General features: G+C 42.3%; 1 protein-coding gene across 4 annotated transcripts; it reads left to right on the forward strand.

The window, feature by feature from the left end:
- The first annotated feature begins 24004 nt into the window (after nucleotides 1-24004).
- On the forward strand, nucleotides 24005-120377 carry PIK3R1 (phosphoinositide-3-kinase regulatory subunit 1). 4 transcript variants are annotated; one of them, XM_040262645.1, is made up of 16 exons: nucleotides 24005-24217; nucleotides 36294-37005; nucleotides 92097-92189; nucleotides 92624-92698; nucleotides 98823-98954; nucleotides 99717-99918; nucleotides 100133-100212; nucleotides 111692-111794; nucleotides 112333-112431; nucleotides 112542-112722; nucleotides 112992-113117; nucleotides 113849-113991; nucleotides 114198-114374; nucleotides 114473-114541; nucleotides 115219-115389; nucleotides 116235-120377. In XM_040262645.1, the coding sequence occupies exons 2-16, from the start codon at nucleotides 36672-36674 to the stop codon at nucleotides 116422-116424; spliced, it is 2175 nt and encodes a 724-aa protein (XP_040118579.1). In that variant the 5' UTR covers nucleotides 24005-24217; nucleotides 36294-36671; the 3' UTR covers nucleotides 116425-120377. The 4 variants fall into 4 exon arrangements, with proteins under 4 accessions (XP_040118579.1, XP_040118581.1, XP_040118583.1 ...); XM_040262647.1 differs by lacking the exon at nucleotides 24005-24217 and adding an exon at nucleotides 32438-36200; XM_040262649.1 differs by lacking the exons at nucleotides 24005-24217; nucleotides 36294-37005; nucleotides 92097-92189; ... (2 more) ...; nucleotides 99717-99918; nucleotides 100133-100212 and adding an exon at nucleotides 107897-108328.
- The last annotated feature ends 4872 nt before the right edge of the window (nucleotides 120378-125249 follow it).

Below are 125249 nucleotides of genomic sequence, written 5' to 3' on the forward strand. Positions count from 1 at the left end.
GAAAGGCTAACTGGGATCCTTAAAAAAAAAAAAAAAAAAACTGCTATGAAAAAAAGTAAGGAGGAAAAAGAAGAAAGGCAGCGTGGTTAGTGGGGAGAGCTGAGGGCTGGATGTTTAGAGCCTCCTAACACTGTTGTCTACCCTTGAGAATTTAAACACTGTTCATTTTTTAAAATACTATAATAAGAAAGACCCTTTGCCTCACCCCTTTATCTAGGATAAAATACAAAACCTAGATTTTCTTTTAAATGTCCCAGTCTGTTCTGTGTTTTTAACTCTTTCAGGTTTTTTATCCTTTACCTTGCATGTCAGGATTTTTTTTTTTTTTCTGACTATAGCAAAGTACATCCTCATTGTGCCAAATTGAGAAATGAAGGAAAGAAACATAAAGAAGAAAGTGTAAGTACTATATCTTCGAATTAGAGTTTGTATTTTTACACACTTCCTTGCCCCCTTTATACACAGAGAGAAAGAGAAAAAAGTTATTTTAAACATAATTAAATAGAATCCAATTTTGTTTAGCTTTATACTATGTGTTGTTTTTCTTTTTTTTTAACTTCTCATGACCATTCCCCATACCACTAGATATTCCTAAAAGAATGACTCGTAATGGCTTTGGAATATTTTCACCCTGTGTTTTTCAATGCCAAAAAAAGTTCAAAACAGAGTTTTACTTATACCATGCCATACTTTTAAAAAATAGAACAAGCTTTTTATAGCTAGAGAGTATAAGGAAATTTATTTTGCACTAGATATATACCACTTTCTCCAGAATAATTTAAGAATTGCAGCTGGATGCAGCAAGTACAAATATAGTAGTAAGATGAAGTTTTCTTACCTTCAGATGTGCGGAAATTGAACACAAGGGTGGGTTGTAGATGTGAGGAGCGAAGCCAGAAATGGGAGATGGTGACTCAGTTCTCACACACAATCACACACACACACTCACTCACTCACACCCCGACTTCTGCAGTCTGTGCACCAGCTGACAGGACCTCTCTCTTTCAAGAACTTTGAAATCAAAACTCAAAAGGATCCAGTGAAAATCATAAAGATTAAGAGGAAAAGACATACTACATATTAGAAATGCAGAATAATTGAAGGGACGCCAGGCAGATCCAGAGACAAGCCCTCCAGCATTGTCTGGGCACTTGCCTCACCTACAGCCATACATCGGATATGAAGGTGAAAGAATAAGCCACAGTGTTTGGCCCTGAGGAGCTCCCAGACTATTGGAGAAGACAGGATGTAAGCAAGTCGTTTCAGCTCAGCATGAAACTTGAGAATGGAAGGCAACCCTTAGCCAGCCTGGGAGCAGAAGGATGAGGATTCATGTGGCATCAGAAGGTCTCTGAGAGGATGCAGCCTAGGAGCCAAACTGAGAAGAATGAGACCTCACAAACACAGGAGGAAAGGGAAAATCACGGGGGCAACACTGAGTTAGCAAAGAAAGAGAAACAACTCTGTTTTAAAACATCTTTTTATCATGGGCTTGAGACCCAATGTTATTTGATATAGACTTGTCCTTTTTTTCCTGTAATTTACATACCGAATATATAATATTCTGAAGCACCCTTGAAAACTTTGATAATTTTAAGCATATTCCAAATAAACGAAGAGACAGTCATTTAAAGAAACCCTATTTAATTTGTTGGGATTCCCTGGTGGTTTAGATAGTAAAGAATCTGCCTGCAATGCAGGAGACCAGGGTTAGATCCCTGGGTCAGGAAGATTCCCCTGGAGAAAGGTAATTTGTTTATCTAGATGATCCCTTATTCCATTATTTTTTTTAAAATACAGGATTATACATACTGCAGTTAGTGCAATGGTGAAAATAGATGTCTCCCTACTTGTTGCATTTGTTAGTTCAAAACCCAGAAGGACCTTGAGTGAATTTTATGTTTATTTTCTGATGCCCTGTCTCTCACTCACACATACCTACTTACTTAGTCAACTTATATAGTGAATATTAAAATTCAGATGGCAAAGGCAGGCAACAGTACAGACAAATGTGGCCAGTTGTTGTTCAGTCCCTAAGTCCAGTCTGACTCTGTGATCTCCAAAGACTGCAGCACACCAGACTTCCCTGTCCTTCACTATCTCCTGGAGTTTGCTCAAACTCATGTCCACTGAGTCGGTGATGCTATCTAACCATCTCTTCATCTGTTGTCCCCTTCTCGTCCTGCCCTCAGTCTTTCCCAGCAGCAGGGTCTTTTCCAATGAGTCAGCTCTTCATATTAGGTGGCCAAAGTATTGGAGCTCCAGCTTAAGCATCAGTCCTTCCAAAGAATATTCAGGATTAATTACCTTTAGGGTTGACTGGTTTGATTTCCTTGCAGTCTAAGGGACTCTCAAGAGTCTTTAGCACCACAATTCGAAGGCATTGATTCTTCAGCATTCAGCCTTCTTTATGGTCCAACTCTCACATCTGTATGTGACTATTGAAAAAAACCAGAGCTTTGACTATACGAATCTTTGCCAGCAGAGATATCTCTGCTTTTTAATATGCTGTCTAGGTTTGCCATAGCCTTCCTTCCAAGTAGCATCTTTTAATTTCATGGCTGCAGTCACCATCTGCAGTGATTTTGGAGCCCAAGAAAATAAAATCTGTCACTGTTTCTACTTTTTCCCCTTGTCTGTGGGCCATTAAAAATATGGCCAGTATGAATGCAAATTTTACAGATTAATCTCTTTTTTTGAAAAGCAAGTTGAGTTGATTTTGAAAACTATCACATTTGCAAAGCTGACTTGGCATTTATAATTCTCAGGATTTTTTTTTTTTTCCAGTCAGTTTTCAGCCTCCTGCAACCTACACAGTGACAGTTAAGGTAGGTCAGGACTATAATTACCACTTAGCAAATAGAGAAACCAAACTGAAAAGGCAAGGTTGGCTTTTAGCTGCTCTCCCAGGTAGACCTTTACATTGTCAGCTGTAAATAGAGAGGTTTTCTGCAGTGACTAGAGGCTGCATCTCAGATGAGTTCTAGGTCCACGGAGTTACAGCACAGCCATTTTGAGGAGGTGAATCATGCCCTCTACTTCAATTGACTTAGAACTCTCAAATCTTGATGGTATTGCAGGTATCTATGAATCTGTGGCAGGATGGTCAAGTGCTCGCTCCACAGATTAGCTGAAGGGACAGGAGGCAGGAGATTATTCTTATCTCCCTATATGATTGCTTTGATCCCCAGGCCAGAATGTGTTTCACTGTAGTTAGAGTAAATACAGACTCAGAATGACTTTTTTTTTTTTTTTCAAACAGAAAAAATTTCATTTTTCATTTGTCCAGAAGAGCAGTGATAACACAAAAGAAGACAAGTGTAGTTATTTAATGAGTCATCTTGGTGTCATTTCTTTTAACTTGAATTTTTATTGTTCAGGATATAATGCTCCATGGATATGTTTCTAGTTTGAAGGAACTTAAACTACTTCACAAGGTTATACTTTAAAAAAATAAGATAGTGTAGAACTTAGCATGATTGTCTATATGGGTTTTAGGTCGCTTATACCGCAGTTATCTTTCTCTCCTAGAGTGTGGACTATATACTTACTGGAAAATTTTCTTGAAATAGAAATATCTCTGTGTTAACTTTGATTCTGGAATAATCAAGGATCATTTCAGTGCCGATGTTGTTCTGGTGATTATTGCTGCGTTACACCTTACCCTGAAATAAGTAGCGTAAAACTGACCATTCTATTTTGGTCACAGTTTGGGAATTCAGGAAGAGCTCAGCCCAGGCAGGTCTTGCTGGGGATTTTTCAGGCTGTTGCCATCAGATGTTGGCTGGGGCTCCTACCATCAAAGGCTCCACTGTGTTCTCTCCTGAGCGTGTGGTTGAGGAATTGCTATGGGAGCTTGGCATGGTTAGTTAACAGAGCACCTACACCAGCATGGAGGTCTTGGGGTGCTCAGACTTCCCAGATGCCGCATGACTTCACCCCAGCCATCAGTCCCAAGAGAAGCAGACAGTAGCCTTTACCAACCTAACCTCCGACATCACACAGCATCACTGTCACAGACTCAACAGGTTACAAGCGAGTCACTAAGATTGACCCCCCTCTTATAGGGAGAAATATCAAAGACATATTTTTAATCTACAAGATATATGTCTGTGTTTGTGTGTTAAATAACAACTTAGAGTGTATTATCTTAAACTAGCAACCTGGATCCTGCACAAGTCTGTGAGTTCATTTTTTACTTACAGTACCTAGCATAGGCACTGTGTCATATCAAATGCTCCAGGGTGTCCCTGGTGACTCAGACTATAAACAGTCTGCCCTCAATGCGGGAGACCTGGGTTCGATCACTGGGTCAGGAAGATCCCCTGAAGAAGGGAATGGCTACCCACTCCAGTATTCTTGCCTGGAGAATCCCATGGACAGAGAACCCTGGCAGGCTGCAGTCCATGGGATCCCAAAGAATCAGACTCGACTGAGCAACTGAAACACACACACATGTTAAACTAAGCAGAGAACTGACAAGCTAAGGACACTGCAATCCAAATGAAGAAGGGACTTTGTGACTGCCAGATGTTTACCTTTTGTGAGCTGGAAGGATGATTGTGCTGATAAAACCACTCTATATAGTGACAACAGAAAAGCTTGGGGGTTTAAAGGTAAAAGGAATCTGAGAAATCCTGTGGCCCCACCATTCCTTACAGCCTTCCTCCTTGTACCCCAGGGGCTTCCCTGGTGGCCCAGAGGGTAAAGTGTCTGTCCGCAATTGTGGAAGACCCAGGTTCGATCCCTGGGTTTGGAAGATCCCCTGGAGAAGGAAATGGCAACCCACTCCAGTACCCTTGCCTGGAACAATCCCATGGAAGGAGGAGCCTGGTAGGCTACAGTCCATGGGGTTGCAAAGAGTTGAACACGACTGAGCGACTTCACTTTCACTTTCATTGCACCCTAGTTTTTCCGGATGAAGCCCAGAGAAAGTAAGTGACATAACTAAGTGACAAAGATCAAGTCTTCAGTCATAAATTCTAGTCACTGCTTTTGGTTCATTATAAAACTTTTTGTCAGCCACTGTTTGAGGTTATGACTTGATCAAATTGCAGTACCTTCTCTGGTACTCTTGCCTGGAAAATTCCATGGATGGAGGAGCCTAGTAGGCTGTAGTCCATGGGATCACAAAGAGTTGGACACAACTGAGCAACTTCACGGTGTTCACTGGTTCCCTGTGGTTTAGATCTTTTTCATATATAAGGGTGAATGAGGTTGAGACTCTGCCGACCTGTTGACTCAGCATGAGTCCTTTTATTACTGGACTTTTCTATCCATTCCATCAGGCAGATAAAAGTCCTAGAAATGTCTCACTGGGAGGCCCCAGGAGTGGCTGTCTTCCGTCTTGGGGCAGAAAACCTAACTTCCTAACGCTTTCCTCCTGTCTTGCAAAACAATCTTGTAGCTTCTACGACTGGGCAGTGTGGAATCTGGAAGGCTTCCTGCAATTTACAAAAAGCAGTCAGGTAACGAAGGTATCCCGAAGATTGCCTAAAACCTGTCACAAGGATCCACTGTATTTCTAGGTAGTGACCACCCAGCCTACTATGACAATGTGAGAGGCTGTCCTAGCTGTTTGGAGTCTTGGAAGCAGACAGACAGCTCAGTCCCCTATTTTGCACTACACTGATGCAGTTTTGTCTGGAAGAATAGGATTTTTAAAGTGACCACCCAGTTAATTAAGGAAAGAGATCACACCTTCTCCTGTGAAGTTTCTGTAGCTCCCTTTAGTAAGGGAAGGCTCCTGCCGTAGCCTGTGTCAGGGCCATGTTTGAGGCTTGTTCAGTCTAGTAAATTGCATAGTTTTGCAGAAAGGCAAGTGATAGAACTGGTGCCTCGGACTTGTTCTTAAACTGATGTCTTAGCTCTGTAAATATGCCTTTAATTCATTAAACTGATGTTTGTGAAAGTGACTGGCTCATAGCATGAACTCAGTACACTTCAACTCCCCTTTTCCAACCCCTCAGAACTATATAATGAGTGACTCATGTCCACAATGCTAGTGTTTCTCTAAAATCTTCTGACTCTTCGTTAGCAATGAAATGTTGTTAATATTTTCTTTCCTGACCTTATTAAGGCAGAAAAATCTTCTGGAGCTCTTTGTATTAGGGTTCCCCAGAAACCTAATAGAAAAAAAAAAAATATATATATATATGTATAGAAAGTGAAAGCGGCTCAGTCGTGTCTGACTCTTTGTGACCCTATGGACTGTAGCCCGCCAGGCTCCTCTGTCCATGGAATTCTGCAGGCAAGAATACTGGAGTGGGTAGCTGTTCCCTTCTCCAGGGGATCTTCCCAATCTAGGGATCAGACTCAGGTCTCCCACATTGCAGGCAGATTCTTTACCATTTGAGCCACCGGGGAAGTCCATATATATGTATGGAAACATACATATACATATGTGTGTGTGTATGTGTATATATGTATATATATAGAGAGAATTATTATAAGGAATTAGTGATCATGGAGGCTGACAAGTCTCCATGAGACTTGCAGTCACTCTCCATAAGATCTGCAGTCAACAAGCTGGAGACCCAAGAAAGCCAGTTTAGTTCCAATCTGAGTCCAAAAGCCTAAAAGCACCAGAACCAATAGTGTAATTCCAGGCTAAAAGCCAGCAGAGTTTCAACTCAGGAAGAGCCAGTCTGAGTCCCAGGGAAGGAGAAAAACCAATGTCCCAGCTCAAGGTGATCAAGCAAGAGGAAATTCCCTCTCCCTTGAAGGAGGGTAAGCCTTTTTATTCTATTCGGGTCCTCAAATGATTGGATGAGGTTCACCCACAGTAGGGAAGACACTCTGCTTTACTCAGTCGGCCTATGCACATGTTAATCTCATCCAGAAACACCCTCACCGACACATCCAAAATGTCTAGGCCCTCTGTGGTCCAGTACAGTTGATACACGAAATGAACCATCACATTCCTCTTCCAATGAGTGCTAGCCAAACTGAACTTCAGGTGAAATCGGTATAGTTGTAACAAAATGACTTTCTAGTTAAAATGGATGTGTTACTGAGGATGTGTAATGTAGCCAATCCTCTGTGCCATCAGGCATAACTGTGTGCTCAGAACATTTCATTCCAGTGCTGTGTGCTTAGTTGCTCAGTCGTGTCTGACTCCTTGCAACCCTATGGATTGCAGCCCACCAGGTTCCTCTGTCCATGGGGATTCTCCAGGAAAGAATACTGGAGTGGATTGCCATGCCCTTCTCCAGCAGATCTTCCCAACCCAGATTTCAAACCCAGGTCTCCCACATTGCAGGTGGATTCTTAACCATCTGAGCCACCAGGGAAGCCCACGGTAATTTTGTGGTTATGTAAAGGAGAAAGTGAAAGTCACTCAGTCATGTCCAACCCTTTGCGACTCAACCCCATGGACTGTAGCCTGCCAGCCTCCTCTGTCCATGGAATTCTCCAGGCCAGAATACTGGAGTGGGTGACTGTTCCCTTTTCCAGGGGATCTTCCCAACCTAGGGATCGAAACCAGGTCTCCCTCATTGCAGGTGGATTCTTTATTGTCTGAGCCAGCAGGGAATCCCAGCATTCCAGAGCATGTGAATAAATGTGATGTTCCCTATCTTTGTGCTTGGGAATGCATTTACAAGGATGAGGCAGGAGGATGTCCTATGTAGAAGTTGCCTCAGTCACTATCCTAGGAAGGGATGTTGGTGCAAGCCCTCCATCTCTCCTTCAGAAGGTGAAAGACTTGCCTTCAGAGGTTTCACAAGACATGGAGAGTACAGTACACTTCACAGACGTTTACAGGCAGCAATGGCATTTTAGTGCCCGTAGTCAGAAGGTGAATCATCTGCACAATCATGATTGATCCAAAATTCAGAAATTGTAAATGGGCTGCACTTTGGTCTTATTTAGAAACCAAATATTGCTGCTCATACAGTAGCAGCAATATTCTTGCCTGGGAAATCCCATGGACAGAGAAGCCTGGCAGGCTACAGTCCATGGGGTTGCAAGAGTTGGATGCAACTTAACGACTAAACCACGGCAGCAGCAGGTTTGCACCTTAGCAGCTGGGGGTGTCGACTGCAGTGGTTCAGAGCATGCAACTATTGGGGCTCCTACTGCTGCCAACACAGAAGCGAAAATGGGGAATCTTGTAGCGTTTCAGAGTAGGAAAAAAAGTTATAAAAACAATGGCTGAAGAAGCCTTGTGTTAGCTAGAATTTGTGCTTGTGTTAGCTAGAATCCATTATCTTTATAATGAATCACTGAAGAGATTGTATCTATATAATGTTGTACACCCATTGCAGTTATCTTGCTCATGATACAGTCTGAAAACAGAAACAGAGAGCATAACGAACTTGTCCTCAGGTCACGCAGCAAGTAAGTACCAGAGCTCCCTGCAGGGGTTTGAAGAGAGTCTGGCTCCATGTCTAGTCACCAATCTAGAAGTCCCATCTAGAGAAGTGGGTCCTCTCTCTGCAACTCAAACAAAACCACAGTCTCCCCCAGTAACCCCATAGGGTTGCTGCCTTGTCCTGCCAAGGCCCAGGGGGATTACTGAGCAAAGGTTCTCCTTTTGTGTTTTCAAGCCATGCCACTGAAGCCATAGGTAGAAGTTTATGGGGGTGAAATGAAGACCAGCCCTGGTGGAGTCAGAGCCTCTCCTCTGGACCCTTCACCTAACTTGAGCCTAACTTGCTCCATCCACCATCAACTACAAGCCCCTTAAAGATTTTTATTGCCCATTCCACTCAAGACTTGAATTTCCCTTTGAAGTTTTTGTTAGTTTTATAACAAATATCTTGGCGCTGAATTTTAATTTCCATAGCAGTAGGGCTGCCCTCGGGAAATATTTCCGTCTCCTCCCTTGGTCCTCATCACAGAGAAAGAGGGCTGCCTCTTCTTCCTTTGTGAGGAAAGCTGCGTACTGGAGATGCAGCGGTGAACAAAGCAAATAGGGCCCCTGCTCACAGAGTGTATAGTTTAGTGGGGAACACAAACGTGATTCAGAGACTTACACATAAATATAAAGCTTACTGTGACAAGTGCTATAAAGGAAAGGCGCAGAGTTCAGCGGGCCAGAATGGGGAGTTGACTGTTAGGACCAAACAGGCGCCATGGCAGGCTTCAGGGGGCCTAGGTAGGCCTAAGTCTCCTTTACAGAGGGGCTGAGTTATTGCCAAGGAGGAGCTGAGATCATCCTCCACCGGCGCCAGGACTCGACCAATCAGTATGCTCCCTGTGGCCTAGTCCAAGCTTATCAGGACAAGGACGAAACCCCACCCCCTCCCCCACCACCGAGAAAGCCCGCGCGTGCGAAAATCTAGCCAATTAGTAGATGCTAAGGAACCCTTGCAACCAATCCGCCCCTGTCAACTCCCTGTCTTTGTCTTAACCCTATAAATACTGCTGGGATTCAGGGCTCGGGGCCCTTGTTCCACTCCACTGCATTGGATGAAACTTGGGCCCTGGCTCGAGCTAGCGATAAATTCCCTCTTTGCATTTGCATTGCTGTGGATGTCTTGTTCTCTCAGTTCTGGGGATTGGGACCTTGGGCATAACATTGACCTACTCAGGAAGGTCCAGGAAGCCTTCCCTAAGGCGGTGACACAGAGTGAAGATCTGGAGAGAAAGGAGAGTGTGTCACAGGGAAAAGCTGCTCAGAGGCCGTAGACCCAGGCAGGAAGGAGTATGGGGATTTTGAGGGACCAAGAGAAGACCAGCGTGGCTGGAGAACAATGGATGGAGATGTGGCAGATAATGAGGGAAAAGAAGGAAGCAGAGGCAAGACCATATCCAGCCCGCATGAAGCGCGGCTTCTATACGTAGAGCAGTTCTTGCAACTTTAACTTTTCATCAGAATCACCTAGGGAGTGTTTTAGAAATACTGGTCAGAAGATCCCACTCTGGAACAATTCAATCCAGGCTTCTGGAAGGGAGACCCAGGCCTAAGTTTTGTTTGTGTGTGTGTTTGCTTGTTGTAAGGCCTCCAGATGACTTTATTGTGAAGTTCGGAATGACAATCATTGCCCTGCAGCAAAGAGGACACAATATAACATTTAAAAGATGTGTATTGTGTGTGTCTGGGCGGAGATGGATGTCCTCATCAGATTTACACTTCAAAAAGCATCCTTTAGCTAGAACCGTGGAGTAAGAAATGCTAGGAATTAAAGGTTTCAGAAAGGAGACCAACTGAGTGACAAGTAGTGACGCAACCATTTTGGATTAGGGTAGCAGCAATGGAGGGCTTCCCAGATGGTGCTAGTGGTAAAGAATCCAGTGGAAATGAAAAGAAATGGGTGAAGATGAGAGACTTCTCTTTGAACACCTGGGACTGGTGGAATGGTGAAATGATGGACTTGGTACAGGAGAAAAGAGAGATGATGACTGCTGGGGTTCTGCTTATACAGCAGACTAGATAATTGCCCTCTTTATTGAGACAGGGACAAAAGCTAGCCCCAGACATGGTTAGAGTGAGTGTGGGTCTTCAGTTTTGGCCTGTGGAGTATGCTTTCATTGCGTGCTTTACTTCTCTTTTCTCCAGGTGATCAGTATGGCACTCACCAGTCCTTGCTATTTATTATCCATTAAAACAAACAACAGCTACAACAACAAGATTATTGAGCACTTACTAAGTTCAAGTCACTTGCCTTATTAATCTGCTTTCAACTGACTCGAAGAAGCTTACTTATGAGTGAATAAGCTTTCTTAGTAAATATACATATTTCCCTAGCACAGTTCTATTTCATCTTCTCCTTAAGAATTTTTAATACTGTGTATTTATTAAGACATTGAATGCCAAGTGACAGAAGCCCCACTCCAATAAACTTAAATAGAAAAAAACATTTTGTTGTAATGATATAAAGGTATCTCATGGATACAAATTTGAATCTGTAGGAAAAGCTGAAATCAGGAACTCAGGACTCCGTGGTAGCTCTCCTCAGTTCCTCCTTTCTGCAAAGCTACTTTGTTCTTCTCTCTCCTCACAAACCAGCTTCCATGATGTTTCATGTCAGCATGAAAGAAAATAGGGTAACAGACAGTTTGGGAGCTTTAAATGTTAGCGCTCAGACTGACTGACTCATCACAAAATCCAAAATCCTGAGAAAGGAACTCATTGGCTCAGTTGAGCCACATGTCCTCCTTTAGACCAATCAGCTGTGGCCAGGAAGTATGAGCTGAGGAAAAGGGGATGTTCCTCCCGCACTGATTCAGAAACCCCACTGCACTCTGGCTGAAATGGATGCTCCTATGATAACCCGTGGTATTGCATCAGTACCAGGCTTGCAAATCCTGGAGAAGCAGAGGTTAGGCAAATAGTGCAAGTTTTCCAATCCATCCCAACTGAGTAAATTCACATATGTGAGCCATCAGCTCCATCTGAGAAGAGTTTCAAAAAGGTTGATAATTTCAAAATATTTTATCTCTCTGGACTAGTGCTATCATGACATCTGAAGTTTCCAAAATTTCTAGAATTGTCATATTAGATAGTGATTATGCCAGTATATTTGTATTTGAATGTATATGATTTGGACTGGGCTTCTCTGGTGGCTCAGATGATAAAGAATCTGCCTACAATGCAGGAGACCTGGGTTCAATCCCTGAGTTAGGAAGATCCCCTGGATAGGGAATGACTACCCATTCCAGTGTTCTTGCCTGGAGAACTCCATAGACAGGGTAGCTTGGCAGGCTAAAGTCCATGGGGTTGCAAAGAGTCGGACATGACTGAGCAACTAACACTTTTCATGATCTGGACTACAAGGTTTTGAATGGATTCAACAAAGCAATGCACTGTGTAAAATTATGCTGATTTGAAATATCATTTGCATTTCTGTAGATGGAAAATTATATAACAATTTCTAGCTCTTTTGATTCTCATTAATAGTTGATTAACACTGACTCCCCAAAGCCCTAAAAGAAGGAGCAAGGGTTGCAATTTCAATTGCATTTGGGAAAATATGTACTTTGTTCCCTTGGAAATGAAGGAGAACATATTAAATGACAAGTCACGAAGAAGCTGGTCTTGACAGTGTTTTCTTTTGAAGCTCTAAGATAAAATGAGGACTTTCCATATGATGGGTGATGAAAATGATCAGAAATAAAGATTTTGGCTGGGCTTTCTTATGGATGGGCCTTGAAAAACATTAGGAAATGATCAGGTCGATATTTGCATTCTAAATTCTCAGGGTGGGGCCCTCTTTGCAGACCATACTCATGTATTCATGACTTTTAGAATGTCCCTCAAGGCATTTATCATCCAGTTAGAATTAAATGGATGCATGGTTAATAACATTTATAAAACTTCTACTTCTGAGAGTCCAGTAGACAGTCTACATTAGTTTTAGAGAGAAGTCAAGGGATGGGAATCCAGGCAGGCCTGAGCGGCCCTGTGCTGCTGGCCTGACAAAACTGTGAAGTAACTGCCTTCAGACACTTTCATCGGGCTTCCCTGGTGGCTCAATTGGTAAAGAATCCACCTGCAACGAGGGGGACCTGGGTCCGATCCCTGGGTTGGGAAGATTTCCTGGAGAAGGGAAAGGCTAGTGACTCCAGTATTCTGGTCTAGAGAATTCCATGAACTATACTCATGGGGGTCACACATTTATCAGCACAGACTGGGTTTTCTCCCTGTTGTCCTCTCTTTACTTACCTTTAACTTCCTTCTCCATCTTCTGGAGGGCCTCTCTGATTCATTTCAGTCTTGCTCTCAACTCATCTTTAACTCTTTCCTGCTAAGGCGCTAACTGAAAACTGAGGTGTTGTCTCAAACACAGCAGGGCAGCAGATTGAGGGTTTAGATTCTGGATATGTGTCTGCTGTTATCAGCGTCATCTGGGGGTCAGTTTCTCTCATGTCCCCAGATCTCAGTTTCCTCACCTTTAAGACAAATGGGAAAGAAGTAGATGCTAAACTCTCTCCCGGGTATTACATGTTAGTCTTTGTAATAACAGCTTTCAGATGTGTTTGTATTCTCAAAGGTATGAGGAAGACAGTCCCTCTCCCTCCCCAGTATAATTCAGAGGAAGGGTCAGCAAACTCTTTCTGCAAAAAGCTAGTAACAATTTTAGGCTTTGTGAGGCATACAGTCCCTGTTACAACTACGAACTCTGCCAGGTGAGCATAAAAGCTGCAGAGAAAAGGGGAGTTATTTATGAAAACAGGTGGTAGGCTGGAGTTAACCTGCAAGTTAGAGTTTATAAACCCCTGGTTTAGAAGATACTGTATGAGACCAAGTTGCTTGAGTTGAATTCAAAACTCAGCTCTACCAGTTCCCTGATCTTTTTGTGCCAGTTTCTTTGTCTGCAAAGTGGGAGAGATGGCACAGTGGATAAATTCTTATGTGTAGACCAGTGCTTGATTCATAGGAAGTGTGGTTAGCGGTTATTCTCCTCCCTCTTTTCAAATTCACGTTATGTTTCTGCACACTGTCTTTCTGTTGATGAGCTTAGCCCAACAACCTATTCTGCAGGGAGGTGTTACTAAGGCAAGGGCCACTGGCCTGCCAGGTGAAGAAAGACCTGTCCCTGGACAGAAACTCGTCTCTTCTGAGCTTTCTACTGGTGGACAATCACAGCTCTCTCCAAAGCTTCTTACTAGAGCAAAAGCATATGAGCTTGGCCTGCCTCAGATAAATGGCTCTTATGCCCTCTTGTAGGATATCACCTGAATCTAAGACAAATGGTCTTGTACCTTCTGCAGGGTAGCCTTATTGTTAAGCCAAGAAGTTTCTGAACCCCTCGCTAAGAAAGGATGAATAAGGAAAAGCTTGACAAAGCCACCTTTGTCAAAGTACTGAGCCTTCCTTGGTGGTCCAGCAGTTTGGACTCTGTGCATCCATTGCAGGGGTTGCAGGTTTGATCCCTGGTCCGGGAACTGAGATCCCATGTGCCATGAACTATGGCCAGTGAAAAAAGGTACTGAGTCTCATGATGTGTAGAATAATAGATTTCTGGTATTATACCAAGGATTGGTGAGGGAATGCCTCCTGTATGAGGGGAATGTCAAGACACAGTTTTAATGTGGTCCAACATGGTCTGCCGAAGGGAGATGGTGATGTTGCTGGGTGTGGAGAGGATATGTGCCATCATTTTTGGCCAAGTAAATGGTTTGGGAAATGGGTACATATTCTTTTTTCCTTTTGAATTGAGTGACTGAAAAAACAGCAGGAATTGCTATCTCTTTGCCACAGAATTGTGTGGTAGAGTCTTTTATAGCATTTCACATTTAAAGAAGCTTTGTCCTTAGATTGCATCATCAGCCTGCATGGTTCCTCCTATTTTTTCATGTGGCTCAGTGCCTGAATTACGTACAAGATTATTAATCTTTTACAAGGCCGTTGTTGACAGACCTGTAGTCATGTATACAAGTCATAAATCTTGTCTTCCATAAGTCAACAGTGCCTGTTATATTTGGCAAGTGCTTACCAGGCACCAGCTAAACCAGAATCATACCAGTGAGGCCGTGGGCCAGACCAGTAAGGCCCATACCTGGTTTAGGAGATGTAGGTTCTTGTCATGATTCTGTCACTAACTGGCTGTGTGACTTGGAGCATCACCTAACTCAGTATCATGGAGACAGTTATCTACCCTCTCTGAGACTCAGTTTCCTTCTCTGAAATATAAGAGAGTTAAACTATTAGGTTGGTACAAAAGTAATTGCGGTTTTGAATTGTTGAAGTTTGTCGTTTGACATTGGAATACATTCTTAAATGTGGTTATGTTATACATCATTTTAATGTGCATTTCTCGCTTTATGTTTTTTGGTAATGACTTATTAAGTGACAGTGAAAGTGAAGTCGCTCAGTCATGTCCGCTCTTTGCGACCCCATGGACTGTAACCTACCAGGCTCCTCCGTCCATGGGATTCTCCAGGCAAGAATACTGGAGTGGGTTGCCATTTCCTTCTCCAGGCGATCTTCCCGACCCAGGGATTGAACCCGGGTCTCCCACCTTGCAGGCAGACGCTTTGACCTCTGAGCCACCGGGGAAGCCCCAATGACTTATTACTTGCTGTTTATTTTAGACTAGGAAAATGATGTTAGACAAAAAGCAAATTCAAGCAATTTTTTTATTGAGTTCAAAACGGGTTGTAAAGCAGCAGAGACAACTCACAACACCAGCAACCCATTTTGCCCAGGAACTGCTAACGAACATACAGTGAGTGCAGCGGTGGTTCAAGAAGTTTTGCAAAGGAGACAAGAGCTTTGAAGATGAGGAGCATCATGGCCAGCCATTGGAAGTTGACAATGATCAACTAAGAGCATCATCGAAGTTGACCCTTTTACAGCTAAACGAGAAGTTACCCAAGAATTCAACGTTGACTATTCTATGGGCTTTTGGCATTTGGAGCAAACTGGAAAGGTGAAAAAGCTCAATGAGTGGGTGCCTTGTGAGCTGATTGGAAATTAAAAAAAAAAAAAATCATTGTTTTGAAGTGTTATCTTCTTATTGTATGCAACAACAAACCATTTCTCAGGTTGTAACGTGCAAGGGTGAAAACTGGATTTTAAATGACAACCGGTGATGACCAGCTCAGTGGTTGGACCAAGAAGAAGCTCTCAAGCACTGCCCAAAGCTAAACTTGCACCAAAAGAGGTCACGGTCACTGTTTGGTGGTCTGCTGCCCATCTGATCCACCTGATCCACTACAGCTTTTTCAGTCCTGGCAAAATCATTATATCTGAGCAGTATGCTCAGCTAATAGATGAGATACACCAAAAACTGCAGCAGGCATTGGTCAAAAGAACGGGCCAAATTCTTCTCCATGACAATGCCTGACCACACGTCGCACAACGAACATTTCAAAAGTTGAACAAATTGGGCTACAGAGTTTTGCCTTACCTGCCATATGCGCCTGACTTCTTGTCAGCCCAACCACCACTTCTTCAAGCATCTTGACAACATTTTGCCAAGAAAGTTCTTCCACAACCAGCAGGATGCAGAAAATGCTTTCCAAAAGTTTGTCAAATCCTGAAGCATGGATTTTTACAATATAGGCATAAACAAGTTTATTTCTTATTGGCAAAAATGTGTTGATTGTAATGGTTCCTATTTTGGTTAATAAAGATGTGTTTGACCTACTTATAATGATTTAAAATTCACAGTCCAAAACCACAATTACGTTTGCACCAACCTAATAGATGCAGCAGGTACTTGCCAACTCTGTGATTCAGGATTACCCAAGGAGGGACATAAGGTGTTCCCAGAGGTGTGAAGTTCTCTGATCAGCCTAGATCCTGAGGGAACTTCCCTGGTGGTCCCGTGGTTTAAACTTTGCCTTCCAAGGCTGTGAATTCAATCCCTTGTCAGGGAGCTAAGATCCCTCAAGCCTCATGGCTAAAAGACATAAAACAGAAGCAAAATTTCTCCTGGATTTGTAGTGATGATAGATTAGCTGATAATTGCAATGGTTAGATTGAAAGTTGCCTAGAAGTGACTTATCACAGATTGAGGATAAGGAACACATTAACTGAAAGGGAGGTATCACTGAACAGCAAGGCAGCCCATGCTGCAGTCCTAGAGTTAAAAAGCCCCAGCGGAGATTTTATTCTGCTGCTCTCCATCTGTGAGACCTGGGTCAAATCACATAGCCTTCCAAAGTCATCTTCTTCATCTGTAAAATGGAAATCATGATGCATACTCTGCCTACAATGTAAAGCAGACGCATCAATTGAAAGAATTCATGACCAAGCCCTCTTGAATCGTTACAATCCAATACAAAAGCCATCATAAGCATGGCTCCCTTTTACAACAGAAAGCATAAAATGTATTTTTCAAATATATCCATGCTTAAAGAAGCTCATGTCCCCCCAAACCATCCTAAATGAGGAGTTGTCATTCCTTCACAATGCATTTTGCTTAGAACTGTTAACATTGTGATACAGTCACCCAACAAAAGATTTTAACTTCTTGTAGAAAACTGGTACTGTCAGAATATAGCCTTACCTGATCTAAAGCGTTTTCTTTGCATACCCAGCTTGGCAAGACCTAGAGGAAAGGCAGTGGGGTGGAGACTAGACTGGAGAGGTTGATGGTAATGGGTTTCCTTTATTCTGTGAGGCTGTCTGAATCCTTGGGGCTTGCACTGACAGTTCTGGATCCCCTCCAGTGGAGGGAACAAAGGCTGGGGTTTCTTTTGAAAAATTCTTTCTGAGCACTGAGATTGTCCAGCACAGTTTCCTTGATAAAGGGCTCATTATCTATCAGTGTGACTTTGCCCTTAATTTTTATGCTGGCAGTGCCAACATGAGCATATTTAAGCCAATCCTTTTACCCAGACAGCTGTAACAGCACCCTAATAATTTGTGCCAGTGCTCAAAGCTTGGGTGTAGAATATAATCAACTATGGGTGAAATTTCCAATTAGTTGAATCACCAAGAAATACAATTTATCAGCTTGCCTTTCCTCGTATTTACACTTCTTGTCATTTTCCAAATGCAAGCCCATTTTAAATTAAAAAAACATAGAACATTTCAGAATTGCTTCCTTAGCTCAACCAACTCATGTTTATAGATCTAAAGAGGTTGCTTTTGTTGGAGAAAGGTGGCTCCAAACTTTGGAAAAGGGGACCCTCTGAAAAAGAAATCCATATTAACAATGAACATATGAGCAACCGCCAGAGAGGGAGAGTCTGTTGATGGTGATGGAGAAAATCTTATATATCACCCAAGTCTAAACAAGGTGACTACACTTTAGTCTCTAAAACTGGAAGGACTGGAATGTGATGTTAGCTCAGAAAGCTGAAAGCTAACTAAGCATACTGTAAGCTTTGTAAATGATTTTTAATCAAAATGACAAAGCTTCAAGGAGCCTACACAAAAGGCAATCAAAGAGTACAAGTGAAATAGTACCAAGGGAAGGCGTGTGAGGTGGGGTATGTAAACAACACTGCTCACTGATGGGGGTGGGGTGCTCCCCATCAGGTGCCTGGGACACTTTGGTAAGGTTTTCCAAAGGCAGGATGAAACATCCCTCAAGCTTCCCCACCCTGTGTAGTATGGATGTTTTCAGGGTTTACCCACGTTGCAGCATGTGTCAGAACTTCATTCCCTTTTTTACAGCCAAATGATGTTCCATTGCACATCAGTATACTTTGTTTAGCCTTTCATCTGTTCATGAACATTTGTGTAGTTTTCAGCTTTTGGTTATTATGAACAGCACTGTTATCAACAATGCATGCAAGTTATCTATTTGAATCCCTTCTTATTGTTGTTTTTATTTGCATTTCCCCAACAACTAAAGATGCTGAGCTTCTGTACACTTTATTCTTGGGTAAAGTGTTCAAATCTTTTGTCCATTTTTAAAAATGTTTTGTTTACTTAAAAAAAATATATGATTGTGTTGTGAGAGTTCCTGACCTATTCTAAACACAAGTCCTACGTCGGATATATGTTTTGACAATATCTTCTCCAAGATGTGGCTCTTTATTTTCATGAATGGTTTTTGAGGAACAAATGTTTCTGATAAAACCCAATTTATTGATTTTCTTCTCTTGATAGTTCATGCTTTTTGTGTCCTAATACTTAAGAACTCTTTCCTAAACCTATGTTCTCTTTTAAAAGTTCAATTTTTAAGTGTAGATTTATGATCCATTTTCACTCAATACCCCATATTCAGTGGGGTACTAACATCAAGGTTCATTTTTCCTTGCATGTAGCTTTCCAGTTGCTCCAGGCCTGGTGATGTTTTAGCACCACTCCCACAAAGGTCCGTCTAGTCAAGGCTATGGTTTTTCCAGTGGTCATGTATGGATGTGAGAGTTGGATTGTGATTGTGAAGAAGGCTGAGCGCTGAAGAGTTGATGCCTTTGAACTGTGGTGTTGGAGAAGACTCTTGAGAGTCCCTTGGACTGCAAGATCCAACCAGTCCATCCTAAAGGAGATCAGTCCTGAGTGTCCATTGGAAGGACTGATGCTAAAGCTGAAACTCCAATACTTTGGCCACCTCACGTGAAGAGTTGACTCATTGGAAAAGACTCTGATGCTGGGAGGGACTGGGGGCAGGAGGAGAAGGGGACGACAGAGGATGAGATGGCTGGATGGCATCACCGACTCGATGGAAATGAGTTTGAGTGAACTCCAGGAGTTGGTGATGGACAGGGAGGTCTGGTGTGCTGCAATTCATGGAGTTGCAAAGAGTCGGACACGACTGAGCGACTGAACTGAACTGACTAGTAGCATTAATGGCCCTGTTGCTCTGTCCTCACATCTGGTTCTGACTTACTCAGACCTTCAGAGATTCTGTCTGAACAACCTTTGCATTCTATTGCTTTAACAGTAACACATATTAAGAATTTCCAGTTGTTTCATTTAAACTTCCAGACCTTTCTCTGTTACCGAGTGTCCACAGTGTACCAGGAAGTCTATTATTTGCTGGAGTCATACAAAAATACAAGTGGTTCCTGGCATTCAAAAAAATAGCTACAAAATTTTGTTTGCATGTTTCATATTTTATCAACTCAAGTTAGATTATTGCATTAATTTTTTTTAATCCAGCTTGTTATTACAGGGGATTTTGAGAGCAGATACAGAATAGAATTAACTGAAAGTTATTACTAACGTGGCTCATTTACTTCCATTGCATACTGGTTGATTTATTTAGTTTCCTTCCCAAAGTGTGAGGACTAAAGAGCTGAAAGAGACAAGAAATGCCCAGACCACAGATTATGACCAAACAACTCTGAGTACAGGTGATGAGGATATGACATGTTCACTGAGGGTACAGTCAGGAAGCTGCCTCTCCTGATCCTTCAACATGTTATCAGCATGTACAAGCTCAGAAACAGCAGAATGAGAATTCTCAATCTGTTGGCCTTCTGAATTCTCCCTCTGCTAGGAAGTACTATTCCAGCCAATAATTTTTTATGCTCCTCGTAATATGTGTTTCACCTGGGTAGCTCACAAAGAGTGGAAAATTTTAAGCTAAATAATACAAAGATTGATTTTTCTCCCATTTTAGTTATCAGGGCAGGAGATAGGGAAAATTAAAATATTGGGCAAAATGTCAGAGTATTTTGCTTCAAGGTTGCTAGCACTGGTATCTCACCCATTACCAATTCTCAGCCATTGAATTCCTGCAAATGTTTGGTGTTGTAGAGAACAGAAGTTTCGAAATACATGAGCCTTGAGATGAACAGTTTGACCTCAAGTTCATTATCTTCTTGGGCATCCTTTCTTTTTTTATTCTTTTTTTAGGCCCACTTAATTTTATGTCATAGAGCATCATAAAACTATAAACTGGTGGTCATAACTCTTATGTGGCCTAAACCCAGGGTTCAAAAAATGTTGAATGAATTGCCAGCATTTAATAATTGGGAAATCGCCCATAAAAAAAAAAAAATCTGGATTTCCAACTTCTCTCTGAAAGGCCTGGCAAATCTGGGCTCACATTCCTGCGTGACCACAGTCGGCTAAACTCTAGTACCAGCTGCTCCCTTTAAGAGCAGCCATTTAGGCTGCAGTTTCTCCCCAGCTGGCTTTCCTATGGCACTTTTCCCACCTGGGTCCTTTAAGACAGTGGTTCTTGAACCTGGCTTCAAATACTGGAATCATATGAAGAACTTTAAAAGCTACTGATGACTCTGTTCCAACCCCCAAAGATTTTGATATAATCTGTTGTGTAATCCAGGCATTGGGATTTTTATAAGCTCCCCAGGCAATTCCAAAATTGAGGATCGGTCTAAAAGCATCTCAGAGTTTAACTTGCATACAGAACACCTGGGGACCTTGTTAAAATGCAAATTGTGATTCAGCAGGTCTGGGATTCTGCATATCTAGCAAGCGCCTACATAGTGCCCGAGCTGCTGTGGGCCCTAAGACAAAGGCTTGATGGCATTTGTTCTTGTTTAATTCTGATTTTGACCTTGAATGACAGACTTAGGTTTCAAGTCTAAAGGAAGCTTATTCTTTTTGTTTGAAGTTGTTTATTTATTTATTTCTGGCTCTTCTGGGTCTTCGCTCCTGCGCGTGAGCTTTCTCTAGTTCAGCGAGTGGGGGCTACTCTCTAGCTGCGGTGCACGTGCTTCTCATTGCACTGGCTTCTCTTGTTGCCGAGTACAAGCTCAGTAGTTGTGAGGCCCAGGCCTCCATGTGCAATCTTCCTGCACCAGGGATTGGATCAGGGCCCCCTGTACTGGCAGGAAGACTCTCAACCACCGAACCACCAGGGAAGTCCTAACGGAAGCTGATTCTAGCACTCCTGTCATTGAAATAGCTGCAGTGACGGTGACAAATGAGAATATCCTACGGGTCCTCTTTGAGGAGGGTACTTCTCAGCTTGCTGTGGGCTCCAAAAGCCTTTCAGTGTTGGGGGTCCTTGACCCCTGTAGGTCTGCCTCTGAGACACCTTCGCTGTCACCAACCATAATATCGTGTCACCACACGGTAAGTCCTCTCTCCCTTTGGAGAACTGTACCTCCTTTGACATGTTGAGCTCTTTGATGGTGGCACTGCTGCCAGCCACCAGTTCGGCTGTTACTGATTGAACAGTAGTGTCTGCGCATTTATTTCAGCATTTTATTGCAGTGGTTGCAGTTTGTGTTTCCAGATGCCTCAGGCCTGGAGCAACGGTTCTCACACCCTAGCATGCCACTTGGAAGGCATATTAAAACAGACTCACAGGCTCTACCCCCAGCATGTCTATTTCACTGAGGAGGGAATTTGTATTTCCAACAAATTCCCAAGATGGAATGCCATGGCAGATCCAAAGACCTAGAGATGCTCTTGGTCTCACCACATGGCTTCTTATAACAGTTACATTTTGGGAGTCCAGATAAGATTAGATTAAAGGCAAAAGTTATTTTTAAAAAAATCTGAATACTGCTGTTGTGGTGACTTTCGCTTTTATTATTCAAGTTAGTAGAAAATGAATAAATATTTGAATATTAGTGAAATGGTGAAGAGGTATCAATTTAATAGAGATGAAACAAAGATTGCTGCTGCTGCTAAGTCACTTCAGTCGTGTCCGACTCTGTGCGACCCCACAGCCGGCAGCCCACCAGGCTCCACCATCCCTGGGTTTCTCCAGGCAAGAACACTGGAGTGGGTTGCCATTTCCTTCTCCAATGCATGAAAGTGAAAAGTGAAAGTGAAGTCACTCAGTAAGTGTCCAGCTCTTCGTGACCCCATGGACTGCAGCCTACCAGGCTCCTCTGTCTATGGGATTTTCCAGGCAGGAGTACTGGAGTGGGTTGCCATTGCCTTCTCCAGAAACAAAGACTAAAATTATTCAGTTTATGGAAAGAGAGACATATTGTCCTTCCAGGCAACACTCTATGGACTTATGCTATGTGTTCAAATATGATAGAAAAAATATATATATACTGGAAATAAGTGGCTGAAGTCTAGAAAAAGAAGCTTGATCAAGGAGTTCATGCTATTTTTAGTTTAGGGAGAATAGAACCCCACTAGAGCAGTATGTAAGTGTCTTTCCAGGAACTCATTATGTAGGAAAGGAGACAGCTGGTAAGGTTTCTTCAGGCCCATGCCTAACGGAAATACAGCAAATGTCATAGCAGTTATATCTCAGTTTTTTGGATTGGATAAAGTTATTCTGTCACAGGGTGAGGCCCCTCCTTTCATTTATAAAGCTCAATATATGAGGTCCTTCATTTCACAGGATGCAGGGGAATGATGTAGCTTGGTAAACTTCATATTTACTTTTAGATGAAGTGGATTCTTACGTAAGTAGGTAGCTGTCTGCTTTTGTATCCCCAGCTCAAGAAATACGTTGGAATAACAAAAATGCCAGGCCTGAAAACCCTAGAGCAAAACTAAGCTGTCCATCAGAATGTGAATCACCTTTAGGGATGACTGTCTTTCCTAAGTACAGTCAATAAATTTCAGGATATTCTTCCTCTACTTCCATTGTCCATTAAAAATAAAGAAAAGAAAAAAACAATGGAATTAAAAAAAAAACTGTAAAAAACCCCACCAAACTCAAACTTTGACAAAAGTAAATTATTGGTTAAAAAAAAAAGTAATATTTTTGCAAGGAAATTGGGAACAGGGCTTTAGGGCAAGTCGACTGGGCGGTGCAGGTCTCGAAACCGCAGAAAGAGGAATCTGGGAAGAGGTTTTTAAAAGGCGGACTATTACGTGTTTTCATGGGGGAAAGAGGAACAGAGAGGGTGGTGGCATCCCATCATACCGTCAGAGGAAGGTCTGTATCAACAGCACATTTTTCTTGAGCAACTAAAATAATGAGGACTAGCTGAAAAATGTGCATTAGAAAATTAAGAAATTTAAGGAATTCACAGTTCCCGTGAGCTTCCTCCCACCGACCCCACGAGCAACTGCGGTCATTTGCTCCGTCATCTCAGGACTGAGAGGGATCATCAGTCAGCGTGCGCCCTCCTCATGAAACTCTGCCCTTCTGGCGGGCCCCCGTGGCTCCCGGGGACGGCAGTGCCAGCCAGGCTCCTGGAGCTCGAGGCAGGCTGCGGACGCCCGTCCCTCCGGTTCACCCTTTCACCCCTCCTTCACCTCGAGGCGCCGCGCGGGGTGGCGCGGTTTTTCCGCCCACCCCCGCGGCCGCACTGGCCAGGCCGAGAACTGCAGGGCCTCCGGCTTTGGCTAGCCTGGAATCTGAGTCCTCCCCGCCCCAGCCCCTGCGCTGGGACGCTGGGGGCTCGAAAGATGCTGGGGTGTGTTTCAAGACACCGCGATTAGAGACGCATCTTCTAAGTCTGAACTCGTCCTCGGTCTCTCCCAGACCCGCCGCCTCCGGTCTCGAAGACGCCCGGCAGCCGGCTCAGCCCCAGGCGGGGAGCAACCTGGCCGGCCCGGCGGGCGAAAACCCAGAGCACTCGGCCGGGTCGCCCAGGGCATCCCCGCGGCTGGGGGCGGAAGGCGAGCCGGGCCGCAGGAAGGGTCGGCAGGATCCGAGCTCCGCCCAGCTGGCCGCCGGGCTCCCTGGCCGCGCGGTGAATGGCCGCGGCGGAGGGCGCGGTGCCAGCGGAGAGGGGCGGAGCCGCGGACGCTGGTTGGCGAGGGCTCGGGGGCGGGGCGCGCGGGGCGGGGCCGGAGGCGGGGCCGCTGCCTGGCGCTGGAGCTGCTGGCGCACGGAAAGGAGTCGCGAGCAGCTGGAGCGGAGTTGGAGGAAGCGGCGGCCACGGCTGGCAGCGGGTTGGAGACGGCGAGCTCGGGTCGGGAACGGCTGGCGGGTCTGAGCTGGGTCAGGGGCTCATCGGAGCCGTGCGCGCCAGAGGCTGCCGGTGTACCCTGGGCTCAGCAGAGGAAGGAAGCCGGCCGGTGGGGGAGGTAGGCGGCGGCAGCGGGTCCGGGTGTGTGCCCGGGAGGGGGAGGCGGTGCGTGCGCGCGCGGCCACAGGCGCTCTCTTCCTGTCACCAGCAGCCGCTTCTCCTTCTGCAGAACCGAGCCGGGGGAAGCGAGCCGGCCGCCGTCCTCCCTGTCGCTGGCATCTGCCGCCCTCCGGGCATCCGCGGGTCCCCTTCGCGGCCAGCGTCCCCGCGTGCTCCCGGCTCCCTCGCGGCTCCCGTTTCCCTGGTCCTCTTCCGAACGGGGTGTGCGCGCCGCCGGGAGCATTCTTCCCCGGAGTTGCAGGCGAACTCGGGCTTCCGCCACCTCTCCGTCACCGTACACTTTACTGAGGGTTCCCCCAGTCGCCCGGCTGCAGTTTTCCGTAGCCCTTCAGCGAAGGAGAGCGCCCTGACCGCCGCCTTCGCGTTAGCGGGCCGGATCTCTGCTTTCCCCCGCGCTCTCCGGCTGCACCCGGGTCGCTGCCCGGGGCGGGCGGGGGTCCCAGGAGCTCGCCCGCCGCCCCCGCCCTTCGAAGTTTGCCTCCCTCCTCTTCCGGGGTGGGGGAAGTGTGCCTCGGAGCGGCCGGTCGCCGGGGCCCTAGCTCGGCGTGTGATGCCGGCCGGGCCTGTGGCAGGTTGTTGGAGGCAGATTTAATGGGGTCTTCGGATAGCCCAGAAATCTAGCTTTTTGTAACGTGGGGCGAGACCGGAGGGACCGGCCCCGCAATATGGAGCCGGCTAGAGGGAGCGAGAGAGCGTGCAAGCCCGAGCTGAAAGATCGTGCGGAATTGTCTGGAATCCACAGCTCTCACGCTCACTTCCCAAGGGCAGAAACTGCCTGGCAGATCACAAGACAAAGAGAACAGGAAAGCTCAGGCCAACCGCTTGAGTGCAGAAATGTACTTTGGTAACCAGATTCGATCGTGTAATGAAAGGGTGTGAGCGAAATGGCTGTTACATGTTGAAAGCAGAATGTGTGTGAACTGGATTTGGGGAAATTCTGCTTCTCTGGACGTAGTTTAATATCAGAAAGCTCTCACGTTTACCGTTAATCTCTGGTGTAGCTGCAGCACTGCTGGTATACAAGTGCGAGTTTACTGGGTTTGGGGGTTTGATGACTTTCGAAGCGATAGGGGGTTTTCCGGCCTTTTTTACCCCCCTCTCCAGTTCTTTCCTCTTTGTCAGTCTGTGCGAAGTACGAATGGATAAAACAGTTCCGGGTTTTGAACGCAGCATTAGATTGTCATTTCAGTTTGATGGGGCTGAAGTTTTAGTTGTTAGTCGGGACATTCACAGTGTAAGTGACCCAGGCATTATGTGAAGTGGGTTCTTTTGCCTTTTTTTTTTTTTCATTAGCTTGTGTTGCGTTTTGGCAACTTTAAAGATGGTTAGGTGTTAGTTAGAAAAGGTCAGAATAGGTAGGTATCAGCTAGAAAAGACCAGAGTAGGAAGACAGGTTTATCAGTCATCATCAGGAATTTGGTGACTTTGCACAGAAGGCCACAAACATTGAAATCGTTGAAACACACAAATCATTGAAAGAGAGGGGGAAAAAAGCACTCCTAGCCATAATTTCTTGATAGAGTACACTGTCTTGAAATAATTAGTTTTTTAAAAGCAGTAGATGATAGTTTTCTTAGGAACAAGAGTTACTTAAGCTTTGGGAAGCAAGTGTTTTGGTCATTCCAGAGAAAATACCCAGAGTTATTATTATTATTATTTTTTTTTTGAGGGATCCCTCTTCAATTTGGAAAGATATGTTTGGTTGAGGATCAGGTTTAAACTGGAAAGGCCTGTGGAGGAGGCTCTTTGCCTTGCAGAAATGCTAGGTTATGTCAACTACTGGCCTCTTTAGCTTTTATATGCCAATTGCAACTAGAGAGTTGTACTTTTTTCCATAGAAGTATATAAATTTTTGTGATTGGAAGAAAGTTTTGTATATCTGATACTGGCTTTCAAAGTGGGTTAGGATGTAGCTTTTTAACTTTCATCTTGATCTGGGACCTGTTGTTGTCAATTGCATAACAGATATTTGCATTGTACACATTACTATCTGCTGTTTTATCTCCTTTTGTAAAATGATGGTATCACTGTGTCTTTTCACCTCTGATGCTGACAGCCGACATGAAAAGAGCATTTCATTTTCCATTGATTAATCGTATTGTCTTTCTCTAGCTGTGTCTTTAAATTTATTAAGAACGGTGAACCCCTAAAGTATTAAGTTGATTTGGGAAATAGAAGTGGTACAGTAAGTCATAGATGATATGTATTTTGCTTATTGACAGTGATGGTGGTAGTGCAAATTTATCTGCTGGAAATGTTAAGTGCACCTTGGCTGGTTATAGAGGGTTTTGTATTTTCATGCAGGCCTGCTCCACTTACTCAAATTTTGCATTGTTAAAAGTTTTGTTCATATCTTTAAGTAAAATTTCATGAATGCCATGTAATTCTTAGGCTAGTATGTTGGTCAAAATCTTTCTTAGGTATTTTAAGGGAGCATTCTAAAAAGACATCTAATCTGAAAGGTTGTCCACTTGCTCATTAAAACAGGAATAATTCTAGTTCAGCTCGCATTGTGTTTGCATTTTGTCATATGCAAAGTCAATTTTAGTGAATAAAGAGATGGTCAATGAGCAGATTAAAAAAAAGATTTCATGGTCAGGTAGAATATTGAAAGCTAAGATCATGTTTGCATTTGGTGTTTTGCTTTTAATTCTCCCACAACTGAGGCATACACAATGCAGAAGAAAAGAGGAAGTGCCTTTTTTTTAGTATATTATACATTTAGACGGGCTCCCCACAGCTCTTCTGTATTTTGGAGGACACAGGAATTTGCCAGTGAAGGTAAGAGAATAGAGTGTCCCAGTGAAGCCCTCAGAAGCCCTTACTTATCAATGGAAGGGGAAGGGGTTATCACCTTAGAAGGCAAGGCATAATATCAATTATATGACAGCTTTTAATAAAAAACTTGGCCTGTAATTCATTTTTGAAATATTCATCCTATTCTTTTTTCCACCTGCCCCTCTGTATCCCGGTCTCCTCCACCTACACCCTAGTATGATTATCTGCCATGATTCTCCCAACGCTCTTACTGGAATTACTTGCTTAAGAAAGTGGCAGTTAAAGGCGATTTCACATACATGATGCCAAAGCAGCTGAAAATAGATTGTAATTACTGCTAACCATGTCTGTTTAGGCGATGTTAGGGTTTTTGTGTATTCATTCGAAAGGATAGAGTAAGTGTAATACACCTTTTGCTTAAAAAAAAAATCCTAGTATAAAAACATCTTGGAGACTTTATCCTTCCAGCATTGTTTTCCTTGAAGTATATCTATACATATGTGCTCCCCACCCTCACCGGCCCCCACCTCCTGCACCTGTAGTCAAAACGGTGTTCATGTTAATAATCACCCCAGAGAGTATTGCAGTCATAGGAGTCTGGCAGAAGGGAGGAGAGAGTGAAGAAAGGGAGGTGCCAGGCTGGACCCCTCTCCCTCACTGGACTTCAGTGGTCCAGCTCTGAGCTCAGCCTTAGGAGCTAGGGCTGTAACAGGAGCAGCCACTGCTTTCAGTCCCTGGAGAATTGTGTGAGTGGGATCACCTGTTTTCCTTTGAAAGCAGCTAGGAAGCAGCCACCACAGCTTCCTGGAGAGGAGTTTTGTCCCCTAACTCCACCCCCTGCCTCTTACCACCCTCTCACACAGCCCTGGCCCCTCCCAGGTCTCCTCAGCCCTGACCTCTATAGAGCCACCCTCTGCCCCAGGACTAGATGGACAAAGTCCACAAGCAACCCTTATCTGTCTATCTATTTACTCTGAAAAGGAGTTAAAGAAACAGAGTTTTATTTTGGCTAGCTTCAGGAATCTTTCTGTACAGTTTGCAGAGTTTAGAAGCAGTGCCAAAGAAAAATTCTTGGCAAATGTTTCCAGTTTTAAATAGGAATTGTATAAGTGGCAATCAATGCTAATAATAATGATAGGATATACAATACTACTGCTACAGCTGTGATTTACTAGCTGTCTGACCTGAGGCACATTATTTAACTTTTCTGTGCTGATTCTTCTATCTGTAAAATGGAGATGATAAACTGTACCCAGAATGCAAGGATTAAATGAGTTGATATATACAAAACTAGAAGGACAGTGCCTGGCCCCTAGTACGCACTGTGTCGGTGTTAATTATATTAAGCTCTGATTATCAAGACCAGAGCTCAGTCTCTGTATAAATAATTTCCTTTCATCTTCATAATAAACAGTGGCACAGAGAGGTTTAAGAGACTTGGTCAAGTTGGAAAATCTAGGACCCAATGGGGACAAGCATCTTTGAGTGTGAAGTCCAGTGCTTACACTCACCTGCTTGCTGAGAATTTTCCACAGTAACATCCTATTTTCTCAAGAGAGACGCTAGAGTGTCTTCCGCCCTGCCATTCCAGGGCAGCCTCCTCTCAGGGCTTCCTTGCCCCGGGGTGATGCAGAGAACTGGAATGGTCCACCCCAGGGCCTTTTCTGGGTTCTAGGATGTGTTCTCAGGCTCTGGAAGCTGCAGCCTCCCTGTGATGACCACTGAGCCTGAGAAATGCGTCCAGCTGGGGCTGTGTTTCTGCGCCTCCGGCAGGGCTGGCGCCATCCCATTGCTTTGGTTTCTGGAGAGCCCCATGTCCTTGTTGTCTGACCAGGGCTTGTCCTGTCCCCACACACCCAGCCCCCAGAGGGCCTGCGGGCAGGAGGCGTGGCTCAGATGCCCAGCTCCCCCAGAGCATGGCAGCCTGGCACTCATTCTGGTTGGTTTGAAAAATGAATGGAAATACTTGAGGTCGCTGATTTGGGGCTTCATCCCAGCCCCTCATTTTATTTTAATTGAGATGAAATTCTCACCCCATAAAATTTTACCCTGAGCCCAGCACTTTAGGTTGAAATTCATTATGTTTAATAGGAAAATTTGATTTTCATGATTTCCAGGGCACCATATTTGAAAGGGGAAAAGATTTTTAGATGATGATTAGATGATTAATTCTGTTTTCTGTTTTTTAAAAGAGCGATGTGAGTTTAGGTAGGGAGCTTGCCCTACTGAAGATGAAAGGATGAATTGTAGGGCTGGAGGCCCAAGAATTGATCCATAGCTTTGCAGCTGGATTGAAGGTCTATCTTGTGCTGAGAACCAGGACCAAACAGCTGATTTCATGGCAAGGTAGAATCACACGATCAGGATATATTCTTGGTTTATTTTAAGTGATTTGAAAATATTCTTTATTCCTGCCTCCCCACCAAGATTGCTAAACCTCTGTCCTTTGTAAATGGGAATGAGTAAGTCAACAAAGTCAGAGGACTTTTCAAAGAGTTGTGTTTGGTTCTTTGCCCAAATGCCTGTGGGTTAGAGGGTTAAATTGAAATTTTACTTTCAAGCAGTTGTACATTAAGAAGTCATGGATAGCTTCTTGTGGGGCATCAGAAACAACTTTATTCTGAGGAACAGAATGAGAATTGGTCAGTATTTTAGCAGAGAGAAAATCTGCCTTCATTTCAGGCAGTCTGTAAAAGGCTTCAAAGATAGGAGCAAAATAATTCCTGTGAAGGAACTTTTGAACTGTTTCATATGATGTTCTAATAAGAGTTAAGTTAATTTGTTATTTGTTCCTAGGTTTTCTTTATAGCTTTTGTTACAGTAACTCAGGTTATGCACTGGCTTAGAGCCTATGTCATAAAACTGCTTCAGTTATTTGAAAACATTAATTACGAATAGTGGATACTGTTGTTTAATCGCTAAGTCATTTTTTGCGACCCCATGGACTGTAGCCTGTCAGGCTTCTCAGTCCATGGAATTTACCAGGCAAGAATACTGGAGTCGGTTGCCCTTTCCTTCTCTAGGGGATCTTACTCAGGGATCGAACCTGCATCTCCTGCATTGCAGGCGGATTCTTTACCATCTGAGCTGCAAGGGAAGCCCTGTGGTGGATATTATCTGCATATAAAAACCTAAACTATGGAAATAATTCCATTGGAACTGAGTGGGAATAGTTCAATGGACAGGTGCATGTAGCCAAAGAGGTTAAAGATACAAGCTTGTGAATCTGGGGAACGTATAGTTTGGGCTCCACACTGACCACAGGTGAGGAATCTAGGCACTACCAGTGTCTGAGGTTGCAGAGATTTCTGCTGTGCTGGGGCAAACCTGAAGGTGAGAGAAAGAGAACGTGCCGGTCCTCTAAACATGATCTCTCCCCAATGACTGTGGATGATGATTTACATCTCTCTCCCCCACCACCCAGCAGGGACTGAGTTGTCAGAAGTTGTGCAGTGACAGGACTGGGGTAGCAGCAGGAGGCATTTAGGTGACAGAAGCTGAAGCTTGTAGACCAGAAATGGACAGGATTCCAGAAGAGGGCAGCCTTGCCATTGCCTTCTCCATTCTAGAAGTTAGGTGCCCAATATTTGATTCACCCCTTTATGGACTTGTTTGGCAAGGATGCATCTCTGTGAAGTCTCTTTGGAAGAAAATCTGCATGGTCCAGGATGCTGAGTCTCAGACTTAAGGGCACTCCTGTTGAGTTATAAAGGCTTCTCTATGTGCAGGTGTTTTTTTTTTTGTGAAAGAGCCACAGATACTGCCAATAAGGCCACTATCACAGAGAGTAAAAAGCAGACCATCAAGATGAGTTTGAGAGGTCTGAGTATGCAGGCAAGGAGTCTACGTGGATGACCTTATTGACTTATCTGGCCATCCATGGGCATCCAGGGAAACTGAGTTTGAGCAGCAGGTTTTAGAATGTTAAAAGTGATGACTCTGGAGCCAGACTGCCTGGATCTGAACTCTAGTTTTACCTATCACTTGCTGATCATTGCCTATCACTGGCCAAGATATCACAGCCAAGACACAAACTCTCTGCACCTCATTTCCTCTTGCGTAAAGTGAGAATGTTGGTAGTACCCACCTCATGGTTACTGACCCATGTTAATACACATATCAGTCAGTCAGTTCAGTCACTCAGTCATGTCCGACTCTTTGCGACCCCATGTATCGCAGCACACCAGGCCTCCCTGTCCATCACCAACTCCTGGAGTTCACTCAGACTCATGTCCATCGAGTCAGTGATGCCATCCAGCCATCTCATCCTCTGTCGTCCCCTTCTCCTTCTGCCCCCAATCCCTCCCAGCATCAGTTGACTCTTTTCCAAAGAGCAACTTTTTGCATGAGGTGGCCAAAGTATTGGAGTTTCAGCTTTAGCATCAGTCCTTCCAATGAACACCCACGACTGATCTCCTTTAGGATGGACTGGTTAGATCTCCTTGCAGTCCAAGGGACTCTCAAGAGTCTTCTCCAACACCACAGTTCAAAAGCATCAATTCTTCGGTGCTCAGCTTTCTTCACAGTCCAACTCTCACATCCATACATGACCACTGGAAAAACCATAGCCTTGACTAGACGGACCTTTGCTGGCAAAGTGATGTCTCTGCTTTTCAATATGCTATCTAGGTTGGTCATAACTTTTCTTCCAAGAAGTAAGTGTCTTTTAATTTCATGGCTGCAGTCACCATCTACAGTGATTTTGGAGCCCAAAACGATAAAGTCTGACACTGTTTCCCTCTTTCCCCATCCATTTCCCATGAAGTGATGGGACCAGATGCCATGATCTTCTTTTTCTGAATGTTGAGCTTTAAGCCAACTTTTTCACTCTCCTCTTTCACTTTTATCAAGAGGCTTTTTAGTTCCTCTTCATTTTCTGCCATAAGGATGGTATCATCTGTATATCTGAGGTTATTGATATTTCTCCCAGCAGTCTTGATTCCAGCTTGTGTTTCTTCCAGCCCAGCATTTCTCATGATGTACTCTGCATATAAGTTAAATAAACAGGGTGACAATATAGAGCCTTGACGGACTCCTTTTCCTATTTGGAACCAGTCTGTTGTTCCATGTCCAGTTCTAACTGTTGCTTCCTGACCTGCATACAGGTTTCTCAAGAGGCAGGTCAGGTGGTCTGGCATTCCCATCTCTTTTCAGAATTTTCCACAGTTTATTGTGATCCACACAGTCTAGTTCCCAATAAATATTTGGTGGTAATGGTTGAATGGGTTAATACATCTATAGCTCCCAGTATTAGATGATGACCATGACGACAATGAAATGGCAATCCACTCCAGTACTCTTGCCTGGAAAATCCCATGGACAGAGGAGCCTGGTAGGCTCCAGTCCATGGGACAAGACTGAGCGACTTCCCTTTCACTTTCATGACGACAGTGACATCGTTTAAATGGGCCTGGCCATCAGGAGGAAGTGTAAGGTGTGCAGCAGAGAAGCCACGTGCTTCCTCCCTCTAGCCAAGGCCTCTCTGTACCTCTCCATAGGATGCCCTTCATGTGCCCCCCAGATGGCTAGGCAGCTCTCCCTCTTAAATGCTCTCCAGTTACTTAATTGCCACGGAATCATGGCTGGCCTTGGATTGTTTTGATTGGTCTTTCTGGCCTTGATGATGGAGTCCCAGAAGAGTGGTGTGTGTTACTTCTAGCCCTAGAGTCATAGAAGATCTGGGGATTTTTTTTTTTTTTTTTTGGTTGAGGGCCCAGAATTCTGCACAAGAATCTTACACGCAAAGTAAGGTGGTTCTTACAAATGGTGAGGATGGGGAGCTTTGTAGAGACAAGTCTTTGGCATGTAAGCTGAGGATTGTTATTGCTGCTCTAGAGTCTAGGAGTTGCTAGAGTCTTAGGGTTCCCTGGTGGCTCAGAGGTTAAAGTGTCTGCCTGCAATGCAGGAGATCTGGGTTTGATCCCTGGGTTGGGAAGATCCCCTGGAGAAGGAAATGGCAACCCACTCCAGTACTCTTGCCTGGAGAATCCCATGGGTGGAGGAGCCTGGTGGGCTACAGTCCATGGGGTCGCAAAGAGTCAGACACGACTGAGCGATTTCACTTCACTAGGGTTCCTCAGGGTTCTTTATTTCTTTGCAGGGATTTTGCTTCAGGCCAGTGTTAACATAGTTTTTAGGTTTATAAGACCTTGAGCAGACCTAGAGGCTTTTCGTACTACAGTGTCCCCTGGTGCAGGACATGCATAGCTGCAGAGATATGTCATGAGCAAGGCTTGGCGATTTGCTGAGGCTTTTTAGAGGGGAGGGGAAGAGTTGCAGGGGACAGGGAAGAAGAGAGAGAGGGATCATTATACTGCTCATTCTGTTAAGAATCTCACCAAACTGGCCTTCTGGGTTGTTGAAACAGGAAGCCATAGGCAGCAGCTGGCGGAAGGATCTACCCAGCCTTCTAGTTGAGGATTTTCCTCCTCCCGAAAAGACATAAATTGCCAGGAAAAGCTAAGAAAAAATTCAAGGCAAATTTGGAGGAATTAAATTATTCTTAGGCATATTGCCTGGTTTCCAGGCATTTAGGGATATGTAAATTTCCATGTTCTTTAGAGTTCTGTGTCTCATTTGTAACAGAGTACATTAGTACTAAAAATGGGATTTGCTAGTTCTACATTTTCGTGTGAATTTATGCAGTGAATATTTAATTTGATTCTGGATCTGGCAAAAGGAGAAGCTGTCTTCAAACATAACATAGTTTATTTTTCTCATATGCTCTGCTGGCTGCTTTAATTTTTTTTTTTTCCTCTGCTGACTGAAATGCAAAGTAGAATACTACCCCAAATTAATATTCTTGCTACACAAAGATCTCCAGTGTTTGTTTTTGCTTCTTTTAATATGTAACTCTCCTAAGAGTGTTATTGTATTACAGCTAAGAGGCTTTAGCCATGTAAAGTTGAATGCTTTACACTTCTGAATGCCAGCATAACAATTAATCTGTGATTAGATTTTGCTTCTTAAGATGCCTGCACCGCAGAGTGCCTATAATATTAAACTTCTAAGGGGTTCTACTCTTGAAAACTTACAAAAGCTCTCTTTGACATAGCACACCGACATTGTGAGGCTATTGTTTTTATTGCTTTATTGTTCAGCCAGCTTAACTGAAACCTTGAGTTTGCTTTTCCTCTTTATGACCAAGATAACCTGGAGAAATGAACGTGGGGCGCATAGTGTGTCTGAGTGCACGGTGTTCTCTGTTCTAGCGGCAGTCCAAGCTGCTTACTGCCTTTCTTAAGAGTCTCTTGACTCTCCAAGCCCTCTGCCTCCACTAGTTAAAAAAAGAAGAAACTTGCATTTCCTCCTCCACTGAACTGTCTTCATAGTGATCTGCAGCAGCTATCTGCTTTCTCTTTATTCCTTAGCTCCTTAAAGGTGTGCTGCAAAGTCCCCGGGTTCCAGAGTCGGACACAATTTAGCAACTGAACAGCAACAGATCCTCTATACCATTAGACTAGAGTGGCTTGCTCTGCTTGACGCAGCCCTGGGGTGACCTAGCCCTGCCTATTTTACACTCCCAGAGGCCTCTACAGGATTTAGTCTTAGAGATTACCCTTTTCTACCTGAATCCTCTTACCCCTTATTTCCAGGACATGGTATTGTCTCCAGACCTTGACTTTCCCATTTCATCAGCATTCAATGAGCCTCAATGTTTTGTCCTTGGGTTTTTGTTGTTGTTGTTGTTGTTGTTTTCTTTTTAACTTTTTTTTTTTTTCTGAGTTTCTTCATTCCATTGAGTTTGCCCATGCCTTATTTGCAGCTGATTACCAAACTTCAGGTATGTTCCCTGTCCTGAATCACAGACCAGGTTTTCAGCTACTCACACGTGGGTTTGGATGCTCAGCATCACTTCTAGCGCACCAAGGCCTCCTGGCTTCCCTTTGCCTGATACTGGTATCTACGGTCTTCTCATGAACTCAGGGTCAGGTACCCTTTTTGCTCTCTTTCTCTTTTTTAAAAAATAATATATCATTTTTATTGCTTTTTAAAATCAAACAGTAATAACCTTTGGGATAAAGGAGAAAGTGAGAAGGAGAGAGCATTTTTCCTTTTTATTTTGTACTTTTCTGTACAGTTTATACTTTCTACTTTGCTTTTTTTTGCTTGGAAGGTACCAGCAAAATGACCTATGTTCTGGTATTATATACTAAATTTTTGTGTCTTTTTTATTTCTTTATATTACCACATACTAATATGCTGCTAAACAGACACACAAGTAAATATTTCTTGATTATCTGATGTCATGTAGAAATGAGTTCTAAAATAGTGGATGGAGTAGCTGATCTCTAGGCCCCAGTAATCGACAGTGCCTTGAACCTTCGCTCAGCTCTCGAGGCTGGGAAGAGCCCTTCCTCTTGGCTTCTCTGCGGTCCTGTGCCTCATCTTGCTGTGGTCTCTCTGTCTCCCCCACTGGGATGCAGTATCCCAGTCTTGCGTGCTTCTCTCCATCCATTTTTCAGTGCTGCCATGCTCCCCCCCCCCACCTCTTTGTCCCTTTTCAGTTCCTACCTCTCCACGCCTTCTCCTGCCACTTTGGTTCATGCCCTCATGCCCACTTGCCCAGACGGCTGCAAAACGCCTTGCCTGGCTCTCCTCTTCTGTCTCTCTGACAGCCCCTCTCATGCATCAGGATTAGATTGAAATTCTTCACATGTAACCCTGGTCCTGTCCGTCCCCTTTCTCCAAGCCTTTTCCTGTCTCCCCATTGCAGGTAGCATTACTCATGAACTCGCCACAGGCATGCGTGGCGTCATACCACCCCTGCTTATCTTTCTAACTCGGATCCGATGCCTCCTCTTTGGCTTCACACATACTGGACTGCCTGTTCTGGCTCTTCCCAGAAGGTGACACATGCCCCCTCACAGCTTCACCTAATGTTCTGTCTTCAGATGCCTGCAGTGAGATGTGGGCTCTCCCCTACTTGAACTCCCTAGCGTTCAGTCTCTGCTCTCTTAGGACATATACCTCATGTCATGCTTCCTTGTATCCCTTCTTGTCTCAGAGATGTTGCCACGTGCCAGCACCCTTCTCAGCCTGCCGAGCATTCTTAGAAAGCAGGGACCGCCTGCCTTCCTTGTCTTTGTTGTGTATACCGCGTGAAGTGCAAGTACGCCGGCCCGTGTCCTTCTGCCAGATTGGTTGAGTACTTGTTGAATGGCAGTCCAAGCCCACACTCACGCAGATGGCCCAAGTGTGCTGCTCATTCATAAGTCTTGCTTTCCCTCTGCTAGGTGCAGCTCGCATGTGGCGTGCCACCGTCAACGACAGATGGGCAGCGTGACAAGAGTGTCAGAAAGGATCGGGCCTCGCCGGGGGAGTCAGCCTGGAGTCGGCGTGTTGACGAGTCGCTGAAGAGGAAGCTGGTGAGGGGACCGTGGCCACAGAGGAGGAGAGCCTTGACTTCAGCCACACCCTTCATGGAGGACAGATGGACGGCCGGATGGCCAATCACCTCTCCTCCTAAACCTTTGGAGATTGATGCTTTGTCCCCTGCTGGAGGTGTATCAGGAGCCTTGGCACACACTCTGAATTCACTTCCCAGAGAAACGTCAGGGTAGACTGCAGGGTGCAGCCAGCCTCAGCCATTGCATGGTCTCAGGTCTGCAGCCATGAGTGCCGAAGGGTACCAGTACCGGGCGCTGTACGACTATAAAAAGGAGCGGGAAGAAGACATTGACTTGCACCTGGGGGACATATTGACTGTGAACAAAGGGTCCTTAGTCGCTCTTGGATTCAGTGATGGACAGGAAGCCAAGCCTGAAGAAATTGGCTGGTTAAATGGCTATAACGAGACGACAGGGGAGAGGGGAGACTTTCCGGGAACTTACGTAGAATATATTGGAAGGAAAAAGATCTCGCCTCCCACACCAAAGCCCCGGCCACCTCGACCCCTTCCTGTTGCCCCAGGTCCTTCAAAAACTGAAGCAGACAGTGAGCAACAAGGTCAGTATTGATGAGTGATTGCTTCATGACTCCTTTTTTTTTTTTTTTTTTAAAGGAAAAGTCTCAGATTGGTTGGGCTGGGCTAAAATGCTCTGGGCAGAAATTGGTTTAGCAGCTTTACTTGAATTTACAAACAGTGCATAAAAGTTGGTTAGTTATTACTTGGCTAGAAATTTGTGTTCGTGGGGTGGAGAGTTGTTATAAAAAATAGGACATGATATCTGAGAACCTGTTTAGTGAATGTCTCTGAACACGATTATTAGAGTCACTGTGGAATCAAACACCTATTGCATTCTTATTCATGTAATTGGTACTGTATATCCAAATAATCATTAGGGGAAAGTAGAGGGTAAGGTTAATGTAAGTATATTTAATGGAAAATGATCTTCATGGAAAATGGAGAGAGTAATAAAATGACCACAGAACTCGGCAGAGAAGAAACCGTTGTTTTTATAACCTGGTGTCTGCCTCTTGGTTTCTTCTCCAGGAGTATTGGCTGAAGCTGAAACTCGATCCTGTAGTTAGTATAGATGCATAGGGAACCTCTTGCTGCCTGGGTCATGTCGTCTGTTCATGAGAAAAAAAGAAGCCACTGAATGTTTTTCTCAAGTGGAAGCCACCTTGATCCAAACCCACTCATGGTTTTTTTTTTTCCTTTATATATATAATTTCATTTATTTATTTTTGGCTGTACTGGGTCTTCATTTTCCCTAGGTATGGCCAAAGGGGGCTCCTCCTTAGTTGCAGTGCTCGGGCTCCTCATGGTGGTGGCTGCTCATGTTGCAGAGCACAGGCTCTCGGGCGCTTGCGCTTTAATAACTGTGGTTCCCCAGGCTCTAGAATGCGGGCTCAATAGTTGAGGCACATGGACTTAGTTGCGTCGAGGCGTGTGGGATCTTCCCAAATCAGGGATTGAACTTGTGTCTCCTGCATTGGCAGCCGGGTTCTGTACAACTGAGCCACCAGGGAAACCCCAAAACCCGCTCATTGTTGATGGGAGATGGTCCCCACTTCAGCTCCGAGCACAGCTATTCCTTAAGGTGTTTCACAGGGACAAGCCTTTTGCTGCTTTGCTGTTAACAGCCTTGTCAGATCATTTCTTCACTAGTAAATCTCAAGCCTTATTCCCCCTGTATAATCTTTTGCCCACAGACAAGAGAAAGGTATGGAAAGATGTGTTTCTAATGGGTGGACCCAACTGCAGTGGTTATTTGTCAAGTAAGACTGACTGTATTTCTGGATAAGCTCCTGGTACTCTTGTGTCTTCTTTAACATTGACTTATTCTAGCTCAAATGAATGAAGTACCAAGAGTGAAGAAGCAGAATGCAGGGGTAAATAGAATTGGGAATATTTCATAAAAGTCAAGGAACTCACTAAAGATACTGGAAGAGAAGAGCTTTTCTCTTCCATCCCAGCCCAACAGGGATACTTGTTTTATAAACATTATACCATTTGTTAGAAGTAATGCCCAAATGATACATTTAACTCGACAGTTCAAAACAATAGTTTTTCTTTCTAGATGCTCCAAAAAGCTTGACACATATACATGTAATTTTGTCAACCATTGTGTTTCTTGCATGGTTTCACTTAGCTGGGGTGGGGTAGGGGGGCGTGAAGGGAGGTAGGTGATAATTGTTTCTTTTTTCCTACCAACTACATATTCTTCATTTGACTTTTGATATTATAAGTTAGAGACACTTCCTTATATGGAGACTAATTCAAAAGGGAAAAAAATTTAATTTCTCTCAGCATATGAAAGATTCAGTCAGTTCAGTCGCTTAGTCCTGTCTGACTCTTTGCAACCCCATGGACTGCAGCACGCCAGGCATCCCTTGTCCATCACCAACTCCCAGAGCTTACTCAAACTCACGTCCATCTAGTCAGTGATGCCATCCAATCATCTTATCCTCTGTCATCCCTTCTCCTGCCCTCAATCTTTCCCAGCATCAGAGTCTTTTCAAATGAATCAGATCTTCGCATCAGGTGGCCAGAGTATTAGAGCTTCAGCTTCAGTATCAGTCCTTCCAATGAATATTCAGGACTGATTTCCTTTAGGATTAACTGGTTTGATCTCCTTGCAGTCCAAGGGACTCTCAAGAGTTCAGAAGCATCAATTCTTTGGCCCTCATGTTTCTTTATAGTCCAACTCTCACCATCCATACATCTCTACTGGAAAAACCATAGCTTTGAATAGCTGGACCTTTGTTGGCAAAGTAATGTCTCTGCTTTTTAATACGTTTTCTAGGTTTAATATGTATGTCTGGGTTATAGTTTTTCTTCCAAGGAACAAGCATCTTTTAATTTCATGGCTACAGTCACCATCTGCAGTGATTTTGGAGCCCAAGAAAATAATGTTGGTCACTGTTTCCATTGTTTGCCCCATCTATTTGCCGTGAAGTGATGGGATTGGATGCCATGATCTTAATTTTTTGAATGTTGAGTTTTAAGCCAGCTTTTTCACTTTCCTCTTTCACTTTCATCAAGAGGCTCTTTAGTTCCTCTTCACTTTCTGCCATAAGGGTGGTATCATCTTCATATCTGAGGTTATTGATGTTTTTCCTGGCAGTCTTGATTCCAGCTTGTGTTTCATCCAGCCCGGCATTTCTCATGATGTGCTCTGCATATAAGTTAAAGAAACAGGGTGACAGTATACAGCTTTTTTTTGTTTTTTTTTGGCCAACACTTATATTTTCCTGTTTTTTTATTTAATATAAATTTATTTATTTTAATTGGAGGCTAATTACTTTACAATATTGTATTAGTTTTGCTATACATTGACATGAATTCGCCACAGGTGTACACGTGTTCCCATCCTGAACCCCCCTCCCACCTCCCTCCCCATCCCCTCCCTCTGGGTCATCCCAGTGCACCAGCCCCAAGCATCCTGTATCATGCATCGAACCTGGACTGGTGATCTGTTTCACATATGATAATATACATGTTTCAATGCCATTCTCCCAAATCATCCCACCCTCGCCCTCTCCCACAGAGTCCAAAAGACTATTCTATACATCTGTGTCTCTTTTGCTGTCTCGCATACAGGGTTATCATTACTATTTTTCTAAATTCCATATATATGTGTTAGTATACTGTATTGGTGTTTTGCTTTCTGGCTTACTTCAATCTGTATAATAGGCTCCACTTTAATCCACCTCATTAGAACTGATTCAAATATATTCTTTTTAATGGCTGAGTAGTACTCCGTTGTGTATATGTACCACAGCTTTCTTATCCATTCATCTGCTGATGGACATCTAGGTTGCTTCCATGTCCTGGCTATTATAAACAGTGCTGCGATGAACATTGGGGTACACGTGTCTCTTTCAATTCTGATTTCCTTGGTGTGTATGCCCAGCAGTGGGATTGCTGGATCATATGGCAGTTCTATTTCCAGTTTTTTAAGGAATCTCCATACTGTTCTCCATAGTGGCTGTACTAGTTTGCATTCCCATCAACAGTGTAAGAGGGTTCCCTTTTCCCCACACCCTCTCCAGCATTTATTCCTTGTAGGCTTTTGGATCGCAGCCATTCTGACTGGTGTGAAATGGTACCTCATTGTGTTTTTGATTTGCATTTCTCTGATAATGAGTGATGTTGAGCATCTTTTCATGTGTTTGTTAGCCATCTTTATGTCTTCCTTGGAGAAATGTCTGTTTAGTTCTTTGGCCCATTTTTTGATTGGGTTGTTTATTTTTCTGGAATTGAGCTGCAGGAGTTGCTTGTATATTTTTGAGATTAATTCTTTGTCAGTTGCTTCGTTTGCTGTTATTTTCTCCCATTCTGAAGGCTATCTTTTCACCTTGCTGAGAGTTTCCTTTGTTGTGCAGAAGCTTTTAATTTTAATTAGGTCCCATTTGTTTATTTTTGCTTTTACTTCCAGTATTCTGGGAGGTGGGTCATAGAGGATCCTGCTGTGATTTATGTTGGAGAGTGTTATACCCATTCCTCTAGGAGTTTTATAGTTTCTGGTCTTAGGTTTAGATCTTTAATCCATTTTGGGTTTATTTTTGTGTATGGTGTTAGAAAGTGTTCTCGTTTCATTCTTTTACAAGTGGTTGACCAGTTTTCCCAGCGCCACTTCCTAAGAAAGTGAAGTCGCTCAGTCGTGCCCGACTCTGCAACCCCATGGATAGTAGCCTGCACCAAGCTCCTCCATGGGATTTTCAAGGCAATAGTACTGGAGTGGGTTGCCACTTCCTTCTCCAGGGAATCTTCCCAACCCAGGGATCGAACCCAGGTCTCTCACGTTGTAGACAGACGCTTTACTATCTGAGCCAAGGCTTGTCTTTTCTCCATTGTATATTCTTGCCTCCTTTGTCAAAGATAAGGTGTCCATAGGTGTGTGGATTATCTCTGGGCTTTCTATTTTGTTCCATTGATCTATATTTCTGTCTATGTGCCAGTACCATACTGACTTGATGACTGTGGCTTTATAGTAGAGCCTGAAGTCAGGCAGGTTGATTTCTCCAGTTCCATTCTTCTTTCTCAAGATTGCTTTGGCTATTCGGGGTTTTTTGTATTTCCATACAAATTGTGAAATTAGTTGTTCTAGCTCTGTGAAAAATACCGTTGGTAGCTTGATAGGGATTGCATTGAATCTATAGATTGCTTTGGGTAGTATACTCATTTTCACTATAATGATTCTTCCGATCCATGAACATGATATATGTCTCCATCTGTTTGTGTCCTCTTTGATTTCTTTTATAGTTTTATAGTTTCCTATATATAGGTCTTTTGTTTCTTTAGGTATATATATTCCTAAGTATTTTATTCTCTTTGTTGGAATTGTTTCCTTAATCTCTCTTTCTATTTTCTCATTATTAGTGTATAGGAATGCAAGGGATTTCTGTGTGTTGATTTTATATCCTGCAACTTTACTATATTCATTGCTTAGCTGTAGTAATTTTCTGGTGGAGTCTTTAGGGTTCTCTATGTAGAGGATCATGTCATCTGCAAATAGTGAGAGTTTTACTTCTTATTTTCCAATCTGGATTCCTTTTATTTCTCTTTCTGCTCTGATTGCTGTGACCAAAACTTCCAAAACTATGTTAAATAGTAGTGGTGAGAGTGGGCACCCTTGTCTTGTTCCTAATTTTAGGGGAAATGCTTTCAATTTTTCACCATTGAAGATAATGTTTGCTGAGGGTTTGTCATATATAGCTTTTATTATGTTGATGTATGTTCCTTCTCTTCCTGCTTTCTGGAGGGTTTTTATCATAAATGGATATTGAGTTTTGTCAAAGGCTTTCTCTGCATCTATTGAGATAATCATGGTTTTTATTTTTCAATTTGTTAATGTGGTGTATTACATAACCCCTCTGACACCTATGGATAGATCAACTGAACAGAAAATTAACAAGGAAACACAAACTTTAAATGATACAATAGACCAGTTAGACCTAATTGATATCTACAGGACATTTCATCCCAAAACAATGAATTTCACCTTTTTCTCAAGCGCACATGGAACCTTCTCCAGGATAGATTACATCCTGGGCCATAAATCTAGCCTTGGTAAATTTAAAAAAATTGAAATCATTCCAAGCATCTTTTCTGACCACAATGCAGTGAGATTAGATCTCAATTACAGGAGAAAAACTATTAAAAATTCCAACATATGGAGGCTGAACAACATGCTGCTGAATAACCAACAAATCACAGAGGAAATAAAAGAAATCAAAATATGCATAGAAATGAATGAAAGTGAAAACACAACAACTCAAAACCTGTAGGACACTGTAAAAGCAGTGCTTAGGGGAAGGTTCATAGCAATACAGACATACCTCAAGAAACAAGAAGAAAATCAAATAAATAACCTAACTCTACACCTAAAGCAACTAAAAAAGGAAGAAATGGAGAACCCCAGAGTTAGCAGAAGGAAAGAAATCTTAAAAATTAGGGCAGAAATAAATGCAAAAGAAACAAAAGAGACCATAGCAAAAATCAACAAAGCCAAAAGCTGGTTCTTTGAGAAGATAAATAAAATTGACAGACCGTTAGCCAGACTCATCAAGAAACAAAGGGAGAAAAATCAAATCAATAAAATTAGAAATGAAAATGGAGAGATCACAACAGACAACACAGAAATACAAAGGATCATAAGAGACTACTATTAGCAACTACATGCCAAGAAAATGGACAACTTGAAAGAAATGGACAAATTCTTAGACAGTATACAGCTTTGACATACTCCTTTACCGATTTGGAACCAGTGTGTTGTTCCGTGTCCAGTTCTAACTATTGCTTCTTGACGTGCATACAGATTTCTCAGAAGGCAGGTTAGGTGGTTTGGTATTCCCATCTCTTTAAGAATTTTCCACAGTTCATTGTGATCCACACTGTTGAAGGCTCTGGTGTAGTCAGTATAGCAGAAGTATATGGTTTTCTGGAACTCCTTGCTTTTTCTGTGATCCATCGGTTGTTGGCAATTTGTGTTGGCTCAGATGGTAAAGAAACTGCCTCCAATGCTGAAGATCCCGTTTTGATCCCTGGGTCAGGAAGATACCCTGGAGATGGGAATGGCTGCCCACTGGAGTATTCTTGCCTAGAGAATTCCATGGACGGAATTCTACGGGCTCTAGTCCATGGAGTCACAAAGAGTAGGACACAACTGAGCGACTTTCACTTCATTTTCATTTGTTGCAGTTTGAGACTTCCCTGGTGGCTCAGATGGTAAAGAATCTGCAATGCAAGAGACCCAGGTTCGATCCCTGGGTTGGGAAGCTCCTTTGGAGAGGAGAATGGCTACCCACTCCAGTATTCATGCCTGGAGAGTTCCGTGGACAGAGGAGCCTAGTGGGCTACAGTCCGTAGGGTCGCAGAGAGTCAAACATGACTAAGTGACTGAGCATGCACACAGTACGAAAGATTACAAAATCATAAAACTATCTGAGTTGGAGTAGAAAAGATTATTTAAAATGTGGAAAGGGGTGCCTTGCCAAGATTAGGGACAAAAATTTTGTAAAAATAAGTGTTAAGCAAAAATTGCATTTGATAATCTGCTGTAAGGTATAACTTCATTTGATTATAGTATGCGGAAAAGCCAGTTTTTCTGTAAAAATAATTTTCTCTTTGTAAAATATAAAATATTTTATAATGCTTTCTTTCTCATGTACTATGGTAACAATTGAGATTTTTAACAGCTTTTTCTCTCTTTTTTGAATGCATAGAAAGAGTAAAATGAAAAATTTTAGCAGAGTTTAATAAGAAAGAGATTCATAATGTGCACTAAAGTAAAGAGCAGGCCTGAATATAAATGAGAAATTAGGAGCCATTGAAAGGTTGAAAAGGTAATATGGGGAGGTTGGGTAGGGAATTGAGAAGCTAACTATTAGATTTTCTAGAAATGTTAATCTTGTCTTCTGAAGAGGATTCAGCAGCTCATGGTAGTTGCATGTCAGATTGATAGAGAAAACAATTGTAAGGACAGATTTGTTGGAACCTGTGGGACTCTGATTTCGTTTGCCTAAGAGTGTGTTTATTTGAAAAGTGTTTGCAGGGACAAATTATGTGAAGGTGAGAAAGGATGGTTCTTTTCTTACTCTAATTGAATTCATTGGCCTTTTTTCTGTTTTTACTCCTTCACCTGACTTAGCCTGTTTTTCAGGTTTGACTGTTTTTATTTTATTGAGGAGTTACCCCCATGACATGCAGGTCTCTTTTGTGGAAGGAGTGTCCTGGGGGTGGTGGGCAAGGCACCCCTGCCCCCACGAGCTTGGAATAAAAGGAGGCTGCTGGGACGTGCCTTTAAGACTCCTCACTGCCTACCCTGTTTGTAAAAGGAAGTTGTCCTTAAACTCTGCCCCCAAGTAGAATCTGTGTGAGAAGTTCCCTCTTAGATAACAACATGCTTTCCCCACTTTTCTTGTATGTTCCTAGAAGTAAAGCTGTCATGTTTCACTTTGGGGAGGAAAAGAGGGTCACAAACCTATTTGAAGATCTGGCACCGAATTCCTCTCGGGACAGTGTGTCATCCACCTATCTGGTTTGCATGCACTTTTCTTAGGAAGCGCTGGCCTGTTGTTTGGATTGAGTTTGTATACTGGATAACCTTGTGTTTCTTGGAGTTTAAATGATCTGAGTGCCTAATTGTGCTGGAAAGCAGGGATGAAAGATGAAGTCAGGACCTGAGAGAGGTGGTATGCCCTCTGATGCACTTTGCAGCCCCCCTCAAGCCCCTTTCCCACCTTGTGCTCTGCTTGGACACTCTCTTGGCTGACCTACTCTCCACTCTTTGCTTAAAGCTTTCTTCTCAAGGAGACTGGCTCTGCCCACCTCAGTCTCACGTGGCAGCCTGCCTCTCTGCTTTGGCAAAGCATTTATCTTCTAACTTACTACAGAATTTACTTGCCGTGTCCTTTGTTTATTTTCTGCTCCCTCGGGTAGACTGTAAGCCCCGTGAGGGCAGGGCATGCTCCATTGTCCCAACAGTGCTGTGGGTGCTCAGCAAGGGGACAGATGCTTGCTGTTGAAATGCATCGTCTAACTGGTTCACAGCCCACGTGACTGGAAATGAGCCATATGTTTTGTATGTCGTCTGCCGCAGCCCATTTCTGTTTTTAGACATCACGGTTTATTGTTTATGCACATCATTCACGTCTGAGGAATCTTGCAGCCTTGGCCTTGACTGTTGCCTGGCTTTCTCTAAAACTGTTATTTTTTTATCCCGTTTCCTAGGACTGGTAGTTCTGCTGGCAGGAAAGTTTGTGGAGCTGAGAGTGGCTCTGTCAGCCACTTAAGCAAAGTGAATAGAACTTGTGTCAAGATGAGCAAGTGTCCTCGGGAACAGATTTTATGCCCTCCATCCCCATCTTTTATCTCCTCTTTGCATGGAAGCTAAAATCGCAGCTATGAGCAGCACATTTTGTTTCTGCAAACCCAGTCAAACCCTGTTTTACCCTCTCTGGAGAGAACCTCTTCCCTGCCTGGTGCAGGTAATGGGTGTGCACAGTGGATAGGACATGTGAGCTCTTGAAAAGCCATCCTTCCACCCTCTCTGCATCAGGCTGCTTGCACGGGACATGGCATTCCCGTAAACACAGCCCTCTTTAACCACGCTGCCATATTTCCCCTGACACAAGGAAATGAGTTGATGGAAGTGAGGATTTAGGAATAAGAGAATCAAGAGAATCAAAATGTGTTTCTTTCAGATAGCGTCCACTGGGGCTATTTCTTGAGACAGGCTTCTGCAGTCCTTTAATTAAAGTCACGCTAATGTGGAATATTTAGACTAACGAGACTCCATGACCACGTCAGTTTGTATAGGATGTTGAAATCCGCTAGCCTGAGTGATCACTTAGGAATCTGAGTTCATCCCCACCTCCATCCCTCATCCACACACTCCTTCCCCAGCTCCTACTTTGGACTCTGACAGTGGGTCCCAGCTGGTCCCACATATAAAACATAAAGCACACATTTGGTGTGGCTTATTTTAAACTTTGATCAAAATTCTTTCTAAACAGAAAAGGAGAAAAGCCTGCAGCTTGTGTTTGCTTTCACGGTCTCCCCAGGCACGTGCTTTTTCCATTTTTCACACTCTGCATTTGTGTGTCCCTTCACGGTTATCGTTCCCTGTCTGGGAAGCCAGCTGTAATAAATCACATAAATCGGCTACACTCTACAGAGGTCACACAGGATGGCGACCTGATCCCAAATTATACACCTCTGCCGAGCCCCGGGGTAGAGCGTACTGCTGTTGCCCACAGAAATGGTACCCGTGAAAATAGTTTGCTTTGCCTCACGAATTCCTGCCTTATGAATTCTGTTTTAGTTCAGAATCTGCTTTGCCACAACTTTCCTCACCTTTTCTCCTGCTTAAGTGAGACTTGGCTGCGACGCCGGAGGACTGTGCTCAGCGCCCCCCAGTGACGGGGTGAGACCTTTCACTTTGGTGTGGACTCCCTGTCAGTCACTCTGCTTTGGGGAGCAAGCAGGCCTGGTTATAGGATACTTGAAGATCAGGGCCTTGGTGTCCTGTCTTTAACTTCTGACCAATCAGAAAAAAGTCAGAACAATAGAAATTTTTACCCAGATATTAATATCTAAGTGGTTTTTTGGAGGGGCAGGCGGGAGTGTGGAGATCTTAGTTCCCAGACCAGAGATTGAACCATGGGCCCCAGCAGTGGAAACACCCAGTCCTAACCACTGGACTGCCAGGGAATTCCCAATATATGTGTTTGCTCTTTTGTGTTTTAGTAAGAAGAGAAAAGTGCTGCTGAAAGATGTCAATGTAATTGATTAAAGAGCAGGCCTGGGGGGGAAAAAATGTGATAATCATTTTTTATAAAATCAGGTGAGCCTAACCACTTTTCTCATGATAGAATATATCACTCAGGCATTTAGTTACATATTAGAACACAATTCTCTCAGAAGCACCAATGTTTCTATTCTTCTTACTGAATTCTCTTACTTTAAGATGTTGTCCCTGTTAATTTTAAATTTATTTATTTAGTTTCCCCAGAGGAAGTAACCCTAATTAACAATTTCCATATCCACAGTTATTTGAAAAGGAAATTGATGAGAAGAAAAAGGATTCTCACCTTTGCTGCTTTTTAGCAGGAAGGTTCCACCCGCAGCTGACCCAGCCACGTTAGAAACCTGCAGGCCACCCCAAGGTGAGAAGGAGCTGGAAGCTCCTCTCTCTCGGGTAGGAATGAGCTGGACGCTCTCCTCTTCGGCTAGAGTTTAGAACCACTTCGGCTAGAGTTTAGAACTCCTCCCTCCTTCTTCCAGTCTGTTATTAGAAGAGAAGTTCTTGATACTCTTTCCTGGAGCTTCCGTGACAGCTAAGTTCAGGGTTACAGATAAGACATTATTAGAGGAAAAGCTTTCCTACCAGGATTCCACGACCTGTGTCATTTAGAATCTCAGCTGCAGTATGAAACTTAGTATTACATTTTATTTAAGCGAGTTATACTTCAGAGGCTTTTATTAAGGCTACTGGCTCTACAGGTTTCATTCTGTTTTCTTTTTTCCAAAATGGTAAAGGGTCCAATGTCTATATCTGTGCAACCTAGCAAAGCCTTCCCACTTCTGATTCAAACAGGAGCTGCATAAGTGGGGTGATCCTGTTTTGTTTACTAGCAACCTAGCTAATGTTAATGTTCTGATACAGTTTTCTTTGTCATGAGAACGCTGTATGTTAAAAGTGTTTCTGTTTTAACTTTTTAGCTTAGTTGTCAATAGATCCTTTGATAACTTTGATGTCAGTCTTTTCTGGTTTCTAAGTGAACACATCTTTGTCTAAAACAGGCTAAATTGTGAATTCTGATTAATAAGCACTTTTCAGTAAGTCAGAGTTTGAGAAAATAAACATTCAAAAATTTGAAATTCAGCAACACATGGCATCTTACATGCTAAGTGGCTTCCCAAAAGGGGAGAATATGGTACCTCTGGCAAATAAGAATACCAAGTATTAGATGCTATTTACATATCCATGTTTTTCTTAGTAAAACAAAACAGATGTCAGCAGTACAGCTGGCTGTTGCATATTTGTGTATTTTTGTTGCTAACAAATTTCCATGAGGAAGGACATAAAATTGGTTTGAAGGCTAAAATGGGAGAAAATAAGTTGATATTTTAACTAGAAATGAGAGGCATAATTATATGATGGATTGTATCTTAATTTTTGAGGTCTTGATTGAATTTATAGCATTCAATATCAAAACAGTGTTTTCAGCTTTAAGTGAAACTAATCTAAATAGAGGAGGTCAGAGTGAACTAGAAATTGGCTTTATCTGAATTACTCGGTACAGCTCCCTAAAATGTCAGGTTTAATGGAATGTTAGAATACTTCATATGGACTTCCCTGGTGGCTCAGACGGTAAAGCGTCTAAAGTATAAAATACTTTATATAGTAAATGTGTTATTCCTAGTTACTAATTTATATAAAAGACTCTGATTTGCATCTGCTATGATAATTGCATGCAGTATGCACTTTTAGAATGTTCTGATAAGACATAACCTTGCAGTTAAAAACAGGCAAGCAGAAGATCTTTATGTTTAATTTTTATATGCAGAACTTTGTCCCACTGACTCTATGCCACCTAAAGTTTGGCTGTCGTTTTCCTGAATACCTTCTCTGCTCTGTTTCTTGCTTGGGGGTGTTTGCACTCATCTATTTTGTCTGTTCTTGGTTGGCTGCTTGTATCATGCAGCACGTATAGATTCTTCTGTCCTGTCACAATCTGATGCTTACTAAACTTAGCACTGTGAGTTCGTTACACTCCATTGTAGGAGACTATTTGTAATTTGATGATCAAATCTGATACAAAAGATGGTGAAAATGTAGGCATATGTGAAATGGAAATCCCTGTGATATATCATTTGAATCAAAAATTCCACTCAGCTTTGCTTTCTGTAAATTATATAACCCTTCTTAATTATCTTAGTGGTCTCTACTTGTAAAATAAGAAGTAGATGTTGGATCTTTTGAGTAGTGGCTATATTTTTATTTTAACCTCTCACTCCAGTGTTCTTGCCTGGAGAATCCTAGGGACGGGGGAGCCTGGTGGGCTGCCGTCTCTGGGGTCGCACAGAGTCGGACACGACTGAAGCGACTTAGCAGCAGCAGCAGCAGCAGTGACACTTGACCAGTAAAAGTTTCTCCATTCCTGTTTATAAGAATTGTTGGGCAACCAAAACCCAGAAAATGTAGGTTCTCACTGGTAGTGTTTCCGCAGTAATGCCAACCATGACTTCCCTGGTCCTCCAGTGGTTAAGACTCCATCACTTCCTGTGCATGGGGCACAGGTTCAGCCCCTGGTCAGGGAACTGGGATCCCACACGCTGAAGGGCACAGCCAAAACACGTATGTGTGTGTATGTTAGTTGCTCAGTCGTGTCTGACTCTGCAGCCCCATGGACTATAGCCTGTCAGTTTCCCCTGTCCATGGAATTCTCCAGGCAAGGATACTAGAATGGGTTCCCATCCCCTTCTCCAGGGAATCTTCGCGAACCATGGATCAAATCCGAGTCTTTCCTGCCTTGGAGGCAGATTCTTTACCGTCTGAGCCAGCAGGGAAGCCCCTGCCAAAAAAAAAATAATAATAATAGTGTAACCCAGAAGCTAGAAGAGAAAATAAGGAAGGAACTCAGAGAAATAAACAAGGACAGTTGAGCAGATGTGCTCACGTGACCTGACGCAAGCTCTGATTACAGGTCTATACTTGGGATAATGTGGGATTGTTGCTAATGAAAGTGCCAAATTGGTACCAAGTTTGTTGCTAATGAAAGTGCCAAATTGGTACCAAGTTTTTTCAGATCTATGTACTGTGTGATTTTAAGATCTATTTCACCAGCGTGAGAATTTATGCTCTACCTTTATTGCTGGCATCAAAATTGGTTTGGGAGTCTTCCCATTTTACACATTGCAGTTCATCAGCGAGTTAAAAGACATTGATGGAATGCCTCCCTTGGCCTGTGTCTGTGTGGTATAACTGAATTTGTTGACGTGATATGTGATCAGAGCTCCTAGGGATTTTTCTAGTGGGTTTTTTGTTAAATTTTCCAAGGCAGGAGGTGATGTTTATAACATTTGCCTAGTCAAGTTTTAAAGACTTATTTAGACTTCTTCCAATTTATGAGATAGACATATTAAAACATCTACCCAAGAGAATAATCCTCTTGCATAAGTGTTAGGTAAGTGTGCATTGTAAAACTAGAGGGACTACTGTGTGGTCAGTGTTATCTCCCAGACTTTACCTTAAGAAGGAAAATGGCAAGGTGCCCTCAGACTCAGCATGTGGGACGACCACCACAGAGAAAGGCAGCATTGGTTCCCACTGGCTACTGTGGTTTGGAACATGCAGTTTTCAAAATGACCTGAGGTTGTTCATAGAATAATCTATTTTGAATCTGCACTCTTTTTATTTTTATTCTTTTGAATAAAATAATTATTTTATTTTTATTCTTTTGAAAATTTTTCTAATGTTTAAGAATGTTGCTTCTTTTATCAATAAATAATTCATTTGAAATTTCTTTGTATTCCTGTGTCTTAACTATGGAAATGTCGTTGAATACTTGTATCATTGTTAATTTATAATTTCAGAGAATTTTACAGCATGGTTAACTTAGGTCTTGCCATGCTTCTTCCAGGAGCAAAAAGTAAATTTTCCATTTTCAAAGGAGAGAGGTTCAAAGAAGTTAGAGCAAGATGTGATTTTATTGGTAAATAATTGCTCAGTGATTATCTACAGAATTTAGTTATCAAAGTATACATTAGAGTCATTGTCCCATGTTTCCCCATGTATTTATTTAAATACTGAAAATGGCTTTTTCAAAATACACCCTAAAAATCTGCTGACTTAACAGTTTGCTAAGCATTCTGCTAGGCATTTTAAAGACATTTTTCCTTTGATCCTTATAGCCACTCTGCAAATATGGCATTATTATAACCATTTCCCAGAATAAGAAACTAAAGCTCAAATGATTGTATAAATATTTGAAAGGGGGGCTCCCTGAAAGCAGCATTCAGAGGTTCAAGAACGCTCCAGCAGACAGTTGGGTGGGTCTCGTGAAGCAGTCTGTTGTGGAGTTACCAGTAACTGAAGAAGTCAACTATTTTCTGCTTTTTGGGTGGTCTGTAATTATGTGTATTTAATCTGTTAAGTTTAATTGGCTGTTACATTCATACAGTCACACAAATTATCTTATTTTACCTACAACTTACAGAGTTTTCTTATGTTGCTAAAAATATGAAAGAGTTGAGTCACAAAGAGACTGATAATGGATAAGGCCGTGAACCTGAAACCAAGTTTGGGGTTCCATGTGTGTACGTGCAGTTTTTCTCAGATACCTGAAAGCTGTGTACCATTGATAAGTGGTTAGTTTTGAAGAAGTTAAATGTCTGCCTCAAATGTTTCCCTGAGCTCCACATTTTCTGACTTCTGATTCAAAATTGAATCATTTTGGCTAAAATTGAGCACAGGCTGGTTATTACCTGCTTCTTAAAAGCCCAAACCTGAGGATATTCAGCATAAAAATTACGTGTTTTGGCATGTGGCTAGCAGCTGCTTAAAATTCCTAATTATAAGAAATCTCAAATGAAATCACGTGAATATGAAGTCTTGTACCTGAGTTCTGTCAAAATTAGCAATAAATGCCATTTTTAGAGTTTGGCTAAATGACTAAATTCCTTTGAATGTCAAACTTTATTTCTCAAGAATGTTAGTCACTGCCAAGTTTATAACATAAACATCGTGTTTTTGTTACCTGAATTCTGACGACAAGAGGGTAGATGAGGGCAAGTGAAAGGCTCAGGTGAATTTTATTTCTAGGTGTTTAATTTAAAAGGACACTGTGACATTACACAGAGAAAGTCTCTCTAGGGATGTGAGTGCCAGTAAAAATTCTTGGATGCTTTTATTTTTGATGATTATTAATTTTTTCAATTAAAAAGGAAACTTATTAAAAGTTTTCTGCTTTAAAAAGGTGTCTGCCTGGTAGTCCTGACATGCTTCTCGCTGGAGTCTCTAAGAAGGTAGAGAGAAGCCCTTACATTCTAAACAGTTACAAAAACTAGAACTAGCTGGAGAAGTGTCTACCGTAAGCCAAACGGAACTGGGTTTAAAAATACGGGCAGAATAAGTTTTGACACCTAAAAATAGGTAAGCAGAGCCATGTCCTTGCTGACTCTGCCTGTAATTCAGAAAGAGCCTCCTAGCAGCTGTCCCCAGAATGCTCTTCCCTTCCTCTTTCTAATCTCCTCCAACAGTGCCTTTTTATTCAGTGGAAGGTCATAACTCAGAAAATAACCAGGCAGAGCTGGGGGTGGGGTGGATTGGGGCTGTATTACTGTTACATCCTGAGAATCTTACTCCATAAAAGTCAAGTGCTGGAGGTCGGGTAGCGTTAGAGCTGTATTTCCTGAGGGTTTGAGTATTGTTTGAGTCCACCATCATTTAGAGCTTCAGAAAGCCTTGGCAGTAAAGGTTGGAGAAGGTTTGCTTTCAGCAAAACTATATTGCAATGAAAATCACATTGGAAATTGGCCTGGGAACTATTCAGCTCAACTTGCCCACCAGCTCTTGGTCTGAAGCCAGCACCCAATGTGCATCAGCAGTAGCTCAGAGCAAACACCAGGGCTAGGCAGATATCTCCCTGTATAGTGACCAATAAATAAGAGGGGGGAAATAGCTGAAAAACATTGCTTTGTAAAGGAAAGGAGAGATCATAGCGAGATTTGAAGGAAGAGCAGACCGCCAAACAATGGCCCAAATGAAAGAGGAACAGAAAGCAGTTAGATGATAATGAGCTAAAAAGAATTAGATGGGATGAGATGAGAGTGAAACCATTAAGAAAAAATTGTAAAGAAATTAAGAATGCTGTATAGCACATTAAAATCCATAGGAGATGGCAATGAAGAATAGAATTAACGCTGCTGCTGCGAAGTCGCTTCAGTCGTGTCCGACTCTGTGTGACCCCACAGACAGCAGCCCACCAGGCTCCCCCGGCCCTGGGATTCTCCAGGCAAGAACACTGGAGTGGGTTGCCATTGCCTTCTCCTGAAAGTAAAATTAATGTCGTGGAGGAGAAACTCAAAGCTCTTCTAGAGTCCAAAGAGAGAATAAAAATAAAGAAGATTGTAGATGCATTGTGAAAAGATACAACCTGGGGATTTTAAGTGTTGACAAATGAGAAAGAACCAAGTCATATCAAATGAAAAAAAAACAAATATAAGAAAAAGCCTGTGTGTATTTTGTGCTGATTTGAAAGTGTTACTCACATTGTTCAGATAAGATCAATGAAAGGCCACCTCTAGATATGTTTTGACAATTAAAAAATTTTTGTTTAAGAATACTATCAAACATCTTGCCAAAATATCTGCTTAACTATCACAAACCTAAGTTCAGGCTTCCTTCTCTTTTGTACCAGTAAAGCCAAGGTGGTGGATGGAGTTTTGAGGAAGAAAAATGGTGATGCAAGACCTCAGTGTGTTGCTTCCTTACATATTATGTGGAAGGAATTGAGAGGCGTTCTCTGATAATCAAGAACTCAGGGAGATACGCTCAACTTCTCTTGTCAGGAGGGTGAACTTCAAAATTGCCGTTTCATTAAGTTTTATAATTAGAAAAGCATAGATTGAAAAGAAATTCATTTTGATTATCTTAAAAATAATTAGCAGAAGAATAAAACTGTAAGATATATTTTTTCCAAATACCTAGGCATATTTATTAAAAAAACAACTAGACAACAAAGGGCAAAACTATTATTGACATGGAGAAAATGTTTACTGTGTATGCAAATTTAAAGAAATACATATATCAACATATATATACATACAGAAATATAAAATTCAATTTGTTACCTACCTATATTTGTGTGTTCAACAAATACTTGTTTTGTGTCAGATGCTATTCTAACATTTTGCTACATTGACATGTTACTTTTCATTAGGTTTCATGACGTTGGCCTTAATGTTTTATCTGTTCTAAAAATAAATTAAAGCTTAGTTGATGGCCCATAGTCACATAGCTTATGCAGGAGTTAGGGTTTGACCCCAGCTGTGTGACTTTTGACCCAGCTTTCTTTCTTTCTTTATTTACATCTGGCTGTACTGGCTCTTCGTTGCTGCGTGCAGTCTTCCTCTAGTTGCTGTGAGTGGGGTCTCGTTGCAGTGGCGTCTCTTGTCGCAGAGCACAAGCTCTATGGTGTGCGGGCCTCGGTGGTTGGAGCACACAGGCTCAGTAGTTGGGGCTTGAGGGCTCCAGAGTGTGGGCTCAATGGTTATCACTCACCAGCTTAGCTGCTGCGCAGCATATGGAATCTTCCTAGACCAGGGATTGAACCCGAGTCCCCTCCACTGACAGGCAGATGAACGCTGAACCAGCAGGGAAGTCCTGACCCAGCCTTCGTAAGTGACGGTGTGATGCAGTGGAAGCATGCTTAGGTAGTGTTGTTGGTGCTGTGTGACACTGCTGTGTTTCTGGCCACAGTCTCCGAGCCAGGAGGACAGATCATCTCCTGGTTTGCCAGTGACCTATGCTGTGGTCTGCTGTCGGGGGGGAAAAAAAAGTTAACCAGGTTTTTCCATTCTCAGGCAATAGACCCAAGAAAATCTAAAGAGAATGAAACAAATGCACGAGTTGCTCTTGGGTTCAGCAAAAGAACCTCATCGGAACAGACTGGGAAGAGGTGATTAGTTTTAAGGGACAGTTCCTTCCCTTGGCAGTTGGAAGCTGTGCGGCTTATTAAATGGTTAAAATATTAACCTTTGCGTCACCCCTCACTTGGCTAGGTTTCTCAAAATGTTTAATATATCTATATCGATAGATATATTATTATATATATTATATATATACATAGATACGTAAAACATAAACAAAACATAAACTTATAAAATGGTATAACTAATATATAATCATGTATGTAACATGTAACATATAAAGTTATATAATTTATGTGTTTAATAACATTTATATAGACAGTGTTTATGTAAATATCTATCTGCTAGAGCAGTATATAAGGCAATATAGGAAAGTCATTGTTGGGTTGATTATGCAAATATAACTGATCTGGTGTTTCGCTAAAACAGGCTTGAAAGGATTGAAAGCTAGCTCTAACTCGCTGCTTTCCTGACCGTCACTGTCTGCAGTTACATGCACAGTTATATTGTAACTGTCATTTGTGGTCTAATCTTTCCCTCAAGGGAAGCTTGAGAAACCTGGTCAGCTTTAACATTTAGAGGAAGTTTAAACATACTGGAACATAAAATGTACAGTTGTTTAGGTTAAAACTCCATTTCTTGTCAGATCACATCTATGCAGCTCTTCTGTGATTAGAGTCATCCGACTTTGACCTGAATTAAGGAAGAGCCTCACTAGACACACAAAATGTTTGCTCTTGTTTGCTTTGCCAGCTTCCGGAGACTGTGCAGTGGGCTGAGACCTCTGCTTATCTGAAGGCAGTGTGGCCACATAAACCAGTTGTCACTGGTTAACTGTTTTCATCCCCTGAGCTGCTTTGGGTGAATTTCAGCCTAGTAACTACATCTCTTTAATATTTTCAGTAATTTATATTCTTTAAGAGTGAAGATATTTGTGGGATTTTTTTTTTTCGAGGGGGAGGGGTTAGTTATAGTATAGCTCTGAGGCTAGTTCCTTTCATATACTCCAGAAGAGAAGGAAAGGGTCAGTTTCACAATGATCTTTTTCCAGAATGCAAAACCACTGTCCTTCTCATCTCTTGGGCAACCCCTGCTCAGTCCATTTTCTAGAAGAATTTAAAATGCAACCAAGGCTTTGGCTTCAGAGTCTCCGGGTCCCTAAAGGACCATCTTTTGGCTGTGTCATATGTTGTGTTTAGTTTTCATTTTGAAATGTTCCAAATTTTATATGCTAGTAAATATAGTTAATAGCCTTCAGGTTATGTTGTCTCACATTTGTGTATAATTTCCTAAGAAGGGGAAATGGAGAGGGTTGGGGTGAATAGAGTAATTAAACCTTCTTAAAAGGAAGGGAGGGAAGTCTCTTGTTTATGCACGTTGAATAGACCACTACTGATTGATGTTACTTTTCCCGGAAATCCATCTCACAGAGTTGATACTCAATGTTTTAGACAGAGGTGGTACAGGCTCTGATAATTTTGTTACCTTATTCTAGACCTTTCATTTATGGTCATTTAGTTGAGAAGGCAATGGCACCCCACTCCAGTACTCTTGCCTGGAAAATCCCATGGATGGAGGAGCCTGGTGGGCTGCAGTCGATGGGGTCTCGAAGAGTCGGACACGACTGACTTCACTTTCCCTTTTCACTTTCATGCATTGGAGAAGGAAATGGCAACCCACTCCAGTGTTCTTGCCTGGAGAATCCGAGGGACAGGGGAGCCTGGTGGGGTCGCACAGGGTCGGACACGACTGATGCAACTTAGTAGTAGCAGTAGTAGAATGATGAGGGCTCCCTTGTTGGCTCAGTAGTAAAGAATCCGCCTGCCAATGCAGGAGACCCAGGTTTGATCCCTGGGTTGGGAAGATCCCCTGGAGGGACGGCATGGCAACCCACTCCAGAATTCCGTGGACAGAGGAGGCTGATGGGCTGCAGTCCATAGGGTCGCAAAAGAGTTAGACATGACTTAGTGACTGAACAGCAAGTTGAATGATTACATGAATTTTGATTTGCTAAAAAGGTTGTATATGCAATTTTTAAAATTTTACTTTTTAGTTCATTGACTCTGAATGCTACCTCTTTCCTTTCTTAAATATGTGTCAGATGAAATGTTTTACCTCTGAGATGAAAAGTTCCAAGTTTATTCTTTATTGATATGTTTGCTAGCATGCGTGAGCATTTGCTCTGTGCTTTATCTCCATAATTTTGTTTATTTAGTGCTATTTATAGGTGGTGGCTTAGAAAAAACAACCTAGTAGATGACATTAGACATCTGATGTAGTAGATGGTAGACAGCTGAGACTTGGCATGCATGTGTGCTTTCCAACCTGTATCATCCTCCAAGGAAAATGGGGAAGGAAGGAACCTCTAGTAGAAGTAACTTCTCCAGAAATCATGTCATTAAAGCAATCACAGGTTCTGAAAGCAAATACTAAAAGGCAGACATTTTAAACAGTCTCACATCTTTGTAATCTTTGCTCTATAATCAGGTTACCCTCAAATTAATTGAAAAATGTTAAAGACAGATACTAAAAATGCTTGATTGGCTGATATTTTGTCTCTGTCAAGATCATGTGCTTGAACCATATGTCAAACCAAAAACTTTTTGGAGACAATTTGTATGAAAATGTCAACTTCTCTAACAGTTTTCTTGCAGTAAAAAGGGAAGAATATGAACTCTATAAGTTAAAACAGTGACCTCATTCCGTTCATGCAAAAGTGTTGTGCTATCAGAACAGTATCAATGTTTAAATCTGGAGTTGAACTTCTTGATAGCAGTGCTAGTCTAGAAGAGTATGTGTGTTTTAATGTGTCATTTAAATAAAAGGTTAATTGTTACTCCGAAAAGAGAGCAGCTCTGAGAACAGTTGAAGCTAGAACATGGATCAGGGGACTGACTGAATGTCCCCATGTGGCCTCTGGTTGGGTCTTCCTCAGGGAACACAGCAGCCAAACTTAAGTTCATGTCAGTCATGATGTCAGAAGCCAAAGAAAAAGTCCTAGGTGCTAGGTGGTTTTGTTAAATCATCAAGATGGATTTAATGTTTTTACTTGATGCATTAGTTCCAGTGAACCACAGCTTGGGGGCTCAGAGAGTTCTTCCAAGGGTAGACAGGCCCTCAAATGCTTTTCCAGTGTCCGTTACTGCAATCTATTTTAACTCTAAGGCAGAAAATTCTTCCCCTCTTAGAAGTTAGGGTATCCTCTGTAGCTGGGATAGGGGAAGCTTCACTCCCATTAAATGGGAGGTATGAGGGGTTGACCAGTTAGCCCAAAGCTCAGCCATAGACAAGGATTTCTCAAATTCACAGGGCCTCTTTCTTAAGCTTGTCTTCTTTCAGACTTAACGCTCAGTTTCTGGGTAAGTTGCTGAATCTATAGGGAAAGCCCCTGGTTTGAGTTTAGTCAAGCTTGCCAGAGAATACTGGATCTAAGTGGGAATAAAATTTACTGACCCCTGTTCTCAGAGGTTAACATTTTCATTTATGTTTTACATGACTCATTTTAAATTACAGTGCTCTACAGATATAGAAAGAAGCCTTCCTCTTCCCACCCTCCCCCAGACACCACATAATGGAAAAAGCAAGAATTTTCTGCATAAGCAAGACTTTTTTCTTTTTTAAACAAAAAGCCAGTCTCTGATGGGACTTTTTTTCCTGCCAGAATTCCCACTGGTCCACTGTTGCAATATTTACAAAAGGCCACGAAGAAAGAGGAAGGCCCATTTTTGAGCACTTTGCCTCTGTGTTATGTGAAAGTAACTTGTATTTCTGTTCTTGGTGTCAGAAGAATTGTTCTTTTTTCACTTCTCTGATAGATTTATAAACCTACTAGGCCCTCTGAACTCTTAAGGTATCATTTTAAGAGAAGATTTGTTCCTCTGCTCTAACTAGATACATAAAACTTTGAAGGGTTTTGATGTTCTATTTCCTGTTTAAAAAAAAGGTGTTTTCTCTTGCGAACTCCAACTAGATGAGAGGATTTTCCTCAGAGAAAATTCAGCTCTGGGAAGAACCATCCATGGAGGTCGTAACCTAGAACATTTTTGAAGGGAAGTCTCAGTGAATTAAAAGAGGGCAGGGTAAGGAAACAACTCTGTCCTACCATAGCTGCAGCTAAATAAATCGTTTCACTCTAGAGCCTGGGCAGTATCATAATTTGTAGCCAATTGTCCACAGAGGTCACTGATTACAGTTCATTGTGGAGGGGAGAGGAGGCCTGGACCCCACTAAGAATTTATATTAATAGTTGTATCTTTCCCAGAATGTTGTCTGGAGAGCATTCTGTTAACCACTGATCCTCAGTGATCTTTTATTTCTACGTCAGTTCAGTTCAGTTGCTCAGTTCACGTCCGACTCTTTGTGACCCCATCAACTGCAGCATGCCAGGCTTCCCTGTCCATCACCAACTCCTGGAGCTTGCTCAAACTCTTGTCCATCAAGTCAGTGATGCCTTCCAACCATCTTATCCTCTGTTTCTACATAAAAACCTTTTAAAATGGAAATAATTTGACTTGATTTTTCTTTTTCTTTTTTTAGTTATGTAAAAGAAAAGTGAATCTGCTCAAAGCACACTTAAAAGGAGTATATTTGCTTGGGTGCGGGTCTGAGAGCTGGAAAACTTCTGTTCTTTCCTCAATGGGACAGTGTAAGCAACCGCAGTAAACACATATAGCCCCTTGTGTAGCCTTTCTTCTACTTTAGAGACAGTCTGATATGGTGACCAAAAAGAAGCTACATCATGACAAGCTTCCATCCCAGGCCTTTAGCATAAAGCAAGTGCTCAGTTCACTTTGGGGGCTCAGGAGGAAGAAGCAAGTTAGCTTTGGGATCCAGATTCTGAAGAGTCTGCTGTTGAACAACCACATGGACCCGGGTGACAAGAGGCTGTTTAATTGAAGCTTCATAAAATGGTTCCTTAAGTTTCATGGACAATTAAGGAACTTCAGTTTCTTCTCTTTACTCGTTTACTTCCTGCTCTTCTAGAATCAAGCATTAGGTACTCTAGTCTCTTACAATGAGAAGATTAGACAGATGTAGTTTAAATTAAAGCATTAATTTGGAGTGTTCTATAGCTGCATTAATTATATCTTTACTAAGATTACATTCCTCTGGATTCAACAGAGGCATATGAGCAGCAGTATGACTTATCTGGGGCAAACCCAGATTCTGTTAACCATTGAGCCTTGGTGATCTTTTATTTATACATAAAAACCTTTTAACAATGAAATAATTCACCTTGATTTTTTTTTTTCTTTTTTTAAAATACTAGTTAGCTAGAAAAACAAAAGAACTGACCTGGTGCAGAGTTGTGAAGAGTGTTTGCATGGATGTAAGACTGAAGTATGTATGAAAAAGTCTGTTCCTCAGTGAGAACTAGCAGGAAGCATATGTTGAAAGTTTCTCACCTAAACAGGTCATAATTACAGACTTTAGGATTTATTTCTTTTAATTAGAACATGAAGCTCACTTAGTGGTCCTTCTGAAAACTTTCCTTCTAACTGCACATTTTATATCGAATAGTAAGTTAAATTTCTCAGGTAGAAAGAAGAGTTTTTTGTTGTAACTGTAATTGTAGCTCATGCCGAATATATCAATGCTGCTTTTCCCTAAGTAGTTGACTAGTCAGCTTTTAAGTTTTCTTTCTTTGTTTTCTAAGATTAGCCTTAAGTCAGTGTATGTTTTTAGAAAAACGTACTTGTTTGGAATGTCTCAGATCTACCATGACCATCAGTGGGAATAGAGGTGAGAAATTATAGCTTTTAACTGAACATGGTCTAGAATTCTGTAGTATTCCATTGCATGACACATCCCATGTTTTTTACAGTTTCTAAGAAATTCAACATTGTGTGCAGTTTTATCAACCTCCCTGCATCCCTGGAGCACAAGGAATTATTTTGTTATTGAGGGGACAAAACAGGGGTGAAGTGACTCACAGTTAATTGCCGGATTAAATCGGGCATCTAAGCCTCTCTGCTTTGGGTCGATTCTCAGACTCAGCTGCTATCTTCAAAAGGAAGGAAATACATTGCCGCATCCGAAAAGAACATGGTGTGCAGTATGTGATGGATCTTGTTAACTGTCCCTTGTTTTCTAATCAAAATAGCCTCTGGGCTGGAGGAAATTTTTGAATTTCTGTAGTAAATTAGCACATCTCTTATTAGGTTTCATCATTATTTATAGCATTGTGAATGAATATATTTAACAGTGGCAAGTTATGGTAAGTTGAGGAATTCTAATATTTTTTTCTTTTAATTTTAAGATGGTTGAGTTTTACATAGGCTAAGTTTTGATCTCTCTGGGCTTGTAAAGATGCGTTGGAGAATGCGTTCGTTACTGATGTTACAGGAGCACCCAAGCAACGATCACACTTTTGTTCAGCGTCCTTTTTCATTGTTCTTGCTTTCACGGAGCCCTGTGCACCGGCCGAGCATCTCAGGGCTTTGAATAATGCCCTTTGCCAACCGTTAGTTCTAATTGCTGTAACTAATTTGCTGTGTGACCTAAAGACAGTAACATCCTTAACTTTGGTTTTCTCATCTGTAAAATAGAATTAATGACACTCTACAAGCCAGGGATTTCAGGGAGGTGGCGTCATCACAATACTAATTATAGAGTATTAAAAACCAAATATCTGGTGAAAGCCAGATATACTCATTGATGCCAGTCAAAACCATGAAAAACACATTTGCCACAGACAGATAAAAATATTTCATAGACTTAAGTGATATGTTTAGACCTGAAGGAAATGAAAGGAATCGAGTTGTTGAACTACAGGAAATAAAGATCTGGGGCCGATTTAAACAGTTGAAAATTATTTGAAGAAGTGTTTTGTCTCCATAGTAATGAATTCTTTTTTAGCTTCTTTTGAGGCTATCCAAAGAAGAAGTGAGATTCAATTACAGCAGAATTACATAAGTTAGACAACAACGGTAGTGATACCAATTCTTTGTAAGATGCAAACTTGAGTACCTCAGTTTCAACGAAAAGGTCACTGAATTTGCCAGAGTTGTGTATGCGTTGCCTCAAAAGAAAATTAAAAAAAAAAAAAAACACTGGGCTAGTGCTCTGAAGATGTTTTCTGGTTAACCCCTGTGTTCTTTTTCTATTTGTATGGCTTCATTACCTGTACAATTTCACTGATAGACGTTCCAGAATCTTTATTATGCTATCCGGGTATACTGTGTACTTTTTCTTTGCTGTATTTGGAGATAATACTGTCAAAACCATGCTGGGTCCTCCCTCAACCCCCGAAAAATATCTCCTGTTTTTGGTGTTTATTTTTGAGGAGATTTCCAGGTTGTCTTTTTCTCTTCCAAGCCAAAATTACAGTGACTTAGTAAATTACAACTCTTTGATTTTTTTACCATTACCAGTCATTTGTCAAATAGCTCATTTGTGTAAGAAAAAAAATTCTGAGCCTTGACAGGAGGGAGAAAAAAAAACGATCTTACCCAACTGAATCTTTTGCCTGAATATTCTTGGCAATAAAGATTGCCACCTATTGGTTAAAGAAAAGAACTAAAACTAAAAAAAGGTTTGCCAGTCCCAAGTACTCAGTGTGATCAAAACAGAATTATTTCAGTGGTGCTCTGGGTGGAGGTATTTGAAAATGTGTGATCTGATGAGAATCTTTATTCTGTGCTTTGAACTTCGCACAGCCAGTATCATTAAAGTACAGCAGATATTTAAGGAGAGGATCCCTTAAATATCTGTTCTCAGGATCCCTTTTAAACATGTATTTTTGAGACTGTCAGAATTCCATTTTAATGGAATCCTAAGTGGGTAAGTGCATTTTTAATTGGACAAATGTTGGAAGCTTGATTTTGAAAACATTTTTCTAACTCTGTAATTTGGGCTTCCCTTCAGACTTTGAAATCCAGCATTTGCTGTCCAGCCAAAATGGGATGGGGTTGGTGACATTGGCTTTTCGTGCCCCGTGGTGCCAGGATGTGTTTTTTCCAGATCGCAAACACTACATAAGACACAGCCCTGGGCTACGTCCTCTCTCTAGCGTCACCAAGTGTCCTTTTAAGGTGCATTTGATAATCAAAAAAACAGTTTCCTATTTTGTAAAGTCCCAAGTGGTTGCATACTGAGAAAATGTTATTTTTAATTATTTTTTCCTAATATTATATCTGTATTTATACATACATATAAATTCAATTATTAGGAATACTTCTACTTAATATAAAACACCAGTGTACCAATTCTTTGTTAATACTATACCATCTGAAGTCTACCTCCCTCTGTGTTTCCTCAGTATTTAAACACCCTTTACATCTATAGATAAAGTTTACAGTGTGTTTTATCAGTGATTGTGTGTTACATATGTATATGTAGGTATATATCCTAATAAATTTAGGATTAAGGCCATCACTGCTCCTGTGTTGTTTATTTTTTGCCCATATGTGTTTGTATTTAAAATGTTAAGCATTTTCATCTTAGGTACTTCCCAAATAATTCGATGCCCTTTGTTGGCATCATCTATTTGGTTAGTAAATTTGACCAAGCCTGTTTATCATCCTTCCTGGCTAGGGAATCAAGTACTCTTAACAGGTACAGAAGAGGTGGTACGAGGGAAATTAGGAGAAGAACCATATGCTATTTGACTTAATTTGTACATAGCACACCTATATGTGTGTTAAAAATATACATAAACTGTTATAAAGCAACATATTGATGAATTTAAATTAGTAGGTACAATTAAAAACAAAAGTCAAGCAGAAGAGCAGTTGGAGTGAGGCCATAATAAATCAAGGAATGTTTTTCAGCAGATTCCAGGATATGTCAGGAGTAGGCTTATACCTGCTGTATACTTTGAAAAGCTGAGATGTTAGAGAAGAAAAGGTAGCTTTGTCAACATTGTCGAAGAATTTAAGACCTGAGCATATTTATGTAGGAAAGTTGGAATGCATTGTTACAATCAGTCTGTGTAATTTCCTTCTGTAAAGGCCTGCCCATTTACCAGTAATGATACCTTCTTTCTCTTCTATTTTTGTCCCTTCCTTTAGGAAAAGGAATATATGCTTACTCATTATTTAAAATTCAGAGTCATTTTCCTGTTCCAGTTGGTGGGGTTCCTACCATTACAGAAGAGTGGAATTAGGCACATGTGAAACTTCAGCCCTCCTTACCTTGTACTCTTTCCAGCTACCCAGCTTTGTATACCTTTTAGAATTCCACTGTTGCAGCCATCAAGTCTGTATAGTGGTCTTCTCACCTTGGTCTTTTTGTGGTTTGTTTCCATCAAAGCAGATGTACTGGGCTTTTTCAGTTGCTGAAATGATCTGCCTTGGGCACTAAGAGGTGCTGTCATAGAATCCAGTACTTAAACATACAGGATTGACCTGTTTAAGTTCAAACTCACTTATAAAGAATACTGTATAGGGCAGGTGAAGGTCTTAGCTAAACAGTTTCTTTTCCCCAAAGGACATGTTAGTCCAACAGGCCATTCTAGGGCTAATACTAGCCCAGTAGCTCCTGTTCCGGTGCTATTACGATAATGATTTAATCTCCCATAAAGCTGCATTTTAATAGGTGTTTAGAGGAATCACTTACCAAGCGTTTTAAGTACTCTTTGGATGGAAACTGCTGGGGAAAAATGTTAACACAGGTACTTTCTCAATCAGGCCACCATTTGAACATTTTACATAGAAAGCAGTTGGTAGATGATTTTGTGAGTAAACGAATATAGTCGTTTACATTCAGATGGGATTTGTTTACCAGTTAATAATATTTATTATTCAGATGGGTAAATGAATACCCAGCTCAGGCCAGTGACCTTCAGTTGTTCTGTAGGGATGGGGAGGTGATTCCCTGGGCACCTCTGTTCACATTTATTATGCACTTATTTTATGCCCCATGCTGAGCTGGATGCTGGGGTCACCATAACGAATTAAAGCATCTTCATTGCCTGCAGGGAAGCTCCAAAAGTGCAGGCAAACAAAGAGCATGAGCGAAGTGCCACCCCTGCTGTGTGTACAGCGAACCTTGGAAACGGAAGGCGGTGCTTGCTTTCACCCTTGCACCGAGCCTCTCTCCTGCATCACTGCCCTTCTCCCTGATGTGGGTTGCCGGGGCTACAGTGCCCCCTCCTCTGCTCATCCAAGCAGGAGGAGGGTGGGGGTAGCCTCTCACAGGGTCTGGGGTGTCAGTGACAGTCCTCAGCTGGATAGAGCCCACATGTTGCTTCCTGGCATTGCTAGGTCTCTTCTAACTCTTGCTTCCCACCCCTTGAATTTCCCCCTGCTCCGTCATTGCCTGTGCCTCTGATGTCATTGGGAAAGGGAGGGCGGTCTGGATTATTCCTATTGGTCTTGATATACTTACATAGAGAAATTCGTTCAAGTGATTTCCGTGTTTATTTACTATAAATTCTGTTATCCATGGTGCCATGAAACACTAATTTGCAGTCATCACCCATGTAGTTACTGAAAATAGCTTGTGAAATAGACTTTGGTGGTCTAATCTGGGGAAGCTAACCACCTTTTGTAATGTTTCTAGGGAAAACGTGTTCCAAGTTTTGCACAACCAACTTACAAATGAGCTTGGAAAACACAGTTCATATGTAAGTCAGAGACTTCCTGTATTGACATTCGGCCACACTGGGAGAGCCTCATTTTGCTAGTGCTGGTGTGTCCCCAGCCTTCTGCTCCCAAAAGTAATCTGAAAGCAATGCTGCTGGGGATTTCAAATTGATTCTGGGATTCTTGAAGTTAGGTATGCAATTTCAAAATCTACTTACCAGCACCACAGAGCTAAATGAAACATAATTCATATCCGAAATGGTCCTTTCAGATCAGAAGTGTGTGTTTTTACCTTTTATGCACATACTGAAATTAACCTGGTGCTCCCAGCAACTTTGTTGCCTTGGGATGCTCTGAGGCACTAGGGAAGGGAGGGAAATGATTAATTTCCTGACAAAGTCATCACCTTTTGGATAGTAAAGATTTATCTTCAAAACCTTTCAGCATACAATGGGTTACCTTTGGATAAGGATCCCATTTAAACTGCCTTAGAGTTTCTATGGAGAAGGCAATGGCACCCCCACTCCAGTACTCTTGCCTGGAAAATCCCATGGGTGGCAGAGCCTGGTAGGCTGCAATCCATGGGGTCGCTGGGAGTCAGACACGACTGAGCAACTTCACTTTCACTTTTCACTTTCATGCATTGGAGAAGGAAATGGCAACCCACCCCAGTGTTCTTGCCTGGAGAATCCCAGGGACGGGGGAGCCTGGTGGGCTGCCATCTATGGGGTCACACAGAGTTGGACACGACTGAAATGACTTAGCAGCAGCAGCAGTAGGGCTTGTATTGTTTGTTTGGTTGAGGTTTGGTTTTTTTTGGCCAGGAAGATTCTTGTAAAGTAGTTGATTCTTAGTTAAAATTCCTGAATTCTAGATTTGATTTTAAAATAGCTATTTGATAATGTGTAATGTATTCTTGATAAAACCTTTCCAGGACATCTCTGGGGGCCCTGCTGTGCCTGAGATGACCCAGAGTTTCTTGGTTCAGCAGATGCAAGGTGTACAGTGTTTCTGAGTTGGTTTTTCAATGAACCCTATGTTTTTTAAAAAAACTTTATAATGAGTATATCTTTTTTTGAGCCTGACTGGTCCTTGACGTTTTTACTTATTTGAACTAAGCAGGCTGAATGTTCCTGAGCCGTTCACTAATACAGGAAGTGCATCAAAGTCAGTCTAGGTTAGAGCTAGGGTGAGTGGATTGACGGTTCCTGGAGCCCTGGATTCATCAGGCACCTATTCTGGATGGTAGACCCAGCTGCAGAAAGTAGGAGGCCTCCCTTAGGGGCTAGAACAACTCCTGTTCTTTCTTTCAGAACTTCTAGCCTTTTCATTTTTCAGATTTTGCAGGTTTGAAAATCGAGTCTTTCTCTATCCAGAGGAAGGCACAAAATTAACACTACTGAGAGAGACAGAGAGATAAAGAGATTGGAGGGGACTCATGTCCTCTAAGGAGGGCCTCAGATCTGGAGGTCTGCATGTCCCCCACCCTGCTGGGGTTGGGGGTGTTGGTGGAGCCTTGGCTGTGTGTGGAAGGAATGGCTGACCTGGGAGATGTTCCGGCTGAATCATGCATTTGGGCTCGGAAAGCCCTGCCTCAAGTTCACTGGCAAGAATGAGGCAGAATTCACGATGTGGTGTCTTAAGATCCTGACGTTTGCCAAGGATTTGAGCAATCCTTGACATCTCCTGTGGAAGAGAACTGTGCCTTGTCCCACAGTAAGTCCAGCAGAGATGGAAAAAGTCAGTCCCTTGCATCTCTCTTGTGCTGTTGAGACTAAGACCTCGGCCTTGCTGGCCCACTCTTGGCACACGTTCCCGAACCTGAGGACCAGCAGAATTACAGGCCTAATTTCAGGCCGACTTGAGTTGGTGTCTGATGATGGACAAGTACCTACATGTGTCTTTCATTATTCTGTTGCCTTAGGAGATGCTGTTTAAGTTGGCAGATAGACTTATTGAAAGCAAAGCTTGTCACTGGTGAGATTACTGATTTCACCAAAAAAAAAAAAAAGGCTCAAATGCCAAGGGAGAAGGAGGGCCATGTGTAGCATTTAAAAGTGTGGTGAAGCCATCAAGTTAACAAGAAAAACTAGAATAAAATGTGGTTTCAATTTGTTGTACTGGGCTTGGGATGATAATGTTTCAATAGTAAACTGTAGGGAGAGAGTTTTCTGAATTTCAAAATTCTGGAAGTTATTTAGGAGGTTTAAATTTGCTTCAGTTCCCAATTCTATACTATAGTAAATAAAGATTTTTTTGCAGGACTTGCTGATGATAGCAGAGGTTGGCAATTCTAGGCTGAAGGTCCCCAGCCTCTTTATGGAGAGGAGCTACTTTTTATCTCCTGAAGCCTTGGGTTGTGGGGCAGAGTGTGTTGGGGATGTTGAACAACCCATCCTAAATCTTCACACTTCTTACCTACGTGACGCCCAGCTGCCATCCAGTGGCAGCTGCTGGACAGCACGGGAGCTGTAAAATCTACCTGTTTTTGTTCTCCCTTCCTGAGCGTCTGCTTCTCTGCTGCTTCTAGTTTGGGCGTGTTTTCTGTAGACAATACCTGACCCAGTCTTGGATGGGAAGAATTGACTATATGTCTAGTTTCAGTCTTTCAGGGTAAATGTGCATTTCTTTACCTCGTCCCTTCTTCCTACTGGTACTAATTATTATCCGTATTGACATTTTTCCTCCTCCAATTAGTGATAATGTGCATACTTTTTCCTTCAATGTTCTTGTTTCGTTGGCTAAAGAGTTAGTGCCTGATGGTATTTCCCCTGTTACAGTTTTAATTCAAATGAGTCTTCACTTATATCTTGGTGTTTATGCTTTGAGCTGTGATTTCCCAGCTCCCAAGTATGTTTCATGACACTTAACCCTACATTTCAGACAAGGATTTGTGTGTCCCATAGGATTCAAGTTGGATTTGGAGAAAGCGCCAACTAGCAAATGGAATTATTCTGTCTTGTGAAAGGTTCCAGCCCTTTTAAAACTCGACTCAGCGAGATAGAAAACAAATATTCTTGGGAAGAAACTGGGTTTGTTAGTACTTGGCGAGAAACTTTCAGAAAGGAAAGAACATTTCCCCTGGCCTCAGGAGCACATTCAATGTGAAATATGACTGTTTTTAAAAGAGTTAAACTTATCTTTGGGTCATTTATTTGACTTGAAAGTGAATGAATCTAGTCCTTACTTTAAAAAGAAAAGATTCAGAATCCTATTTTAAATAAGATGATAGTTCAGTACATTAGGCAAGGTACTCCCAACATCAACTCTTCACTGAAAACAGCTGGGATTCCAGAGGTGTTTGCAGAAATCCTTACGAGCTGGGGGATGGGCGAAATGTGGCACAAGTTAGTTCCAGCTGCACACATTTGCCTCGTCTGAGCTCCTTATGGTAAATGAAGCACACGCTTCAGACTTAGTGTGGTGGAGTCAGATTCTTTCAGCAGCGGACTGAGCAGGTGGAAAGTTTATTTAGTCAGAGGAATGAGAACAGTGAGCTATAAATCCATCAATAGCCATTCCAAGAAAGAGCTGGTAAATGTCTTCTTTTTATTTTCCCACAAATCCCATTTTGGGGGTTTGTTTTCATATTTTTATAACCTTTCCAGAATCTTGAGTGATTTTGAAATGCTTGCCATTTGGTCATAAATGTGACAAGTGAATAGGAGCCTGTGCACTTGGATATGATTTAATGCAGTTGACCCACCAGTGCTGGGCATAACTTCTGAAGATGGCTCTGTGAACACCCTTTCTCCTGGCACCAAGAGCAAACAGGAAGTGGGCCAGGAGAGGTTTGTTCTTGACAAGAGTGATCTGTATCCCAACTCTAAACTCACACACTGTTTAGATGTTGCTGTGTTTGCTGTGGTCCATTCCCTCCTCTTGTCCTCTCCAGGGTGGAAAATGGAAAGTTTACTGAACAGAATTTTGAGTGGAATTTTAGATTGGAAAAGGACCATAGGGATCATCTAGTCCAAATCGAAAGGAAAAAAAAAAGTCCAAAGAGAATGAATGATGTGTTGGGATACTGGAATCGCTTCATAAAGCAAGAATCATCTTAAGGTGTCTTCATCTGAGATCTCTATCCAAAAGGGTAGCTTTACAAAGACTGCTTTAGTGAAGTCTTCAGATTAAAAAAAATGGCTCTTTGTCAGGCATTCTAAGGACAGGATAATGGGTATGTTGCCTCAAACAGTAAAGAATCTGACTGCCCTGCAGGAAACCCGGGTTCAATCTCTGGGTCCAAAAGATGCCCTAGAGAAGGGAATGGCAACACACTCCAGTATTCTTGTCTAGAGAATTCCATGGACAGAGGAGTCTGGAGAGCTAAAGACCATGGGGTTTGCAAAGAGTCGGACACGACCGACAATTAACACTTTCTCTTTCAACATTTCATGAACACTGGTTTAGTATTGAAGTCGTTCTTACCTTGGTGCTGGTCTGAATAGCCTGGTAATTGAGTTAGTCACCATCTGTAACTTACTTCGTACAATTTTAATGTGATTTAAGGGAAGACACCCTTGGAAGTGCTTAGCTATCGTTCATGCCCATAATCAATCAATCATATTTCTTCTTGGTCTTAAAACTTTATATAATACAGGGAAGTAGATTGAACAAGGACATTCTTTTTTTTTTTTTTTTTTTAATGAATCAGTGTCTTAAATTAAATCAGGGTTTCCTGAGGATCTGGAATCTTATTCCTAAATTTCCCCCTGGGTAGCCTCCAAATCCTTCTCTCGCCTTTGTCCCTAGTTGACACGAGTCTGGTCACGATTTACACTGTGAATGGAAACATTGCTGCTCTGAGGTGATATTTGTTGGCAGGGAAAGATTTCTTCAAGGGAAATCAATCTAGACTGGAACGTGTGTTGCTGGATGGCTCCAGAAGCATTTCATTAGAGCTTAACTTCTGAGATTTTTCAATAAGGGGAATGAAATTTTAACAGTATGTAATTTTCTAAAATTACTGAAAGAAAATGGTTTCAGCCCCTGATTTGCAAAGTACTCACATTATAGTACTCCTGAAATTTTTGTTGGATAAAGATTTTTCCATGCCACGGATGTGGAGGGAATGGCCCACTCTTGCTGATAAAGGGAAGCTAGTGTTGGACAGGAACAAACGGTGAATTCAGGGCTTTCCCGGAGTCTTTGGAGGTATTCATTCTTGACCAAGCTATATGCGAATAGCATCTTTATCTGGGTCTGCCTCTGATTCAGCCTCACCATCTCCTTCACCAATAGATTAAACAAATGTCACTTGTTAGCTACTTCTTCCTGACCCTAATGGACCAAGCATTAATTTGAAGCCATGTTCTATGAAATACTCCTTGGGGAAATGGGTCAGTGATTTTATAATGATAATGGGGGTTGGAGAACATGCTTAAGCTTGCTCATAATGATTGTATATATCTTCATTTTGATTCTCAGCTTCACTGCTTTCATAGCATTCTTTTAGGATCCCAGCCTGACTTCATCCACCCTGCACTGCTTCTTTTAACTCAGAAATTGAGGGCCACAGAGGAACATGCTGGCCGTCGGGGTGAAGCAGCTTTTTAGCATTGGTGTCTGTGGTCTTCTATCATTTTTGCAATGGAGAGATTATAATATATACATTTATCCGTGTTCTCAGGTTGGCTGAAATATTATTTATGCTTTGCAAAATTCCCAAGAGTGGTGCTTGGAACTTTGGTCTGCAAGCCATTTCGTATTAAAATGCAGATAACATCTTTAAAAACCACGAAGTCATGGGCTTTGCAGGCTTGGTAACTGAGTGGCTCTGTGGTGTGGTTTTACTCTTTTTTTCTGAAGTACTTGGTTGCAAGTAGTGGGACACTGAACTCATAGGGGCGTATACATTGAAACCTTTAAAAATAGTATCTATTTATTCCACTTAGCACATCTTTCAAAACAACTTTGATGACCCCAACTAGATGTTTTTCTGGTCTTAAATGATAACATCCTGAACTTATTTATTAACCTGGTCTTTCTCCCCCTTGACCACTCCCCTCTGCTTTTTTTCTTTATCTAGTTTCTCTCTCGAGGATCTCAAAAACAAACACGTATGAACTCATTTTGTAATCTTTTAAAGGGTCTAGACATGGAAGGCATTACTGTTAATCCTTCTTTCTTTTACTGTTGTGATGTGAAGTGGATTGTTGCTGAAGCACCAACGGTGAGGATGGTTGGCTTGGTTGGCTATCTTCAGTGATCATCCAGTCTCAGCTTTGCACACCCACCAAGATCCTGAGCATTTTAATGATCTTAATTAGATGTGTTCTGATGATTCATTCATAGCAAAGTACTAAAGGACCATATAAGTGGGTGTATGTTTTCAGAGAAGATTATGCTTGCAATTTCTGTAGAAGAATTTTGCCGCAGACCCTATTAAAATCAGCCCTGTCCCTCTGATATGACACAGAAAGCTTTGTTAACTTCCATTTCAGTGTGATTGTTTATCAGACCTTTCCTAAGAGACTGGTTTCTGAGTGGGGGTGGCGGGTGGAGGGGGTGGGAGATGCCAGAGACCCTGGGGCCGTGAGTGGTCTCAGGGCTGAGGGAGGAGGGTTAGCAAGAAAGCGGGATGATGGAGGAAGAAACGTTTGCCAAGCAGGACACAGGTTTAGGAGGAGAAGATGGAGGTGCTCAGGACAGGCCAGGCCTTGCCCTGTTGAAGAAGGCCAGTGCATCCACCTGGCCAGCTCGGGGTTACATTAGTACTTGTCCTTCACAGGGCGTGGCCACAACAGGGAGAGGCAGACGTGCTTTATGGTGCACCCTGGTCACTTCTGTGGTGGGTACCACAGGGACATGGGCCACTGCATGGTCTATAGTCTGAGGTGGGAACCCCAGAGAGGGGGTTGCTGCAGGGCCCAGCCAGGCCTCGCTCGCCTCCACATCCTGTCATTTCTCTCCTCCTCAGTATTTTGAATTAGAGGAGCAAGTATAGGGGCTCATAACTCAAAGAAATGTGATAGACTGACAGGGGAAGCTGTGTCTTCATCGGGAGAGGTCACAAAGCCCCTCTACCCACCAGTTCCACCCCCTCTCATCTACCAAGTAGCCTGCTGAAGTGCAGACTTTACCATGAGCAACCAACCCATTAATACAGGCCTGGCCTTTATTAATTTTAAGTTGGTCCTAATGCCTTTGGCTTATTATCTGTGGAACATCCTACAAGGGAGTGATAGAGTATGGTAGTCGGTAGGATGGGGAAAGGGGCTTTCACTACTCTGAAGTTATGATACTTTTACTTGCCTCTTGCAGAGCAGCATTCTCCTTCCTTTGTTAGACAATTTTTGCAGAACACATCAATTGACATTTTCAAACATTTACTGTATATGGTGTTACTTAGAGTTTTGTTTCGTTGTTTTTTTTTCTAACACCATAACATCATTTTATTGTTCATCAGTAATCTCTGAGTTATTCATATACCATCTTCAAGTGCTGCGTAAGGAAAGATCTATTACTTATGGTTGTTAAAATTTTGGTGATACGTTACATTAGGTATTTTAACATATTGTTAACAGAAATACACAACACAGTTGCTCAGTTATTTTCAAACAGCTAGTTCAGTTCTCAACCATTGATCAGAGAGCACTTGAAAAGATCTTAGAAATAATCCTCTCCTTATAGTTTTATGTCTAAGAAAACTGAGATCCAGAAAGAGTCAACTTAGTGGAGTCCAACATTGATTCATCAAAAGGCTTTTGTGTATCAGGCACTTCACAAAGTGCAGGGTCCAGTGATTATTATCCTTGCTCCAGTTCCCTGCCCTAGAGACACTACCCAGTGGAAGAGCGGCAGAGGTGTCGTTTGAACCCGGGTCAAACTAGTTCTAAAGTGATTGCTCTTTCATTAAGTACCTAAGGTTTCTTAATTAAGCACCTCAGATAGATTGTAATCTGTCCAAAGTTTTATCTTCCAATGGTCCTTGTAGAACGAGATTTCTTAAACATTTGGGGTGACAGGGACCCCTTTATAAATGCATTCAGTCAGCTGATCATATCCTCTGTGTCCTTGTACAGTGAGTTTAGGGCACATTCCAGGAGTGATGTCCCCAAACCTGTATTCTCTTCATGATCTTGAGCCCCTTTTTGGAAATACAAGTTTGCAGCTGAAATGAATCTCCTGGCTCTTCAATGTAGGTGTTGTGGACCTAGTTTTACAGACCATACTCTTCAGCCAGTTTTCCTGGGTGTTGCCACCATAAAGCACATTATACGAGGGTTTCACCTGCAGAGTCAAACCCTGAAACCATTCACACTGACACCTCAAAAGCCATGCTACCTTGAAGAACTCTGGGTCAGCTGCCTTTCAGGGAGCCAGCTCATGCAGACTTTTGCTTAGAAGTTCAGGCAGTTTGGAAATTCGTGCTGCCTTTAGCCCTGTATACCTTATGCCAGAAAAAGCCCAGAGGGCTCAGAAGGACACACTCACTGGAGATTTCTATTCTTTTCTCATTGCCTTTCCTGCATGAGGAATCTTGATTTGGCACCTTTGAGCTCTTTCTCATGTTATCACATCATCTGAATTGGAGCTGCTTGCCTCTTCCAGCCTCTGCCACCCGTGAAACATCTCACATTTGGAGAAAACAATAGCAGCTTGACTTTCTAAAGGAAACAGCTTCTCTTCTGGGATCAAACTGGAAGCAGAAATTTGAGCTGTGAAACTCTTTTGTAGTGTCAGGAGCTGAATTGAAGCATCATGTTCCATGTACTGGGACAAAGTCAAGTTTTAGGGCTAGAAGCAGGCGGCGTGGACACCTGCTGCAGAAGACACCGCCTCGGACAGTTCAGTCTGTCCCTTAAGTGTCTCCACGCTTGTCCACAGCCCCGTGTTTTAGCCGAAGTTTGAAGCCCAGAAGGCATTTACTGTTGTAACCCATAGGGCTTAGTCTCCAAGGTTTTATAAGAATGGATACATTAAATTATACCTTCTGAAAAGAGTCAGTGTATTAAAAGACTGAATATAAAGATGCCGGGTAACACACTGGGCCAGCTTATCAGAAGGAATGCTCTCTAAGGTGCCTGTCTCTGCCCATCAGAGGAGGTAGACATTTCTACCTCCATTCTTTTTGTTCTGACTTTTGCTTATTTATCCTGCAGCAAATATCAGACATGTTAACGAACCCTAATTTTATAAATGAAATTATTGCAGCTCACGCTGTCAAGATGTGAACCTAACCAGACCTCAGGTTTTCTGACTTAATAGCTGGACTGTAGCAGCCTTTCCCAGATAATGGAAGCTTCTGTCAGCTGCAGTCAGCCACCTGTTTCTAACAGGAGGCACCCAGACACACAGAATGCAAATTCTAAGGGTAGCCAGTAGCAGATGGAGAGCCACCAGACGAAGCGGTTTCACTAATCACGGGCATTTCTGAAGAACCGACTTACAGGTCTGGCCTCATGTCCTGACCCCAGGCCAGGCACTGTGACGGACACCAGGCATCTGCTGTCTCATATTCCAAAAGGTTCTTAGTGTATAATGAACTCTGCAGGTGCCCTAGCCTCCCAGTCAACCTGGACTCAGTGCCTTCACAGTAGGGTTAAAGCTGGTTGTACTCATTATACACAGTAATGACTAAAGAAGAGTAGAAAACTCAGAACTCTTGTTTGGTCTTTGGGGATCTGAGGAATATATTTCTTTTTTGTCTGTTTTTTTTTTTAGTTTTGATCCCACAGCTAACATCATTTGCAGATCACCAAATTCGCACGAAGACAAGCTGAAAGCTGTCCTTCTTGGGCTGTACTTCCCAGTACAGGGTCCACCAGCCACATGTTTCACAGTCACCCTGAGCTATGGAAATGTGGCTGTGAGGATGAAAAGAGAAATTAAAATTGTCAAATAGCTCATTAATAACTTTTATACCGATCATATGTTGAAATACTACTATTTTGGATATATAGTACTAAATAGAAGATTAAACTTTCACCTGTTTCTTTTTGCTGGTAACGTGGCTAGTAGAAAATTTTAACCAACATGGCTTACATTTGGACCCCACCATTCATGGGAAATAGATGGGGAGACAGTGGAAACAGTGTCAGACTTTATTTTGGGGGGCTCCAAAATCACTGCAGATGGTGATTGTAGCCATGAAATTAAAAGACTCTTATTCCTTGGAAGAAAAGTTATGACCAACCTAGATAGTATATTGAAAAGCAGAGATGTTATTTTGCCAACTAAGGTCCGTCTAGTCAAGGCTATGGTTTTTCCTGTGGTCACCTATGGATGTGAGAGTTGGACTGTGAAGAAGGCTGAGCGCTGAAGAATTGATGCTTTTGAAGTGTGGTGTTGGAGAAGACTCTTGAGAATCCCTTGGACTGCAAGGAGATCCAACCAGTCCATTCTGAAGGAGATAAGCCCTGGGATTTCTTTGGAAGGAATGATGCTAAAGCTGAAACTCCACCTCGTGTGAAGGGTTGACTCATTGGAAAAGACTCTGATGCTGGGAGGGATTGGGGGCAGGAGGAGAAGGGGACGACAGGATGAGATGGCTGATTGGCATCACGGACTTGATGGACGTGAGTCTGAGTGAACTCCGGGAGTTGGTGATGGACAGGAAGGCCTGGCGTGCTGCGATTCATGGGGTCGTAAAGAGTCGGACACGACTGAGTGACTGAAAAAAAAGAAAAAATTCAAGGTACATGGAGTAGGAAATGGCAACCCACTCCAGTATTCTTGCCTGAAAAATTCTGTGGACAGAGGAGTTGGGTGGCCTACATACAGTCTCTGGGGTCACAAGGAGTCGGACATGACTGAGGAACTAAGCACATTAAATGTACTGAAAGCCTCTTCTTTCTCTGAGTTTCTATAAACTCAATGACTATTTTGCATATTCTGTTGGATTCCATTTCATGTATGCATATCTGTGTCTTTTTTTCCAAAATGAATCATTACTTACTCAAAGACAGGACCTTGGAAATAGTCTGTCTCATGCCATGAATTTCAGCGGTGGAGAGGACTGGTGGTCTCCATGCCTGGAGAGGGTTTCTCTCCTTAGTGAGTACAGAGCACCTGTGCTCAACATCCTATAGAATGTCATAGAATTCAAAACACGTGGTTACCAGGGACATGGGCCAGCAGGGGGTGCTGTTCCTGAGCACCTATTCTCTGCTTTCCTGGTCTGTCCTTGGGAGAACTCTAGACAGCATTGTGTTTTTGTTTTTCTCCTTTGTGGTTCTGACTCTTGGCTGTACCAGTTTCCAGAGTAGACAAGAAAAGGTACAGTCTTTAAAGAAGCCATGTGCCCTGTGTCCTCAGGGGGAATGACAGTACAGAAGAACCCTTGCAAGGGAACTGCTGGTTGGTTCTCCAAACCAGATAACCCCTCTCAATTAAGTCCTAGCTCTGACTGGTACAGCTGTGTGAGCCTGGGCCAAGCTCTAAACCTCTCTGAGCCTCCGTTTTCTTCTGTGTAAAATAAGAATACTGATAGAACATTCCTCATAATCACATAATTTCAGTAAAATAACAGCACAGTATCTGGCGCCTCATAAGTGTTACCCATTGTTATTATTACTGTCGTGGTAATGAGAGCCTCAGCTACTAAGCAATCTTGAATGGTTTTTTCTGGGATTATTCCTACTGCCACATTTTTGAAAATGTATCATTTTTCAAATGACTGAATGGCAAGCCCCAAATCCAGAGGGGAGTGGGTAAACTGACAAAGATCTAGGCTTTGGGGAACGGGGCAGTTTCCTCTGAGCATCTAATTCTGTCCCTTTACCTGTTTTATCACTGAGTGCGCAGCTTAGATCACAAGCTGATTTTGCATGGAGTCCCGCTTACTGGAGCCCAGTGTGCTTTGGTCAGAAATCTCAAGATGTTGAAAGGAACTGGGTTTACAAGCAACTTAATTCAGAAACTCAGAAAAGGGTGAGTGTGTGTGCGTGTGTGTGCGTGTATGCGCATGCGTGCGCTTAGTTACTCAGTCGTGTCCAACTCTTTGCAACCCCACAGTCTGTAGCCTGCCAGGCTCCTCTGTCTGTGGGATTTTCCCAGGCAAGAATACTGGAGTGGGTTGCCATTTCCTTCGCCAGGGGATCTTCCAGACCCAGGGATCAAACCTGGGTCTCCTGCACTATAGGCAGATTCATTACTGGCTGGGCCACCAGGGAGACCCCAGAAGAGGGTAAACAGGAGAAAACTCCCTGGAGGAAAATCACAGGTGAAGTAGAATGAGCAGGGCCCTTGGATTCAGACAGACATGGGTTGTAGGATCTGCTCTGCCAAACATCAGTGAGTTGATCTTGCTCTAGCCATCTAACCTGTGTCTTTCCCATATGCACAGTGAGACGGATGGACTTTGCAAGGCTGTTACCATGACTAGGAAGTGGCCTAGATGACTAGAACAGTCTAAGCCAGTGACTGCTCACTCCTCCCCACCCTTCCTCACTTGGCCTGACCCTCACTCTTAATTTCACGATCTTTCCTCCCACTTCTGCTCCCCTTAAATCGTGGTATATAGCAGGGGTCCACAACCTCTGCAGTCTGATGCCTGATGATCTGAGGTGGAGCTGATGTGATAATAATAGAACTAAAATGCGCTTGAATCATCCCAAACACCCCCATCGCCTGTCCACGGAAAAATTGTCTTCCACAAAACCAGCCTCTGGTGCCACAAAGGTTGGAGACTGCTGGATAGAAACCAGTTAGTGTTAGATTCCCTGACTTGCAGCAGCAGTGACTGTGGAGTACACTTAAGAACATGTGGTTAGTAGTCTTCCATTAGACCCACTTACAGAAACGGGAGAGAGATTTTAGTTCTTTTTGAATTTACTATTCATTCTGGAAAAGTGGAAGTTTATATCTCACTTTAAAACTGAAAAAAGTTTCCCCTCCTCTGTTAGAAACGATGGGTTAAAGTGTAAGAATGAAATACAACTAAATGTTGCCATTTTCCTACTTACTTTTTTTAATTTACCCCCCACCTGGTTATTTGAAGTAAGTTTTTGCTTGGGGCCAACACCAGCCATCTCCCAGGTACCTGTGATTTTTGTCAGATTTATAGCAACATGGTGGCTAACTGGAATATAGAGTTATTTTTACAGTAATTTATGATTAAGTACAATTTAGTATTTTATATTGGGTATATGATCTCCTTGAATTTTATCTTCAAATCATGGAATTATAAGGACTAGTAGTTACTTTAGAACTTATCTAATCCTTACCACTTCATTGATACAGACGTGAAGACCCAGAGGTATTAAATATCTTTCCCAAAGTTCCCTATATGTTATTGACAGATCTAGAACTCGTCCTTGCCTGTTGTCTTTTTTTTTTCTTTACTATGACACAGTGGCTTCTGGGTTGTTTTTCATATGACACAGTAACAATCTTGCATAGGTATGGCATTTTAATAGTGTTTTTTTTTTTTTTTTTAACAGAAGTCAAAGAAAGTCTGGCAGTGTATTTTAGGACCCTAATTTTCAGTTTCTTTAACAGATTACATTCAAGTAATACCCAGAAAGTATTTTACAGGCTGAAATGAAAGACTTTAGTCTTTAAAAGACTAATGCAACAAGTGACCAACAGGGGGAAACCTTCTACAGCCTTTTGGATTAATTCGCTTAGGTTTAGCCCCTTTTAAAAGCTCCTGTTGAAGTCAGCAAAAAACATCTGTTGACTTATTTATAGCCGCAATTTCTAAGAAGCATATTCTATGGCAGATGAAGTAGTAGTTGACAGCTCATAATTCATAAAGTTACTGAGGCCTAATCTAATAGAACAAAATGTGCACAACTGGTTCCTGTGGTTCAGGCCCTGTCACTCCCCTTGCAGCTGCAGACAGAATGCTAACAGAGGAGTGCAGGTGGTTCTGGTGGTTAAGACAGGCGGCTGGGTCCTTTTTCATGACAGCGTCACAGGTCTTTCAGTTGTAGGAGACCAGCGTTTTTCTGACCAATCTCGCTTTTCACTGGGACGCTTAAACACGGTGATATCTACAAATTGTTACCAGTGTATTTTCTGTTAATCTAAGATGTTGATAGGAATGACTGATTGAATACTTCTGTATCTGGGTTAAGCTTAACTGGTTACTTCGCTCCTTTTCTTTGACCACGTATTGTATTATAATATTTGACAAAGCCACGTTGTCCTTGCTGACTTTTAAGCAATTACTAAAAATATACCTAAAAAAATCTATATTTTTTAGCTCACTTCTAGTCTTTTTTGGGAACGTAGTCAGATTTCTTTCTATAATTAATTCATTTTATATTTTGCTTCTCTTCTATCTGTAGGACCAACCCAGTTGGTTTTTTTGTTTCTCATTTTTCTGTTTTTTTTTTTTTTTTTTTAATCACAGTTTAGGGGGAAAGAAAATGGTAGATTGGTCTGGCACAATTAAGTCGCTGTAGCATAGTACTATTTATTACCCTGTGCTTTTTTTGAGAATTTAATGATAGGATCCAACTGCTGCCAATACTGACCCATCTAAAATTGTTATCCTTAAAAAGAAAATTATATCCAGAACAAGTCCATGGACTTCTTTAGCTGAGGGGTGAATAGCCTTGTGTTCATTTCACAAATGATTGTTGTACATTGTGAAAATGGAGAATTTATTAACCACTCACATTTGTCTGAGGTAGTAAAAGCATCACTCTATTTTTTAAAAACTCTTGATTCCTCACACAATTGTTAATGGTTGTGTTTGCTTTTATCTCACAGTTGCTATCCCTTATTATATATATGAATTGCTTAGTTTTCTGTGATTAAAAAAAAACATGTAATCAAAAAGCATGATTAAGTTATCTCTTCCTTGCTTAGTTTTCTCTGTTAGCTGACAGGGTATATCTATTCAGTTATTTTCAGGTCCCTTGTCTTTTTCACCTTTTTCTTTCTAATCCTGTGGACACATCATCTTTTTCCTTTTCTCTGCCTCTTTGATCATGAGCATTTTAACTCCCTTATCCTCATTAAGCAGGCATACCACATTAATATTTCATTTTGGACTCTTTGAAATATAAGTTACTATGTAAATCTTTAATTTTTTTTTTTTTTTGTAAATTATTTGCGGGGCCCTTTCCCTATCTGATGATTAACCAAAATAAGTCCATCTGTAACTTGCAGAAAGTGATAAGTTAGTCAGCTATATTTAGCTAAATAAAACCCATTACATCCTTAGGGAAGAATGTGCTTAGTTTAGCCTTATGAGAAAACATTTAATAAATGCTGTCCTGAAAATATTTAGCCTGGCTGAGTAGACTGGCGAGGGTTCAGTCCTGATAAAGCTGAGGTGATGGTGAGAAGCTGGCCCTCTAGTCCAAGCTCAGGCTGAACAGTCGCACCTCTTGTCAGTAAGGGGGTAGTTGTGGGTGCCTCCTGTTGCCACGTGCTGTACCATTGGCTTCCTGCAAGGACTTTCCACCCGCTTCTCGTGGCTCATAACCTCCAGAAGGGCATATGCGGCGTATCTGCGTAAGGAGGAAATGAGGTTCATGGAGTGGTTTTATGGCCAACGTGCTGAACTTGGCCTCAGTGTCTTCCTCTGTAAAATGGGGGCAATCATAATACCACACAAAGTTCTGCACACTAAATGAGGTGAAGCACGTCAAGTGCTGAGCAGTTTCCAACACTAATTGTTCAGTACATAGAAACCACTGGTTGTAGTAGGAGTAACTTGTCAGGTCAGCTTTCCCAATGTTTCCTTACCTTCCTCCCTCCCACCCACCCTGCAGTTTAACAAGCTGAGTCCTCTGAATGTGCCAAGGTAGGAAAAGCTCTTGTGTGGGCATCAGGACTGGGTTCTAGCCCTTGGCCTGAACTTCTGTGGGACCTTGGGCACATTGTGACTCACGTGGTCTCTTCCCACACAATGGTACACAGAGGCACAGAGCAGCAGTAATAAGATCACACCTTGGTCTCCATTCTGCTGGTGACCCTTAGCCTTGGAAGGGAAGAAATGCTCATCTCTCTCTTCTGATATCTAATTGGGTATGATAGAAAGTGAAAGTGAAGTCAGTCGTGTCTGAATCTTTGTGACCCTGTGGACTGTAGCCCACCAGGCTCCTCAGTCCATGGGATTCTCCAGGCAAGAATACTGGAGTGGGTTGCCATTTCCTTCTCCAGGGGATCTTCCTGACCCAGGGATTGAACCCAGGTCTCCCTCATTGCAGGCAGACGCTTTAACCTCTGAGCCACTAGGGAAGCCCTTAATTGGGTATGATAGCAGATCTAGTTACAGTTGAGAGCCAGACCCCATCACCTGTCTGACACATATTTGGATATTGGGCTGTGAGATCTGCTGTAACATCAGCCTGTCAACCCCAGAGCAATTTAAGTGACAAGTTATCAGTGTGTAAAGGTTAATTGTTGAGAGTTTGTCTCCCAGAGTGATCTGGATTTTCTCTCTCCGATTGGTGGGCCCAATTCTTGCTGTTCAGAGTGGTCTGAGGACCAGCAGCTGGGTATCAATTGGGAGCTTGCTGGAAATGCAGAATCCCGAACCTCACCCTGATCTACAGAATCAGGTCATTAATACACGTTAAAGTTCAGGAAGCACTGCCCCAACTGGCTGCCATGGGGAATATTCTATCTGACACAGAGGACGTTTACTAAATACCTATAGAATTGGTATTTGGCATTGATTCCCACCCCCGCCCCACCCCCGCCTAGATTTATAGCTTCTTTCCTCTCTTTGGGTGTAATGTGTTGATGTGTTAGGTGGCTCAGTTTGTCATGACAAAATACCATATCAAAGTGGCTTAAATAGCAACAACAAAAAATAGTTTCTCAGTTCAGGCCGTGTGGCTGAAAGTCTGAGATCCAGGTGCCAGTGTGGTTGAGTTCTGGCGGGGGCCCTTTCCTGGACTGTGTACAGTAGCTTGTTTTGTGTTCTCACATATTGGGGGGCACTAGTGGTAAGAAGAACCCAGCTGCCAATGTAGGAGACGTTAAGAGACGTGAGTTCGATCCCTGGGTCAGAAAGATCCCCTGGGGAAGGAAACAGCCACCCACTCCAGTATTCTTGCCTGGAGAATCCCACAGACAGAGGAGCCTGGAGGGCTGCAGTCCATGGGGTCACAAAGAGTTGGACATTACTGAAGTGACTTTAGCACATATTGGGGCTCTCTGGTATCTCTTCTTACAAGGGCACTAATCCCATCGTGATGGCCCCACCCTTATGATTTTATCTCAGTTTAATTACCTCCCAAAGGTTACATCTCCAAATATCACGTTGGGAGTAAGGCTTCAACATATTTGGAGAGATGTGGTTTAGTCCATGGCAACTGATTTCTGCAATTTATTTTGAGATTCATCCAAAAAAGTAAAACAGGCAGATGGAATGATATGTAATTAAATATAGTAAAATGTTAATAATAAAATCTAGGATATCCACATTCACTGTACAGTTCTTTCTGGCATATTCAAAATTGTCAGAGAAAAAGCCCTGCTCTCTTTAGTTACTGGAGTGAATCTAGTGGTTCTTTTCTCTGATTTCCATCCAGGCTTACTTAAAAAGGCCTCACTGGACAGCTTTGCCACTTTGGCAGGAGACCCCTTTGCATGCCCTACTTGGTCGGGTAATGTCCTGTTAGTTATAAGGTTCCAGCCTCCACTGAGATGCTTCATTCTGGCCTCCGGTTTTCCCAGTAGTATCTTTCTGTTCGGTTTCTCTTAGCCCTCTCCTGATAAGAGGACCCTTTGATTCTTATAAGGTTGGTGCCTCTCAAGTTTCATTGAAAGAGCCTACATAAAGCATTTCTTACTTTTTCTGCACTTGACCGTGAAATCTAATCAGATGGAAGTGGGAGAGAAGGGTGTGCTTCCGTGGGCACCCTGCCCCTGAGACTGAGAGAGAGAGAGCGTGACTCACCTGGAGCCCCCACCCCCCTCATGTTATTAACGGGGCTTCCATTGTTTTCTTTTTAGGACCATCAGGATCTGAAGTTCAGGGTATTTTCTAGTGAGGGGCAATGTACTGGCTTATTTATTTGGTCAGTTCAGTTCAGTCGCTCAGTCATGTTCAACTCTTTGCTACCCCATGGACTGCAGTACGCCAGGCCTCCCTGTCCATCACCAGCTCCTGGAGCTTGCTCAAACTCATGTCCTTTGAGTCGGTATGCCATCGAACCATCTCATCCTCTGTCGTCCCCTTCTCCTCCTGCCTTCAATCTTTCCCAGCATCAGGGTCTTGTCCAATGAGTCAGTTCTTTGTGTCAAGGTGGCCAAAGTATTGGAGCTTCAGCATCAATCCTTCCAGTGAACATTCGGGACTGATTTCCTTGATGGATTGATTGGTTGACTGGTTGGATCTCCTTGCAGTCCAAGGGATTCTCAAGAGTCTTCTCCAGCACCACAGTTCAAAAGCATCAATTCTTTGGCGCTCAGCTTTCTTTATAGTCCACCTCTCACATCTGTGCATGACAATGGGAAAAACCATAGCTTTGACTACACAGACCTTTGTTGTGTAGTGGTAATGTCTCTGCTTTTTAACCTGCTGTCTAGGTTGGTCATAGCTTATCTTCCAAGGAGCAAGAGTCTTTTAATTTCATGGCTGCAGTCACCATCTGCAGTGATTTGGGAGCCCAAAAAAAGTCTCTCACCGTTTCCATTGTTTCCCCATCTATTTGCCATGAAGTGATGGGACCGGATGCCATGATCTTAGTTTTCTGAATGTTGAGTTGTAAGCCAAGTTTTTTGCTCTCCTCTTTCACTTTTATCAAGAGGCTCTTTAGTTCTTCACTTTCTGCCATAAGGGTGGTGTCATCTGCATATCTGAGGTTATTGATATTTCTCCCGGCAATCATGATTCCAGCTTGTGCTTCATCCAGCCCAGCATTTCACATGATGTACTCTGCATATAAGTTACATAAACAGGGTGACAATATACAGCCTTGACATACTCCTTTCCCAATTTGGAACCAGTCTGTTGTTCCATATCCAGTTCTAACTGTTGCTTGTTGACCTGCATACAGATTTCTCAGAAGGCAGGTCAGGTGGTCTGGTATTCCCATCTCTTTCAGAATTTTCCACAGTTTGTGGTGATCCACACAGTAAAAGGCTTTGGCATAGTCAATAAAGCAGAAGTAGATGTTTTCCTGGACCTCTCTTGCTTTTTTGATGATCCAGCGGATGTTGGCAATTTGATCTCTGGTTCCTCTGCCTTTTCTAAATCCAGTTTGAACATCTGGAAGTTCATGGTTCACGTACTGCTGAAGCCTGGCTTGGAGAATTTTGAGCATTACTCTGCTAGAGTGTGAGATGAGTGCAATCGCGTAGTAGCTTGAACATCCTTTGTTTATTTGGTGAGGAGTGCAAAAACTGGTATTACTAGAGTCATTTTACTTGAAGACACCAGAAAGTATCAATACTATAGCTGCCCACTTGGGGAGCATCCACTGTGTGACACGTGAATCCCTTGCTACAGTTACCCTTAAACTAGGGAGCCTTGGTGGAAAATTTGGGGAAACTTATCACAGACTTCTGTCTTTGAAAAGAAGAAATAAGATCCTGGTGGAGAGAAACAGGTCCAAGCTGAACTCAAGGACACTATTCAGGAGGTTTGTGATTAAATGACTTCATTTCTCTCAGTCTCCTCTCCTTTAAATCGAGGGTGGTAAGGAACTGCTATGAAAAATAAGTGAAAGCCTGTCTGTAAAACGCTTAGTGTGGAGGTGTGATTCCTGACTGATGTTCCGTAATAGTCATTCACTCAATAAATGGTCAAGCGCCCGTTGGGTTTGAGTCACATGATTCTTCCTCTCTTTCCTTCCCTTTTGGGGCCTCTCAGCACACTTTGTGTGAAATCTTTCTAAGCCAACCAACCGAGGGATCCCACCTTTTCTTACAAACCATCAGGCTCCCAGATCCTAGGGACTCAACTACAAATTATTTTCTGCGTGGGGAGAGGGAGAAGTCTTTTTCTCTTCCCCATTTTTCTCTTGCCCAGCATCTTAATTTGCTATGTGCTATAAATGGTAATCTTTAAATCAGACTCCAATTTAGGTGATAAGAATCACAATTAATTAGGCTAGCCTGTCAAAGATTAAGTGTAATCTTGTGTTTCAATTATCTCAATGCCTAGACTTCAGCCAAGGCCATCAGAAGTGAAACTAATGTCTGCTTATGTTTAATAAAGTCTTTGCCTGCTGTTTGTTTCCTGGACTAGTCTCTTGTCTAGAAATAAATTAGATGGGCAGAGGATCTCAGATCCCTTTTTTCAGCTGTGGAGCAGAAGAGATAAATGGGAGAAGATAAAACTTAAAGGTATTAAAGACTAATTAGGGGATCTGAAAAGATTTGCAAACTTCTTGTTTAAATCTGTTGACAACTCTTTAATTCTCTCCAACTAGTTATGCCTAAAAATAGTGTAGTTATGGCTGAAGATTTCCTTTGATATTTACTTTCTATTCCCATTTTCAGTTGCTCGTATTTTTTTTCTTCCTCCTACTCCAAAAGAAAAATCCTAGTTTCCACCAAGTTCAGTATCATTGCAACCACATCTTTCCTTTACATTCAGAAAACTGAGGCATAGTATCTCAAATAGATAGTCCTTACAGGGAAAAAGTGCACTGTAGTGAAAATCATGTGATAATTTAGATATGATTTCTGAAAAGATATTGAGTGTTTTTTTTAATATATAGAAAGGCAAAATGCAGATATCTACTCTAATTGTGTTCCCTGTTTACCACCTTAAAAAAAAAACTTGAGAATTCTGTCTTAATTAGTAATTTCTGGTGTTAAAACTTACCATTGCTTTTGGGTATTTTAAAAATCTATGCATAATAATAAAAAAGATTAAATGGATAATTCAAAATTAATAATAGCTACTCATTAGTTTGTGCTTGCTACATTCTAGGAACTGTGCTTACCCATGTTTGTTTATATATTTTTCATTAATCCTTGCCACACTTAAAATTATTCCCATTTTACAGGTGAAGTAACTGGGGTTCAAGTTAAATTAACATACCCAAGATTATACTCAGTAAGTGGCAAAACCAAGATTAAAACCCAGGTCTCTTTGGCTTTAAAGTTGTGCTTTTAGTAATTTCTCTACTGCTCATTAAACAGTTACAAAGTTAAGGAACTCATGATTATTTTATTTTTGTGGGATTTGTTTGTTTGTTTTGTTTAGCTTTTTTCTGCATTGCCTTAGCCAGCATTTGTTATGGTTTTGCCCATAGAACTTGAGAAGTTTAAACGTTCAGAGTACTAACCGTTATAAGTATAAAGTATGAATGTGCTTATAAGGTTTATTTAAGAAAAGTATTATTGGGATTTGTTATATTTTAGCCTACCAGAATGTCCATTTTTCATTTGAAAGAATGAGAGAGATTGTTCCAGTTTTGATTGAGCAACAGTTAATAGGCAAGCATCTTGATTTAATATTGATCCACACTTTGCATATACTTTCTTTTCTGTTTATTTGTACTACATTTTAAAAGGTAAGTGGCAGCTTTTTATGTACTTCCAAGCTGCTTCCATCAGTAATGAAATACTTGGCTTGGGCCGTTTCTGGAGTCCCAGAATTTCAGCTTAAATTTTCCATTCGTCCTTGCCAGGCCCTAATTCTAAAATATCTTTTTTTATGGAGAAGGCCTCCAAAAGGTGCAGCTGTGTGCTGGTTTCATCTTGCACTTTGTAGCAGCGTTGGCACCGTTGAACGTTGAGGAATGCCACTGTCTCCCACACACCACTGGCGCCCAAGGACTGTTCAGGCCTGTCCATGTTAGTGATTTGGGAAGGGCCTCCGTCGGGAGGGAAGGCTCTCTTCTGTTGCATGCGATTGGTTGTCGCCAGGGCAAAGGGGGGGAAAAAGAATGAGTGGGAAATGCAGCATCTGATGAGTTTGAGCAAGCGCTGGGAGTTGGTGATGGACAGGGAAGCCTGGTGTGCTGCGGTCCATGGGGTTGCAAAGAGTCGGACACGACTGAGTGAGTGAACTGACGGACTGATGTGTCCTCAAGAATTCTTTTCTGCAGCCTGGGACACCCAGCTCATTAGCTTGTTGCTGTTGTTCAGTTGCTCAGTGGCATCTGACTCTGTGATCCCACGGAACTGTAGCACGCCAGGCTTCCCTGTCCTTCACTGTCTCCTGGAGTTTGCTCACACTCACGTCCATTGAGTCGGTGATGCCGTCCAGCCATCTCCTCTTGTCGCCCCCTTTTCCTGCCCTCAATCTTTCCAATGAGTGGGCTCTTAAACAGTATGACTAGTTCATTGGTGTTGCTGTAAAAGGCTGATTCTTCTTTTTTTTTTTAAACAAGATGCATCTTGGCTTCACCGTCACTTTTAGAGCCTTCTGCTGTTCTTTCTTGTCTTCTTTCTCTTTAAGTAATACTGATTTCTTTTGATGAAAAGTGATTCAGCTCAGCGAAAAACTGGTGTTAGCTTATAGTGGAGGAATCTAAAATTCACCCAGCTTTAAGAGTAGACTTGGCTCTCCACACATTTACACTATTACAGCAGGATTCAAAAACCAAAAAACATTCCTCATTCAGGTATACAAATCTGTCTGTAAGGTGAAATCAAATGAGAATTTATATGTAAACTTGATGAGGATTACGCTCTGCCAATTTGTATTTTGTTTAATGGTCACCATATATGACCTCTATATTGTGTGTGTGTATATATGAGTTCCATTATGTTTTAGTTTATTGACCTGTATGATGTACTTTATCAAGGACTTTTCAAAGAACAACTTGCCAAATTTGGTACGTCTTAGCAGTTGTCATTTCCTGCTGAAATTCTTTAAAATGGGATCTAACAGAAGTGTAAATGTTGACCTTGAGTATTTAATAAAACTAAAGGAATAGTTGATTTTAGTTGAAATAATTAATACTTTGCTTTAAAATGCTTTTTAGACTTTCACTGTTAATTGATCCTAATACTCAAAGTAGAAAATGTGAACTTTGTAAGTTTCTTGGGTAAAGCTTTCACATCCCCTGTGTTTAAATATTTTTAAGGGAAATGGACTGAATCATAGATATTGTACTACAGAATAGGAAATCCTTACACTGTTATTTTTTAAAATGTTGTGTCTTTGTAAAGTTTACTTTTTAAAGGATTGCAAAACTTTAATCAGTTGTAATGATTTATACGTTTGAGTAATAAGCTTTTTTCAATATTAAAAAAAGATGCAGTGATAAATTCACTTGATGTGTTACAAAGGAGTACCTGTACTTCCTACTGCATACGTCTAGAGTTTTTCTTTTTAAAATATTCTGGGGTGTACTTTGAGAAAGGTGTTGTTATAGATACCTGATAGCCATCACGGTGCTTTTTAGAAACTTCACGTTGCACTTGTATGAGTGAAAGAGATGATACTTTGCATCTCAGGATATGGAAAGCAAACTACCATGTTTTGCCAAAGAAACATTGAAAGGACTTAGGAAAGATTTTTTTTTCCCCTCCTTCAAACTGAAGTGAAGAAATAAGAGTTTTATATGTAGTATTTGCCAGCCCAGTAATATAACAACTGTTAGGTGCACATTTCAGTCACAGTTAGGTGAAATCTTTAATTATCACTTAATTTACCTTTCATATTTGCTGGCAGAAATGATCATGTTGATAAGATTCTGGGAGAAGATAAACTTTTATTAAGCAATTCCATCTTTGGTTGCCAACTTTTTTTTTCTTTTTAATTAAAAAAAAAGCCTGTGTAATTTATGAGGGAAGAGAAAGAGGAACTAGACATGTTAGTTGGATGAATGTTGTGCAGATATGTGGGTTCATGTATTTACTATTTAATCTTTAGCTTTTTGCACTTTGGTGTATGCTGAGATCTTTAAGTTTGAGAAGGTTAAGAGATGCTACAGTGAGTTCTAATTATTAATATTTCTCTACATCTGATCTCTACCTTTGTGTTTTTCTCCTATTATATGTGCTGATAGGAAATTTCATTTTGCTCAGTGTAGAAGTCATCTGTAGGGGAGGATATTTTTTGTGAGCTGACAATCTAAGGCAAAAGGAAGTAGTTTATAATTTACCAGAGGAAATGAGATGCTGTGCTCTTTTATAGTATTTTTTTTTATTTACAGTGCTTTTAATTAAAAAAGACTAGTTAAAAAGAAACTTCAAGATATTTGCATTTTTTACTAAATAGTTGATTTACTGTATCATGTTAATTTCAGGTGTACAGCATAGCAAGCAATTCAGTTTCATATATACATATACATAGTCGTCTTCAGATTTTCTTTTCTATAGGTTACTGCAAAATACTGAGTTCCCTGTGCTATACAGTAGGCCCTTGATGATCTATTTTATATATAGTAGTATGTATGTGTTAATCCCAATCTCCTAATGTATTCCTCCCCCCACCCCAAGATACTTCTATTTTAAGGACTTTTCAGGTATACTCATATTTTAACAGATGTGGGCAGTGTCATTGCTGGATTTTTTTTCAGGCAGTGGCTAGGGGTCACTTGCATGGATTTGCTTCTCATAATAGCATGTCCTAAAACTTATTACTAACCCAAAAGAGATGACTAGCTTCATTCTTGGGCATTCTGATTCTGGGGGTTTGTAGTTGTACCAGCAGTCTGTCTGCATAACGAGTTCTCCAGGTGATCCGTAGACTCAGGTTGGTGGCAGAAACACAGGTGAGATGAAGTTCCCACTCAGCTCTCTGCATCGTGACTGTCTGGCGAGTCAGTAGCATGCCTGCCCTGCTTTTATGAAGTGCGAAGTATGTTCAAGTGCTGTTGCAGTAGGACAAAGTGGCCCAGGAAACTCAGTGATAAACCTTCTGTGCCCTGTGTTCAGACGTTGTTGAGTCCCCTGTACCGATGCTGGGTGCTCAGGGCTGGCTTCATAGTGGGGTCTTTGTAGTACAAAATCAACTCAGGAATCTTTCCTGTGCTTTTGACGAAACTTGCCCTTGTTCAGGCTATGGAACTGTGCTCTTCAGGACTGTGATCAGTAGTCGTTTACAGCTATCTCATTTTAAATCAATAGACATTGAAAATTCTCTTACTCCGTTGCAGGAGTTACATTCCAAGTGCTCAGAGCACTTGCTGGGTAGCACAGCTAATAGAGCATTTCCACCATCACAGCAAGTTCTTCTGGAGAGTGTTGCTATAGGGTTTTCTTCTGTAATGTACCTCTTCTCCTTTTATCCTCGGTAGTTGGTATGGCTAATAGAGTTAGGGGGCAAAATCATGTTACTGTCTCAGGGAATAGAAGGGTCTTATACTACAGGTTCTGGGTTTCCAAAATCACAGAAACAATACTTAATTTTCTGAGGTCAAAGTGTAACATAATCTTGCTTGACTGTTGTCTTGTGAGCCTGTTGTTTTTCTGTGCTATCTCACTATTAGAAAGATGGGCTGCATTAGAAACTTGCTTAACATGATATACGGCTTTAAAAGTCACACCACTGAAATCTCATTGAAACAAAATTGTCAATATTTAGTCTTAGATTATATAAACTATGTGAGAGCACATACACAGCCATGAACCTTAAGTGTCTAAAAGTGATTTATGGGTTGCTGATAAATAGACTGCACAGCTAGGTATTTTCATAAAGACTGTCATTTACCTATATTTTGCATTTTGAGACATTTGAGGTGTGTATATTTAGCTCCCTCTTCTGGTATCTTATGAGAAAGGTATTTATATTTATATATTTTTTTTGGAGTAAAAAATACAGTTATCAAATGTTGAAGGACATTATGTGTGTCACCCAATTAGATTTTTTTTCTTTTGTTATCATTTGGTAAAACATGTAAATAAAAGCATGGAAAGAACAGTTTGTGACAGTATCACATGTATTAAGATATTAACTGACCAAAACATGTGTAAGCCAATAAAGGCATTTCAATAGCAGGTCCATGGCACTTGTACCTGTTTTGTATTTGATAGTACACCCAGCTTGGCATTTGTGGATCCTGGGGCAAAACACAAAGGAGGCCCAAGCAACTTGCATCTGAATATTTGAAAGTTAAAAATCACATTAACAGACAGTTTGATAAAAGTGGTTCCATCTATGTTGACAGCTATTATCTTCACAATGACCAGGAAGCTGGATTTGAATTTTGATTTCTTGGGTTCCGAGTTCTGCCTGAGAGCGTGGTGACATGTGGAGAGCTGGTCCACACCTGGCTTGGCCCCGTGCCGCTGGAACTTGCGCGGCCAGACTCCATCCCATCCTGAGCCCACTCCCCTCTGCCCCAGCCCATGCCTCGGGCCAGTGGGGCATGTGGGAGCTAGGTCTGCGCTCAGAAGGGTGGGCCTGAGGCAGGGGTCTGGGCTTCTGGGGAGCCTTCTGATCGTGTCCTAGGAGAGGAGCAGCAGGTGTGTCCCCCAGGCAGTTCACCCCGTGGGAAGAGGCAGCGCTGGAGGGTGGTGGCCTGAGAGGGGCCTTCTAAACACAGGGCCCTGCTCAGGCACTCTTTCATCCTGGCCTGCGTTTGCTGCTGTCCTGATTGCAGTCCGTGACCTCGTGTTGGGATCGTTTTCACTGCTATTGACTGCATTGGATTACCCTCAATCAAACGTAACCACAGGATTGTTTTTGTTTGCAGCTTCCACTCTCCTGGACCTTGCAGAGCAGTTCGCACCCCCTGACGTTGCTCCACCGCTTCTTATCAAGCTCGTGGAAGCCATTGAAAAGAAAGGTAATCCAACTGGTCAGGGAAATCAGCTCACAGGTTATAGCCTGATCTCGTGGGTGTCATTTGTATCTGTTGCGTGGACGTTCATTGAATCCACTTCCTGCCACCTGTGCTGGATACATAAGCTGTTTGTGGCCGTGACCTGGGGAGATAGTCTTGCTGACTTCTCACTCCATACTAACATGTGGTTACTATATGGGAACTTTTAAATTCTCCCTATCTTAATAAATAGAATTAACTTGTTCCTCCGTGGCCAGATGATTTTGCCAAAATTATTGATATGCCAAATGAGATGAATAGTGGGAGTTGACTTCCAAGAATGCTTGGTACACATCTCGAATAGACACTGGGTGAAAACTGGAATGTCTCTCTGGCTGCAGGCTTGCAGGTTCCCCAGAGAGCTGTGTTTTGCATACTCAGTCTCTTTTGTGTCCTAGGTCTGGAATGTTCAACTCTATACAGAACACAGAGCTCCAGCAACCCCACTGAGTTACGACAGCTTCTTGATTGTGGTGAGTGTCAGAGAGCTGGAAATACACAGAGGGAAAGATGGTTCTTACCTTTGCGTTTCAGGTAAAGCACAAAACCCTTGAGCTTAAGCGTGCAACGTTCTCGGTTTGGAGGGAGCTCAGAAATCAGGAACACTTCCCTCTGTGCTCTTCCTGTAAGAGGGCAGGCCTTTGATGTTTGTCTCCTGAGCAGGGGTGTCTGTGCCTGTCTACCAGCAGGCACATTGGCTGGCATCACAGCCATGAGCCTCTTGGGCCTGCAGAAATTGCGCAGGAGAGAAACATCTTGGGATTTCTCTGATTCTGCTCACCTGTCATCTTTCTCCGCCCAGTTCATCTAGACTAGTTGAAAAAGTACTTATGAACCTGTCATTTAAGAAAGATCTCTTCTGACCTTTTCCCTTCTTTTCTGTCTTCATTCCTTTCTTGCTTGCTTCCCTTTTCATGCCATATTTTTATCAAGTAAAGTGAAAGTGAAAGTCGCTCAGTCATGTCCGACTCTTTGTGACCCTATGGACTACACAGTCCATGGAATTCTCCAAGCCAGAATACTGGAGTGGGTCGACGTTCCCTTCTCCAGGGGATCTTCCCAACCCAGGCGTTGAACCTGGGTCTCCCGCATTGCAGGTGGATTCTTTACCAGCTGAGCCATATAACCACACTGTAAACAATCTGCCGGGTTTGATCCCTGGGTTGGGAAGATCCCCTGGAGAAGGAAATGGCAACCCACTCCAGTATTCTTACCTGGAGAATTCCATGGAAAGTATAGTCCATGGGGTAGCAGAGAGTCGGACACAATTGAGTGACTAACAATTTCAACATCATGATATTGTTATATTTAGTAGTGTGCTGGTAAACCAACTCTTGGAGAAGGGGGGGAAGCCCTGGTTTGTAGTATAGTGTAAATATTCCTATGCGATTAATTTCATGTTACCAATGTGTTACCACTTGGGAAGAATTGTGAGCCAATTCAAGTCAACTCTTAGCACACCATAAATGACATCCATTAATTTAACCAAATGGTACCTTAACTATTAATTCCTTCTCTCGTTGCCATACAGAATACAACTATAAAATGTAAATTTACTTGCCATCATTCCAGCAAGTCATCTTCTACATCAGCTTCGGGAATCTCTTAGACCCTTTATTCCCTCACAATTATTTTCTTTTTACTGATAATTTTTTTTTTTTTTGCCTTGCACTGTTTTAACTGAATTTGGGTGCTTGAACCAAAAGAAGTAAAATCTAGTTTTAGAAGAAGCATTTTCAGATGTACAGTTATGCAAAGAATACCCACGTGATATTTAATAAATGAAAAAATTTGAAGTGTGAGGCAGCTTCAAAACGAGGCAGCTTATGAAAATTTCTAGAAAAGATGTTTCTGGGAAAAGGAGATTAGATCTTCATCAGTCGATAGTTTGACTTGAAACACACCACCCAAATGTTTGAAGCTTGAAAAAAAATTTTTTTTAACTTTCATTTTTCCTTTGTACATGGAAATCAGTCTTACACACAACACAGGGTACATCCTCCTACACATCCAGAGTAGGTCATTAGAAGTTGACTGGCAGAAAAAGCAAGGTGAAAAGCCGTGGTTTTTTTTTTTTTTTTTTCTTCTTCTAACAGCTTTACCAGGGTGTTAAGGAAACACTGAATTTTGTCCTAGCCAATTGAACTAGAGATACATGTTTTGGTCAGAAAATTCGTCAAATTGAGCATGTTAAAAGTCACAGGAAATGTTTAGACTTCAGAGACTGATGAAATGGGGGTTATTTGAAAAAGAGTAGTTATGTTTTCAAATGTGACCAAAAACAAAATGATCCAGTTGAGCTATTAAAAAAATTTTTCACACCACTTGTAAGAAGGGAATAAATAACCCAAGTTCAAGTCAACAAGCTATTTTGATAGACAGCTTTCTTCCCCATTTGAGATCAACACACACAGAGAAAATTGGTTTTCCTTGGATTCTGTGCTATAAAAGTGAATTTTGTGGCAAAACAAAAAGAGTAAACTTTATCTCAGTTTAGGAGTGAGGATCCTCCAGGACTATTTCTAGCTTGAGTATTTGTCTATTTAAAAAAACCGTAATTTCCAGAGATTAAAAACTTATCTCTGGAGGTAGCTCAGAGATAAGTCACTTAAAAACAAAAAGCATGGCTTTTAACTAACCCCATGAATCACCAATGTCAGACAAGGGTGGACGTGGGTGGAGGACCACAGCCTACTTTTATTAGCACCCACTAAGTTACTTTATTTCATCCACACATCGGTCTTGTGTATAAAAGTTACTGCTGCTTATAAAGCCATGACTTGCATGCAGATTGTTCTGACCCTAAAAGTCCTTATTCTCCACACTCTCCCCCCCCACGCTGTATTGCCCTAACATACATTGTCTTTTTAAAAAAATTTTAATGGTGTGAATTATTCTCCTTCTCCCCACCTTTTTGGTTTCTCTTAACCTGATTCAGGTTTTTTCTTTAGAAGTTATCATCACAAGCAAAAAATTTCTATGTGTGACTCAGTGTGGATATCAACAAGACTTACTGTGGTGATGCTTTAACAATGGTATATACAAATAAGAAATCATTATGTGGTAATCCTATACCTCAATTTTAAAATTGAGACTTTTTCAGCCTCAGTGCGTGGACATTTTAGGATGGATAATTCTTTGTTGTCAAGGAGCTGTTCTTAGCATTGTAGGATTTCAGCAGCACTCTTGGCCTCTGTTCACTAGACGCCAGTGAGATTGCACCCCGCTTGTGACAGTCAGAACGATCTGCAGGTACTGGCTGATGTCTCCTGAAGTCAGGAGTAGGGCAGCAAAATTGAGGACCCCAGTTGACAACCCTTGACTCAGCTAGAGATCAGTCAGGGAGGGGACTCCATTCCAGTGGCAGAAGGGCCGAAATGTAGGAGAGGTCACTGGTTACCTGTCAGGCGCAGACTCAGTGAAAAACACGGTGGAAGAGAGTGTAAATGCCCCCAACCCAGACCCGAAGACTCAGCCAACTTCCACAGTCCTCACATGACAGCTGTGTCCAGCTCTTGGAAAAGCATGTTAGGATAGCTTTAATACGGAAAAGGAGACTTCTAGAACAGAAGTCAGAAAGTCCAAGGAGCTTTAGAAGTTATCTGTAAATAAATAGAATATACTACATCAGCTCTGGTGGAATTGGACATAAGGTGAGGTACCTAAAGACTCGAAGTAAGGTTATTTCATCCAAAAGCTATAAAGTCTCTTTGCAATAATACCTCATGTGTTGGAGAAGGGCTTCGGTGAGTTAACATCACTCTCAGGAAAGTCCTGAGCCCACAAAGTAGCTCAGCCCACGAACATTTAACAAGCACATTCTGTGTTGAGCCCTGAGGGATGTGAGAATAGCAGGTGAGAGCCACAGTCTGTGCCCTCGAGGGATGTCAGCCTAGTAGTGCCCATCAGCCTCTGAGAGAGACTCGTAATTACCATAGTGGGAAGCGTCCCTCTGGGACGGCTCATCAGCACTGCTCCTGCACAGAGAAGGCAGCAGATAGCCTGCCTGAGGGAAGGACGTGGGGAATATTTAGCATCTTAAAGTTTATACCTCATTGCGAAAATGGTTTATTACTTTTTTTAGGATGAGCCAATTAAGAAATATGAATTTTCTGGGCAAAGTAATATTAAATGGAGTATACAGGTGATTTGATTGCGGGGGGTGCGGGGTGGTGGCCAGCAGCTATGGAATGCTCCAGCAGGGATGCACACTTAACTAAAGATGTGATATGTACCTGGTTTGTTCTTTGTGGGACATTTAAGTGGTTTAACCCTTGCTTCCCCACCTTTTCGTTCTTTTCCTATCCGTATTTGCTACCAGATGGATATCTCTGAGCTTTAAGATATTATATGATTATCTTTCATAAGATCTACCTAGCTGGTGGGACAGGTTTGGCTTATGACGATGTGTTCAAGGAATCTGGTAGCTTCCAGCTCCACTTGAGTGCTTTATACAGTATCACACCTGGTTCATGAGCATCCAGGATGCTGCTTCTCCTTCTCAAGCTGAACATCTCCGAGTGAACTTTGCTTCTCCTCCTCTCCTAGGCCACCACCCAGTCCCATCAGTCTCCTAGTTAGGTTACTTCTCCTAGTTAGTTTCTAACTGTCTTGGAATCTAGATTACCAAAAGCGGTATCCGCACTTCAGCAGTGCTCCTTTCTGACTTACTTGAGTATTACTTACTTACTTGAGCCCAGTTAATAAAGCTATTTAACAAATATCGTGTATTAATGAAAATATACGGAATCTAGAAAAATGGTACTGATGAACCTATTTGCAGGGCAGGAGTAGAGATGCGGACGTAGAGAACTGACTTGTGGACGCGTGGCAGCGGGGGTAGGAGCAGGTGGACAAACAGAGAGTAGGGCTGACGAACATACTCTGCATGTGTAAAGCAGTCAGCGGGAAGCTGCTGTATGGCACGGGAGCTCAGCTTGGTGCTCTGTGATGACCTAGAAGGGTAGGATGGGGATGGGAGGGAGGTGATAAATGTATGAAAGTGAAAGTCGCTCAGTCGTGTCCGACTCTTTGCAACCCCATGGAATATACAGTCCATGGAATTCTCCAGGCCAGAATACTGGAGTGGGTAGCCTATCCCTCCTCCAGGGGATCTTCCCAACCCAGGAATTGAACCAGGGTCTCCTGTGGATTCTTCACCAACTGAGCTATCATCATGTATGCTTAATAGCTGATTCACGTTGCTATAAGCAGAAACTAACACAACATTGTAAAGCAGTTACCCTCTAAAAAAAATTTTTTTAATGAAAAAAAAAAAAAGCTGTTTAAAGATATAGCATTTTGCTCCTCAGCTTCCCTGTTCTCCACTGAGTACACGAGTCCCCAGATAATTGCTCTTGAGTCGTCTTTCCCATCACTAGTGTGCGTCCTTCAGCAGTGACTGTGGTCCTTCCAGCCCCCAGCAGCACTTCTTCCCACTGGGCTGTATGCCTCATTATACCCCAGGTACTCACAGAGCAGCTGTGATTCACATCAGCCCAGGGTTCAATTGCCTGAACTCTTTTCCAGATGAAGGATTTACTGGACAGATTGTGCATCTTATATTTCTTTCGAGATAGTTCAGTGCCCACAGGTTTAATTAGTAATACCTTAATCAGAATACTCTGTCAGTACTAGGGAGAAATATTCTAAGGATGTTCACATTATTTTTATGGCTATTCTTGAGATTACTAAAATTCTGTAATCGCTTGCTGTTAAATCAATCAGTCTGTACTCTTGGGTTATATTGATACTGACATTGAACAACTCAGGTTTTAGGAAATCTGGGGACAGGATTGCATTTCATGTTTCCTCATTGGGATTTCAGGAAGGTTTTACTATGTGATTCAGCATCCTTAGAACCCTTCTCCACCAGGGCAGAACCCCCATCTCCAGAACATATTTGCAAATGATGTACGGCCTGCAGCAGTTTGCCATGGCTGCCATAACAAAATTCCATAGACTGGATGGTTTAAAACACAGAAGTCTGTTTTCTCACCGTCCTAGAGGCCCGAAGTCGCAGCCTGGCAGGTGTGGCTGCTTCTTGGCTTCCAGGCGGCCGCTTCCTTGCTGTGTCCTAGTGGGCCGTGTCCTCTGCCTGCCCCTTTGCTGTGTCTGTGTCTAAATTCTCTCCTTTTATAATGCCAGTCCAGTTGACTAGGGCTCACTCCAATGGCCCCTTTTATTTTAAACACCTCTTTAAAGGCCCTGTCTCCAAATACATTCGTATGTGGAGGTGCTGGGAGTTGGGGCTTTGACATAGGAGTTGCGGGGGACTCAATTCAGCCCACAGCAGAGGCACTGTCTTCTGTTGCCCCAAAGTCTGGGAATGTGTTCTGGCACCATGGGCAGGGGCAGGGGCCTTCATGCTAAATGCTTACAGTGTGGGCAACAGACCTGCACAAGGAGAAATGCTCCATTCGAAATGCCACGAGCAGCCCCTGAGAGAAACACTGCTAATAAATGCTCAGGCATCTTCTATTTGTCTTCATCCTGCTTCCTTTCACATGTCACATTTAAGTTGCACGTTCAGAAAATCGCCCCAAACAGTGCATAACAGGTCTGATTTTTGTTGTTGTTGTACATTTCTATCAACAGATGCAGCCTCCGTGGACTTGGAGATGTTCGATGTGCACGTTTTAGCTGACGCCTTCAAACGCTATCTCCTGGACTTACCGAATCCTGTCATTCCGGTAGCTGTTTCCAGTGAACTGATTTCTTTAGCCCCAGGTATGTTGTCTCTTCTGAGAGCCTCCTTGAACATGTGTTGAGATGTGGATGGACTTGTAAACTCAAGTGCTGCATATAAAGAGAGATTGCTTAGAAAATGTTAGTAAGACTCTTTCCCGCCCACCCCACCCCTGTCCCATGAGCACAAACTCCCTCCTTTCCAGGGTATCCGGTAGAAGACCCACGTTCTCATTTGCATCCCCATGCTGAATTTGGCTAATCGTGAACCCTTTGTCGGTATTTTAAGGCTCACTACATCAGAGAATGCCTCACAGTGCCAAGCATCATCACTGGACTCAGGGAACTGGACTAGGACCGAGGGACTGGGGGTGTTCCCATCACCTTCCTCCAGTAGAACATGAGTTCAGGGAAGAAGACTCTCCGTTTCAGGAGCTAACGCTCAGTTAAAGTGCTCTGGGGACAGGAAATTGTGGTTCGTAACCTTCACAGTTAAAACCTGCGATACTTATCTGCTGCTCCTCCGAGTTAGCCAATCACACTTGAAGTTGGCCCACAGAAGGCAGCACACCCAGAACCTCCTGGGTTCTGCACACCAAGAGTTTCTTGCGTTTCCATTTGACATGAGATTTCGACTTTCTCATAATGCCTTTTCTAATGAGAAGAGCAAACGTACTCTGCTGATTCTGGTGCCTTCGTTTTAAACGACTTCTCTGTAGCTAGAACGGATATCTAGGTGTTTAGTCACTGATAGCTACCAACAGTCTCTTAGTCTTTTCCTTGCTTTTTTGTTTTCACTCACAGAAGTGCAGAGTTCTGAAGAACACATCCAGCTGTTGAAGAAGCTCATTAGGTCGCCCAGCATACCTCATCAGTACTGGCTCACGCTGCAGTATTTGCTAAAACATTTCTTCAAGCTCTCTCAAACGTCCAGCAAAAATCTTTTGAATGCAAAAGTACTTTCTGAACTCTTCAGCCCTCTGCTTTTCAGATTCCCAGCAGCAAGGTAAGTGATAGAAGAGAAACCTGGATTTGGGGATGATGAGGGTAGTCCTAAGGTGGTGGGTCATTAGGCTTCTAAAGTTATTAGTTCACAAATGCATTTGCACACTTCCATCAGACAGTCACCTGGATGTGCAGAAATGAAAATGAGTTTGTTGTTTAGGCAACAAAGTTTCTAACAGACCTCTCTCTTGCTCTCTTTTTTTTTTTTTTTGTAGTTCTGAGAATACTGAACACCTCATAAAAATTATAGAAATCTTAATCTCCACTGAATGGAATGAACGCCAGCCTGCACCAGGTAATGCCTTCTGAACTTTTAAAATTTCCTCACTGTTCATTTTTTAGAGCCTGAAAAATGGTGGCTTTCAACCTCCTTTGAAGTAGCATAAGTTTCTCGTGAAATTGAGATTCATAATAACATGTTACTTTATGATTTAAAGAAAAAATATCTGGGTGCTGCATATATAATCAGTATTATGTGGCTTTTGAAATTTGTGGATTTTCCATGATCTTGGTTTTAGGTGAGGGTTGTTGGGAGTGCTCCCCCGACCCCTTCAACTTGATGCTTCTGGTTGCTGCATAAATTACGGCGTTCATTTTACTTGTTGACATTTCTGTTTTTCTTTCTAATACGTATAAAGTAGGGAGTTTATAATTACTATGTAACTTAAAGTATTTTGGAATGTGTTTTTTGGAAATAGGTAGGCTAAGAAATGTCTTGTCAAAATAAACATTTTTAGTAATGCAGGCAGTATGAAAATAGGGGTGACTGCAACAAGTTAGAGCAAGCCATACACTTCTGTGAAAGCAGCTTGGCATTCAATTAGCCTTTTAACAAAGCGGGAAATGCAGATGGAACTAGCAGTGGATTTTATCTAAACTGATGTATTTTTTTTCTACTGTGGAAAGTCTAAACAACCTTGTTTTGCTGTATATTGATGAAAAGTGAACTGGTCATTTAGAAATGGTGATGAGGGCCCTAGAAGTGAGGTAAGAGGTTTCAGGACCAGTAATATCGCTTGTAGTCTGAGTTTATGTCTTGAATTTAATTAAAACATCATGAATTTATTGCTTATTACAAGTAACTCATGCAGATTACTAAACTCATCTCTGTATGAGCAAGCAATGGGAACCCAGTTATCAGTCATACATTGGTACATTATGTTGTGCTTGTATGTGTGCACACAGATTTTTTTAAGGGTGTTACATAGCCAGGCTTAGTTGTATCTGAACTGGGTGGACAGAGAGGGGAAGGCCTCAACTTAAAACCCACCTAAAGGATGGGATAGGTAACCATTCATGATGCAGTATTGGGCAGGACCTCTATGGACAGACCCAAAATATGGGATCCACAGGTGAAAGCTGTAGCAGAAACAGTCCATAAGGCAAGCCTGGTCCATTCCAAGTGTTCCAGATCCCAGCAAGGAGGATGTATAACAGGGATATCCTGGATTGTGGGTCCACTGCATCAGAGAATGTTAACAGGTATGGCCCAGGTGTGTAGTCCTGAGCTGTAGTCCTGGGGCTACAGGCCCCAACTTTGGGGTTGGCCAAAAGTTTCATCTGTGTGACTGCTCAGATCACTCGATAATGGTTAGGGAGCTCTGAGTTGGTGTTCAGAGGCTGCCTTTGGGCTCAGTAGGAAATGATGCAGTGACAGGTTAGAAGTACTCTGTGGGGCGGGAGTGGGCCAGTGTGACCATGGCTCTAGAGCTGTTTATAGACCACCCCCTCTAGACTGATCACAGGGTGGAGAGGAAGAGGACCAGCAGGAACAGGACGGGACCCTGGGTCAAAGCATCGGCTGCCATCTTTCATTTCCTCCTGCTTCTTGTGGAGGTCCATCTCAGAGACAGGGAGAGCTGTGCCCAGCTTGCAAGGAAAGCGGGGGTTCCTAGTCCTCTCAGCGCCCCACCCTGCTCCAGAGAAGAGGGGAGAACATGGAAGTGAAAAGCCAGACCCGGCTTGACGGAGACCCACAAACAATTTCATTCCATGAGAGTTTTCAAGCATTTGTACTGCACGGGGTATACTAGAATCGGTGGTGGAGTTTGATGCTTCTGCTTCTGATGTAACCTGGCTAAATGTCTTTCTCAGTTTCAGCCTAATTCCACCCAAGAAAAGCTTGCTCTGTAACTGTTTTTCATCATGCATGCTCAAGACTGCTTGCTATGTCATGGACCTTACTTACATCTTTCTGCTAAGAATTTAGTGTGCCAATTTCAAGGGTGGATTTGTTCTGTCAGCTCTGTTGAAAATGATCGATAAAGCTTTGAACATTTCCTTGACTATCCCAGAACTCATGCAGCCTCTCCCCACCAGATTGCATCCAATTAATTTTTAAACCCAAGTTGGAGGCATTTCCCCATTTGTGTGATATCTTTCATGTGATTCTGGAAATCATATGGAACCTTTTGAGTTAACTTGTTGCTTCATTGCCTCTCACTGGTAAAAATAGCCCACCCACCCCTGGAGAGTATCTCATCATTCACACCTTTGTATTCAGGAATGGCTCCAGTGTAGATGATTACTGGGGCACCCCCGGGTTAGAGAACTGACTTCCTTGGCTTGGTAGGAACGTGATGTTTTCCTGGAGTCTCTCATTATTACCCGGACACGTGCTCGTCCCATGGGGCTGGGAAGAACAACACTGGCGCACCTCCAGGGAACAGTCATAAATCGTTCATTTGCAGTAACTTTATTATTGTGAATAGAAATGAATGCCTGAATGATATTTGGGGGGTGGAGGACAAGCAAGACTATTATGGGGCAAACAGATACCTTTTCTAGTTGTTACCAGTTAGAACTGGAAATGAAAGGCAGAGCTAATGATGTGTGAGGCACCGTGTCAATTCAAACAAGACCCATCAGCACATAGCATCTCATTAAATTCTAGGTGGGAGGGCGTGTACTGGAAGTATAAAAAGAATTTGAGAGATGTGATTGGTGACTTTTTAGGGTAATTGAATAGACAGAAAAAAACTCATAGGGAACAACACAGAACTTGAAACGGGCTTTGAAGAATAGGTACAACTTGAAAGGGGGAAGAATAAATAGCATTTCATTGAAAGAGTTTCAAAGATTTATTCAAAATAAATTGTAAAGGATAAAAATAACGGCTCGATATTTTTACCAGGTTTGAAAAAGCAGTAAATACTGTTAAGTGACAGCATCATCCAAAGTGTCGCTTTAGAGCTGAAAGTTTTGTCCAGCTCTTCGCTTGTACCTGAAGGCCATAGAGCTTGATGGTTTCACCTGGGGCCACCCCAACCAGTGTGAGCCAGGGCTGGGTCTGCAGCAGGGGGCCTGGCTCAGGACACCAGCCTGCAGCTCTGTCTGCCGCCTGGACTTTGGGAATCTTCACTGGCAACAGGGCTGCTGTTAGTGTCCAGTCAAAAAGTCCTCTGAAGTTTCCAGCAAGTAATACATTAAAAATAGGTGACGTTTGCGCCCATGGATCACATATAGGGAACAGCCCCAGTGCAACTGTTACAGCTTTTGAGATCAGGCTCCAAGTTGCTCCGTCGTGCTTCATACACCGTGCAATGGAGATAAGAGGGTGAGTCAGATAGATCCGGGTGTATGAATTCCAATTCTTGCTGCTTCCTTGCTGGCTTCATCACCAAGACCTTCATTCAGCCTTTCCAAACTGTTTTCCAGTCTGTGAAATGGGAATAATGCCTCTCTCCTGGGATGGTTATGAGAATTAAAGGAGGTGAGGAGGACTGAAGCTCGTGACAATATAGTGTGTCTTTAATGTCCTCCTGTCAGCTCTAGTGTTTGAGACCCTGCCGGAGCTGGCCTCGTGCTCAGCTCCGTCTCCGCAAGCTGGCTTCCTGGTTAATGCTGTCCAAATCCTAGCAGGCGGTACTCCCCACTGGAAAGCTGGAGGGGATCTGAAAAGGACACTCTCTGGGCAGTTGCTGCCCCATGGGCGCACTGCTTGGAGGGCTGATGCCCTCGGCTCTGTGTGCAGCCGGGTGAGTGGAGGCGCCTGGATCTCGGGACTAGCCCTCCTCTGCCACCTTGCCCTGGTGCCCTTAAGTCGCTGTGCACGATGTATCAGTGCTCAGCAGCCGCTGACAGTGCCATCCTCTTCTTTGGCACCCGGGGAGCTTCTCCCCTGCTGGATGTGCAGGGTTTTGACCCATTCAGTACATTTGTGTCCTGAAGTCCCTCATCCTCTTTTATATTTAGCTGTTCAGTAGTGTTCTGTTCATCTGCTTGGCTACATTTCTCAAGGACAAAGCCTTCTTTTCGGCTCTTTCTAGCGTAGAACTGGGCATAGCATAGTAATCCTCCAAGTAAAATTTTTAAAAATTCTTTGATAAAGTTCCCTACTGTCAGAGAACTCTTACACACCAACCCATTTAATGCAACCAGCACACCTGTGAAGTAAGTCTTCTCTCCTATAGGGAGGGAAACTAAGGTTTGAAAGAGTAGGCACCTAGTATGTTCTTAGAACTTGGTTGACAGTTTGCTGTTCTCTTTGTTACTAAAAGTCAAAAATGGTTAAAGCGGAGCAGCAGGTTTTCTTGAATCACTTTGTGTTATGTTTACCCTACTTGATCCTTAGGTTGCTAAAGCAGATTTCTATAGGGCAACTAAGGTAAAACAGGGGCTATTTAACACAGAGTGCCTTTGAATGAAACCCATTATAAGTGTATTGACATATTTCAGATTTCACGGATATATTCAGAAATATTAATGTAGCATAATTGAAGTCTAATATTGCACCCTCAAGCCCAGAGGGAAAATAAATGACTTTCTTTCTCCCCCTTGCCCTTCTACACCTGTCAGAGTTAATTTTTAACCACTGGTGCATTGCAAAACATTTATCCTGAAGAGCCTGATTCATAAATCTTGTTTTAAATGCTCTGGGCTTGGTTTGCAACCAAGACTAAAGCAAGCACTAAGCCAGAGGGAAATGACTTTCAAAGAGTTTTACTTTTCTCTGATTTATTTTTTATTGGGTTTAAAATGTGGTCTGACATTAGAGGCTTGTTTCGAAGGTGAGAAATGAAACCTTGAAAAAACTGTGTGTGTTTAATAGATGGGTAGGAGTAAACAGGCCAGGCGTGCTCGGTTTTGACAAAAAATAGGAAGTTTATTTGTGCTCTGAACAGCAGGAGCATGTCTTGGAGGCTGTGGTTCACGTTTACTTTTGTTTTCACAGTGCAGCCTTCTTTGTCTCAAGGGGCAGCTGAGAGGGAAATTGTGAAGGGGCTCTTTTTTTTCTGCTAAGCAATGGGCACACCTTTTCCGAGTCTATAGAACGTATAACTTTGGTGCATCTGTAAACCTGAGTTTATATATAAAGTCAAATGGACATTTTTCTTAGTGTAGGGTCATGAAGAGCCCTGGATGTGGACTGGAGAACTGGTATCACCCTGAAAGGCCCTTCTACTCTAAGTTGTCTTAAGTTGAAATTAAGAAAAGAGGCATTAGTTGAACCCTTAAAAGAAGATTTGGGTTCGTTTATTTTTTTTCTCACTGCCCTTTTTTTTTTTTTCAAATGGGCTTTTGTTCATAAATTGTGGCCCACAAAACCATTTAGGAAGCTGTGCAGGTTGAAAGCTGCCTGTGGAGCATTGGCAACTCAATGGTGATTGGCACATTTGAGATTCAGCGTTCAGTGTGGAACTTTCACACTGTGTTAACAATTAAGAAACCTTTTCCTGACTAGCCCACACCTGCTGAGTAGTGCCACATGGCCTATTCTGCCTCTGAAATGAGTTTTACAAAACTTTGAGGAAGGGGAAAGTCTTAAGACTTAGAGTTTTGAAGAATCTGGAAGGTAAAGTTAGTTTTCAGTTGAGTAAGTTTTCTATTGTGGAAACCCAGATTTCTGAAATCTCTGGGTTTCAGAAATTAAAAGTTTTCTTACAAGAGTTTAGCAGGCATGTGTAAAATATTTCCAAGGTTGTTATGACATCTGTGCATTTATTAGTTTTTTTCTTAGTGAGTCATATAGATTAAATGACAGTTGGGCAGTTATGTTTTTTTGTGTGAACTTTTGAACACAGTGGGAGATGAGTGAAATACACAGCAAGTTTTCTCTGGAGCCAAAGTTACTGATTCTGTTCTACCAGCAGAGGGCTCCCTTTTTAAACTAATAAACAGCATGTGTTTTGCAGATTACTAAATTGACTAAAATTGAATGGGAAGAGACTCTTATACTTTTGAGTAATTAATAGAACCTCTATGGTAGATGATTGTACATACCGTGAGAAATTTGAAGCAAAGTTTTCAAATCTTTTTAAAGATTTTCTATAAGTAGTGTGCTATTTCCCCATGGATAATTTTCTTCTGACACGGGAAACAGACTGTTGGACTAGAGAACATTTTAATCTTAAAAGGTTTTGACGTGACACATCCTGTGAATCCAGACAGATATGCCTGAGTTACTGATGTTTCCAAGATTCCCAAGCTTTAGAAAAACTTTTTTTTTTTTTTTTAAAGGTAGGGCAAGATTATGCAACTCAGGATGCAAGGTTATTCTCTGAACTAACCCTATGTCTGTAATCAGCTGGCAGGAGCTAGGAAATTCACTTATAGACTAATTTTCCCCCCACTGGAAAAGTAGGTGCTTCATATTCTATCAATTGCACCAAAGCAGAGCTTGTAAAATCACTCTCGTTGTGAGTTTGGCAGCATTTCCCAGATATTGCAATAATTCTGAAGCTGGTTCCTCTCTTTTGGACTCTGGGTCAGCACTTAGATCTTCCTTTATCATTGCATATGACCTTTGACATTGCATGTCACCTTCTCGTATAGAGTCTAAGAGTATCACAGAATGCATGTTTCTTCGAAGATAATTAGAAGGCAGCTTTTTTAAAAAATTAAAAATAGGAAACAAAAAAAAGTCAGTTTTGTTCTAGGTGTGGTTTTTTGCATGTGGCTTAAAAGAAATTAACTTCAGTTTCACTTGTTAATTTTTACTTTCTCTGGCAGAGGGAAGTAAAGAGCAGGGCCAGTGGGTGGAGAAAAAGGAGTTTAGGACCAAAAAGGAGTTTAGGACTAGTGCTATAATCTTATGCAAACCACTTCACTCTGGATCAGAAGAGTGTGTGTGTGTTGTACGAGGGAATTGCTTGAAGTGATCTCTAAACTTTGTTCTGGTTTTCAAGCGAGTGTTCTGGTTTTCAGGCGTGTGTGTGTGTGTGTGTGTGTGTGTAGTAGGAGGGAATTGCTTGAAGTGATCTCTAAATTTTGTTTTCACCTTCTAGCAAGTGTTCTGGTTTTCAAATGTGTGTGTGTTATAGTAGGAGGGAATTCCTTAAAGTGATCTCTGAATTTTGCTCTGGTTTTCAAGCTAGTGATTCTGTGATTTTACACTGGGTTAAGGTTCTTGAGATAACAGTAAAGCCATCTGTGCTGATGTGAGTGAAAATTTTCTTTGGCCGAATTTTAGGTTTGTTTTTTTAATAGAAGCCAAGGGTCCTAAGTTTGGTTCCTTGCAACTTTTATCAAGTAAAGAGAAAAGAATCCTCTAGCATGGGGTGCCACCTCCTTGCCCTCCTACTCTTTGCTCCCTGTAGAGTATGCATTTTTATGACCATTTTAACGGGAGTTGAAGTTGACTCCATACAAACAAATGCAGAGTACAGTTTTTATCTGAGTGTATCTTTAATACTCTGGCACTTACTGTGGCCACGCAGTCACTCTGCCCTAGGAGCCTCCTCTTGTGGACCAGTTTGTAACCCTGTTCCCTGCTGGGGGGCTCCCCTGGGGGCTCCCCGTGCGTGACACCTGCAGGGTTGTCTGTGCTGGTGCGTGGGAGGAGGTGGACGCGAGCGAGGCACGGTGTTCTGGGCCCTTCGGAGAGAGGTTCAGGCCTTTACAAGCAAGGCTTTGATTCTATTTTTTGCTGAACTAGCTCAGCCACTTCCTGTGTTTGGCAGCGCCTAGTGCCTCGCTGCGCTGTGGCCACTTGAGCCCCATGAGCCTGCAAGCCGCGCTGCCGCCGCAGCCTGTGGAGAACCTATTTTAGGCCCCCTGACAATGGCCTTCTCACTTCCTCGGCGAGGAGGAGGAGGAGGAGGACCCGGGCTGGCACTGGCCACTTGTTAGCCGATGATGACAACTTGGACTTGGGCTCCCCTCCCCCACCCGAAATCCCTAGCTCAGCAAATATTTGAACCTGCCCGAGTTAATCATGAAGCCGCGATCTTTATCTGAGAGGGACGTGCGAGCGCCCCGGCTCCTTCTCTCGCCGGCGCACCCCCGACCCCCGGCGGCCGGCTTCTGCGCGGGCTGCGGGCGCTGAGCGGCGCTGCCGCGGGCCGACAAGTCTCGGAGTCCTGCGCCGCCTGGCTGGAGGAATCGGTTTGGGGATTTTTTTTTTTTTTTTTTTTTCCATTGCTGGATACAAGCATTTCCAGGGGAAACCGTTGACATGCATAACCTGCAAAGTAAGTTGCCTTTCATTTGTGCACTGTTCTGTCCCTTGGCTTTTGCACTGTTTTGGGGGGACTCTTTTGGAAGGTTCATTTCTACAGTTTGTGTGTGTGTGTGTCCCAGGGTGAGAGGGAGCGATAGTAAGCACTGCATGAGGAGGGCAGATGGGAGATTGGGGGAACCACTCTCCCATTTCCTTGGGACAGTGTGAGGGAAAGATGGGGCTCCGGTTGGAAATGGGGAGGGAAGGTAATTACCAAGTGCTGGTCTGGAAGTTGGGGTCTGGCCAGGCCTGGGAGAGACGTGAAAAGTCACCTGTTTCCCTGCCCGCCTCCCGGGTCTGTTTGCCACATGGGCTCCAGCGGCAGGACCGGTTTGCACCAAGTGCGTCCAAAGGCATGGGGTGGGGGAAGCCCTTGGGGCTGTCGCGCTGTCCGTAGCTGCTGGGAGGACTTGGGTCAACATTTTTATTAAACTCAAAAAAAATTTTTTTTTCTGAGGGCTTATCCCTCCCCCCCATCACTTTTACCATTTGCCTTTGCATTTCGGGTTACTTAAGCTTTAAGCAAAGAGAGCATGTGAGTGAGAGAGGGTGGGAGGGTGTAGGATGCATCTGCCTTCCTCCTTAGTGGGAAAATGAAATAAGCTGGAAGAGGGACACGTGAGCAGTGCTCAGAGACTGCCTTGCCTTTGCTATTTCTATATATTTTATGATTCCAAATTTGACAGAACTTCTAAGAATAAATTTCAAGGGCTTCTGTGTTCTTTAAATTGTCACAGAAATATGTGACAGGCACACGTACGCAGATCACACAGCCCACTGTAGTTTTTTAAATTAGCTACATTTACCATGGGTGAGGGAAACCTTTTCTTCCTTCTTCCCTGCTCATTATAGAAGAACTAGCATTTAGATTTATAGGGGAGTTGATTTCTTTACATTAAATACTGCTAAGAAGGAATAATAATATTTCTTCCCAAAGTGAGGCATTTGAGATGGAAGGGGAGAAAAAAAGGACCCCCCCCCCAGTGATTACATCACCCACCCCCTCAAGCAGTATTTAGCACAGTAAATCTGAAGATGGGCTCATCAGTGAGAAATACTTTGCAAAGATAACTCTGCCTGTACTCTGCATTCTGATATATGGCCAGTCTTTTTTTGGGGGGGTTGCATTCCATATTCTATAAAGTCTAGTTTCAGCTGCAGTGTTTAATAGAGATTTTTGCCTCTACATTTTCTTTTAATTGTGCTTTCTAATGTAGTACATTTGTGACAGTGTATAAGTTCTGAGTGCATGAAATATCCAGAGAGTTCTTGATCCTTCTTGCTCTTAATATATATCGGAGGCATTTTAGGACTGTAAAACATATCTTAAGTATACCATTTGGATGCCTTTGTAAGATTTTTAAACCAAGACATGATCAGGCTATCTATAAACGCAGATGCACTAGGGGGAGGCAGCAGGGGGGGGCAGCTACGTGCGGCTGCATATCAGCTTTTGTCAGCCTGCCAACAGTGGAGCATACCATGCTGCAAGGAGCAATAAAAAAGGAATTAGAAAACTCACGGCTCAAGAAGAACAGTCAGATTAAACACCTTTTTGAAACGAAGAGCGTTTACACATTGCAGCTCTGTCAAATGTAGGATCTTCGTGAGGTCGGGGCTGTGTTAAGGCTGTTAGGGAAGAGAAATGATGAAGCAGGAGTGGTCTGGTGACATTTTTGTGACTTGATTGGCTGGGGTGTGTGATGTCATAGGTTACAGTGCAGCCCCTTATAGGTTTTAAAATGAATTCCAAGACACCATTACAAAGAAAGCCGGACTCTTTTCTTAAAACTGAGCTCAGCCAAGGAAACTCTCGCACAAATGTACAACACTGTTTGGAATATGGAAGACCTGGATTTAGAATATGCTAAGACAGATATAAATTGTGGCACAGACTTGATGTTTTATATAGAAATGGATCCACCAGGTAATACTGCAGTATTCTTTAGAGAACTGGTTAATGTTGTGGCATTTAATTTTTTTGACAACTGCTATTAACAGCTCCTCTTTGGATGTCTGTTTTTATTAATTTGTTCTAATTTAATGAGTTTGCTCACAGTGTGAAAATGAAACAAATGGTTTGACTGCCTGTGGAAGCAAGCAGGTCAGGCTGTGTTGGGTAAATGCTTTTTCTTAGTTGAATGGATATAAATCGGATTCCAGTTTTTCACCTGTGTCTTTTGTCACTCGAGCTCGTTTGCTATTTGGGTTATATTGTTGTGTATTGTTCCTTTAATTAAAAGGCTGCATCCTTGGTGCTTCTTTTCTGACAGTGGTTGAGAACAGTGTGGTACTTTGCAGTGATAACACTCGGTGCTTTAGAAAGCATGTCAAATGTAGCAGTGATTGCAACTCAGTCCTTGGTGCCCTGAAACTATTCTGAATCAAATGTTGAGACTTTGTCTGCTCTCTCTTCTTTTAAGATACTGCAGTGAGTGAAGTTGGCTTTCCATTATTGAGTCTTAGGCATTATAAGATATACCTGCTAGACTACTGAAATAATTTTTGCTTAAAATGTAACAGTGGTGCTTTAAAACTTGTGACTTAGAATTTAGCAAGATATCCTAGACTTATTTTACTTTCTCAATTATTTCAGCCTTCCTCCCAATTAAGAAATTCAGAAATACTGCAGTCTTTTTTTTTTTGTCACCAGTTGGTATATGAATACTGATTTGACATTGAGGAAGAGGGGATATGGTTTTTAATCAGTCTTGGCATAATATAGAGCATAGTTATCCAATAGAATATTAACATGAATACTAAAGAGATTGAGGTCACAGAGGAGTCTCTTCAAGTGGCATTTGGCAGAACAGTGCCTGAAATACTAAGATTAGAGAAACCCAATTCCTCCTCTTAAAACATATTGCTCCGTAGATGAGCTTTTTTATTACCGCAGCGGCATTTGTGGAGGACAGAAAGGAAATTTGTCTTTTATAATTAAATAAGAGGAGGAAATTAAAACCAAGCCATGTGATTCCTCCTGCTGCTCTGTTCCTGGTTTCTTACTTTAGCTAGATTTGACCAGATATGAAACTTTAATACAACTCAAACCTAAAAGTAGAAGATGTTGTGACTCTGGATTTACTTTGAAGTTCATTTACATGGCCAGCCCATTTTATTTGCTAGTCTCTAAGCTCGTTTTTAAAATTTTAATCTGTAGTCAAAAATTTCTGATTAAAAAAAAAAAGTTTCATGGACTTGTACATTACTGCTGTGTTTCATAGCTAATCTTTTCTACATGAAAATGTTATTTATCTAAGGGAACTTGGGTAGAATTTTAAATGTTTATTTACAGTTGGGATTGCAAAACTTTTTCTTTCTCCTCCATCTATAGCACTGCCTCCCAAACCACCAAAACCCACTACTGTAGCCAACAACGGTATGAATAACAATATGTCTTTACAAGATGCTGAATGGTACTGGGGAGATATCTCGAGGTAAGGCTATAGAGACTCTGACTTTTTCAGCAGAGCTGGGGAGTTTAGAGGAAGAGAAAGAAAAGCAAAAGCACCAGCTTGCTAAATTCCATTTTTAGGATATCATCCAACATAAGCATGAAGCATAGTTGGTTCCCTTCCAGAGACGACCATAGAGGTCACTGAGCTCTGGGGAGCTGTGGGTGCTGGATGCCACAGGAAATTAAATACCCGAGAAGGTTCATTATTGACAGAGATGTCAGGGAGGCAGGAGGGTGAAGTGGCACTGCCTCAAGGCAGAGTGTAAAGTCACTCTCTTTATTAGACGAAAACTCTCAGAATTAACGTTAAACATAATGAAGTGACATTTTCAGTCTAAGCTTTTTTTTTTCTTTTTTTTTGAGGGGAATAAAGAGGAAACCTTTTGGGGATCATGATTTTCTGTGCTGATTTGTTCAGAGTGACTGGGGTGTTAATTCTGAAAATGCCTTTAAAAAATATAACTCAAGAACCATCAAATCTTCGAGGTGAGCATTGTCTCATGTTCTTTTCACTTCAGGGAAGAAGTGAATGAAAAACTTCGAGATACAGCTGATGGGACCTTTTTGGTACGAGACGCATCTACTAAAATGCATGGGGATTACACTCTTACACTAAGGTGAGTTAGGGCACGTGGCATGTTCAAGGTGATAGTAGAACATACTGGGGTTTGTTTGTTTTTTTTTTAAAGAGAATTCTAATGCCATTATTTTTATATTGCCTTTGCAGGAAAGGAGGAAATAACAAATTAATCAAAATATTTCACCGAGATGGGAAATATGGCTTCTCTGACCCATTAACCTTCAACTCTGTGGTTGAACTAATAAACCACTACCGGAATGAATCTCTAGCTCAGTATAATCCCAAACTGGATGTGAAATTACTTTATCCAGTATCCAAATACCAACAGGTAATCACATACCCATGTTACTATAATATTTGTAAAAGATTCTTTTATTGCTTAGAAAATATTTTGAGGCAGATGATTTCCATGTCATTAAACTCAAAAAACTTTCAAACTCTAATTTTGTGATCACAAGTATATAAAATACTTTAACAATAAAATACCATAACAAAATATCTGATGTGGAAAAATCCTCCCAACAATGGTCATTTAAAAGTACCTTATCAACTGAATTTATTTTTCCCTTTTTCTTCCAATCTCTATAATCCTTCCAGGATCAAGTTGTCAAAGAAGATAATATTGAAGCTGTAGGGAAAAAATTACATGAATATAACACTCAATTTCAAGAAAAAAGTCGGGAATATGATAGATTATATGAAGACTATACCCGAACTTCCCAGGTGAGTTTTCTGTGAAAATCACATTAAAACTGTAGAGTTCTTAATTATTAGAATCAAGTGCATGTTATATTCAGCTTCCAAAAAAGACTGTAAAATGTTCTTTTCTGGCAATAGAGGAGAGAGATCATTTATTTGTGAATCACTGTTGATTATTCTAGTACTTACTTACTATATCTCTAAACCTTTTAAATGAAGCCTGTCAGTATCAGAATAATAAATTAAGTTGATTTGACATAATTGCTGATTGCAGAATTCTCTTTAGAGTAAAAGCTAATAATAACTGGAAGTTCTACAGACTTGTCTAATCTCTGAAATGGGGATTTAACCATGATAGGTAGGTCCTGCTGCAGTGAAAGGTTGAGGCTACATTTACTGCCTTGTTTTCCTAGAGGCTTAATCTCCTCTAGGCCATCACATATCTGGGACCGCCAGAGGGAGCAGAAGGATGCCATAAACTGCTGATAAAAGTGGAATGGTTTTTAAAAAAAGATGAAAACTGTAGCAAAGTGTCAAGCAATCATCTTCCATAGACTGGGAAAATTCTCCAAAGGAAATGTGTGCTTCTCTGATACTATTTTAAGGAGCTCTATGAATTAGAGTCCTACCTTGCTAACACAGGACTTACATGTCAGATAGTAGTGCCAATCAATTGTCTCTAGTAGTGTCTTGCCGTAAGAAAGTGTGTGTTTTGTGAAAGGAATGACCTTGTCTTATTAAAATTTGTGTTGCAGGAAATCCAAATGAAAAGAACAGCTATTGAAGCATTTAATGAAACCATAAAAATATTTGAAGAACAGTGCCAAACCCAGGAGCGGTACAGCAAAGAATACATAGAAAAGTTCAAACGTGAAGGCAATGAGACGGAAATCCAAAGGTTGGTGGCCTGGGAAGGCTTCATTGCCCTTGTGCTTGAGCTCACCACAATTCTCTTACACTGTCTAAAGGTGACCTCTATTTCTGAAGTGACAGGGAGAGAAAGCATTCTTCACCTGAGGCAAACTGCTGGGAATCAATACTGAAACCTTGGGGGAACTTTCATGATTCTCCAGGTAATTACAGATGCATCTCTCTTGCCTACAGGATTATGCATAATTACGAAAAGTTAAAGTCTCGAATCAGTGAAATTGTCGACAGTAGAAGGAGATTGGAAGAGGACTTGAAGAAGCAGGCGGCTGAGTATCGTGAGATTGACAAACGCATGAACAGCATTAAACCAGACCTCATTCAGCTAAGAAAGACAAGAGACCAATACTTGATGTACGTACTGGAAGTGGAATCCTGCCCATGCATGATAGGTAATTGCGAAAATAAAGGATCGGTTCCTAATGCATTTTCTTTTTAAAACTCTTTTCCAGGTGGTTGACTCAGAAAGGTGTTCGGCAGAAGAAATTGAACGAGTGGCTGGGCAATGAAAACACTGAAGAGTAAGTAGTTAGTACAGATGGGAGTGGGCACGGGTGTTTTTTTCTTTTGAGGAAAATGCACGACTTGCTTTGTCTGCAGAGCAAGTGAGGAATGGACTATCCTGTAGGAGAAAATACATCAGTCTCATTACCCAGAATTTTCAAAAAGGAAAGTTTAGCAAAGGAGAATGTAGATTTATCCGCACCACCTCCCCACTCCCACCATAGGCTGGGGATAAGTGACGCTGTGTCCATAATGAAGCCCCAGAACCATCTGGAAAATCCCGACATATTTTGGGAACAGTCAGAGGGGAGTTGGGAGGGAGACAACTGCTGTTTAGTATATTTTTAAAGCTTATGTATACCTTTTGTTTCAATTATTTAAAAATTGGCGTTCCTCCTAGTCAGTCAATTTCCTGATCTAAACTGGACAAACAGGATTGGTTAATGCCGGCCTCTCTGCCCAGGTAGCTGAGCATAGTTGCCGACTTGAAAACAGGAAGAGTCTCACTTAGTGCTGCTAACTTTGTTCAGGGGGTTGAAGGCTAAACTCGATGAGGAAGCTCAGGCCCGAGGAGCTGGTTGAGTCAGCCCCGCAGAGCAGAGGCAGGAAGTAGGTCGAGGCGACAGGCAGGCGAGGGGCAGCGAGTGGCCGCCACGCGCACTTCACTCAGAAGCCTCCTCTTCCACCTTTTCAGCCAATATTCGCTGGTAGAAGATGATGAGGATTTGCCCCACCATGACGAGAAGACTTGGAATGTTGGAAGCAGCAACCGAAACAAAGCTGAAAACCTGTTGCGAGGGAAGCGAGACGGCACTTTTCTTGTCCGGGAAAGCAGTAAACAGGGCTGCTATGCCTGCTCTGTGGTGTATGTATCTCCAGCCAATTATCTGTCTTGGGAAACGCCTCAAGGAAGTATTCCAGCCAGCCAGCCAACCTTGGGGGCAAGGATTTGAAAAAGTTCTAACTGTCACGCATTACGATAGTGTAGAAGAGGAAATAAAGCCTAATATTTGAACATCCAAGCAGGAGTATCTGTTCAGAGGGCCAGTAGGAAGAAAGCTGCTCTTCTGGTGGAAAACTGGGGCTCTGGGCGGCAGTTCAGCAACTGTCTCATCAAGAGAAGTCTTTTGTTTTTCATCTTTAAAATGCAAACAGCCATACTTGCTGTTTGGGGGCTTCCGTATAGTTAAAATCTGAGGAGATTCATGTGGAAGCACCAACAGGTAAAGTCCCCATCAGGGACAGGTTGAAACGGTAAGAGAAAGGGCTGTGCTCACTGTCCCTGCCATCAGTACACCCAAGAGAAGACACTTGCCTCCTAGGGCCGGTCTTCCTCTGTTTATTTGCATAGTCTGGGGAGTACCATGAAGGGGGAGAGGTTGGGTCACTAACATTAGTGGCCTGCTGAAGGGAAAGGCTCTCGGGTATTTTCTAGCTTATCATGTCCCTCCGTGTAAGCAGAGGACCACTGCCACAGGGAGGAAGGGAAAAGACCTTGAATGAGGACGAGGCAATAGGAGAATTTAGAGTAGATGGAGAGGTATGCCAAATGACCATCCAGCGGCTCAGTGAAGCTGGTCACCTCCTCAAATCCCCCAGCCACTGAGGAGCGCGGGGACAAGGCCCCCAGTCCAGAGCTCAGGCAGCATCGGGTGTGCCTTTGCACAGCGCTCTTCCCTTAGCTGCCCGTGTGATCTCTCCCCCATGCAGGGTGGACGGTGAGGTCAAGCACTGCGTCATCAACAAGACGGCCACGGGCTACGGCTTTGCCGAGCCCTACAACCTGTACAGCTCGCTCAAGGAGCTCGTACTGCACTACCAGCACACGTCCCTCGTGCAGCACAACGACTCCCTGAACGTCACACTAGCCTACCCGGTGTACGCGCAGCAGAGGCGATGAAGGGCCACCCTCCAGCCTGCTCCTCACCCTCGACTCCCCAAGGCCTCCGGCAAGCACAGGGCTCCCCTGCAGCCTGACCTGGGAACTGAGCTGCGGACACCCAGCCGCCTGTCTTCAGATGGGACTCGAGCCTTCGACCCCACGGCAGGAAGGGAAGATGCACCGCAGGGCCACGCGCCGGACAGCCGCCATTCCTCGTCTGGAGTGCTTCGTCAGCCTTCCTCTCTTCCCTCTTTCTGTTTTGGGTTTTTGGTTTTTTTTGGTTTAATTTAAAGCCACAACCACACACAAAGAGAAAAAGAAATGCAAAAATCTCTGCGTGCAGGGACAAAGAGGCCTTTAACCATGGTGCTTGTTCGTGCTTTCAGAAGCTTTACCAGCTCAAGAGTTGGGACCTTGGAGACCAGAGCAGGGATGGGCTGATGAGCCCGAGCCTGGGGTCACTCGGTCCAGCCTGGGTGTTGCCCTGCACGGTGGCCCCCAGACACACTGCACTGTGGATTATTTCATTTTCTAACGAAATGAACCGATATGTAGCAGAAAGGCACTTGCGCTCGCAGGGAACACTTGAGGGAACGTCTGCTCCGTGCGTTCATAGGAAATTCTGTTGTAGCAGAGTGCCAGAAAGTGTTTTGTTGAAATTCTCAAACCAAGAAGACCCACCAACAGAGAAATGGAGCTTTGAAAACAGGACTTCAAAATGACATTTAGTATATAAAATCTGTACATACTATTGGATGACTAACTATCAAATAGATGGATTTGTATCAATACCAAATAGCTTCTGTTTTGTTGTGCTGAAGGCTAAATTCACAGTGCTATGCAATTCTTAATTTTCACTGTTGTTATCTGTTTTAAATGTACCTTCAGAATAAGCTTCCCCTGCCCCAGTTTTTGTTGCTTGAAAATACTGTCCCTGATTTTTTTGTTAATATTCATTTTGTTACTCATTTCCTTTTTTTTTTTTTTAAAGAAATGTACAGGATGCCAGTTTAAAAAAAATGGCTTCAGAATTAAAACTATGAAATATTTTACAGTTTTTCTTGTACAGAGTACTTGGCTGTTAGCCCAAGGTTAAAAAGTTCATAACAGATTTTTTTTGGACTAAATGTTTTGTTGGGCAGTGCCTGATAAGCTTCAAAGCTGCTTTATTCAATAAAAAAAAAAGATATATGAATATGACAAAGTATCGCTGAGTTCAACAATGTTGTTTCAAGACTTAAGATACGGTACCTGGCAATGTTTGTTTCGTAAAGAATTGTGAACTTCTTGAATCTAGGGAGGGGGATGTAGCAAAGGGTTGTACAAGTGGGGTGGGGGAGGGTTGGCGAGATGGCATGCACTTTCTCTTTTGTGATTACGGAGAAGTGGATCACTGCAAAGTGAAGTCTCTTCCCACTTTGATCTGCTACTTACTATGCCCTCATGACGATTACAAACCTACTGGAACGCTAGTTCTTAGGAAGGCAGGCAGGGTCTTTGAGCAGTGTTCATCCTTGTTGGAAACACTGATTTCAAAATATCATTGCTGCATTTAGAAAACCTGTCTCTCTTTAACATTAGACGACCCATTAACCACCAGCCAACATCCATGTTAAGAAAAAGCATGAAGAAGATATTTTTATCTGGCTATCTGCTATTTTCCTAGCTTTCCATTCAGCTTAGATCAGAAAGCCTCACATGGTCCTCATTGTCCCTGCCCCGATTGTGGGGAGCTTGTCGAAGCCATGGCCATTGTAGGAATCAGTAACAGTCCTCATTCACCCAAGTAATTGTATGTGTTATACTTCACTGTGGGGAAGAGGGAGGCATTGTTAGAGTATTCTTTCCAACTTACCGCAAGAGCAAGAGGTCTGTGCCCCCAACTTATGTGTGTAAAAGCCTTTCAGTTTAGTGGGAACTGTACCTGCACTGGAAGGAATAAAGGGGCGATTAAAATGGAATCTTACAACTTCAGTACTTCTTGCTCAATATTAGATTCTCCACAGCTTTGTTTCTCTTTCCTTCCAACTACTGGGGTAAGGAGTTTTGTTTTGTTTTTAATGTTGTTCCTTTGAAAGGATCAGTCCAGCAGCTAACTTAACTAGAATGTATTTTTTTTTTTCCTTTTTACATGAAGCTACTCATATCAAGAGCAATAGTCAGTCTTAAAGCCAGACTGTCAGTCCTCAAACTTGACTGTACTGACCTGACCATCTCCCTTTCATCTCCAGATAATTGATGATTCCCCTAGTTTTAGTCTAGGAGTGTCTGCTTTACAACTATCCTTCCATGTCATACAGAAGCCCAGCCATTAGTTAACAGTGGTTTATCAACTAGGTTTATTCCTTTTTTGATAGCACATCCATGTATATTATTATTAAGTAACTTTCATTTAATTTCTAAAATATCTGAGATGGAGTATTTCGTGGAAAAGCTACCATTCTGTTCACATTTTTTGCTTCAACACTTTGCGAGATGGCATGGTATTAGGCACTTGCCTCATTTTTACATCTCGTGAGCATAAATTTTCTTTGAACAGCAAAGGCAGAATTCATGATTTCCTATCACAGCGAGTCACACCTTACCTAGGATGCTATGCCTCTGGCCCGACGCCTTATTGATAGTGTATAGCATGCCATCACATCTGTTTTTGTAGATGTTTGACCAGCAGGGTTCTTTGAGTCCAACCATTCATCTGACAACACTGAGTGGCTTATGAGTGTAAATGGCAGAGGCATTCCTGGTACATGCTTACATCCAGGTGTTGATTTTCCCCACCCGGTGTAGCATCCTGAAGGTAAAAGCCAGAAGCTAAGCTGCAGAGAGGCTGTGATGGGGCTGTAGAAGTGGGAGCACTGCGACCTGAAATTACAAGGGGAAAATCACAACCATGTGGAAAAGGCAGAAAACTTGTTTTTGCAACATCGGACAACTTCACGGCCCTTGATATATGTATATATGTATATGTGCATGGACTGTTTCCAGTACACCTTTCAGCCAAAACATCCACAGTCGTTGAGTTCAAGTACATAACGAGACAATGTCTAGTACAATTCTTGTATATGTGTATGGGGTTTTTTTCTTTGAAGTTGTTTTGTTTTGTCTTAACAAAGGTGAAAATTGTTTGCAAGTGGAGTGAGAAGTTCATAATTCTTTGGCTTTTTTTTCTGTTGTTTGAAAGTTACTCCTTTTGGGTAGCTGGTCTACGTGGCTCACTGAACTTGGAAATCCTCGTTCTCAGTGTGTCAAGTCAAATGTGTTAATGTGAGCTGTCACTGTGCGGAACAAATTGCTTTGTCATATAGCTGGTTATGAACTAGTAACGTGTTTGGGAAGTCCTACTGATGTTCCTTTTTGGGAGAAAAATTCTGCTGGTTCTAACAACTGTGCTTCTGCTATGCATGGTATCCAAGTCAGTTGGAAAGCAGACCCTGAAACTAGAGTTTAGGGTCATTTAAGAAAGGGGCAGTTTATAGCACAATGCCTCACATGAGACAAAGTTCTGAAATGCCAAATTCTTATTTTTCAGAAATCTAGTTAAATTACTAGTGTAAATGACTAGTATGAACAGAATTGGGCTCATTGGAAACACTAACCAACTTAACATTGAGCTTGTCACCATGAGAGAGCATTAGCTGCCCAGGATGCTGCTATTAAAAAAAAAAAAAAAGGCAAAACAAAAATAGCTCATTTATATGTGTGTATTTTTTAAAGCTACGATCTGTTCGATGTTTTTACAAATCTGTTTCTATGACATTGTTAAAATAAAGTTGGTCTTTTGACGAGAGGGAGGTTGTCACGGTCAGCTGTAATTTTGCCTTTACAAGGCACCTGGGGCGGGGGGCGGGGGGACTGTGCCTCCTTGACATGTTCAAGCTATAGGTTCAATGGAGCTATGTCTTGTTGTTTTAAGTTGCTTTAATGCATTGTATTAGGTCTTCAAACAGAATAAAGGTTGTTTTGAAACTGAAGTCATAGTTTGAAATTTCAGCAATCACCAAAGAACTTTTTAAAACGCTCTTCCTCTTTCCGTTAATGATGTTGCATCTCCTATAGTCTCCCACCCACCCTGGCACTGTCATTATCTCGTTTTTGTCCAGTGAGAGAAACAGGAGTGGTCACGTGAACGGTGGGTCAGTGTCACTTACGTCATTTCACTATATCCTTAATGGTGGAAAGACATAGCTCTAGGTAACGTCATTTCAAGGCGCTGCTCTTGCTCTAAGAAAACGTAATCACTGTCAATCCCTCCAGTTCACCGTCCATCTCCAAAGCTGCAGAATCATTCTTAAAAACTGGTTGGTGAAAGTAACCTCTTCGTCCCTTTGTTCTCCGGGCTGCATATGTGGGCCAGCCACAGCACAGGGGTCCTGTGAGGCACTGTGCGGCCCAGAAAGGTGACATGGAGCTCCAGACAGGAAACAAAGATGCACTCTAGATTCTGCTTTCACATTATAGCATCTAGTCGATATATGTAAACCATTCTTCATCTAAAATAACTTTCCCACTTGTTTTGATTGCTGACCAATTATAATGAGGTCACTTTGCATGCACCTGGCCCTCAACACCTAAGCACAGTGAGGGTCCCAGACATGAAGGCATGGTCTGGTGATGGTGATGAGATGGGCACACAGTAATTACAGTCATGGCAACAATGACTAATACACCAAGCATGGCAGTAACTCTCAGGTTCATTTCCTGCTCTTTCCCTGCTCTGCTGTGTATTGCAGAGAACGCTATACTCAGAATCTCCTGACCTCCGGCTTCCAGGTAGTGAATCTCCCTTGTTTCACTACCTCGGTAGGGATTCTAGGTAGTGAATCTCGCAGCTTCTGCCAGAAAGACTCGTGGGGATCTGAGCAGCCTTACTATGCTCCTCTCTCCCTCTTTGTTCCTCTGGCAACGGTGTGTCTTCCCATTTTTACTCTAATCCAAGGTGTACTTGCAGCTTTTTGTTGTTGCTAAACTTCTGGTTTCTCTCAGAACTCCCAGTATGGTTTCTGAGCCAAACCTAGTCTGTTTTCTGTCACCTAAGTACCCAACCCTCTTTATTCAGGCCTTTCTTTAAGACTAGTACATTTCTTTTTTCCTGACTGCTCTTTGATTGATAGACCAAGTGATTATTATCCATTTAAACTATGTATGGGTTGAGTGATTTAATAATTCTTTCACAATTATGAGTTCAAAGACAATATCTCAGGTGGGGAAACAAGTATTGAATCTAGGTGACATCCAAGGTCATGCAGCCCTATGACCACAGAGTACCCAGGCGGTCTGACTCAAGCTACAGCTCTTCACTACTAAGTGCTGGAAAAGGCACTAAGAAGTTCAGAGAAAAGTTCACTGGTTGGTCTTCCTGCTGGAGAGTGTACAAGTGGCACATAATGAATGGCAGGAAATGGCATGGGTTTGCTTTAGACCACTGGTTCCTGCAGTGTGATCCCCAGACCAACAGCATTAGCATCAGGACCACCTGGAAACCTGTTAGAAGTGCCTCTTCAAGGGCCCCACCCCTGACCTACTAACTCAGAGTGAGGCCCAGAAATCTGTTTCAGGAAGTTCTCTGGGTGATTTTAATGTATACTAAAATTTGAGAATCACTACTTAAGATCACCAGATAGTTGAAATAGTGCTTCTTATATTTTAATTAAAAGTCACTACCATTAGTAAGTGATATGTAGTTTTACTTTATCATTTGTGTTCATAGCATAGATTCTATACAGGGAAGAGAATAGATCCATTTACAGCTTAGGAGGTCTTAGCTAGGTCAGCTCTTTCTTTAACCCAGCTGTGGGGATTTATCAACTCCATTTACTTGTAGACCTCCAATTCTACATCTGTGAAGTAAGGTTATGAGAAAGTCCAGAAAGTCTTCAGGACTCCTAGAGCACATGTTGTGTACTGAATGAAACAACGCCCAGTTCTCCACTTACAATTTGGCCAAAATTATAACCCACAACATGACTGTGGCTATAGACCACTAAGATTGTAGTATGGCCCTTTATCTGTAGCAATGGCTGAGAAGCATTAGCAAAATTAGAATCCTCTTATCTTGTTCATGTCTTAAAGCTACACTTCAGATGAGTCAAAATGGGAAGCCAAGTTCTTGATAATATGATGAAGAATACAGTTGAAGATGGCACTTTGTTCCATCTATCTAAACCACAAGACCCTGAGTCAGAGAATTGGGCCTATCAAATCTTTGGAGTTAGGTAAGTATAGTAAGACTTGATACTGTGTCAACTCAAAAAAACAGCTTTTGCACAGCAAAAGAAATAATCTACCAAATGAAAATACAATGAACAGAATAGGAAAAATATTTGCAAACCACATATTTTATAAGAGGTAAATATCCAAAATATATAAAAAATTCATACAACTCAATAGCAGAAAGCCCCACAAATAATCCAAATGAGCAAGAGACTTGAGTAGACATTTTTTAAGGCATTCAAAAGGCCAAAAAGCACATGGAAAAAAATGTTCAAATCACTAGTCATTGGGAAATGCAAGTGAAAACCACAAGCTGTCCCCAGAATGGCTATTATTGATAAGTGATGTCACCCAAATGGTGACATAAGTGACTCCTGCTTTGACTTCCCCTCACACAAGGAACAATGCACAACTATTCATGGACAAGCTGCAACTGCGAATCCTAGAAGAAGGGAGTGAGGGAAGCATGCCCCTGCTTCAGTAGTTGTCCCAATCAGCAGCTTTGCCCACCTATAGAACCAAGTCAGTGGCCCAGTCTGGCTAAGGATACTGGTCTATCTGATTCAAGTCCCCAGTGGAAGTGTTTTGCTGACCCTGGAGCCTGGTCTGCTCACACCCAGGCAGAAAAGCTGAGTCACAGGCCTACCAGCTGCAGAAGCATGGCCCCCATCCTCATATGACAGGGAGGGCTGGTGAGAACATCTGGAAGCTGTGAAACCCAGCAACACTCAAGCTGAGAGGCAGGTGGACAGAGCTGATCACCCTCAGAGTGAAGCTAGTGGATCTGTTCAGCCAAAAAACTTGGGGCCCACGTCTCTGTGAGTCAAGACCACAAACAAAGAGCTTTCATGGCTTTGGAGCTACTTTTCTCAACGTGCCCAGGCAGGGAAACAAATTCATAGCCCTGCTCATTGCTGAAGACAGCCTTCAGCCTGTCTGACCAGGGAAGCTAACCAGAGCACCCAGGAAGCTGCATAGCCCATCCAATAGTCCTGCTTACATGGGAACTTCAACAGAAAGCATACCCCATGCTTTCTCTGTCTCCAGAGCAAAACCGGTGACCAAAATATTCAGTGCACGTTGTTGCCTGATTCAGGTCCCCATACAATTAGTTGTGTAGGCTATAATTCCTATCCTGCTGTCCTGCCAGGGAAGGGAATTCATAGGCCCACTTACTCCTGAGTACATTACTCAGTCCCTGCCATCTAGTAAACATGACCAGAGAATCCATGCAACTGTGGAGCCCATCCTAAAGCATCATGTGGGCAGGTAACCAAGCTAGCAGTCTCATCCAGCTGTTCTTAGCCAGCGGCACATGACCCCACTCCTGACCTCAAAGCTCAAATTGCTGCCTCACCCCATAATAGACCCTACTAGCAGGCTCAGCCTGCCCAAGGTCATTACCAGGATACCTGTCCAGAAACCCAACCTGAACTAACTGGTGAAGAATTAACTCTACCAAAATGTACATGTAATGCCTGGAAAAGGAGGCTACATACTCAAATGCACAGACATCAATGTAAGAAATCAAGGTTCACAAGAAATGAGGTAAATATCATACCACCAAAGGAAACTAAGAAAGCCCTAATAGCTAACTCTAAAGAAATGGAACTCTGAATAGTCAAAATTTTCAGAATAATTCTCCTAAAGAAGTTTAGTGAACTAAAAGAACACAAACTAAATGAAATTAGGAAAACCACATGACCAAAACATGAACTTCAACAAAGACACAAACCACTAAAAAAGACATCCTAGAGCTGAAAAAACTGAGGATTCAATGAGAGCTTCAAAAATGACTCAATCCCATGGAAGAATCAGTGACTTGGAAGACAATATATTTGAAATTAACTAGTCAGAAGAGCAACAAGACAAAAGAAAAGAAAGAGAGTGAAAAATGCCTACATGACTTATGGGACACAATAAAAAGTAAAAATATTCATATTATGGGAATTCCAGAAGAAGACGAGAAAGAGAAAGGGACAAAGTCTAACTAAAGCAATAATGACTGAGAAGTTCCAAAACAGAAATAGATGTTCAGATCCAAAAGGCCCAGAAGTACCTCAAATAGGTTAAACTAGCACAGGGCTGCATAGAAGACACAATATAATTAAATTATCAAAAGACAAAGAGCAGCAAGAGAAAAGAAAGGAATTACATATAAGGGAATCCCTATAAGACAATCAACCATGTTCTCAACAGAAACTTTTCAGGCTGAGAAAAATGGGATGACATAGTCTACATGGAGAAGGCAATAGCACCCCACTCCAGTCCTCTTGGCCTGGAAAATCCCATGGACAGAGAAGCCTGGTGGGCTGCAGTCCATGGGGTCGCTACGAGTTGGACACGACTGAGCGACTTCACTTTCACTTTTCACTTTCATGCATTGGAGAAGGAAATGGCAACCCACTCCAGTGTTCTTGCCTGGAGAATCCCAGGGACGGGGGAGCCTGGTGGGCTGCTGTCTATGGGGTCGCACAGAGTCGGACACGACTGGAGCGACTTAGCAGCAGCAGCAGCAGCAGCAGCAGCAGTAGCAGTAGCAGCAGCAGTCTACATGAGAATGAAAGTGAAAGTTGCTCAGTCATATCCAACTCTTTGCAATCCCATGGAATTCTCTTTGCAATTCTCTTTGT

Source organism: Oryx dammah, unplaced genomic scaffold (assembly GCF_014754425.2).
Source record: "Oryx dammah isolate SB20612 unplaced genomic scaffold, SCBI_Odam_1.1 HiC_scaffold_20, whole genome shotgun sequence".
NCBI lineage: Eukaryota > Metazoa > Chordata > Mammalia > Artiodactyla > Bovidae > Oryx > Oryx dammah.

Bases quoted from the DNA above. Each gene is read 5' to 3' on its own strand.
- PIK3R1 (XM_040262645.1), top strand. From the start codon at position 36,672: ATGAGTGCCGAAGGGTACCAGTACCGGGCGCTGTACGACTATAAAAAG. The intron at 92,699-98,822 runs GTGAGTGTCAGA...TTCTATCAACAG, and splicing joins ACGACAGCTTCTTGATTGTG to ATGCAGCCTCCGTGGACTTG. The intron at 111,795-112,332 runs GTAAGGCTATAG...TTTTCACTTCAG, and splicing joins TACTGGGGAGATATCTCGAG to GGAAGAAGTGAATGAAAAAC.